The following is a 144,179-nucleotide window of genomic DNA, read 5'->3' on the forward strand; positions in this document are numbered from 1 at the left end:
TAAAATTAAACATTTGTAAGTATGGGATTTGACCCTATCATTTAAATTACTAATTTTGCAATCGCAGAAACCCAGCATATTTTTAAGAAGAAAACTACAGGCCTGGAGGGATATTAACAAGCAACATTCTGAAGACTGTAGTATTTCAGTAGAACTAAGAAGCTTTATAAGACCCTAGATGCTTTATTGCTTTATTGCTAGTCCAGAACATATAACAAAAACTCCATTTTTATTTATTTCCTAGTTTAGATCATCACATACTTCTACGATGATAAGCTTCTCAGGTCAGAGGCCACATCTTCCAGTGGTGTCATTAAGAGCATTGCAATTTATCCTGCCACATAAAGAACATGGGTTGGATTGCTGCTTAAGATTTATATAATTACTGGCCTAAATGGTACCAAAGTTGCCACTAGGACTACAAGGAAGACTATCTGCAAATAGCTAAATGCAGGATGGAAATATGGAACAACACTAGGTAATTTCACCCTTATCTGTAGTTCAGCTGGTTTTGATATAATCACAAACTGCTTGAGATCTTGATCTAGTTTATCTTGTTGACTCTGCTCCTCCTTTTAACAAGATACTTATCAAGAGGTAAAGTACAAAGATAACAGCCTTCACCTCTGAAGTGATAATGGACAGTGGATGAAGAACAGTCTGAACAGTAGCTGCCCCTGGAAGCAGAAACTGCTGCCTTCTCAATTCCCTGAAGATCTTAAGCAGTAAATAAACCAAATCACAAGATAGAAGAGCAAAACTCGGTTACATAGTGTTATGCTCCACATATTATACAACTCTGTAGATTTATTTATGTAAGTCTCTACACTTAGCTGATAATTGGTATGATTTATGCAACTGCTCCATTCTAGGTAATAACCTAGGAAACAGTTACTTGGTCATCACTGCCTGTAGGTGTTTTCCTGCATTTCTGTTCCAAACAGCAATAATAACAGTTTCCAATAATAAAGCAAAATGAGCACTCTTCCTAGTGAATGTTGAAATAATTGTGTTCCAGTTCTTTAGCAAAGGTACACATGTGAGTTATATACATACATAGGTTATAAATATACATTTAAACCAGAAGCAAAAAGTAGAACACTGAAGATGCTTATTAGTAATGCATATATAAGGACTTAAAAACCTTCAGTTAGCTCCTCTGCTTTCTCTTCTCCCTCCTTATGGCCTTTTGCCCTGGAGTGTTGGCAGTATGAAAAAAACCATGAGAGAAAAAAGGAAAGAGAACCCAAAAGTATTCTAGAAATACAGAGACTGTGCTACTGAAATTCTCTCTTTCAGTCCCTTTATACCATTTCATTTGGAACTGAAGAGATAACAGCATACTCAAAAACAACCATATAAAATAGTTTTTAAATTCTGAAATTGAGATGTTCGGCAATTGATGAGTTAAAGTTTGCTGTATTTCCTCACCAGCTAGAAGGCTCTTAGCACACCCAAACACTAGACAGCCTACGATAAGTGTTTGTTATTTCGCTATTAATTTTTAAAACAAAACCCCTCAGATATCTCCTTGCAATTCAGTTTCTATTTTATGTTTATTTATTTTTCTAGAGTCACAATATGTTTTGTTTGTAAGCTGAAGAATCATCTACTCATTTTGTACTCATAATTAAAAAAAAACAACCCCAAAACCAAATCACAACAAAAAAACACCCCCTGTTTTCTAGCAGGAAAGGTCTTACAGACATAACCAAAATGTAAAGGAGGTCAATAGAAAGAAGGTTCCTTTTGTTATTTTTATCACAAAATAAACCAGTGCAAATAAATGTAAAATCCTTGAAAATCCTTTTGCATCATTTTGTTTTCTTAATATTTGTAATATCAGTGTTGCTTTTACCTTTGTGCAATGCATACATTTTTTTTCAAATATATACTTTTTCATGTATATTGATCAGAAGCAAATTACTCCCAAAATCTGAATATGCATCTTATTTTTGCTTTTCATGAATATTGTAGCAAATTCATTCTTTTGCAGTATCCATAAAAATAGCAGAGGGAATATCTCTGGAAAGGTAAATTAAACCAAATACTTGCACTAAAACCTTGACTGTATACACTTAAGTAAGAGGCAGAAATATAGTGACTCATCCAAATAATACTCATTACAGCTCATACTTTTAACTTTATGCAAAACCACTCATATAAATACAACTGAAGAAATACTACCATTTAGCTTCTTTTAAGTTTCTGCACAGCATTTGAGTTTTATAAGTTTTAAGCTTTCACATGCCTTTCATTGTCACTGTTTGTTGGTTTTTAGCTGTTTATACTGGAAAAGTTATAAATGTTTATGTATAGAGCTGAAGAAAACATAGCATTCCAGACCTCTTTAAAACTTGTTCAGAAGAGTGGAAACAATGTTTGGAAGCTCCTTTTAAACTTCTTTTGTCAATTGTTGTCTTTGTGTTTTTAAACTGACTAAGACGTATATTTGCATAACTTCAGAGACAGCAGTTATTACATTCCTTTTATCTTACTGGATTTCAATAGCACTTAACATTTCTTAAAATTTGGCTTCCCTCACTTGTACTGTCACTTGTTTTCAGGTGTGCCCAATATATCATCATGCCATCTTTGTCTGCTAATGAGAAGGCACACACATACAGAGAAATTACTGTATCTTGCAAACTGAGACAATCATACAGAATTTCTGATATTCCTGTAGATAGTGGGCTCGAACAAACAAGTACACTCTGATTCTTCAGCGTGAGGCTGAGGAGGGACAACAACTAACCCCCCATTCTGCAAGCACCAGTTGAAACAATCTCATTTGAGCTCTCAGTACTGGGGAGTCAGCGCTACAGCACCGTGCTCTGATGACAGCCAGGTATAACAAAAGTGTAGGACTGGGTTAACAATTGCAAATGAAATAAAGATGAGTGCACATTCAAGATGGTATTTTAAAAATCAAGATTTATTACTTCTACTTTTGTAAAACATCCTGTAATTGTTGTATTTTCCTCCTCCGCCTACTCTCATTGTGCATGAATGAATACACATATAATTAAAAATATCTTGCTATGTGTATTTTAAAAGACAATACCCTGATAATTACATGTAAGGAACAAACATATATGCTGAATAGGTATAGGAAATCAGAAAGAAACAAGAAAACTTGCTTTATTTTAATGCTCACTTCTATTCTACTTGGAATCTTTCAGCCTTCACATTAGTAAACAGTTGCTGTGTAGAAAAGACACACAGAATTCATAGCTGCATATAAAGCTTGTAACTCATATAATTCCCCCCAAACTGTATCATACACAGCAATTTGTCTGTTACCTACCAGTAACTAAAATTTTGGCAAGTATATACTTTTTTCCACAATGCCAAGGTGTAGTCTGGCATGCAAAGTCTCACAAACCCAAGCATTAAGTTTCTCTCTCTTTCTGTCCACATCCGAAAAAGGCTGAGCTCATCCAGACAAAAGTAACCTCATTGTAAAGAAAGTTAGTGCCTCTATATGTACATTTAACAAAAGGCATTTACTGTTCTGTAAGCACCCAGTGAAGCCAGCAGCTGAATAGGGACTTTCACTAATTTTTGACAGTATTGCCTTAAAGTGGTAAAAACGTGGCAGCTAACAGCTGTTTGCATTACTTTGGAGTCTATTAACATATTCATATTTTGTTTAAACAAAATTTCTTGGTTATGATATCTATGAAGTCCAACTCTCTTTCCAGCAATCTTTGAAAGTATGACACTGTGCTGGGGAAGGTTTAACGTGTTTTTCTGGAATTGTTTCCTCACCCGAGAAAGTTATACATCTTATTATGTTGTTCCCATCCCAGGTTAATTATACAGAAGGTTCTGTGGTGGTTTGGTTTTGTTTTTGTTTTGGAGTGCTTTGTTTTGGGTTTTTCTTTCACATCGTTGCTTTTTGTTTGAGAGAGACTGATGTGTGCATATAAAATTTATTCTGTCAGTTTGCAAGAAATACATCCTTCATGCAGGAACCCTGGTTTGCAGAAAAGTACTAAATATTAGATGCAGAAAGCAGTTTTTAAGTTTTCAAAGAATAATAGCGGCACTACCACACAATTCATGCCATAAAATTAACAAGATATGTAGGAGTATTTTTTTATTTATTTTACAAAAATGTAGCATAGAAATGTATGTAACATAGTAAGCTACCTTATTTGGATCCCAGGCAGGACTGTCTTACCTTTTCATTAGCTATGTTGGAGATTTGGGTGACAGATTCCTCTTGATCAGTTGAAACACTACAAAGTGTGTTACAGTTTTGTATGGAGAGGAAGTGAGGTGAAGGATGGGTGGAAGGAGACGTGTCTTCCAGCCTTTCCATTCTCAAGCTTTCTGTCTAAACAAAGCAGGATTCCTAGGCTGAAAGTCAGGGAAGTGTAATTTTGGCTACATGGCATCAGCCAAAGCAGGGCTTTACAGGAGTGGCAGGTTCTGCTGCAGTTCCAGACATTTTGCCAGGCAGAGGTGGATTATAGTGTCTAAAAGGAAAAGCCCAGCCATGTACACTCACCCAAAACTGGGACTCTTGCTGGTGCTTTTGAGGGATGCAAAGTCTGCAAGAGCCTGGGGCGGGCTGCTAACTTCCCAGAATTGTTTTGATCCTTATTGGGTCTTTCCAAAGAAGACTTCAGGAAGGAATAAATGCTCCAGTTCAGCTCCAAGCTCCATACCCTGGAAGCAGGTATGTGAGCAGCTTTGCTGCTACAAGGCACAGCCTCATCTTGCAATAAACTCACCTGAAAATGAAGTGGTAGATGGCTGAACTACTGCGCCCTAAGAGCTGCTCTCAGTGCCCCTCAGAGTTGTAATGCCTGACAGCCAACAGCAGCTAAGATGCTGTGCTGGACAACCTTAGAGGCATATTGCCAGAATATTTCAGCAGCTTTTACTTTGGACAAAAGGAGTGACAGGGAAACTCCTCTATCAGAAAATGGACATTTCTTGCTGGCCAGTGCTTTGCTCTGAAGTCCCATTAAAATCATAGAATCATAGAATCCTAGGGGTTGGAAGGGACCTCGAAAGATCATCTAGTCCAACCCCCCCTGCCAGAGCAGGGTCACCTAGAGTACATCACATAGGAACGCATCCAGGTGGGTTTTGAATGTCTCCAGTGAAGGAGACTCCACAACCTCCCTGGGCAGCCTGTTCCAGTGCTCTGTCACTCTTACAGTAAAAAATTTTTTTCGGATATTCACCTTGAACCTCCTATGCTCCAATTTGATCCCATTACCCCTTGTCCTATCACTGGTCATCACTGAGAAGAGCCTAACTCCATCTCCCTGACACTCACCCCTTACATATTTGTAAACATTGATGAGGTCACCCCTCAGTCTCCTTTTCTCCAAGCTAAAGAGACCCAGCTCCCTCAACCTTTCCTCATAAGGGAGATGTTCCACTCCCTTCATCATCTTTGTAGCTCTGTGCTGGACTCTTTCCAGCAGTTGCCTGTCCTTCTTGAACTGAGGGACCCAGAACTGGACACAATACTCCAGATACGGCCTCACCAATGCAGAATAGAGGGGGAGGAGAACCTCTCTTGACCTACTAACCACACCCTTTCTAATGCACCCCAGGATGCCATTGGCCTTCTTGGCCACAAGGGCACATTGCTGGCTCATGGTCATCCTCCTGTCCACCAGGACCCCCAGGTCTCTTTCACCTACACTACTCTCCAGCAGGTCAGCCCCCAACCTATACTGGGACATCGTGTTGTTCTTCCCCAAATGCAAAACTCTACACTTGCCCTTGTTGAACTTCATCAGGTTTCTCCCCGCCCAACTCTCCAGCCTGTCTAAGTCTCTCTGAATGGCAGCACAGCCTTCTGGTGTGTCAGCCACTCCTCCCAGTTTAGTGTCATCAGCAAACTTGCTGAGGGTACATTCTATACCCTCATCCAGGTCATTGATGAAGATGTTGAACAACACCGGTCCCAGTACCGACCCCTGAGGGACTCCACTGGTCACACACCTCCAACCAGATTCCGCCCCATTGACTACAACTCTCTGCCTCCTTCCTTTCAACCAGTTCTTGATCCACCTCACTACCTGATCACCAAACCCATTCTTGATCAACTTATCTACAAGGATGCTGTGGGAGACGGTGTCAAATGCTTTACTGAAATCAAGATAGACCACATCTACTGCTCTACCATCATCCATCCACCTAGTAATTTCCTCATAGAAGGCTATGAGGTTAGTCAAACATGATTTACCCTTGATAAAACCATGCTGACTGCTCTTGATGACCCCCATGTCCTTGATATGCCTAGAGATAGCGACAAGAATAAGTTGTTCCATCACCTTTCCAGGGATGGAGGTGAGGCTGACCAGTCTATAGTTCTTGCTGGCCAGTGCTTTGCTCTGAAGTCCCATTAAACATCAGTAAATCACTGTTGTCAGCAATTTAAATCCATTGAGGGAGAACTCAGTAACAATGGTGTCATACCTCCTGGAAAACAAAGAATGTGAGCATCCGCATGGGCACAGAAGAAACTTCTCCTCAGAGTGGGAGAATCTTCTGAGCCTGTCTGCTTCACATCAGAGAACCAGTGGGAAAAGAGAAGCTGGATGCAAAGTCCCTGTAGGTTTTATGGCTACACAAGCATTATTTGGCAGGTTGAAGCAAGACCCACTTAAGATTTTAGCATCTGATTTTGCTTTTAAATATACTGAAATTGCTGTTATGGTCCAAAATAAGATGCAGTTCAGTAAATCTCTACAACTGTGCAGAAATCTAAAGCTTCCCATTTCATTCAGTTAAAGGCTCTGGCAGCACGAATTGTTGCATGTCTTCTTGCTTTCCTTTGTATGAAACCCTCCATCCACAGCAACCTTCATGTACCTCTACTCCTAGCTTGACTTTATCTCTTTCATCATTGCCTAACCAAGGTGTAAACTGCACTGCACATTGGAAAGAATTTCTGTCCCACTTAATCCTTTGTCATGCCTGTTTGTAGAAAAGTGTTTCCTATTCCCAATACCTATTTCCATGACACAGCTAATAAAAACCAGGACTAAAAATCAGGTCTGAACAATCATGTTTTTAACTGTGAGGCAAAGAATATTACCTTGAAAATAAAGATTATTTGCAATATGCAGAAAATTAAGTCCTAGGACATTTCATGTGTAACATAGATAAAAAATTTATATACTCAAAGATTAACTTACAATTACACACATTTTCCTTCTGCAACTGCACTACCCATAAGCATTCAGTTGTCTAACTACATGCAAGCATATGAAATTAATCCTTACATTTACATGCATTAATCTCTAACTCTTTATGCATATACTCACCTGCAAAAGATCAAAAAATTAATCCAACAAATGCATGAGTCTACACGGGAATTATATACACAAATGTGTAAAACAATATGCTTATTGCAGCTGTAGGTGTAAGTTTGAACAATTTGTGTATGTATGCAAAAATGAGGTAAGACAACTTTTTAGGCTTCTTCAGCACCCACAGCAAATGCATTGACTGAGAAGAGGGCTATGACTTATTTTAATTAGTATGCCTGTCCCATCCTTAGAAATTCCCAGTTCTTGAGTATTAGTGAAATCGGGAGTTTTGAAAAGGGACGCCATTTATGTTGATCTTGCACGAGGACGGCAGGGAGAGGAACTAGGCTGAATTGAAAGAGGAAAAGACCTGTTGATTATTCTGTTCTATCTGTAAGCAGAGCCAAAAGTACCCTCCCTCTCTTTATATGATAGTTTTCTCAACATAGAATCACAGAATTTTTTGAGTTGGAAGGGACCTTAAAAATCACTGAGTTCCAACTCCCCTGCATGGGCAGGGACACCTTCCACTAGAACAGGCTGCTCAGAGCCCCATCCAGCCTGCCCTTGAACACCTCCAGGGCTGGAGCCCCCCCAACATCTCTGGGCAGCCTGTTCCAGTGTTTCACCACCCTTTCACTGAAGAATGTATTCCTGATTTCTAACCTAAATGGGAGCAAATGTACTGATTATTTTTCAGAAGTTATTTACTGAATTTACTGAATCATTTTTCTTGAGAGTCTCATTTTAAAATGGTTGACACATTCTAACAGGCTAAAGACAACTCAGCACACTAACATTAGTAAAAATATTTATTTTTACTACCATTTCTTTAATAGAGACAAAGGGAGCATAGTACCTCATAATGGATGGAAATATCTACATCCAGTGTCCTTCAATTTACATTAGGCTGATGATCTTGGTTAGTTAAACCTTTCAGCATGAATAAATCTAACTCTTCTTGCTAGTCCCTAAAGACTTACTTGGATGGTCAAGATGACAGCAGCATGACAGAGGCTCAACTGCCAAAATTGAGAATGTGCCCTTCCTCCCCTTTTCATCTTACAGACCAAATGAGAGGGTTGTGGAAATGGTATTCTGGGAGCTCCTGGAATAAAACTGAGGAGAATCTTGACCTGCTCCATCAGAGATAAAGTATCTTTTTAACTACTTAGGTCCTTCCATTTTTAAAATGAATGTTCCTTTCTATCACCCAGAACAATGACCAAAGTTTGGAGGGAAGACTTTAATATGCAAATTAGTGTTTCTAGAAAGGTCAACATTCTGACTATTTAGGTATAAGGAAAAGTTATTCACAGACAAGATAAAACAGCAGTTTTAAAGGTGTGGCCAACAGATTCCTGGGACCACTTCACTACACTGCACTACAGGCAGCATTTAAAACTTTTGTATGAAGAACTGTTGCACAATATGCACGTTTCTGTCGGCAGCTTTTAAATAATGTTTTTAAAAATTTCCTCCCCCCCAGTTATTACCATGCAAGAAATTGCTGTGGCAAAATTACTAATTATACATAACGAAGAAAGGGTCCATGCAAGGCCTTCAATCATTTAAGATCCCTTCCAGAGAGATAAGTATTACATCTTACAGTGGGTCTACTGCCCCAGGCAGAAAGCTGAGCAGTTACAAAAAGGATTGTTTGAACAGTAGAGTTGCTAAGAAACACTTCTACATCATGAAATAACACAAAACATGAAGATTAAGAGTTAGATTTAATGATTAATTAAATTATTACTGAACTCAGCTCTTACACTTCTTTTCTTTCTCATAATTAAGGAAAACATTGGGTTTCTGTAATTGGTAGTGTATTTAAACAAAAATATATGCAGTGCACAAAGATAAAAGCAACACTGAAACTGCAAAGATTTTAATTTCATGTGAGAAATTAAAATGAGCATAAGTGGAAAGCATAAATGGGAATATTTTAGTAGTCAAAATAAATATTTAATAAAAACCACACACCCATAACAAAGTATCAAAACAACAGAACTGTGTATTTGGAAGGATACTATATACATTTCCTTGTGTTAAAACATTGCTAAATACAGTGGCTTAATTATTATCACACTGCCTTCAGCACTCATTGCTTATATTAGTGTTGTAAAAAAGTAATGAGAATAGAAATACTGTTCCAATGACAGAAATAGTAAAGCCAGTTTGCTATAAACAAGGAAGAATTTACCACACCAAGGAGGCAATCCACAGCCATTGATACAAAGTCAACAAGGACTACTGCATGGCATACTGGTTACTGTACCAAAAATGCATTTATCAGCATTCAATGAACTGGTGGAAAAGTGAGAAAAGCACCCTTTTTTATATAATTTTCAAAACCAATCAGATTATTGACAGTTGGAAGAAAACCCACACATTTCCTTTAAAAGTGGAAGTGTAAAGATCTTAAAAGCACCGTAAGGTAAAACAGTACAAACCATTAGCATTTTAAGTAAAGAACAATTAAAAGGTTATTTTATCATTCCGTATTTATAAGACAACTGAAAATTTCAGTGTGTTGCTGCATCATCCTATACTACAACCAGTGGCATTTTGATGACTTTGAAAACTTCTTTTTCCAGTATGGCAGAGGTCTAGAAAAATTGATGATGTGTAAACTGAAGTGTAGATAATGTTAATACAAACAGATTTATATGGGGGAAACCAGCAATGTCTGGTTTATCCCATTAACTCTCTATTCAGTTCTTTCACTGATTCTTCGAAAGAAGAATTACTGAGTATCCCTGACTACCAGTAATTTTTGAGTGCGATTTTATTAATATTAGGATTCTGCATTCAAGATTATTCTCAGCCTTTTATCCTTCAATTCCCACCCATCCCCCACATCATATTTAAAAGTTGCAGTTTTCTCACATAAAGCATTGTAATGCCTTTTGCTGCTGCTGAGTGATATTCAGTCAACATTATTTCTATTTTCAAAGCACTGAGACCACTTTCTAGCTGGATGACATATTTAACAATACTTAAAAATATTATTCTTCCCTTATTTTATTGTGACATCATAAAGACTATTCACCATTTAATATACGTTCAATCTCTTCTAGTCTTTTCAAAGCAGCAACTCTCTTTTTCTCAATGTCTTTGATTTCTTTTGTGGATTTTTTGGGAGTCACTTTGTCTATATTGTTTTTCTCTCTTAATTTCTTATTTTTTGAGTGCCCTTTATCATTATCAACTGTTGCTTGGGGGGTTTTCTGCTCATTTTTTGCTTCTTTCAAATTTTGAAATGATTTTTTTTTTTCTGCTGCAGCTGCAGTCCCATCTACTGGAAGTGATGACTGTTGTGTAGTGCTGAGTGATGCAATTTTACTTCTAACTATGTTTAGATGACGCTGAATATATTCTTCATGAGGTGCCAGTGCTAGTGTTTCAACCAAGCATTTTTCTGCTTTTATTAAGTCTCGTTCTTCAAAGTAGACCACACAAAGATTATGTTTCCCTTGTACGTTGTTTGGATCCAGTTCCAAAATTTTTTCAAAACACGTTTTTGCTCCAACGATATCCTTCTTTTGGTTCATAAGGATATCTCCTTTCAAAATCAGACCTTTGGTATGATCGGGGTAGTACCTCAGTAGGTCTTCCAGGACAGGCAAAGCCAGCAATTCTTTCGCTGTCTGAGAATAAAGCAGTGCCAAATTGAACAAAGCACTTCGAAAGTTTGGCTGTAACCTTATGGCTTTCTTCATCCATGCCTCTGCTTCTGTATCTTTTTTGTCATCCATTGCCAGCATACCCAAATTGAAGTATCCATTTGCATCCTGTGGTTCTTCTTTCACATAATGTAACAGTCTTTGTTTAGCTTCAGGTCTAAGCCGAGCATCACCTAAACAACAGAAAATGCATTTAATTATAGATTTACTCTGAAGGATTTTTAGACCAGGTCTGTAAAAAGCTAATTTTTATACAAATTAAAATGTAACATCTTTAACACAAATGTAAAAATTGAAGGGTTTAAAATGCTGCTTTTTATCATTGCTGTGTAACAATTAAAGTAAATTACATGTACCTTCTTAAGTTGACTTGTAGCCATAGTCAGCATCATTATTCTACAATCTGTTGAATTATATTTAGGTTCAGTATAACAGATACAAAAGGTGTTTCTAGAAGTTTAAGATAAGTTATTTGCATGTATGGTTGAGCAAACGGAATGCAGAGAAGACATCAGTTCTGACAAATGATCTCTTAGAGGCAAACCTGGGGCTGATCTAGTTTGCTACAGATAGACTGAAAGAATTTTAGGAGAGATCACATAGAGTGACTTCAGTTGTAGCCAGGCTAAAATATATTCTAACAACAAAACAGCAAAATTTGTAACTTCCTTTTTTTTTGCATTACTGTCTGAAAAAAAAAAAGGTAAAGTAATCTTATCTGACAATATCATGATTAGCAAGATTAGCTTGTAGCCTGTACTATTTTTCTGACTACTCCAGTGTACTTATTTTAGCAAGGAATTCCAGGCACAGATTTATTGAAGGATGAGGGAGCAGGTTTCAACTGCCTTCTTTCACCTCCTGAAAAAGTGCTGTACCTTCCAGTATTAATAACTCAATACGAGATAGCTAATGCTTCTGCTTATTTGAAGCCTCTTGTGCTTCCATAGACAAGGCATTTCTTCTATTACCTAACTTACAATATGAGAAGAGATAGGGAATAATCCGTTTGTGTCAGTTCTAATCAATTCCCTATGATCTGTTTCTTAGGGGTAGTTTACCATCCCAACAAAAGTGAAACAAACCTTACTAGTCACTTGACAAGTACTCTTTGCAAAAGTCCAAATTCACAAAAAGCTTGCATTTCCCATACAGCTAAAACCTATACATATGAAAACAAAATAAACTCATGAAAATCCAACTCAGTTAATCCTAATTGGCAGTATTACAGAGGAACCTACAAAAACATTCGCATTTCTGAGGATTAGATTTGAAACCCACAGAATTCAGCTTTATTTTTTAGTCAATGAAGAATGAAATACATGCAAACCAGATAGTACACGTATTTTACAAAGTATGATTTTTTTTTTAATTATTATATATAGGCACAGTTTTGAAGATTGTGTAACAATTCATTATATGTGTAAGATGTTATATTGTAAAGCAGTACTTGTATTAAAGATGCTGATCAGCTAAGGTATATGCACACTTTGCACAAATTCCATACAGTACCTGTAAATTGCAAAGCTGACTATAACAATAAGCAGTTTATATTTTATGATGGTACAAGCTTCTGCTTTCCAAAACCAGAACAGTTCATCCAAAATACCTAAGAAGTATTGGTCCTATAAATGCAAATATACAATGTTTATATAAGGGACAATTAATTAACATACCAGATTCCTGCATCAGCAGGGCTGAGTTGAATAATGCCAGTTTATGTGTCGGATTGAGTTCTAGTGCTCGATTGAAATTCTTCAGGGCTTCTGTTGGATCTTTCAGTTCAATGTAAACAATTGCCAAGTTGTACCAGAGGTCTGCGTTGGTTCTGTCTAGTTCTAAAGCTTTAAGATAAGCTTCCTTAGCTTTCAGAGGTTTGTTCATTTTTAGAAGTAATTCTCCCCTGTTGAAGAATCAGATATAATCTTCAACTTTTATTCATATTAATATGAAAATAATGGAAAGGTTTTTTTAAAAGTTCTTCCTATGGAGAGTGGATATGAAATAATAGCATTTTTTCTTTTTGTTCATTTGCTTTAAACACAAAAAAACCCCATGACCTTCTTTACATACCATTCCCAAAGCTTTCAGCTCTCTCAAGTCTGTATATCTCAAATGCATACACAGGACAAAAAAGAACCAGAAATGATCAAGGGTTCCTGGTATTGGTTCTGTAATTACACTGCAACAGTTAATAACTTAGGCATCTTTGCACCTGAGTCCAAATGGGAATCACAACTAATAAAATACTGAACAGAAGCATCAATATTCACAGCTGCATTACTCCTATCTATTTAGCTGCCATTTATGTGCTTTTTAGTTAGATAGCATTTTCTGGACCACCTTTGAGAAAAAACGATAAATGAAACTCCATGATTCAGACTAACCAAAAGGTTTCTCATTCAAAACTAAACCAGGATATTACAAATTTGAGTCTGAGATTCATAAAGAAATCTAATGGAGGTATCTTGCTGTACAGCCCACGTGGAAACACTATTTGAAGAAGGGATTATAATGAATAATTGATTATTGCCCCAAATCTTTGTAGTCTTATTTGGAAATGAATAGATTCCAGCAGCTAATTCAACTGCATGATTTAAATAAAGTTCATAGCACTGCAAATACATACATGTTTATTCAAGAATATGCATTACCATAATTAGAAAAGATACCTGCTGATGTAAGCCTGCTTGAAATCTGGCCTCATACTAATTGCTTGTCGATATAATTGATCTGCTTCTTCAAGGCGAGATTCATTTGCTCGAATTAAGTTTGCAAGATTGATATAAACATTCAGATGGTTAGGAGCAACTCTTGCTGCATACTTTTTACCTGGAATAACCTGTCAAAAACAACGTATGTACCAAACACCGCTGAGTAAAAATACAAAAGACCATCAGCATAGACCTCTTCACTCAGCCACATTTGTTTTAGGCTATCACTGGACATTAGTGTGCAGGTTCTTAATGATGACAAATCCCAATTTTTCTTTCCCCCAAAATCATACCAAAATATAAACAGAGTATTTTTTCTTTAATTCTATGAAGACATAGGTGACTTTTATATCATACTTAAGATATCTGCTAATTAAGCTCTGCTGTTACGTAACTGGGCTCATGCAGATAGCCATTAGGAACAACCCAGACTGTGCAAAACTTCCCCCATGCAGACAAAGAGTATTTCCTAAAGCCTAAACTGACATTGTATCAGGTATTTTCTTTCCTTTTTTTAACCCTTCAACTTAATCTGTCTAGAATCTTCATACTGTTTCAGAACACAATCTTTAATGCCATGCTTCTACTCAACAGACTGCTGATTTTTGTTGTCAGTTTCATTTCACCCACTGTTTCCGTTACCTTCATGCATTCTCCAAAATATTCCTCTCTAGAATATTTCCTAGGTATAACTATAACTTATCAAACGGTAATGGTAACAAAGCATATGTTTCTAAATGTTCAAAGATTTCTTTGTTACCGCTGCAGCTACCTTCTCCCACCTCCCATCCTGTCTTTCCTTGAGGGTTCAGAAACTTAGTCATCTCTAACGATGTAAGTGAAAATAAACCCACTGTGACTAGAAAATCTAAGTGTACATTTTTAACTGCTGCTTTCTTTTATATCTTCAATTTGAGGATAAAAAACCCCACACATCACAGCAGTGTAAAAAGTAACTTTAAAAGATTTAACAAAGAAGTTCTAAATTAGCACTTTTAGCAGCTATGATTGTATACAACTTACTCTTTTAACAGATAGTTTTCAAAAAACTCCTAACAACTTCAAAGTATACAGAAGGACAGAGTTTCAGGATAAACTCGAAAACCGTATTATGAATATAGGTCTGAAAGAATTCCCTTCACCTTCAGTGGTGGTAGATAAAATGAAGTTACTAATTACCTGTGGCATCAATGATTTAGCAATCATATATGATTCTTCGGCTTCTTTAGTTTTGTTTAAGTTTTTGTAAGTTCTTCCTACATTCATGTGGGCACCGATATCATCTTAATAAGGAAAAGAATGACATTTAAAATACTTCCATGTACTGAGTATCATGAAAATAAACACCTATGCCTTCAGAGTAGCATTAAGCACAGGTACTGCATAAAGACCACCATCAACAACAAAAAAGCAATTCTGTATTATTATTCATCTTAATTATGAAGCTAATAATTTAACCATGTACCAAAGATGGATTATGAAATTACATGGGAAATGGTAAAAAAGTAGAGGTAATGTATCTATCTTTAATCTTTTTCTATAGGAGAAGCACATAAATTGGAAAGGCTGTCCAATACTACCTAGAACTTCTGCAACAGTATGTAAAATAGAGTAAATGTGCACTATCTAGATTTAAATTTTTTTATACACCACTTTAGTTTTAAAGAAACAAATTATGTAATAATTATGTTTCATGGGAAATTACAATTTCAGTTAATTCAGAAAGAATGTCATCTAAAGAATAGTTTTAAATTGAAAATCTTTGCATAATTTTCTAGATATAAACTTTTCTGGAGGACTTTTTCTAATTTCCAAAAACTATGGAACAATTAACTTAGCGCATGACATTGTTTGATGCTCATTTGGAGAAAAACAGGTCACTGAGAATATTTTTAAGTAAACTAAGCATACCAAAATATTAGGAGTGCAGAGATATCACAGTCAAAGCCCTTACCTGGTTGCACTTGCGTGGCTTGTATAAAGAATTGCAGAGCTCTTTCAAAATTCTTTTCATTTTCTAATGCATGCCCCACATTGTTCCATAGTTTTGCATTGTTCTTATTTACCTAAAAAAAGAAAAAAAATATAAATGCATAAGGTATGAAGCTGAAATTACATAATAACTGATTTTCTTTTAACTACCTCTTAAAAGACGTAAAAATACACTGCAATTGACAGATTCTTGTCATTTATATGGAAAGAATAACAAAACACTGCATATAGAATGATTACTTGAATTGTTGCTCAACATCCATTTCTTTTTGTTATTTGTCCCTAGAAATACCAAACATTTTAAAATTAATTATAATTATTATGGGATGTTGTACAAACTATTGCATGCCAAATCCAGATTAAAGAAATTATTTTATGCATCAAACTTTGGTAGATTTTTATACTGAAATGTACTGTGCTTTCATCCAGATAAGTATATACATTCAACTGCTTTAACAAGAGAAAATAAAATAATCTATTTCTTGCACATGAATTCCTCTGTTTGTATCACACTGCTTTTAAAGCATTCCCAAAAGCAACTAATTAGAAGTTAATACTGTCAATGTAGAAATAGAAGTGGCAAAATAAGCATAATTTCTCTGAAATTTATCATGCTCTATTGCAGTTTTCTGAGAACAACAACACAAGCTTTCTATTATCCCTTTCAAATATAATACAGTACCTTTAAAGCTGACATAAACAACGTGTACTCAGATTCCCAATCCCAGTTTCTGTGAAGTGTTTTTAAGGCATGAGTGAAAAGTACCGCAGCCAAACAAACCCAAGAAACTTTTCTTAGCATACTATGAAATAAAACAAAAATTTGTTATAAGTATACCACCAATTCTAACTTATACTAGAATAGGTATCTCATATGCTAGGAGGCAAATAAATTGAGGAATGTATTTGTGCGCATATACTCTAATTTATTTGCCTCTTCACCAAAGACCAAAATTCCAAAGGAAATAATGTCCAAACTCAAGTTAATTTGGTCATTTAACTTATTTTTACTATCACTATGCAATTCACTGCATAAGAACAAATGCAATCCATGTAATATAATAAAAAAAATCTGAAAATTTTACTTCTGTTAGAGATTATCTGTAACGTAAGGCAACGAACACGGTAATGATGTCAAACAGTGAGCTTCTTCAAAACACTGAACAAAATGTTAAAAAAGAAAAAAAAAAACAACTAAAATATCATCCTATACTTTCATTTCACATCTAAGTTCCTCACCAATTCTCTACTGCACACATGACCAAGCTAAACCACACTGTAGAACACATCTTATTAGACAGGTCTGTGGTGGAGACTACCCAATCTTCCAAGAGCAAACAAAATCCTAGTGCTATTGTAATATCTCAATAGGAAAAAGTTTTAGGGCTGTTGTAGCAGTTTTATTTTTAAAGCTGCAAACTGGGGAACAAGTCACTCCCTGCAACAAGCTTGTCAGGAACAAGAGTCTTCTAGATTTTGTGCAGTCTGTTTTTCTGGAATTTAAACATGACTAACTTTATCTACAACAGATATAAACCACATAACATGCTGTTCATTCAGTCTCTGAATTGTAATTTAACTGTGAAAGAACATGTTAAATGACCAGGAGCCTTCCTACAATTATGAAAATAATATTTTTAATCAAATCACATTCTTGAACAGACATGTGGCTGTTCACCTCTACAGCGATTTCTTAATACTTATGCACAGCTTTTCACACCACTATGTGCTTCACAAGGGCTTGCTAAAAACTGAAAGGTTTTTTGCACTCCATTTTAAGATACAAAAAATGCTGTGCAGCAGACTTTATGTGCTTGGTTTTAAACACTATTAAAAATTAAAAAAGTACCAGAGCAGAATTAAGACAGAAATTCTAAAAGATCAGCAAATTAACCAGTGAAAACTGGCATATACAGTAACCTATAGCCCCAACAGCCTTGCAAGAAAGTTTTTTCTTTCCACGTGTTTCTAAAGAGCCTTCTCCTCTAGAGTGCTGATTTCAGTATTTTTGTAGTAAACATCACTGCCTAATTTTCCTCCCCAGCCATCCTCTCCTGATTCCTTGCTTTCTTTCACGTCACTTCGATTTTTACTGCCTCATAGTAGGATCTGTGATAATACTTTCTCTTTACTCCCACAAGGTATCAGTAATTTCTCATTATCCAGTGCTGTCAGCTTTGGCAGCACCAGCTAAAGTTACTGCAAGGCCTCACCTCTAGTGATAGCAGACAACGCAGACTGGGAACTGCTGCCTTTCCATTTGTCTGAACTGGCATTAGATGTCATTGGGGTTACAAGGGTAAAGCATCCAGGTCAGAGGGAGGTATGTGCAGATCAGTGTAAAAGATAGCAAAAAAAGATAAAGCTATGTGCAAAACATGCTTTTAAAACAGAATTTCCTGAGGAGAAATTGTTATTAAGAAAATTCTTTAGTTTAACAAATACTGAAATGACTATTTCTGGCACGGCATGTGAAAATTTAACTAGTAAAGGATATTTTTTTCAATTCCAATACCTGAAAGGGGCCTGTAGAGAAGACTGAGGAAGACCTGTTCACATGGGCATGTAATGATAGGACATGGGGTAAAGGCTTCAGGCTAGAGAAGGGTAGATTTAGGTTGGACATTAGGAAAAAGTTCTTTAATATAAGGGTGGTGGATCACTGCAACTGGTGGCCTAGAGAGGTGGTAGGGGCTCCATCGCTGAAGACATTCCAGGTCGGGCTTGATGGGGCTCTGAGAAATCTGTTCTACTGTGAGATGTCCCTGTTTATTGTAGGGGGGTTGGGCTAGATGACCTTTAGAGGTCCCTTCCAACCCAAAACATTCTATGATTCTATGGTTATATGATTTTAATATACTACCTGCATTATATAAACTTCAGTCAGTAATCACCTTTGAATAAAGGACAAATCAAATGTGGCCAAGGTTTTTTTTTGCATACACATATGTGTGTGTGTGTATATATACATACATTTTAAATATATGTTATATAGTACCCTCAGAGTAATCCCCTGGTCTCCAAAGAGCTTCTTTGTTGCCATTTGTTCATATGACTGCCAAACAGTTTCTTGGTCATTTCTGTATGTTCAGTAAGAACTTGAAACAGAGTAAAAGCTACAAGGCAACAAATTAATACCAGTAAAAGCTGTAGTGGGAAAGCTTGCAACTATATATATGATTATCTCTTATGAAATTAAGAGAAATTAGTTTAACCAGTCATAGCTAATACTTCCTTACCTTTTGTTTGATAACTTCTTCCATCCATGTGCTACTAAAATGCAGAATCCCATGCTAGGAACATACAACACTCTTTCTGCTACTACGAATCCAACAGGAAAAAAGAGGTTTGATGCAGGAATGAATGGTAGCGCTATTAAGCAGAGTGCCTAGAAAAGAAATGCAAAATAATTAGTAATCAAAATTAGGTAATGACAAACTGCACCTAAGAAACAAATTATGTAGCCATTACAGAAAAACACATAAATCATACATTTTGGGGTTTTTCTTTGTTATCTTTTAAACATTAAGATGTGTTTTACATTAAGACCACCCTAAACACAGTAACTTGCAAAAAAACCTATTCCTTACTGAAGAGACTACAACTGTATTTGCTTTTCTATACAGCAAAAAGAGCAGATGTATGACAGAACAATAGGATCAAAGGATCAAATTCAAAACACTATTTTAATACAAGTTCTACATACAAAAACATAACAGTCTAAAAACTTCGGACATTATCTTTTATAACAGTTAAAAATATATACCAGCTTACTTGTGAAGAAACAATATAAAAGTCACTATCAACCACTGAATTAACATGAGTATTTAGATAGGGTATCCTGAAATATCCAAAAGGACAGCGAATTTCAGAACTGTATAATTGCAGCTCTTGGCTTGGTGACAGACAACTTAATAAAAGGTGTGTTTATTAAAAGATAGAGAAATCCATTGGCTGCAACGGAAGTGAACTGATTGTTACATAGCAGCTTTGCAATCTCTGGTATCAGAAAAGATTTAAATAATTATTTCAAAATACTTGGGCTCCAAGGTACAAAAAAGCAAAACTCTTATAGAAATTGAATGCTTCTTTGAACAAAGAAAGAGGAAATTTCTAGGAAATTTCAATACAACTGCCTGTCACCTTCTGCTTAGATTTAAGCTTAAGTTTAACAACCTTTCACATGCTAAAATAGTTAACACGTCCAGTTTTAAAGTCAATCTAGGACTTAACACCAATTTAAAACTTGAAGCAAGCTTTTATCTCGTATTTCATGGGGCCAAGAATATGCATGTTGATCATTAACATGGCTCAGCTGATCCACAGCAATTAAGCTACACAAAAATAAATAATTGAGCCTTGAAGATGTCATGAGCACCATATAGAGAACATGCTGATTTCTTGGGGATAAAATTTAATTAAATACCATTTCACATTTCTCTCCCTTTCTCCTTTACATTTTTACAGCAAGTATCCCTTATAGAGCACTTACCAAAGATAGGTAGTGTAAATGTAAAAGCCTCAAAACACAACTCTATTATAGGTATTTGTAATCCACTCCAAAATGTAGGTTTCATCACACTATCCCCAAAGCAGTCCTCTGTATCAGTTTCTAATTTTGTTATAGCAAATGCCTTCATTTCCTACTTTTGGAGGTGGATTATGGCAAGAGAGGGTATTGTAACATATTTCATTCTGAGCAGCTAAACACAAAAGCAATTGAACTAAAAGCATGTTCAAAGTGTGCTTTAGCAAACAATGTGCTGTTTTACAAATGTTTTTACTGCTATGAATAAACGGTTCTTAGCTTTAAAATGAATGCAAGGCTTAAATGAATTAACTTATTTTATGAAATCCTCTGATAAACCAATCTGAAAACGTCACATCTTACAATTTTAAAAACATACAGGTTTACATTATTACTCAAAAAATGCAGTTTGTTTTGGTTTGGCTTTAATATAGCAAGGACACTGGCCCCACAGCCCCATGAGGCCAACAAACATGTAAGTGAAAGCCAATTTTTTCCAAAGGGATTGAGTGGAAAGGATTCTGCAGCTGGTATAGCAAGTGCATGGTCTCCACTGAGTGCTTATAATCCAGGTATCTAACAAAAAGTTTGCATTTATCCTCTGTACAATTCCTCTGACGACAAACGTTACACTGTGTTCTGCTGAACTTCTCTTTTGATCCTTTTGCCTTTCCTTCAAATACAACTTCTTGGGCAACAGAAGTTATGACCTAGTGCAGATAAAAACATATTCTCTTCTGCTAATTTATTCTTTTTATCCATGTCTTTCAGCAGATGCAGAGGGTCTGTTCCTGTCAAGGCAACTGAAAAAACAAACAAACAAACCACACTGAAGTATGTAGGAAGAAAAAAAATACATAACAAAACTCTTAAACTATGACCACAAGCTATGAAGAGTATCTGAGCTGCTAAGTAACCAGACAAACGTTCACATGGAACCATTTCAAAGCCTGAGTGAGGTGTAAGCACAAGAGTAGGGAAATAAATACTAAATTTAGAAGTACTGATACCTTGTTTGGGACACTTAGCAAGTATCAAAGGATACTAGAAGGCTTTTATTAAATTTTGCAAGCCAACAAAGGAATGTCTATACCAAAGAAATTCCATGAACAAACCAGGGCCGTGATCACAGCTTGGTTCTGAAACCTACTGAAAAGCCACCAAAGCAATTCTAGATCAGTACTATTCTTAGTATCCAACATTTTCAATATTTATAGTGTAACCTATTTATAAAGGTCACTTAGTCTGACAGTTAAGTTATCTGACTTTTCAAAGGGATAAAGTAAACAGAAAACACAAGAGAATTTAACTGCTCATACACTCCTTCCAGGGCATGTCCTTTACTAATGTAGGATAACTGATTACTTCAAGCAGTACAATGACATCAACCTACCAAAGTACATGTCCCCAATTATAAAATACCATCTCATTCATTGTTAGTTTAGTATTGTCAGTTGGTTAAAAAAAAGCCATTTATCTGTTCTTTCCTCTCCTAGTTTGAAGAGACAATTTTAGAACCTGTGGCAAAAAATAAAACAATACAAAATGAAATGCAATGTACCTACTTACCACAGTTATTTCTCCTGGAGACGACTGGTATCACATTGAAAATAAGTCCTTCAACTTTTGCATCTCCCAGTGATGTGTTCAGCCTGTGAGACTCTACTTGGGGAGAATTGTGGAATGTCCACTGGCACTTGAGGAAGTGCGAGACAGAATCCCTTCTTCCGTCTTGTCCCTCAAGCAGTACGGCACCAAATCCATATCCACATCAGTAAATACAGAAAGGTCTTGTGACCTCCCTTCTCTTTTTCATTTTGGATCCATCTCTTCTTCATTTTCTTTCAAAGTCCAAATAAACACCTTTATTCCTGCAGCAGGTCTAAAGTTGTACGTTTTCCATTCTTATAAAGAAAAGTAACTTGAAACTTTTCCTTTAGATCAGGCTTCAACATGACACCTCAGAGTCACACTGAGGTAGTGGAAGAGCCAAAACATGCTTTGTCTATTAAGTCAGACTGAGAAACCATAAGAAAGACATTGAACTCTCTCCCTCTCTGGCAGACCATCCAGTCTACATCAGGACATTACTGTCTTACTGGAAGGCAGAAACAGACTTTGGCCTACAATGCCATTGCATCTTATAGTACATAACAGGTTTTAATACAAAATATTTCATCTTCATTTCCTAGGAAATTAGCTTCCAGGCTTTTACATATTACATGTGAAACAACCCCAGCATGGTACTGAGGGTTATATATACACCATAGATATCTAGTAAAGGAAAACTATTTTTTTTTAACAAGGATTATATTGTGTTAAGGGACAATGACGCTCACACACTGGACTGAATGATCTTAGAAGACCACTCCTATAAAACAAACTTGGAATAACAAAAGCAAATATAAAAAAAATCCTCAAACAAAAACTGCATTACAACAATGTATGCAGACAATTCCATTAACCCTTTCCTTGTTGGAACCTTATTAGGTAGGAAGTAAGAAGAAATGTAGGCAAATAAAGAGCCTCAAAGTTCTAGAGCTGTGCTATGGAAAAAAGCGAACCACTCCTCACACATTTCTATTGTTATCAGCACACTCCAGAAAAATTGCTTCAGCTTACATAAGAAGGAAAAATTAAACTACTCTTTTATAGCTTTTAAGTGCTGTATAACTATTAAGTGCTGTATAACTATAACTTTTTTTCTGTGTATGTCACCTTGCACATTTATTAAATCAATAAGCTATTTATGTTTCTTTTCTTCATACAGAATTTCCAAATTCAGGACAAGAGGCTTCATCAGCAATACTACAGATTATTTTTACAGATCTAGTGAAACAAACTGTCTTGCTAAAATGGCAAGACAAGAAAAACTGTATTAGTCAGAACTATAATGTTAGGCGTCTTTGAAGTGAATCAGTTTGTCAGCTGATTAGCAAAGAAATCCTTAGTCTTAACTTGTGCATAAATATTCCCACACATCTGAAACTTTAATTGGCTGGAGTTACATATTTAAAAAATACATTATTTCTGAAGCAGGCTAAGATTTATGCGTGAGAGTTTGTTGTACACATGATTGCACTACTGATGTAATAAAAAAAAACATGGTATCAAGTAAACACTAATTGTGGGAAAATTTGCAAAGAAAGTAATAAAAAAATATAACTATGTTTGGGTGAAAAACATACCAACTCATTTTCCCTTTTCCATTTCCTCCAAAATACTCTTTCCTGTTAATCTATTTCAATTTTAAGGTAACATAATACTGAGAAAGAGGAACTGATCTTACAGGTTGACAAAATTAATTTTTCCTTAGAATATGGAAAAGACTACAGAAGAGTGCCTTTGTTGAAAGAACAACAACAAAAGAAAAACATTTATATTCCTAAATGCCAAAATATGTCTTTTTCTTTTATATCTATGAGGAAAAAAATTAAGTCACTTGCTAAATACACAGCATGACTACTGACATTTAAATGAGTGAGACAGTTTGAAGGATGGAAATGCCTTCTGATACTTAAATCATTTAAGTTCCACTAAAAACCTCCATTTGCTAATTGAGTTCTGAATACCTGATAAAGGCTGCAAATACCTAACAAGGGGAATTCTTATTCTCATCTCTGTAGTCTCTTATCCATCTCATCCCTGACAGAGTCACATACTTAACTGCATTGTAACAGTTTTTGTTGATACAATTTTCCTCTTTTCTTAAGCGTTCATTCTAAGCCAAAACGAGATGCTTTTATCTTTGGGTCACAATAGATTAGACATATGACCAAAAACTTACACTCTTAAAAAAAAAGGACAAAACCAATGTATCATTCATACCATCAGTACAGTCTTGGAGGAATCCCCAGGATATCGGAGGCTGAAGACAATCAAAGATCCCAGAACGCAAAAGAAGGTAAGGGTTGCAATGTTTCTAATATCTAACAAAGACTCCACAAGAGGAATAGTTCCCATTGTCCAGTCACAGCATAATTCTGAGGGGTTGAGAAGAAGCCAAGCATTCACAGGGAGGAGGTAGTTGAAAGTCAGCTGTCTTGCCGGGGAGGGACTAACAGCAGCTGGGTTATCAAACCTAAAGCAGAAGAAATGAGAAAAAGCTTTTAATAAAAAAAAAAAGTATCATTGATCCATTTTATGCTCAGAAACAAAAAAATTTTAGATTCATAGCTAGAACTATCAATTGCAGACAACTACAATATCCTAATCTTCCTGCATTTGTCAGGTTTATAACTTGGTAATGTAATACTGTAAAATGTAATACTGTACTGCCATTGTTTACCAGTATTAAAATAAGTTAGTAACACCTAAGTTGATATATTTTGGGCCATTTCATTCAGACCTCATTAAGCCACATCTTATATATCACTGTCTGCAAACATGCAACACTTTACTTTTACCTTGTAAACACTGGAAGTTGAGACTGGATAACCTGGACTCTGACAACTACAAGCAGCAGTGTACTGAACATTAGGACTATGAGCTTCAGCAGTGTCTGGAGCATGGAGAAAGGAATACTACCCTTCCCTCGAAGAATCTGTACAGCTGTATCCAACAATACGGGCAAGGTGTACTGCAAAACAGAAGTGTTCATAATCAGACAGAGTACTCATTAATTCCTTAGATGAATATGAGCTACCTGATTTTTTTATGCCTGCTCCCATAGTTACTTAACTCAGCTGCTTAAGAGCTTTCATGACAATGCCCAAAAAAGAAGTCCACCATTCTAATAAAAATAACTCTCTTCAGATATGCTTGCTAACACTACTACAGCTGAACCTGTATGCTTGTAGTTCTGTATTTTGCTCTAAAAGATCAAAAAATCTGTACCATCTTCAGAGATTTCAATAAATCAAGTGTGACCATGAAATAAATTTTTAAGAAATCTCTATTTTTAGAATTACCAGTGCCTCTGAAAACTAATCCTATAAACAAAATTCCTTAGGAAACTACTCACTTCCTGATTAGCCCTGGATTTCTATTTCATGCTTCTACTGTAATAATCCATCTCTCCCTGTCTCATGAACCTTTTCATCTACATGGTTCCCCATTACGTACTCTAGTTGTGTTTTTTTTCCCCGTGGACCTCGTACTCTACGTCTTCGTGTCTTCTGCTGGGAATGATTTATTGCTTCACATATAATGGTTGGCTAAACCACAGATACTGATAGATTTTGAAAACAGGTCAAACTCCTAGTTAATGCTACACCTGTGCCCTCAGAAGAAGCCTCTGTTTGGATTTTGCATTATATTTTCTACTCAGTTGACTTACACAAACTTGCTAAACTTTCAAGACACTGAAGATCAGATCAAAAGTTAATAAAAGAAACAAAAAGTGGATTGAAAAGTATAGTCCCCTGCTGGTGGTTTCTTAGAAATCCAGTTGAAAATTATATACTTATTCACCAAATTTGCAAAGGCAATAATTACAAACACTTGTATTTCTGTAAGCAAAAAAAAAATACATAATGAGATTTTGGTATTTTGGCTTTGAATATATATCCCAAAGACAGACAATCTTTCATCTTTTACTAGTTACGTTTTTTTCAAAATATTCCTTCAAGTAATTAAATACCAGTAAATCACAAAACTTTCTTAGAATATGCAATAATATGTTTTTAAATTGCATATGGTTTGACTATTAAAAAGCCAATTATTATTTCATTGCAGGAACATCTTGTTTTCTAGACAAAAAAGTTACTATTAACTTACAGACTTATTAAGGCTTAAGACGAAACCTATCAGATTAGAAATTAAATTTCCAAGTATTCTTAGAACAACAGATTCCACAATAACATTATTGATTTAAGACCACGTAAAAACGTCTGCTATTCATTAGATGTGATGAAACACATATGTATATGTTACCTATTTTTACTACAGGAATTAAAAAAATATTATTTTTAGTTTAAAAAATTAATTAATGCACCACAGACTTTGATCAGGATTGTTACATGCTAGTCTTTGCAAACCTCAGTCAACTAAAATCTTAGGTTTCCATTAAGATGTGAATTCGTTATTGAGTATACTTGGTAACATCTGTGTGTCATGTATAGGACAACTTAGAAGTCACCAGTCCCTTCACCATGAACATTAAACATTAGTCAAGTCAAAAAAAAATCTGAAAAATGTAACAGAACTATAAAGTTAGCCTGAACTGACAAAAACCAGTGGTGAAATATGACACTTTGAAGCACTTAATGACTCATTACAGAATTCCAGAGAAGAAATCCAATTTAACAGCTTACCCCCTGAGCAATAAATACTTCATACACACAGCATATCCCCACCACTGTTATTCCTTGTTCTTTACACAGTGTTGCAACAGCTACCAGAAACACAGTCACAGCAATCGGAGTCCACACTGCAAATAAAGATGACATTATGGAAAATGTTCCATCTTAAACAAAAACAAACATTTAATAAAGTAAATTAGCCTAAAAAGTGAACACTTTGGCTCTTCATGTTTGAGCATTCTATAAACTTACTCAGTATGCCATTTGTTATTAAAGGGAAGCTTATCAGTTTTACTCTATGTGTATATTTTCTGCAGAAAATAATATACATGTATCAGTTTTAAAACTGCCTCTCTTAAATTGAAAGAATTAAAGGCAAAAGATTAATCTATTACAGGAAAACAAATAAACCCCAATCTTTGCTAGTTCACCAGAACACTTTCTCAAATGGAATATTTTATAGAGGGTCATGAATTTTCACAAGGTAAAATGTGGTAGAGAGGCAAGCCTCCGGCACCTCTACTGAAACTCAGCAGCTTCCTTGTGAACATCTGAGGCATCTCAGCATACCTCTACTTTCATTAATGAAGTCAGTGCACAAGTCCCCTACCCTACATCCTACAAAACAACTGAAAAAGTGCTTAATTCTTAAAGCAAAAAGAAAGGCAATTTATAATGGAAGTACTATAACTATTATGCAGTTTTTGTACATACTGAATAAACAATACATCCTTATTACCATTTTAAGAGCTCTATTATCAGTGATACAGAAATTAGCTATGTATATATTTGTCAATCATTTACCTATGGTATTATCTGGCCCTTTAGATTTTGTATATGATAAAAATGCAGCTAGAAAAAAGATAGATGATAAAAGCTCTGCTCTGCCCACAACTCCAGTTACCTGAAAAATAAAAAAAAAAAAACAAGATTAATCTTCTAGTGGCTATTCTAGAACCAGAATAGTGGGTAACTGATAAAGTATGATATGCATAAATGAGATCTGTAAACCAAGAGAAAAAAGCTAAGTAGGGTAAGGCTGTTTTCAGTTCAATCGGTACTGAATTCAAGAACACTACAACACAGGTGGCTGGTGGCCACCTGTGGCTGATGTACGCCTAAGTATCACCATTAACAAAACAACTGAAAAGCACTATATTTTATCTTTAGTAACACCAGCCATAAATAGCATTTAAGGTAAAATTTGGGCACAATAACAATTCCTTTCTTCATAATACTTGGAAGCAACCAGTTTTCATCAATAGGAGCTTTAAGTGAAGCCTCAAAAGGACTGTTGTACATACACATTCTGCAGACTGTGGCATATAGAAACTATAATTGTTATTTTTTTCATACCTCTTCTGACTGAACAGATGTAAATCTGAAAGCAGAATTTGCTTGACTGGTGCTATGGCACCTCTTAGTTGAGCAGTCAAGAAATACAAATAAACTGATGGCAAGCTCTGTGTAATGGACAACGTGCAATGACTCAGGCTTTACTACAGGTTTGGTAATCTTAATTTTCATTTGGTTACCAATATTAACATTGCAGGTAGTGTCCCCTTTGGTAATGAGACAGAGTGGAACAGACTTTATGAAAATTTGGAGAAGTGCCACAATCCATAGAGCAGAAGGTTGTTTCAGAATCCACAATGAAATACAGATTAATTTCATTTTCAGGAGCTGTTTTCAAGAAATGCTAAGGTGCAACTGACAACCAGAGATGGACAAGACCACAACGCTGTTACTTCAGTAGCCACTGTGCTTGCTGACTGCAGTACCACCAAGGACTGCCTTTCTTTCTCCTTTGTCCTCTTCTGAAATGCCTCTGATTACAGATAGATTTTTCCAAGGCTGAAAAATGGCATGTTATCCCCAGGTAGATGGTCATATTTAGCTACGGAAACCTTACAGATTGCCACTTCATTATGTGATGCTGCAAACTGACATTCAGCCATCCAGACCTGGCTAGAAGGTTTTATTGCTAGGTACACTCTTGGTCAAGCATGATTGATCCAGCACAGCATAAAAAGTAACTCAATATCAAAGGTCACAGTGTCAAGAAAGGTATTCAAATCTGGAATAGCATACATTTACCAAAGAACTCGTTGAATAGTTTTACAACTGATAGGATATCAGAGCCTATGTTAACATTTTGGATAGTGTAGAGGTGTTTGTTTCCACAATGTCTTAAGATTCCTCATCTGGATCTCAAAATTGTCCAGCATTAAAACAGATACTAAAAATAACTATATCTGTACAAGAGCTGAAAGAAATCACTAGTAAAGCAAGTGTGATGTTGTACTTCCATAATCCACTGTGAACAAAAGACAGCTTCTACTTCTGCACACAAAGGTGATTTATAAGAGAAAATACCAGCATTCACAAGGTTAGCTGACATTCCATAGCTGTAAAAGTGGTCAACATGCCTCTGGCCAGAATAGTAGCAAAGTAGCTAGAAATACTGAATTGGAATTCTAAAGACAAGGACAAACGATACCGTGATGCTGTTATTCAATCCATTTCCTCAAAATTTCTTCCTCAGAAAATGATACATTATCAACCCAAGAGCCCAGCTTGCCTGTGAACTCCAGCAGAAAATTATTTTCTATTTATTCTGTTTTGCAAACTTTTCCAGGAAAAATCCATTATTGTAAGTTAGGTAAATGTACAATGTTTATGTACTGCATCTGCTGTTTCAAACTCATGTGCAGGAGTAGTAGGTAGGAGCCTAGTATGAAGGATTAAAATCAGATATATTTCACTTACATTAAGATACAAAGGGTACCATCAAATTACATAAAACCTGGGAATAAGACTTGTTGCAGACAATAATGTCCAAATAAATTAGACGACACCCAAGTCCCCAGTCTAAAATACAGCTCATTATTACCTCCTCTTCTTATTGTATGGAAACTTTCAGTTGTTTTGCTTTTTATACATGTGCACAAGTCTCAACTGCCAACTCTAGGAATCCTTTTTTGATTGCATGTTAGGAATAATTCTCAATGCAAACACTTGACAGGATAAAATGCACTATTTCTCAAAAGCAGAAAGCTTAAATTGAAAAAGACAGGAGGAGGAAGAAAATCCTTTACTGATTCTTCACTGAGTACTTAAGTCCCACAGCAGGGGAATTCAATTACAATTGCACTTGGTCTCAGAGTCTGTTTTAAGCGAAGCATGAAGTTCTACAAATCACAGTCTTAAAGTGCCCTCATGTGGCTAATATTAGGGATTACACACTTATCATCAAACTAGTTCATAACTGCACTTTCTAACTTTGTATTATGTTGCCTGACACAATAAAATTTCTTACACAAGGTTTTGTAGGATTTGTGTGATACTTTTTGCTAACTCTGTTGCACAGTACTAGAGGCAACAGTGTTACTGTTATCTTTTATAAAATCTTACTGTTTAAGCATGACAAAAATCATCATACTTGAAAGTAGTAAGATGACATAGGATGATCTAAGCCATGAATCACTAGCACAAGTTACTAGCAACTCACCAATGCTCCTCTAAAAGCTACTTCCACAAACTACAAAGTGACAAAGCCAAACTTTGAAATTTAAAGCATATTTTTTTTCCAAAATACCCAGAAAACCATATGGGGGTTTTTGCTTTCCAGCACACAAAGCAAGCAAAAATACTTAGGTGTTTTAGTGTCATGTTCAAAAATGCAAAAGTTATCTTCTTTTAACAAGGGCATAATAGTAGCTCAAATAGCAGCCAATTATAAACACCATGAACTGAAGTCCTATCAAGATTTGCTCAAAATCCAAAGATGCAAGCTACTGAATTGCTACTGACAGGGGTTTGTGTCTTTAGAGTTCTTTAAAGAACCACAAAACACAAGAGCGAGATGGAAACTCTTTACCCAAACAAATCAAGACCCAAAAAACCCCAAGGTAAGAACAATCCTTCTCATGTTCATAATATCAAAAGATATCCCTCTTCCCCCAAAAAAAACACATTAAATTTTTTTAAATGACAGAACACCAACGAAGTAAAAGGTTTAAACATTTCCAGTTTTCTGAAAATCAGCAAATACTATAACTAAAACAGAGACTGAGATGTGTGAACTGGAATCTAGGAAAGCCAACCTAAGTGGTGCAGAAGTAACAGCAAATAATTGCACAGATCTGCTTTATCAGTGTTTCTGATGGAAAAAAAATCTAATGAATGGCGATCACAAGACTGCATTTACTCCACAACATTGCAAACCTGGTCGAGCATTAAAAAGTATACAATCAGAAGGCTTGTATAAATAAGGCTTCTCACTGCAGTGAAAAACTCCTTCAGAATCAAAGGCAAGGTAGATAAGAGGCAAGAAATATACTTCCTCTGTTTTATATCAGTTATGTTAAAAAAAGGAACATTCAAAGAGAATGGTCCTAAGCTAGATCTAGGAAAGCAACAATGATCCTAGAAGTCCTGCTGAGAGAGAGAAACTTGACATAAAAGATCTTGGACAGAGCAGACTTGGTGATTAGCTAGAGGGGAGTGCTTAGCCATTCTGGAAATTAATTAGGAGGTATTCAAAGTATTTGCAAAACACGATACTGGATGAATTGTCAAAGAACACAAGTATCTATGTAAGCTTAAGTAGCCAGCCACAAACATAAAAGACAGTGTTCATAACTGAGACCCCAGTTATTTACTAACTAAAGCTTCTTTATTTTTCAGTAGCTGCATGAAACACCAAACAACTCCAAGCACTAAAATTTGTCATTTTCACCCATAGCAAAGAGCAGAGTAAATAACAGTAAAATCACACACTTTTTGGAGTTACAATATATAAACAGATACAAATCTCATGAAACAAGGTTAATTAATACAGCTTGAACAAATTAAGCACATCACTGATATACCTACCGCTTCAGTATGTATTGGGTGCACTGCAAATAGCAAGGATGCAACCACACTGCTCCTGTTGTCCAGAAAAAGCTTACAGACCTTGAGGAAGACTACACACACCACCGCATGAAAGACCAGATTTAGGAAGTGATAAGAAACTGCATTTAACTCGCTGAACAAGTAGTTTAAGCGAAATGTAAGAACTGTAAGGGGACGGTAAGATTTATGACTCCTCTCCTAAAAGAAAATAAATAAATCCATCAGTCACCACCAACTTACAAAGGCACATTCTCTCTAAAATATCTTTCTAAATATTTATGCAAACACGATTCTCCCCTCTGTTCTCAGGCACCTACCTTTAACATAAAGACCTGAAAATCAGAAATACTAAAGAAAAAATCAATAAAAAATCTAGTGAATTAAATGAAAACTCAATTTAAAATAAAAATGTTATATAGAGAAGTTAATTCTGACATTTTTTCCTGTTTCCACATATTTTTAATGTATTCTTCAACCACATTGATTACTCTGCCATTTCATGTTTTAGATCAGTATTTTGTAAAATAAAAATTTGGTGCACTCAGCTAAATGTATTATATACATTATTTTCAATATATCTACCAGCCAATTTGTCTATGTTGTCCGTTACTCTATCCATGAACAATGTTAAAGAATACACTTAACACCACCTTCCTGCTCCAAAATGCATTGGTCAGCCCAGAGCCTGTTGATGCTTTGCTGACTAAGTCCATAAAACAAAGGAAGAAAATCTAAGAAAAAACTGGAGAATGAGGGATGAGGAACCAGACTGCATATACATAGACAAAAATACAAGATGGAATATTTTAAAAGCCACGAACGATCAAATGAATCTGACTTTGTTTAGTTAAAATTTATCTGAGTGTCATATTTGGTTTAAAGTGTAAAAGTAACACCAAATGAGATGACTTTCACCTGCTCTACATAGTTAAGGGTCTTCTGGAGTAAAAACACACTGAAAAGCACTACTTGAAATTTTACTGGGAGGAGTTTAGGTAACCCACTTACTCTAAACAACTACAGGACTAGATGGCATCTGAAAGAGTCTGGAAGCTTTCATTACATATGAAAATTATGTAACAAACACAACTTGTAGAGCTAGCAATTAATATCTCACGAAGAACTAACCCTGCATATTACGGACAGAAGAAAACAGATTTCAAGGCTGAATGCCTTGACAGGCCAAACACGACTGAGAATTTGCTCTGAAAAAATTAATTTGCTCAGCAACAGCATCGTAACTTTCTAAACTTTATATATGTAAATCCTTCAGCCATTGCCATTTACCAATGATTATCAGTAACTTAATGCCAACAGAGCTTTTCAGACAAAAACATAGCCACCCTACATGGGCTACAAGCCAAAACCACTGAATTCATAAAAACATATTTACTCCAACAAATTTAATAGTTTCAATACAAAATTTCTTAACTCCTAGCTTTGTTGCTTAAGAATGTTATATTTCCTTCCAGATGCAATTAGAAATAAACCTCTTTGCATGTTAATGTCTACATTTTTCAGGAGAAGGGAAAATGGTCAAAGTTGTCTCATTTCAATATTGGAATTAGACAGCACACAACATCATGAAGTGTGACACACTACTTCATTTTCTTACAAGTTCTTTTATTGAACAAGGGAAAGAATATAAGCAACATCTGTTCCTGATCTTAAAGTTTCAAACACTAGCACCAAAAAATTCCATCAGAAACAAACTATTCTGTTAAAACCACATTAGGGAAAAGAAGTGTAAAAAAGGTTATTTGCCATTTCCTAAAGGCCTCAAAAGTGTTTCACAGTTTACCTCTGACATTGGAGTGCCCCAGAAGTCATTCTGAAACAGATTTTTTAATGGAGTAGAAGGATGCAAATCTTTATTGTCCAAAATCGCTGAGACATCATCAAAAACAAAGCCACAAGACAGACTGTTCCAGTAGCAGGCTGCCACCACACCAACTATTAGCGCTGCTTCCTTCAGGCTTACATCAGCCATCTTCTCTAAGAGTTTTCATGGACAAGAGCTGAAATATATATAAAGAGAAACCTGGAATAGTTCTGATTATACACTGAACCGGATAGATAAAGTCAAATAAAGACATCCAATATGTTAGAAGTTAATGACACTATGTATTTAAAAATGAGTAAGATACAAAGCGCTCCTGAAATTTCATCTATCATACACAATTTAAAAGAGGTATTTTTTTATTAAAAAGTCTAACCCCTAAAAAACACTCCCACATGCTGGATACACTGCTACATTTCATGTTGTACTAAAAGAAGAAGTAAGATTGAAGATAACTTATGATGCAGTTAACAGACAGCTATGCAGTTCAAGTGAATGGTGCAAACTGCAAAACTATGAAAATTAAGTTATCTAGAAACGAGTTAATTAAAATACTGACATAGAATACTAAGGTATCAGAAGGGTAGACAGTGTGCTAAATATTTTCGGGTTTATTTTTCAGGTTTAAAGATGTTCCTCATAATGTCTCGAAAGCAATAAAACCCCCACATTTCCAACATTCTTAAAAACAAAAAGGAAACTTTAAGAGCTTCATAAATACATTCAAGATCAGTTAAAAAAGGATATTAGTAATGATAAAAAGTTAAACTTACCATTGAAGCTCACACTTTATTTGCATTTTTTGTTGAAGTTCATGAAAAGGTCATTTTTTTCTCAACCCTGCCAATTGCTCTGATGTCACTGAATGTTTATGAGAGGCCTGTTTGAAGAAAAACAGCATGCAAAAAAGACACTACAAATGAACTATATCATATTATTTTCTCTCATTGCATAAACATCTTAAGCGCTAGAAATTCTTATATAGAATTATGATTATTTAAAAAAAATATATATGGGTAACCCGATCAAAAGGCGAAACTACCATGTACTGGGTTGGCTTGAAAACACTCGTCTGCCTTGGAAGAATAAGAAGGTAACTACAGGTCAAAGGCATTCTTTCTGACCACTGGTTGATACAGCATGGACTACTGCTAATTGTTTGTCTTCGCCAATTCAAAGATACCGAAAAACTACAGATACTTGAACTTTGACTTAATTTGAGAAAAAAGAGATATGATTAAACAAGAATATATAGCATTTTCCCAAAACTAGACACGGGTAACAATTGTAAGGACATAGAACAGCTTACATTAGCCCGATAATGTGGATCCATAAATGTGTAAAAACACCAGCCTTATGCCTATCAGGGTTCACACATTAAAGCTTATTAGTTACTTGGAAGCTATAGGCTGTTTTATTGTCCTAAGGCTTGAAATGCTAGAGGTGAGTTTTTTGTTTTCTTGTTTTTTTCAATTGTGTTCAGGTTTAAGCATACTATCCTCTAAAAACAGGAAACAGATACTTTCAAATAGGTAATCTCAGTTGTGGTTTGCAGCCTGGGCCTGAGATCATGACAATCACCTATTACAACTACTGGTAAAGGAGCAGTGGTACAGGAAGAAATACATGGGCAACAAGATGCAGGTGCAAAAATCAGAACAAAGATAATTTAAAAGGAATCAAATCAATCCATTCAGTTGTACTCACATAATGGCAGTGAAGGTTTTTTTTCTTTTGCAGTATTTGAAGCACTGGCTGTTGATGTTACTTCAATCACAAAAGAACCCTTTTTTTCAAAGCTGCCACTACCTTTGTAATAAAAAAAAAAAAGAAAATGTTAAATGATGCTTCTACATCTTTTTGACAGGCTGGATCAGAGTACTTTAAAGCACTAAAACAAGATTAAATCTGAAAATATTTATGGTCTTCTTGGCAGACGGAGAAATCTTGTTGAAAAAAAACCAAACAACAACGCATACTGCAGGATAACATGCAAAGACAGCTCACTTTAGAAATTCAACTCACTAGTTTTGCCTCTCCTCAAAGAATGTGGAGATGTAACTGCTGTTTCTCACCCTACTAGAGTTTGAAATTCCTCGTTTGCAACAGCTTCTGAACTGTGTACTTCCTACTTCTTGAAGTTCACTAGTTCTACTGAAAAGCAGTGACATCTGAAAATAACCTACAACAAACACGTAATGATTTTCCAACATACAAGACTACATTTTTAAAATAGTGTGCTCCAGAAATTAATGGGATAAGATAATATTGCCATGCAGAAACAACCATAAGGTTTATTTAAATTCAACCTTTAAGAAAAAGCAGGTTCTTGGTGACTTGAGACTTCTTCATTAGCAACTTAAGTTCACTGTATTAGTTGAAGCAGCAAGCCCTTGCAGGCACTGTTTTGAGCATCAAAGAGTAACTGACATAATTCTTCTACAATCCTATTTCGAAGACATCTATTGCTACACAAATAGAACAGCAAACAAGAAATAAGATACATTCTTAAGTATAGCCTCATAACCACAGGAAATGGCTTAACCATACTTAACTGCTAGCTTCTCAACTACCTTTTGTAGGTTTTTACTTTTCCCTACCTAGAATATACATGAAGACAGCTACTTTATTTATCCCTTATTTCTAAGCAATTCTGATGTTTCACAAGCCTTTCTTTTTGCACTGAATTTTTAGCAATTCTTCCACCTAGAACCATACTGTGTTCCCTGACAGAGCTACATTTCCATGAAGAAAATATTGTTTTCATTGGAATGAAAAGGAACTCTTAGGCATAAGGAAATTAAGATTTTAACTGCATCCAAAGTCAGGTTTAAGTGGCTAGCCCAACAGGAGAGAAACCGGTTTAAGAATTTCAGAAAAAATTCTTTAACACCGTAATTTTTCATTTACAATTCAACCTCTCCTTTACATGTAAATTTTAATCACAGATATGATTGCAAATACACCTAAATACAGGGCTACAACTTGGTCTTTCAAAACACGTATTTGAACCACCAACCCTCCAGGAAATTCTGAACAGGTTACTAAATGTACTATAAGGAATTAACTAAATGCTTTATTCTGGTTTTAGCAGCAAGTGTGCTAAGCTTGGTAACCTCAAATGCATCACACCATACAGCAACATTAGGTCTTGGCAACAGATGGGCAAAATAGAAATTCAGAAGAAGCCCCATTTTCCAGCAATCTGCTTCCAGGGCAAGCACCAGAGAAACAATGGGAAATGCAAGGCCATGTAAAATCAGTAGATCACACAAAACTAGCACAGATACTTTACTGCTTCTGACCTGCATTCTAGCATTCTAAGGTCGTATTTTCCTCACGTATACTTTAGAGATACATAAAGTTACGATAATTACTTTTTTCCATCCGGTGCGATCACAAGGTAGCTTAATGTTCTCGCTGAAATAAAGCATAAATACGAAAAATGTTTTAGTGGTCTTTTATGTTAGGAAAACAAAGCAGATTTTGAGGAAGGCTCACAATCAGAACTACTATTTCCTATCTGCTACTACAGGTGAGTTTACCAGCAAATGCCCAAGTTTCAAAGGTAGAACAATCATTACTGTTTGAGAATGCTAGACTAAAACAGAGGGAGGCTTATTAAAGCTCATCTGTACTTGGTAAACCAGCCAAAAAGGTATGTCTGCCATTAATCTCAAAGGAAAAAAAGCAAATGCTGTTTGGCAGCCAATACGCTTTTCATGCCAACTAGTAAGTTACCAGATTGATGTTGGAAATTAAGAAGCCATAGAACGAGTATGCAGGACTTCAAAGATCACAGATATGCAAGAAGCTCCTGAAGCCTTTGTATGACTGGGCTCCTCATGTACATCATGGTGAGTGGATATATTCCCCTTCTTGCCCAACAGACATACTGAAATTTGGTATCAACCAAAGTCTGGTATTGCAAGTGCCAGACCTTCACCACTCCCACTGCTGGGTATATTGATAAATATCTGCAAAACATGCTAGCTACTTGTTAATACAGGCTTGCTGTGACTAAGAACCACATCACTGACTGTTCCAACACATGCAAACAGATTGATTGTCCCTGAAGTTATTTTTTCATCTCATGTACACGCTACTTTCACAGTTTGTAAGACTGCCCATCAGATACCTTAAACACTCCTTGGGCGGTATGACTGTCAGTTTGTGGTCTATGGCACAGCCACAGAGCCCCCTTTAACTGGATGAAATCAGGACAGACACATACTTTATTAGCGAGATTTTTGCTGGATGTTTTATTTTACAAAAATATCTTAACATGTCACAAAGAATATACAGCTGAAAAGAATATGCAGCAAGATAAGCCCTGCAAGACTGAAACTGCATGGTTTTGAGAGCTGATAGTGGAAAACAGAATGCCCAAGCTGTGCAAAACACCTGACTGTTAGTCTAATTTTCTCAAGCTCTTCAGTACAGAAATCTGCATTTTGCATTGTACTGTTTTCATGCATGTACAGAGATATTAAGTGGACAGGACAGACAATCACAAATGTCAAACGGCTCAGTTTGTAAAGCATGTAGTTTTCGTCTTCCAACTTACTGAGAACCCTCTACCAGTTAACCCAGGCTTCTCCTTCAAGAATTATTGACAAGAATAAGGCATAATAAAAAACCCAAACAAACAGAAAAAGCAAACCCAAAACCCTTTCAGAAAGGAAACTGACAGGAAGAAACGGGATCATTAAAATTAATCTCAAACAGATGTCACAGTTGCAAAGTTTTAACCTTTTGTATGAAAGCTCTTACTACTCCTGAAAATACTCAGCATAACTGGCATGTTAGTGATATTTGCATCTTTTGGTATGGTTAGTATTTTGAAAGTCAGTTGAAGTTGTCCATAAACTTTTTAAAAAATTCATTTATTCACTGTACGTAACAGAGCATCAGCTATGACAATTCAAAGATTGATTTATTTTTTTTAAATGTCGTATTTGGAGAATATTTCAATACACATTTTATTCAACAGTCATAGATATTAAAATTCACCTGACACTTTTCAGTCAATGTTAGCACTTCAAACCACAATCAAACTGCAGCTGTTCTCTGGAGATGATGATGTAGGCATCAGTGAGGGAACAGAGTCTGTAACTCCACAGAGTCACAGATAAACAGCGCTTAGCATGTGCAATGTGAAGCATAATTATTATTATGTAAATCTCAAGGAACTTAAATTTTGTGTTATATTAATTAGGCTGCTGGAAACAGAGAAAAAAGGCTGTTTGTGTACAGATCAGGCAATTTCTTGAAAAGCTTTGAAAACAAACTAGTGAGCATTTATGCACATATCTAATAATAAAATGTGGGCTTTCCACTCTTCTGTTTGGAGTTCATAGACATGGAAAATTTACCAATAATACTCACGCATCTCATACATCTCTGCAGACATGTACTTTGATATCCATTAAGGTCCTAAATTGTTTAAAACGTATTTACAGTTCACACAGAAATCCATCAAATTATCAAAGGTGGAAGAAAACAAAGAACTATCAAAACTACTCCTAGATTTATTTTTAAACAGGTGAGAAACAAGTTAATCTAAGAGCTGGTGGTTGTATTACTGAATATCAAATATGAACGAGGGACTTTTTACTACAGTATCTAGTAGCAGAAAAAGGTGCAACAGTTTTAAGCTAGAAGAGGGTAGATTTAGCTTAGACACGGAATAAATTCTTTACTGTAAGGGTAGCGACACACTAGAACAGATTGCCTCATCTTTGGAAGTGTTCAAGGCCAGGCTGGATGGGGCTTTGAACAACCTTGTCTAGTAGGTGTTCGTGCTGATGCAGGCAGGTTGGAACAAGATTATCTTTAAGGTGCCTTCCAACCCAAACCATTCTGATTCTATGACATCAGCAGAGATAAAAACAATCAGTTACCAAACCCAGTAGTGAAGTCACTTGAAAATGGCATTTGAATTCAGCTTCTAAGGCTCTGTTAATGTCCTAATTTGTCTTGCCTACTTGTCACCCTTTTGGTATTTTTATTTTTGGTTAACTTTTGGCTAACTAATACTCTTTCTGCTGACTTGGTGTGTGTGTTTAATGACAGAAAGAGATCATAGTTTTATTTATTTCCCTTAAAAATAAAGCCTTTACATTTATCTTCTCTAAAAAATGTTACTCCAAGGTACAACTCCACAACTCCAGTATGAAACAACTTAGATACACAGCTGAGATTTAAATTCTCGGTCTTGAATCTCACATAGGAGAGGCCCAGAGGCATTTGGGAAGAAGAGGGGGAAGAAAGCAAAACATGCCTGGATTCCCCTCTTCTCTTGCTAAGATCCTAGGGCAGAATAAATATAACAAGAAAAGTTTTAATGGACATCTTCCTCTGCAACTACTACAGGACAAGATGAATCGGACTAATCTGAAGTACTCTTTGCTCCCCAGCAAGGAACAGCCTCCAGCCTTCTCTTCGTACAGTTCTGATGGATCAACAAGATAAGGAATGGCAGTCTTGACATGGAGTCAGAACACATGTTGCAGGCCAGAAGATTTCCCAGGAGGGAGACCGTGAAGAGTTTGCTGGCAATCAAGCAGCTGAACTAACACTCAGGACATTTTAGAGAACTCTGGTAAAAACAATGATGAAAGCACAAAACAACTGAAAAACAGGTGAGATGAAGATTCTGGTTTAGCTGGCAATTTGGCTTCAATCTCACACTTCAAAGTCAAAAACATAGGAGGGTTCTTTTGGTGGTTTTGTGTTCATTTGTTTTTTCTACATTCAAATAGTAAAAAGGTAATACTTTTTATATGTAGAATAACTACATAAACCATGACTTGTTTCCTCCTAGGACACTGATGCAAAAATAGTGTCACTAAAATAGAGCTGACCAACACTCCCAGCTCTAGAAATATAACACCGGAAACTGCAGGTTTATAAACTCCAAAGAATAAATGAACAAAAGCTGGTTGGTGTCACAGGCTGAAAATACAGCCTTCAGACCCGCTATGTATGTCCTGATTTAGTATAATTGGTCTGTGACTTCTTGTGGTATTTTTAATAACATTCCATTAGGTGTTTCATATGGCAGTTTTTGTATTAGGTCTTTGAAATGGCATACTATTATAAAAACTGTGGTTTAACACAGATGCCTAACTCTTCTATCAGAGTAGGTGAAGCTCTGTAGTATGGAATTAAAATGTTCTTTGGCTCCAGAACTACAAGCGTGTATTCCACTTATACAAAAGTTTGTCACACAATTATATATGTTGCAGAACAAAAAAAAAAACAAAACACCACCTAATTCACTTGCTCTAAGCCAGTCTGTACTTTAAATCTTTTCTCATTGTGTGGGGTTAATACCTCCATTCTTTTCACTCGTTTCGCTTTCAGAAGTTCTCATGCCCACCTCAAAATCTCTGCTATTTCTGCATCAATCTTTAATAGCTGCACTACACAATCATAACCTAGATGTGGTTTCACTATCAGTATATGAAATGGTGTATCTTCTGTTAATTCTGTAACAGAACAACACTCAAAAAATGCTGAAGCAAATTATATAAAGTACATTAAATAGCTATACTCACCACAATAGCTTGTTAACCTGATGAAGAGGATAAAAAGTTTCTGTTCAGAAACATCCTACCACCAATAGATATATTTTTTTTTCCATATCAGGGGAATTCATTTCCTGAAAGGTCATCTTGTAGCAAAGAAACATTATTTTCTGTGGATCACCTGCTCCACCTATTAAAGTCCTTCCTGCTAAGAAGTAACTGCTTTATGCTTAAGCATAATGCACTTTATTTTCATTAACATATCCCATTCATTAATACAATGCAGTCTCTTTCCCTTTCTTAACTATAGTTTGCTCTTCTTACCCAATACAGCACTGTAATTAACAAATCTCTGGCTGAGGTATAAAAAGGATTTAAGAGTTATGCCATGACTGGAACAAGTTACATAACCATAAGGAGTGCCAAGAATCTTGCATCTTCACAGCCTTCTTCATTAAATATCAACAGTAATTAAGAGATGGCAAAGAAAATAATGAATAATCCACAAAAAGGCAAAAGTCCAAAGATGACATTATGATCGATCACCTTTCTCTTTCCATTAAGAAAGAAAAACCAAATCATCATCAGCTTTCCACAGCTGTTGAATATGAAGATATGCACATCTCAAATGGTTGCCGATTTTCCTTTTTTATTTGAAAATGCATGTTTCACACCCATTTAGCTAAAACATGGGATCCTAAATTTTCTGGATCACCAGACCTCCTCGCTGGCCAGCAGTACTCAATGGATCCTACCAGTTTATAGATAAGATCTCTTCCCATACTGTTCTGCAACCTATCTTCTGGGCCACGGCTATCACATACTTACACACAAAGCACACGCAGATCTAGGCAGCGCTGCAGCCCTCAGTCAGCCGCTCCTGCGGGAAGGAGTATGTTGCCCGCAGCCCTGGGGCGAGGCAGGAAAAGGCCGTGTGGGGGGCGGCGAGGGCCGGGCAAGCAGCCGCCGCCAGGAAGCCCGAAGAAGGGAGTGGGCCGAGGCGAGGCGCAAAACTGTGGCCAGGGACAGAGGCCGCACCGCAGCCCGGTGCTCAGCAGGCGCGCAGGACTCACGGATGAGGCCCGGCACGCACAGGCAAGGGAGAGAGGACCTCCCGCCCCCGCGGGAAACTACCGCGAGCAGCAACTACACCAGATCCAACCCTCCCAACCCCCATATTCCACCCTAGGGGGAACAGCCCCCAGCCCGCCGCTGCCCGCCCTACCTGAGGCCGCGGAGGAAGCGGCCCCGCAGCTGCCGGCGCCCCTGCCCAACGCCCGCGTGCACTGCGCACGCGCACCCGCCGACCAACGGCCACCTCCCTCCGCCCCGCGAAGGCTGCCGGGAAACGCGCCCCAACGGCACGGCGGGCCCCGAGGAGTGCCGGGAGTTGTAGTCTCGGGGGCGCCGCGCGGCACGCTGGGATACGCAGCTCGCCGGCAGCCCCGTTGCCCCAGTGAAACGGTTCTCCCGAGAGGGATCGCGCCCTGCCCCGTCCGCTCGCCCCGTCCTGTGTGGCCGGGCAGTACCTCGGGATTGGGAGAGCCCGAGCGGCACCGCGGGAGCGTTGACTTTCCCCACGCCTGCGAATATCCTGGTCCCTGGGAGCGGAGCCGGCGGGAGAGTCTGATGGCGTCGCCTAGCAGCGGCCTCCGCCGAGCTCGGGTCAAGGGGCAGGCGGTGCTCTGAGGTAGGAGGGCGAGGTCACTGCAGCTGGCGGCCCGCTCTTCCCCCGGAGCGCCTCGGGCAGCCGGGCCAGGGAAGGCGGCGGGGCAGGCCGGGGGTCCCAGGCAAAAGCGTCTGGGCGCAGACATCGTCACTGTGCCGTGCGCGGAAGTTACAGCCCACAAAATAAGACAATTTGTTAATTCAGCAGGGTCAGATGAAATTGAGGCAAAATTGTCTCTCAGCAGCATCCCGAAAGGACTGCAGTCTGTCACCGTACGAGTCCGGGGGTGTGGTTATATAAATTGGCAGACGACAGGAACTCTGCGCGAGATCCCATTTGGCTGTGGCTTTGTAGTTAAGAGCTGGTGCTCTGTGGAACCAGTAGATGAGAGCTGCTCTGGGCCATCCAATTTGAAAATCAGAAGTAGCTTAAGTTGGGTTAGCCTGGTAAACTAACACACAGTTAGCAGAGCACATCTCCCGCAAGACTATGCAGCTTCACGCTGTTCAGTCTTGCTTAAGTATCCATGCTAAACACTGTGTGCACGTTTATGGAAGAAGAATAGCTATTCCTACTGGTGCTTAATTTCACTGTAAGGCACCTGCCTAGTAGGTTAGCTGCCTCTTTATGTGGTTTCATGTATGCAGCTGTCGCGATCTGATAATCGGATATGTGAAGATTCTTTGGGATCCCACCAGGGCAAAGTGAAGATAATACAATATTGGATGCAAAAATAGGCATTTATTTAGGTACAGATCAGCTGGTAAGAGTTACAACTATATTTTTGTTATAAGCCTGTAATAAATACGATGACTAACCCTAAACGACAAAAGAGAAAGATCAGGAAAGGAAACAGAATTATAGTAAAGTCAAAGCAAAGTCACCACCCTGAGCTCCAGCGGCATCCCGTTGGTCTTAGAGAAGGGGAAGTGGAGGACTGGTCCTAGGAGGCATCTTGAGACTGGCATTCTTCTATGTTGTTAATTCCTTAGATATGCCACGGCAGTTACCCAGTTACTGTTCCACATTTGTAGCTTCTGACCCGAGTTGGCATAAATTCCATCTTTTGCCAAAGATGACAGCTCGTCTGTAAAGCTCCCTGATTAGCACTTGCCTAAGGTATTTGACATACTGCTGACACATCGCAGGGTGGGCCGGGGGATGGGGGGGAGGCGGGGCTAGCTGTTATCAGTGGAGTGAAACGGGTTTGGTGTGTTGTGGAGATGTCTCTTTGTCAGATTCTCTGAGGAAATTGCCTCAATAAACACTGCTTATCTTTTGGATGTCTTGAGACAAACACCAGATACCCTAAGTGTCTGAAACACTGTTCATCTTTGGATAGTTTGAGACAAATACCATATATCCTGAACATCACAGCAGCAGAGGACATTCTTGTTGTTCTAATAGTAAAACATACCCACCAGACGTCTCTTGCTGAACTTTGTAACATCTGGCCATTTTACGTATGTTTCATTCTGTGAGTAAGTCAAGAAAATCTTGTAATTAATGTCACATGCACATCTATTTCACACTTTTTGTAGAGCCATTATCTTAGTGTCTCACCACAAAGATCCTCTGTTAACTAAAAGCACAGGTTCTAGTTGATGGGAAGGGATCAGCCAAATTTTACAATTAAAAGCTCTTCAATTAAATAAGTTCTCTCTTATTGTCCTTAAGTTATGCTCCCCACACCTTACTATAGCTGGTCTCCCCACAATTTGGAGTGTTTATGTACAGATATCCGTCTTTTTTGACATAATTTCAAGATCGACACTTTCTTATGACTCTATTTTATAAGAGAAATAGTTTTGAAAAATTGAAGTTAGGAAAAGTTGACAGTAGTAAGGTTTTGTATTTGCTTTCAGAATAGTTTTGATTTTCAGACGTTTCATACCCGTAATTCCTACATCCATTATTTAAGAAAAAATGAATATGTTCTCAAAAAGCCCAACATTTAAGCAGGTATGTTAATGAAATCAAGTAGTATTCAATTAACTGAAGAAGTAAGAGTGCCAAGGTTGGTATATGCCTGCATATGGTTTTCTCATATTTTTCTTTGCTGACTGACAAAGCAGAAAAGCAAAAAAGTGTCATCCGTATGAAATTATGGGTTATAAGGAATGCATGTTTTTAGAAAACATTTAGCAAACACTGAAGAAAATGTAAATTTGGGGGAGCTCTCGAATAGTTTACATATTCAAAAAAGATGAGGAAATGTTGATTTTTATCCTCCCTGGATTTGCAGTCTTACAGCTCTTCTTTCAGGCTGCTTAGCCCTATTTATTGGGAAATAAATACCAGTTCAGCCTTTTATTAAGGAAGTGTCAGTTATTGAGTCTTTAAACTGGTGAATGATGAACAAGGTGCATGATGGCACTGATTTCAAAATATTATGTTTAGCATAGAGCATTTTTGCAGTTATTCATTGAAGTTTTGTTTTTTTTTTTTCCTATAAAACATATCTATCCTGGCTGTGTAATTAGTTTTTTGAATAATATTGAATTTAATGTTGTGATTAGGTTTATTTCTTTCTCATTTTTCTTAGTCATTTATGCCATATTCATCATAAGCATTATTAAAAATAAACAATAAGTAGATTAAACAATTTTATGTTTCAAAGTTGGCAGACTCTAGTTTTTGAAATATTGATGATAAAGGCTAGAGAGAACTCCATAGAACAGACTAATCCAATATTTTCAATCTCTTCTGCCGTTTTCAGCTACTGCATTGACTTTCCAGTATATGAGAAGTCACTGTGGCCCACAGCAACCAGGAGGTAAGCAGTAGAACAAACCTTTGCACCACTTTCTAATTAGATTTTTGTCAGTTTCCAGGTTGTTTACTGTCCTTTATAAATTCATGTATTCTAATCAAAAGGAAAGGATATTTAATACAAGAGTTTAATATCTTAGAAACAAGTATCAATAAATGGATGGTCATATTATCAAAATATAGCAGTTGTTTGTTGTGTTTTAAATATTAGAAATAATGATTTTGTTACTATAAGGACATGTTAATCCTAAAAGGGCTGGTTCAAAGGGCATCCAGTTGTGTTTGCTCATTAGCTTAAAAATTCCACATTGAGAGGTGGAGCAGAAAAGAGAGACATTAAAATTAATATAGGGGTTTCACCTGTGTCCTGATGTACACTGTTAGTGTCACAAATTCCTTAAGTATGGATTATCAAATTTTAACATAAAGAAAAAAATATTTTACTATAGTCTCCTTGTTTGTAGTAGACCAAAATATGAACACAATGTTAATCAGTATTACAAAATCAGTACAGTTATTAGAATCATCTTGTGTGGTTCAGTGGCCAGACTCCTTTATATCAGTTGACATTAGATTGATTGGACTAATAATATCTGATAATTGTTATTTCAATTTTTTTCCAGGAAAAAATTGTGAATTCAATATGGCACCCATTTTAGATTGGAAGAAGCTTATGAAAACTGATCCAGATGCTTTGCCTCATCAAGAAAAACTTGCAGACAGATTGCTGGAGACCATATCCAAGGTACTCAAGGGGAAAAGAGAACATCAGGTTTTAGTTGTGCTATCTTTGGTCCTCCACATACCTAGATTATTTGTTTTGTGGATTTATATAAAAACATATTTATATAAAACCACTTTTGTCTTTTCTGTAGGTTGATGGGAAAGAGTTAAAAACAGAAAGTCGGGAACAATTGATACACCTTTTTAAAATTACTCAGTCACTAATGAAGGTTTGTATTAATTCGCACTTTCTATAATTCTACAAATACGTTTATTTATTTTCATTTTGTTTGAATGAAAGCATCATTGTTGCATATTTTTAATGTTTTTTTTCCCATTTTCCTGCACTGAACATACTGGTTATGCCTAAGAGCATTTCTATGCTACATGTATGCCTGCACCAGAGTATTTGCTTGTAGCTGTTGGGATTACAGCATGTTAGCAGTGGGAACTAAAGTGAATAGAACTAACATAGTTATATAGTTAAGTAACCTTAGTTTTACAGATGGAAAATGCAAACAAATATATCAAAAATTGCTTAGGTATTTTAATGATTTTAACTTTAATACATGTTTTTGTAGTAAATTGATGGTTTAGATTAAATAGAAACATCACCATAAATAAAGAAACGCTGCCGTCCTAAAGCTGATCCTATAAATCTATCATAGCTTCTGGTATTTACTCATACATGTACTGAAAACACATTTACACATTTGTTTTAGACAGGGTTTTTTTTACTATTTTTAGTACTCAGCAGTATGCTTGTCAATGTTTAGATAGCACTGTAGCATAACTTACAGAAGAAGATATTTCAACAATCTGAACTTAATTGTCAACATGGGGAGAAATAGGAGTGGCTTAATTGGTTTAAAGAGAGTGTTCTTTTGTAAATATTTCTTTTTTAGCAGGATTTCTATGGAATTATTTTTCATTTACATTTGTAGTAAATAGTTGCTCTTACTTGTTGTGTTCTTTTTTCCGCAGATGAAAGCTGAAGAGGTAGAGCTGGCATTAGAAGAAGTGGAAAAAGCTGGGGAAGAGCAAGCCAAATGTGGTAAGAAAGCCTTTTTATGCTGTTCCTAAATGATATGTTAAATATATATATTTTTTCATTTTGTTTATTTTTGGGTAGTTAGGTTTTGTTGTTGTTGTTGCCATTGATTTTGTCCTTGGTTTAAGTTTAGGGAAATGAATGAAATACCAACTGTTCTGAAATCAATTGCTTCAGTGAAGTAAAACATTTGAAGATTAAGGTTAACCATTGTTGTTTTATGTACTTTTTACCTTATGGAGTAATTCATAACATCTGTTCTATTTTAACAGAAAATCAATTTAAAACAAAGGTGATGAAGCTTCAAAATGAATTAGAGGTATGTTTTAAAATGTTGTTAGTTCATGTAGTGCTGTTTGATGGGGCTTTTAAATGAGGTTTTTTAGACTAGTATTTCACTCTAGTAAAAAGATGTAATACACCTACATTTTAGCTAATAGTTTTTATTGGCTTTCAGATATTCACCAGCCTTAGGTTTGCAAAGATGTTGTATGTGCAATGAAATTTTTATGCTTGAGTAAATCCCATATATTTATAAAGGTTTCTGGGTTTTTTTTGAAAGAAGCTAGTGAGTCCTTCCTTTTTTTTTTTCCTGAGCGTTAGAAATGTTAATCGTTGCATCTATTTTTATTTTTATTAGTTCTTTCTATTTTAAAGAACTGTACTGTATTTATAATTATTTTTATGCTTTTAAGATGGCACAAAGGTCTGCTGGTGGTCGGGATACTCGTTTTTTGCGTGATGAGATTTGTCAACTGGAAAAGCAATTAGAACAAAAAGAGAGACAGTTAACAGATACAGAAAAAGAACTGGACAAAGAGAAGAAAGTGAATGAGCAGGTAAGAAGTACTTCAACTTGATATCTCTAAAATGTGTTCTGGCACATCTTTTGAAAAGTTCTGAAAAGAGCCTCTGAAATTAAAAAAAACATCATTGATGGAATAAGACCATTACTTTTGTTTTCTGTTTGTTTCTGGAGGTCTTTATTTTCATAGTTTGTAGTGTTAGTGATATCTATAAAGGTTTTTCATCTTGTTCTAGCTCGCTCTTCGGAATGAAGCTGCTGAAAATGAAAACATCAAATTAAGGAGAGAGGTTGGTAAAAATTATTTCTGATTTACTGTACCTTTGTTTATAAGTACATTATTAGTGCTCTGTATTTATAATCTTTGGTGTGGCACGATGTTTAGTTCTGTTTTAGAACATTTCCTAGTTACTAGTGCAAAGACAATATGGAATTTTAATCACATTCATCAAACATCTTTATAGTACATCTACTCCAATTAAGCTTAGTTAATTGAGGTCAGGAGGTCTACATTTGAATTTGCATGGCCCTACTCTGCATTAATTTTGTCTGGATTTTGTATTTTGAATTGTTAGTATTTTACTTTAATACTGTTGACAAATAGATTTGATTAATATTAGACAGGTGTTGGTTTATGCGTGCTGCTATTGCTAAGGTTGTCTCATTGCACAAAACAAAATTTTAAAAAGTCAAGAGTTAATATAATGATCAATGAAACGATAGAGTTAATATTTTTTATTACTAGAATTTTTAAAAATAATTATCTTGAAACATTTATTCTAGCTGGTTTTAGGAAAAAAAAAGCAAGGGCGTTTTATAGCATTTAATACCTATAATCTTGGCATCTGAGAAAATAAAACAGACAGCAAAAGCTAAATTAACGTTCTGGGGGAAACCTTGAGAGTTACTCCTCAAAATACCCTTTTACTTATGTGTGTGTATGAGAAACAATTTTATTTTTTCTTTATGTTGACTCCTATTTAGTCTTCCTAAAGCAAAGATGATTTCTAATATTTTTCATGCTTTGTTCTTGTGGTCTCGTTCCTTCCTTTTTAATCCGAAGACAAAACGCGTAAAGAAAAAGGTGAGGTTTCTAAGTTTCCTAAAAGCAGACTGTAGGAATTTGGACGGTTTTTGACTGTCTTAGGTCTTCGTGTTAGCTTGCTAGAAAAGCAACAAGTTTTTGTCTTCAGCTTTTCAAAACAGATTCATGTTTGGCTGCCTTTTTTGCAGAATGAGCAATTGCGCCAAGATGTAGTTGACTATCAGAGGCAAATAGATTCTCAAAAAGAAACAATTCTATTACGAAGAGGAGAGGAGTCTGACTACAGATCACAGTTGTCCAAAAAGAACTTTGAGCTTGCCCAGTATTTGGATGATATTCAGGTAAAAACTATGCATACTATTGAGTATTTATTAGATTGTTACTGACAATAGTGTTTTGCATAAATTTATGTCCATTTAATGATCAAGTCAGGTGGAATAAGGGATTTCATTATGCAGGTGGGTTCTGTGACACATACAGTCTGCATCCATCAATCTGGCAGAGGTAATGAAGGTACGGGAACTGGAAATACGTCTTTTATTTGCTGTTATGATTTGTTGAATTTGATGATCTACAGGTTAAATACTCTCTCCTGTGCTGATTTATACTTTCAAGTCTTACATTTAAGGTAGCTATAAATTACCACTTATTCAGGTATTAAGATATGCACTATTTAAATGCAGCTTTTTCTTGAATTGTGCAGAATTTGACTGAAGCTAATGAGAAGTTAGATATTCAAACCCAAGAAATGAGAAAGAATCTTGAGGAATCAGTGCAAGAAATGGAGAAGATGACTGATGAATATAACAAAATGAAACTAATTGTGCAACAGTCTGATATTGTTATGGATCATTTAAGAAAAGAGAAAGAGCAGTACAAATTACAAGTAAGAACCAACTTTTATAATATTGAATGTAATTTTTTCTTTTACGTTTATACTCTATTGTCATAGCTTAAATTAAAAAGCACTCAACATATTGAGGTAAAAACACACAATCTGCTGAGAAGTAGGGTGATCTTTCAGTTTGATTCAAATTTTAGACCTTGACTGCAGATCACATATTTTTTTTGTACAAAATGTTAGCTATACTCTGGTGTTAAGAGCTGTGACCTTCCCTTGCTGCTGCAGTACTAACCTGTTACGGTTTGTGTGTTTGAAGTAATGTATTTGTACGTACACATTGGCTAAGCAAAACAGTTTTGTGATATGATGTTCATCCAAATGGCATTTCTAGGTTCAAGAGCTTTCAGACCAGCTGAAGGCAAAGAATGAGGAAGACGATCCACTCATGGCAGCTCTAAATGCAAAAGTAGAAGAATGGAAGGTACTTTTAAAATACATTTATATTCTTTTTGGGAATTATTTCAAGTGTTCTGATGGTATTTATCTTCTTTGCAGAAAATCTTAGCTTCAAAAGATGATGAAATCCTAGAGTATCAGCAAATGTTGTTTAATTTGAAAGAGAAATTGAAAATGGCCCAACTTGATGCAGACAAAAACAGTATAATGGCCCTTCAGCAGGTACAGTCTGTGTGAAAAATTCCTCTTATAGAAAATACCATTCACTAAGTATGCTAGTGACCCAATAATTATTTAGTCTTTTATAGTTAGCAAATACCAGAATATGTGTTATTTATGTTGCAGAATTATGAGACAGGCTGATTCATTCCACTACAAAGTTAGCTTAATAGACAATGGACAAAGGGAACTTCTCTTGCTTGATGTATGAGCTGAGTTCTTGGTAGCTGGTTCTGTTACTTTTATATTATTTTCTAACTATTAGCAGAGTGATTGCATTAAAACGTAAGCATCCGTAATTTGGTGTTTTTAAATTCTAGCTTAGTTTCTGTCCTACACATTGGTTAGTCGTGGAATAGTCTTAACTAATGTTAAATTTTCTTGTTCCTTTGTCTCACCTGATACCATACTATTAAGTCTGTGGTTCAGCCCATGATAGAATTAGTTGAATTTAAGTATCTGTCATATTCATGCAAAATTACACGGTTCTTTATGATTTTGAATTTCCTAGCTTTCTTGAGAAACATAAAAGAATAAAGCACACGACTCATTGGGAACCCTGAAATACACATTAAGGGAAGCATACTGTATGATACCAGGATGATTTCCTGCCTTACTTCAAGGTTTTTGAGTAGATGTGTCATGATATTTGTGTTAGATGTTGGGCTCTTGTTGACTGAGCAGTATGGTGGGATGTATTTATGTAGTCTTCCAAAACTAGGAAACAGCTTCTCAGGTAAAAAAAATACTTGACTAGAGATCAGTTTCTGATGATCAGAAGAGGAAGGTAGCCGAAAGTAACTTTGGTAAACAGTTGTAGAGTCTGCTTTTAGCTGATTAGATGGGTGGAGAGGTTGCTTTTTTGGGTGACTATCATTAGCATGACATTTTGAACAGTTTTGTGGAAATAAGCGTATTTTTAAGACAGACACTTAAAAATTAAATCAAATTACCGCACTGTGTTTTAACTCTAAATGGACTGAGCTTGTTATGGTTCAGTGTATGTTTACATTCTGAGGGTTATGTTTAGCTCCTTACAACTTTGCTAAGCTCTTTTCATCTAGATTTGAAATGTGGTTATATTTGTACACTAAGAAAGCCTGAGCTTTTGTTTTTCATATCATTGGCATAAAGTAAGAACGGCAGCTCTTCAGATTTTTACATTATGATTACTCTTTCTTGTCTTTTTCCTCTTTTTTTGTTTGTCACAAAAAATAACATTAAGTTGTCTGTGATATTTCTAAGACTCATGGATGAGCACAGAAATATTGTAATAGGAATAGAAGTAACTTTCACAGTCTGTGTATACTTACAGATGTATGTGCTTGCAAATAAGGTGTGATATGAAGTTGGGTGACCTGCTGAAAGGCAGTCTGCAATACAGAAGCCACATATGATTGATTGTTAGTCCTCCCAATCTTGTATCTCTTAGTTTCCGCTGGCAATTGTTTATGAGGAAGCTGTAAGAAACCTGTATTGTCTAAAACTTTTAATATCTTTTGGCTTAACTCTTAGAAAACTGTTTTGTTTAAAAATTATATGCTAATGTTTTATATTTTTTGTTTGAATGCTTTATTTTTACTATTTCTTTTATTTTTCCTGCTTTGCCTTTATATACTCAACTTCTAGATAATATCTGAACTCTATGTTGTAAGTACAGTATATCTGCTTGTTCTATAAATTGTTTTGTATTAGCTACTTTTAATTTCTTCATTGACTGTTACTGTGTGGTGTTCTGTATTGGTAGCTTGCCTGTCAGTAAAAAATAATTCTTTAACAGAGGTTCTTTTTTTTCGGTTGTGTGTAGGGAGTGCAAGAGCGAGATGCTCAGATAAAATTACTTACTGAGCAAGTGGAACAGTATACCAAAGAAATGGAACAAAATACATTTATTATTGAAGAATTAAAAAATGAACTGCAAAAAAATAAAGGTAACGTGACCATTTTATGTTAAGGTCTATGAAAAGGACAAAAAGAAACCACAAATTTACTGTGCATTCTTTATTCTCTAGAAATACAGAAAAAATGTTTGCACTATTTGAGTAGTATTAGTCTCTAATTTTTTGTTCATACCCATTAATTAAAATTTGAGAACAGTTACAATTTATTCAGAGTATTTAAGTGGTTTTTATGGGAACTAAAATGCATAATCAAACTATATCCCCTCTGTAAAGGTTAAAGCATAACATGTAAAGTCTCAGCTATATTAAGAAAAGCAAATTAACAGTAGCATGTAATTCAAAATCAATTCTAGTGTCCCTTACATGCACATTCTTTTTCTATATTGTTTGAATAAATGATAGAGGGAAAAAACAAAAAAAAAGAAGCTTTCACATGTAGTCTTTTATAATTACTTTAATAGAAAAGAGCAGAAAATGAAGCTCCCCTTTACAACATCATCTGAAGAGTTTCCTTCTTGCTCAGTTACTGATAGCAAGAATTCCTAGTTCAATTATAAACAGGTCAGGGTTTTTCTTTCCAGGTCACTCATCTCTTGCTCAACAGAATTGGATTGGGGATATGCAAGAAAAGTTTAAAATGCTAGAAGAGAGAACTAAGGAGGCTGAGAAATCAGCAGAATTAGCAGAAGCTGATGCTATGGAAAAGGACAAAGAGCTTGTTGAGACTCTGAAACGAATGAGACACTATGAACTGGTAAACACTTTGTCAGAGAGGACAGAGTATTCTATAATTTTTTTAGGCAATCGTATTTGTCCATTTTTTATTGACTTTGTTCTAATTAGAAATTAAGTGAATGACTTATGGTGCTGGATTTTTTTCCTTTTGATTTGTTAGCTGCTTCACAATTTTTACATCAGTTTTTACATATTCACATGGGCTTCTGAAGCCAAATGAACAGTAATTGCACAGTCAGTATATGATTATTTGACTGATAATTTAGTAAAACAACTCGATTTTGAAATATGCAAAGATTTCTCTGTAGTCAGACAGATTTGTAGGATTTGCTTTTTATTCAGTAACTTTTTTCACTAAGCATAGTGCAGAAGAGTGGTATAGATAGAAAAAACATATTTTCTTATCTGTGTAATGATAAAAGACAGGTTCATAATATCTTTTCTTACATCTTCTGTTGGTTGTTATGTTTTTACTTCCTATTTTGGGTTGTATAGGGAATATATGGTTTGGAAGAGGCTGTTGCTGAAATAAAAGATTTAAAAAAGCAAATAAAAAAACGAGATCATGAGATTGAAACATTGATTAAGGAAGTCAATAAACTTGAACTTAAAATAAATGATTTTCTTGATGAAAATGAAGAACTTCGAGAGCGCTTAGGTATGCTATATCCATTACATTTTCAATTATTTGTTGTATAAGAATTGAAATAGCTATGTTATGGAAATCTTTAACTTTACTAAGTAATTACTTGGAAGTAATTTTTGATATTGTGCTAATACTTGCAGGTAGTTTTGGTTAGTTAGGATAAACTGCATGAATATGCATGACTAAACTTACAGGTTTAAGAAAGTAGGAGATTAGGTTTTGTTGTGTCTTTGGTTTTGATTCCTCTTTGACTGTACACTGCTTAATTAATTTCATAATACGATATTTGGAAACCATAAAATACTGGAGTTGTAATGCTAGATTGAAAACCAGAAAACTTTGGACAGGCTTATTTTTACTTAGGAGAATCTAAACATAAATATAGTTAATTTTAGGTGGCATTTTATTAATTTGGGTTTTTTGAGTAACTGAAATAAAATGCTTTTTTCTGCTGTTGTTACATGAAGCATAAGATATGTGCACATATAGAAAAATACTTATATATGTTCAACTATCAACACACTATTATTTTAACTCTACTTGACTAGCTAGATTCTTAAATGAACTACCTTTTAATGATTACTAACATTAATGTTCCTCCTTAAGGAATAATTGTATAGCATATACTGTGTTTTAGGTCTTGAGCCAAAGACAATGATTGATTTAAATGAATTAAGAAGCAGCAAAGCACTGAAGCAGCAGCAATTTAGAGCTGAAAAACAGATTCTTTTGCAAGAGGCAAGTGATAAATCCTATTTTAGTCTAAAAGCTATATAATAATAATATATTTAAACAAGATTAAATACTGATCTGTGAATAATAACATGCAGATTGAAAGACTTGAAGAGGAAAGGATTGAACTGAAAAAACAGGTTCGTAAGTTGGCTCAGGAGAAAGGAAGAAAAGGTGCAACCATGGGTAAGATTTTTTAATAATAAATTGTCCTTTCAAAACCATGCTGTCTGTACTTGTTAATATAGCTATGTTACACTTACTCATTTGTTTAAAATACAAGGCTAAATCCATTTCATTGAATCTGTAGGAAGAGGTGAGTGGTTTTTTATTTCCTTAGTCCTACAGCCCAGTAGCTTTTTGACTTGTGTTGGCAAGTCATGCATCACTGAGAGTTGTCATTGGCTTGTGGTTCTTAGATGCAGTATGATCTGGCCATGATTTCTAATAAATCTATATAATTTAAGCGTTTCAAAAATCTTTAATGTTTCAATTATGTGCCACCCAGGGAGGCATCATGTGCTTATATGGAAAGGTTTACTGCTTCTTATTTTGCAGGTAGAAAACTAGAACTCAGATATTTTAAATGAATTATATTTGTTTGCTTGGAGACCAGTTAAAAATTCATAATAATTTATTACTTGTGCATTTACTTGCAATTAGGATTGGATCCTGGGGATGTGCATATAACTGATAGTTTTACTGAAGAAAAAGAGTTAAATAAGAGGAAGTTGGATTTCTTGACCAGCCATGATATTGCTGAAGTAAAAGCAAAGGTAGGTTTGTAAAGCAAGTTCATAAATATTTAAAGTATTTATTTTTCAAAATAAAAATAGTGTTATTTTGTAGATACCTCTTCAAAGATAGATGCTTTTATTAACTGCTATTAACCCAAAAATTATTAATTTGTAATTTTTTTAGAAGACTAATGAATATTCTGTGTTTTTTGTGACTATAGTCTAGCAGCTCGTGTAACATGGAAGGAAGAAACATACTTGCAGATAGAGAAGCACCTGTTAGACTTGTGAAGGCAGAGAAAGTTATAGCTGAAAACAGTACAGCTGTGGGAAATCTACCTAGAAGAATTTCTGACATACTCAAGAATTTAAATCACACGGAAAAAAATACAAACACTTCTTTGGTTCATTTAGATTCAAAACATGTGACAGAGTGGCAAGTAGTGAGTGACAGCTATACTTCTGAAGCTCTTAGTGTAAGAGATCTTGTTGTATCACCAGAGCTACAATTTACACAAACATCAGGGATAACAGATTATACAGACAATAGAGAGATGTCAAAAGACTTAAAATCAGACTACACAGATTCATTTTCTGCTTATCAGCGAGTGTGTCAGACCTCAAAGGTAAGTAATTGTAATTGCAGAAAGAAGCCATCTTTTCAGAATCAACTGTCCATAACTTCTAATTCAGACCAAACAGGTCAGGAAATATGTTGCTCCAGACTATCTCTCAGAAGAAATTCTGTGATTTCATGTGCATCTGTTCTTGGAAAGCCAGTAATGCACAAAACACGAGCAACAGCACTGAAGGATAAGCAAGATTATTTGCAAGTTAAGTTTTCCGGTTTAACTGCATTTCAAGAAGACAGAGAAGGAAAGAAATGCCTAACAGAATTGTTGCAAGTAAAAAGTTTGGAAAGTTCACGTGAAAATGGACAAATAGAACATTCAGGTCAGATAGATCCAGTTGGAAATCTCATAGAGCAGCTGAGAGAATTAGCCTTTCTTAGATCACTGGTGAGACACCTTTATAGTATGAGTGCGTTTCTATCTATTGCAGTTATTTAGAAGATAAATTCCAACAATAAAGATGTATTCATTTACTGTCATCATAATTAATTAAAGCTATTGGATAGTTTTAATAGAATTGGGCGTTTTTCCTTCTGATTAAAAAAAAAAAGCCATGTAATTATTTTGCAGTTTAATTGTTGACACAGGATTGAAAAATGTAGGCATACATTTTCATTTTGTTAGTGGAAAAAGCTTGCACAACAGGCAGTATGCTTTCGTGTTGTGATTTCTCTTAAAATACTGTGTTAGCCAACCTATGGAATTAATAATGCCTACTAATTGCACTTTCGGTAGAAAAGAAGTGGGTTTTTTATATTTTGGAAGATAGGTCTTGGAAGAAATGTCTTTTTTATATAAATGAAGAGAGCATCCTATACTAATAACTTATTATTGTTTGGGTTAAGTTTTTTTTTTAGAATGAGCAGATATCCAGAGATTTGTTGATCAAGAGTATGTTAAATATGTACAAAGATTTAAATCTTGAAAGATATAAAGGCCAGGCAGTGCAGGTAGTACACAGGTTTTTTTAGAAAAAAACAAATAGGATAAATATTCATATAGGGTTTATTCATGGTTTAAATTTTTCCTGATAATTTAGTTGCTGTGAAGATGAGGCCTTATATTATTGTTGCCTTCTATATGACACCTCAATTTGGTTTACATGCTGTATGATTTCACTGTTGATTATATATGGATTAGCAATATTTTCAAGCATTTATTCTCATTTAAGTAGAGTCTTAATGAAAATTCTAATGCCTAAATTAATATTTTTGAATCTTCTTTGTTCTTTTCTTTAGAATGAGTACCTTGCAAATGAATTAAGTGTGAGAGAGAGGGATTTGGAGAAGAATGAGGCTGCAATAGCCAAATTTCAATCTAAATGTAAGTTCCAGCCTGCTTTAAAAATCAGGTGTATTATCAGGTGCCTGCAGATAATTTGCTTATTCAGTTTTTCTGGTTTTGTGATTGTGACCACAAATATCTGTCTTCACAGTTTCTGTTTTAAATGCAGCTTACTTTTATATCTTTCACCATGATTGAATTTGCTGTGTACAGAGAAGTTTGTTACACAGTTATTCTAATCTGTTTCTCAGCTGTCAAAATGAATGGTTGTGAATTGGTGCAGGTGCAAACAGAATGATTTCAAAACAATGAATGTAAACAGCATTTATCAAATTTGAATTTCTTTGAATTCTCATTAATGACTTTTTTAATTTATTTTTTTTTTTAATTTATCTTAGGGCATATCTTTTTGTGTGTGTGTATAAATACATATATGGTGTTGCTAATTTTAAACTTAAATTACTGATAGTACATAAAACATAGTTTATTCATACTAAGTGCATTAAACTAGGACCTCTCATGTTTTTCCTACCTGAATCAGACCTGATAAGGGTTTTAAGTCTGGGAGTGATATAAATTATAATAATTATACAATTTACTTATGTAATTGTAGTGCTTTCCTGGCTACAAGGAAGTGACAGGGAATTAAACCCACTTGCTGCTTACATGTATACATAGGTTAGCTGAAGTTCACTCCTTGCAAACTCTGAAATAAAAATAATGTTAATTTCTCTAGACAAGAACTTTTTTTTTTTTTTCCCCAGAGAATGTGAATTCGAAAATTATTTATTTTTTACTTTTCAAAACAGACGTGGTGAAACTGCTTAAAGTGCTACAAATTATGCAGTTAATTCCTGGGTCTTCAGGGCAGTTAGCCAGTTATTGTTGAGATGCAGACAATGTCCTGGCAAGTTTGTTGGGTTTTTTTGAAGTTTGCAGACTTCTTGCTCAATGCTGGAAACTTTGGAATTCCACTGAGAGACTAATGGTAGCAGGAAAACTGTATGTCTTGAGAGCCTTTATTCCAGCTAAATAATTTACATGTCTGCAACAAATATGCAGGCAAATCCTATATACTTCGTTGCTACACCCAGATACTTCCCAGATAGCCATATTTTTGGGTTTGTGAAAGCCAGTCAGGCTACTAAAGAAGTGAAAAAAGTGGCAGGAAACATTAAAGGCTGGAAGGTTCAATAAACTCAAATACGTTCCCATGAAGCATTTTATTATTGTTTTGTTGGTATTTTTCTAGCAAAATACATTATTTAGCAGAGATTTCAGCAGCTCTACTTTTAACTTCCTAATTGTGTCTGTCTATAATATGAACATTATTCTTCTATATCAAAGTAAAAAGTATTGTGATGATAAGGCATAGGAAACCTTTACTCGTTTTTTCAGTGCCTTTAAACACATTTACAATTTTTATTACAGTAAAAGAATTATCGGAAGAGAATAAACAACTTGAACAAGGAATGAGAGAAATATTACAAGCTGTCAAGGAAATGCAGAAGGATCCTAGTGTGAAGGGAGGAGAAACAGCCTTAATAATCCCTAGTCTGGATCGTTTAGTTAATGTGAGCTTGCTTTTAAACTATAATTTAGCTTTATAAGATTGATATGCCTTTTTTTTTTTTCTTCCTCAATTATTTGGTTATTTTATAATTAAATAGTAGCTTTCTTACACACATGCTTCCTTAGTTACAGGTAGGAGTACATAGCGTGATACCTCTTTAAAATGCTAATTAAAAATATACTGCAACAAGGGATTGCCAATAAAAAAATATATTTATCTTTTTAAAATCTTCAGCTGGATAGTATAAAACTGTCTTTGGCAAGTTTATTGTCCAATCATAAAGCTTAGGTAAAAGTTTGTTTCCATGGACTCTATGGACTTGCAGGAAATGTTGAAAAAAAAAAATATTTATTCAAATACCTTATAAAATAAATCCAGTTCTTACAGGAAAATATAACCATTTAAGTAACAATCTATGGCATATATACCATTAGGAAACTCATAAATAAATTTTAAAACTTCAACAGTTCATGCTTTTTTGCATTTCTTGTAGTCTAAACTTGAGAGCTACACGTTTTTTCCTGAAAAAACAAAGCTTTTCTGTATTTTGTCTCTGTTTTGTTCATTAAATGTCTACTGCATTAGGCATTGGAATCAAAGAATTCAGAAGGAATATTTGATGCTAATGTGCACTTGAAAGCTCAGGTTGACCAGCTTACAGGACGAAATGAAGAATTAAGACATGAATTAAAACAGACTCAGAAGGAGGCAACAAATTTCTCTAATCAGCTGGCAAATGCAAATGAAAAGGTATGCAATTAAATTAATACAATTAGTTTTGTACTTGAAAAGTAGCTGCTCTCATAATTTAGAACAAAACCATACAATGTAGAAGATACTTAATTGAGCTTATGTGAACAGTGTGTTCATACAAATCTTAATTAAATATATATATTGTAACTATGAATTTGTCTATTTTAAATTCAAATCTTACTCTTCTAAATGTTATTTTATCCTTGGAATATCCTATCTTGTTGAACACCAAGCATCCCTGTCTTTTGGGAAGAGCTGTGCCCCAGAAAACTCAGATTTCTTTCTGCAAAAAGCCAGTAGTTTTGCATTTGTTATTTATAAATAAGTAACAGAGATTAAGTGTTCTAAAATGATGAATAGTTTTCTGAATTCCTGTATCTAGTTTTAAGTTGTACTATTGAATCTGTGGCACGCGTCTTCCAGGGCAGGAGGGGGGAATGGACAGAAAGTCTAATTTAAATTTGCTTCTTAGAAGAATTCTAGTGATGCAAAAAGATTTATGAGTGACTAATATTCCAGAATAGTGTTATGTGTACAGTTAGGGTAGAGAACCAGAGGCAAAGATTTGTTTAGAATAAACCGTCAATTAGCTACTGCAATAATTCCATCCAATACTTCATATTTTTAAGAGGAATAGAAAAGCACAATGTTTTAAACAATTTGGAATAAAACTGGTGATTCCTCAAATATATGATACTTCCCTTATTGCTCGAGTAATATAAATTTGGCCTAAGATATTATGTATTTCATGATTTATGGAATCACAGCATTTTTAAAACGTTACTTTAAAGACTGTTTGAATGCTTTAGAATGTAAGTGGAAGTTATTAACAATGGTTGTTGTTAACAACTGATATAGCACAGGAAAACTATATTTTCCATCATTGATTTTTTTTTTTATTTAATTGAATGGCAAGAGCTGCTTCTTTGTGGTTTTGTTTCCTTTCTTTAGATTGCACAACTGAAAAATGAAATTTCCTTATTACGTCAGTCACAAGGTTCCAATATTGTCTTCCAAACAGTGAATCTTCCAGAAGGAATAACTCCTTCAAGTGTTAATATTATTAATTCTCTGAATGAATATTTAATACATCTTATACAGGTAACTCATTTACTCCTTGATATCAAGAATATTTGTAACATTAAGCTAATTCCTCCAAAATCTAGTACCATGCCAGGTATGGACTGAAGTCTCCAAAATTATTTCAAAGTTTTGACATCCAGTAAACTGAGCTATTCTGTTGCGTTTTATTTTAACTTGTAAGTATTTTGATGTGTTGTGATCCTGGAAACTAACACTTTGTTATATTTTTTACAACATTTCAGTTATTTTTGGTTTACATCTGAATTTTGTTCTAAATATTTGGCTACTCTTCTTTGTACCCTGCGGTTGCACTCTTTTTCTATGAGAAATTCTCTGTTTGGATTCCACACCTGGGTCTGCATGTGCAAGTTTTTATCTATATAGCAAAGGTCTCTATTTATTTACCATATGAGTTTTCATTCCATTATTTGTCAATTATATGTCAACATTTGTAAAGAGGCATAAATACATTGAAACTGAAGCCAGTGATTGCCATGGTAAGCATAGCAGATGAGCATATAGAAAAGAAGAATTAGTTCTTTAAAAATTGGAGTAAAAAGAACTTACCTTTTTATTATTATTATTAAATTATTTTGTTCTATCTTCAGTTACTTCTGTTGATTAGAGAATATTTTTCAAATGTATAAAGAAGAAGAGTATTTGAAAACATGAGAAGAAAACATCCCTTTTCACTTAGATGTTCAGTTAGTATTCTCTATGGTTACATATCATGGTGTTTTGAACTTTGAGAGCTGTAATCCACAGTGCAATTACACATTATTTCACACCTATTAATACGAATGCCAAAGATTATTGGACTTTTTTTCATCTATTGCTTTTAAAGGAAAGACACATTTCATATCTGCAGTTCACAGTTACTGACAGAAGCCTCTGTCATGAAAAACATGGGAGAACTGGCATTTTGATTAATCCTTTCATGTTTAGAACCTATATTAATTACTTCAATATTTTTATTTGGAAAATAATCACTAGGAACTTGAAAACAAAGAACAGTTACTTAAACAATTAGAAGATGCAGTAGAGGACTACAAGCGAAAATTTGCAGTAATGCGTCATCAACAAGGATTGCTGTATAAAGAGTATCAAAGGTATTGTTCTCCTTTCTGAATTACAGAAGTTCAACTACCTAAATATTTCATAATTTTGAATACAAGATTTGCTGCTGTGTTGAGTTAGTTCTTTGATTAATGTCATAAACGCTGCTGCTGCTCTTGGATATGGACTCCGTTTATTTTATTTCAAAGATTCATAAAACTCTTACAAAAACATCTCTTTTCATGGTCATGGACTCTTCTCATGTTGCATGTGTTATGCATTGTGCTTTTGCATCTGACATCTTGTATTTTATCAGAACCTGGTATTATGTACTCTTTTCTTTTGCTTTCAAATATGGGTCCTAACAGTTTTTCTGAGGGGGAAAAGAAGAAAACTTATTCAAATGCACTCAGAGATCTCTGGTTTAAAATTTCAGATTTTTAGGACTTCACAGTTGGTTTTCTTTCAGACTCTTAGTTGCTTTATATGCTTAATTGAGTCTAATTTCCATAATACGCTTCTTATGGTCAAAAAAAAGAAAAAAAGGATTTTCATCTGTTAGGGGCAGAGAGGGGTGAATCTTTAATGATCAGACTGTTAGTTGTGTCTCTCTGTCCTTGAATTGGAATGAACAGCCACTGGATGGCTTTTCAATTAAGGGTGTTTTATCTTTTAGGACCTTCTGGTTGTTCTTTTATTCAATTAAGACTTCCCAGATAACATTATGGCTGAGGCAATAAAGCTATAGCATTTTTAAATTATTAAAGGCTATAATATACTGCCTTACTTATTACTAGATTGGGTATCTCCAATGATGAGGATAAGATGATGATTCAAGGCTCCTTCTCCAAACCTGTTACAGACTGAAGTTAGGGAAGAAGATTCTTTGACTTTGCAACTCATAAAAACTTATTTTCAGTGCATTTTCTTTAATTGTCTTCTGTTTATTTCCATTATGGAAGAAAGTAGGACATCTTCTTGGAAGAGAATATACTACTTCCAAAATACCTTTGATTATCTGTTTAAATTAGTCTAAACTATTCATTCTATAGGAACTTGCTTATTAGATATGTATAAACAGTTCATAGTCTTTTTTTGTTTCAAAATAAATAAATAAATGTGGATAGAGGAGAGTAGTTCAGGCCAAAGCAAACTAAATCTTTGTGTGATTTTGATTGTTTTTCACTGAAGTAGAAAAGCTAGGGTGGGAAATTATGTCCTTTATGCAACTGAAATAAAATGAATGTAATAGAAGGGAAAATTTGCAAAACCATTGGAAAAAAGGGAGTTAATATTACAACAATTGCCTGCCCTTTTGTTTAGAAGTCTGAACTCTAGTGCAGAATTTGGATATGGGAAATGTAAGTTTAATTCTGTCCACTTCCTGAGGGGAATTTGAACTGGTAACTTTTAAAGAAAAAGCCTGGTACTATTCTGTGGGGAGATCTCAGAGGATGAGCAAGTTAATGTTTTCCTTAAAATACTGTATCATTCTGTATGAATAATTAAAAATACTTCAAAATCAACTTAGGTATTCTGTCTCTCAGGAACTGCAGAAGCCTTGTTCCCCTTGAAAGTTGTCTTTCTTAGCTAATGAACGTGCAGGTGCTTCACACAAAAGAAGCAGTTATGGAAGTAAGAGTCACTGATTATTTGCAAAACCATTTTATCTAGCTGTAAACATCCTCAGCCAAATTAATAGGCAAAAATGTGAATACCTGCTGAAATGTGCTGGGCCTAGTCTGCTTCAGAAACAAAGCCCCATTTCCAGGTTCACAGCATGGTAATTGCTGGTAGTCTGATTTTTGTCTCACTTCCAATGAAAGGGAGACTCGGAGTTTCCAGAGAGGTACTTAATATGGAAACATTTTTGTTATTTTTACAAAGATGTGCAATAAACTAATTATTTTGAAATACAAATATGTGATTTAAAGCAGATTAAGTCCCATATGTGTATATTTTTTGGGCGTAGGGCATCTCTGTCTCTGCACTATACTACACACATGAACAAGAGATAAGACACTTCCAACTTAGGAATTATTTTCATCATTAAACCAGCTGCCGCCTAAACAGAGGGGATAGATTTTCAGTAATCCATGTAAAATTGATAATGTCTTTTCCCAGTTATGTTACTGCTAAACATAAGTATTGTGGTTTGCAATATTTCAGGGTTGATGTTTTAGTTACAGTTTTTACAATCATTAAGTCTCATAATTCTAATGAAAATACTTAATTTCTGTTTTAGTCAAAAGGAATGCTGGCAGAAGGAAGCAGAATATATGAAAGAGGAAAAGAAAAAGCTAGAAGCGCAAAAAGAACAGGATGCTACAAAAATAAAGGCATATTCTGTGAGTAATTTTGTTGCTTTCATTTTTCAAAATACACAAAGCAGAGAGTTGAATACAATACTGTAATTTGTTAGATGGGGAAAATGTTGCAGGGAAAAAATGTTCAATTCAAATAAAATCGGAAGTGAAGTTGTTTATTGATTCATTAGTGCAATGTAAATAACTGGCCATCAGTGAATTTTACGTTCAGAATCAGTGTCAACAATACAAAAGATAAATCACGATATCAATACACCTAAAAATCTCTAAGCACCATTCAGTAATTTATCTCAAATATTTCTTATCCCACACATCCACATTCACACAGTTGCACTCACTGCCTGACTCCTTCAGTTTACCAGCACACACAGCCTTTCCTTGAGATTGCAAGTTCACTGCGTACACACACATCTTGTGTGTGCTCTGGGGTGCTGTGTAGCTGTGGAGTGCCCTGGTGTTACATGGACCTGTGCACCTCCCTGCAGTCTGCTAATCCAGGCTCTGGTCAGAAATCACTCCAAGAGCTCACATACACACACACAAGGTGGGAGTCCTGTTTGTTGCGCTTGTACCACCAGTCCCTTAGCTGGAGTGCTGAGGCTCATGGTGTCCAGCAGGGAGGAAGCACTCGCATCTGCACGGAGGATGCAGGGACAGTGGGGAAACTTCTGAAACTGAACTAGGATACGAGTCTTGCATTATAGCATTATAGAAGTTTTCATGCTTCTTTTATACTAATTTTAAATGTGACAACTTCTTTATTTCAAATTTCTCAGGTATTCTGTTAACACACTATATTTACACTACTTTCTTAACAGCAGTTGTTATCCATGCTGTTTAACTGGGAGGAGGACCATTGTAGGCACTTCCATGGAAAATACATTAATTTATACTAAGAATTAAGGTTATTACTTTGAATTACTTCTTTTTTATATGTACTTGTTAGTGTACATCTACCAGTATTGCATAAAAACAGGAAATAGAATAAAACTTTCTATTTTGTTTTACTTCCACCAAGATGAAATTCAATATTCTATTGAATTTTGAAAGTGAGAAAAGGCTTCTAAAATGGTGGTATTTCAAAGTTCCCAGAATGAATTGATGTGTGCGCCTAATCGTAGACATAGTGCAGTTTTAGATGGTTTGGGTGTCTTTGGGCACATACCAAAAGCTGCCAAATAGGACAGAAGACGTAAGGGACACACATGTCCTTTTAGAGAAGCAGACACAGGGCAAGGATGTTGCAAGGTGTTGAAAATGACTGCGGATGCCTGAGTTTAGACAGCTGAGTTTAACCCTTTTCTTCTGAGAGGTGACTGTAGTGATTTGTGGTCCTGCTTATAATCGTGTTCATGACTGTAGTTGTTTCACAATATAATTGTATCCTGAGGCAATTAAGCCTAAATATATTTCTAGAAAAGTGAAACTGAAATTGATTTGTGATGTTTCTACTGTGTTTAAAAACATAGGGTGTGGAGGGAGCACACACTGTCTTGATTAATTTGTTCAGTATCTTATTCTGCACAGTCACAGAAGTTGATTGTAGCAGGATTAATATATTTCTGGGATTTGTTTTTTAAATTACTTTAAAATGTAATGGCATTTTCTGATGTTAGCAGTGCCATCAAATTATTGCTGAGATCTTTTAAGGAATTACTTTTTCCCAATAGATTTGTTTCCAAAAACACATCCTATCCAAAGATAAGAAATACCTACTGTTATTTAGTATTATTTTTTGCTAGTATGGAGTTTTATGGAGAATTAGGTGAACATTTTCAGATTAAACATTTCACCAAAATTAATTTACTGTGAATGATCAATGAAAATGTGTTGCTTGCTCTTAAAATCTTAAGAAAACCAGGCTTCCTTCCTGAGCAGAAAAGCCAAATCTTTGCCAGTTGTCACGGAACAAGAGTTTTTTCATTACTTCAGGTTTCCGTGACTAGAATTTTTTCTAACTACTTGCTCATTCTTTTTTATTAGGCTTATAGGAATCTGGGACTTCAAGACTCCATTTTCTACTTCCTGTCCCCTTGGCAAACGATGTGTGCAACAGCACAGCTAAAATTCATGTGCGTTCTGTGACCTGAGTCACTGTAGTTCCCTCTTCCCTCTCTCTGCCCCTGCCTCAGATTTCTACACGCATGCAAACGTGTGCACACATATACACAAACACATGCATGTTTCTGTATGAGGGGTCCTGTGTTTACTTTGCAAATACTCGTTTGGTCCTCAAAGTAGGATGTTCTTAGTGTTTGTCAGGAACCCCAGGAATTATATTTGGTTTACAAAATTTTTCCAATACATTTGTTTTAATTACAGTAAAAGGGGGAAGACTGGTGACAAATAATGCAAATAATTGTTTTTGTTCTAAATTCTCAAAATATCAGCATTAAATAAAATTCCAAGTAGTCAGATATATTTAGCTTCTATTCCTCATGAACTAATGATTTTTAAGATTTATTTTTCCTTATACTAGAATATTGTATGCTTATGCATTTGTTGAGTGTGTTTATTTGTTTTATTAGCAAAAAACCTATTTCCAACAGACTGGCAGAATTTTTACACCTAGATAAAAGAAAGTACAAGAGAGCTTGCCTACCTAGTTGAGTTTTGCAATATTTCTTACAAGTTTCTTGTTAAAAAAATATTTTACAGAATTTACTCAGTGCACTTCAGCTGGATCCTAATGAAACAAAAAAAGTACTTGCAGAAAATAATAGAAAAATAACAGTTTTACAAGTTAATGAAAGGTCATTAAGAAGGCAGTACACCACTTTGCTTGAAACTGAACAGCATCTTAGAAAAGAAAATGAGAAACTAAAGGATGAAATAACACAAATGGAGACTGCAGTTAAAGGGAAGATTGGAGACTTGCAACGATTCAAGGTATAGTTTATAGTAGTAAGAATATACATTTTTGTTTTAATAATTTGGCAATAAATACAGGGTTTTTTTTTAATTGAGATAGTACTAGTTTCTTGTATGCATTACCCAAATGCTTGATAAATGCTGTTACAAATTGTGTCAAAATATTATTTGTATTTAAATAAGAATCATAATAGAAAAACTCTCAATTTTGTCCTTCTGAAGTTGCTTCAACAAGTTCTTTCATGTACTTTTTGGCCTTTCAGGTTGTTAGGGCCTGTATTAACACATCTGTATGAAGTAATTTTTGACAGTGCCTTATGTTTGAGAGGCAACTAGTGGCAAAATTACCCAGAGACTTGGAATACCCAAGAAATGTTGTCAGTGTTTATTGCAAGGAATTTATAAGGATGGACAGTAATTTAGTAAAATAAACCAGTGTCATATTTTAAATCATTATATTAAATGGTATTTTTTCCTGTGGAGTAGTTTTATCTTTTTTATTTAAATATCTAGCAGACCTTAGTAACCCATTGTGTTGATTATTTTCATAGGAAATGGCTAGTTTTAAGATTGCAGCTCTGCAAAAGGTGTTGGATGGTAGTGTGCCATTGTCTGAGCTAGAACTGGCCAATAAGCAGTATAATGCATTAACTGCTAAATACAGAGATATGTTGGAAAAAGATAATGTGCTCGTCCAACGGACAACAAGGATGGAACACATGGAGGTAATGTTTGCATTATGTTTGAGCCCTAAGGGAAAAAGCATCTCTGTACATTTGTTCTGTATTGTTTTTTATTTTCACTTAATAGAAAAATACAGAAGTCCCAATTGTAGAACTGCTGGTTACAACAGTTTCATAGTGGGTATGAGATATTTGAATCAGTCTTGCTATCAAAATTTAATTTGCTTACCTTGTATTTTTCGGTGGATTAAGACACATACACACAGTCCCAGATTTTATTTCAGTGGGTATAGATAAAAGCATTTTGTTCAGTTGTTTGGGTGGTTTTGGTTGTTCATTTTGTTGTTTGCTTGCTTGTTAGCTTTTTAAGTTAGGCTCTGGCTATGTTCCCTCACAAAGTATTTTTAGTTCTTTGACTACCAAACAAGGCCAACAAAAGGAATATTTGCTGTCATCTTCAGTTTTGGAGGTCGTAAGGAAAGTAGAATGAGTGTGAACACTTTCAAAAATTTGATATTAAAATACAGCATAGCAAAGACTACAATTTTTACTATTAAAAGGAAACTTACACTTTTCTCTTGCCATATATGTAGGTTTTGGGTTGCGCATAGGAGCAATCTGTTAGTTCAAAGGATTTTATAGATACTAAACGTCAAGTCTGCTACAGTTAAATAGTTTGCTGTTTCGTTGCAACTTTTTTACATACAGCATGAGAATATATCATTGAAGGCACAAATAAATGTATTGAATAAGGAACTGGAGATCACGAAAGAGAAACTTCACACTGTAGAACAGGCTTGGGAACAGATGACTAAACTGGGCAAGTATGATAGTTATATTGCAACATTAATAATCAAACAGTACATCCTGTTTAAAATTGGTGTATCTTAAAACACACACACAAAAGTCAAAATTACTTTGTATCCTTCATAACCAGTCTGAATTATTTTTGTGTGATTTTTATTTATTTATTTATTTGTTTCATTTAACTTACCTGTTTAACCAAAACTAAGTTTGCTGTTTTCCTCTGGAAACTGTTTCACAGTTTCTGGGGTTACTGGGTCCTGGGTTTAAAAGCTGAAACTTGTAAAGCAACAACACCTGATTTTACTTATTTGTTTATTTATTTATTTATTTAAATAAGAGGCAATCTTTTTTATTTGCTTCTCAGTTGGAATACTTCATAGGTTGTCAGGAAAATGATGTATTTTTCCTGGTTTCATGCTGGGTAACAAAGTATGTTTTCTTGATGCAGCTTCTATGTGTACAGTTTACATTCCCATTATTTAAGAAGAACTTATCCAAATATATTTCTTTTACAGATTTTAGATTTACCAGCTGAATTAAGGGAAAAGTGAAAGCCTGCACTGAAAGCAGTTATCAGTCTCAATAACTATAGTTGCATATATACCCATTTATAATTGATGATAGTATTTTATTCAAATTAGATACTCTTCAAACATGTAATAAGGCAAGAGATAATCATGCCTCCAGTTTAACAAAGTAATACAGTTGTTTTGATAAAGTTTATCTGACTGAGATAAAACTCAAGTTCTGTGTCATGGTGCAAATACTTGTTGTATTTGAATCAGCTTGTGTATTCCCTAATTTAAATATTTTTTTTATGTAGGGGATGACAATGCCATAGACAAGGTGACAAAAACAATAACCAACAGTGAGATTGTGTCCATTTCTAAGAAAATCACAATGTTGGAAATGAAGGAACTAAATGAAAGACAGAGAGCAGAACATTCGCAACGCATGTATGAACATTTAAGGAATACTGTAAAGCAAGTAGAAGAACGTAATTTTGAATTGGAAGCAAAATTTGCTGAGGTAGATCTTTCCACATTTAACAACAAAATGTTACACATCTTAAAAGCTTATTTTTCAGCTTCCCAAAAGTTATTAATTTATTTTGTATCACAGCTGAGAATAAGCATATGATGCAAAGTATAGCTGCCTTTAAGAGCTGCAATTTTGCATGCACAGAACCTTTGTAAAAAACGGAAGTAATTAATTTATATGTAGTTTATTTCAAACATTAATTAATCTCTGTAAAACACATGATGAGCATCTTGATAAATACTTTGCTAGTTTTTCAGCAAACTGTTAGAAAAAAGTCTGCCTTTGGCCTGTTGTTTCTTGTGTCTAATTCATATGATCCCATAATTTTCCCTTAATTACCAATAATTCAAAAACGTTAGACCTTTGCATCCCTTTTGGAAATGATAGTGTCGTTGTAGGCTGGCTGTGGTATGTCCTCTGTTATGTGCCATATATTATCTGTAATACAAGGAGTCATGTCCCATTGAAGCTGATGATCCTTATTATTGCTGTCATATCAGTCTTAATCTTGTAAGATTTTTTTACCCCACTACTTGTATTTGAAGTTTGTTCCATAAATCCATTATTTAATAGTAGGAAACTTTATTATAATTTCCAGTCTAAATTTAGTTTTAGGCAGTTGTATGCACAAGGGAAGGAAAATAATACTTTTGTTGACAGGAATGTTGATAGATTGTATTTGTTCCCCTTCCTGTCCTTTGCTAGAGTTTAGTCTAGCTATTTTAGATGGCTGTTATCTGACTCCCCATTTTTCTATTGTTTTAGTAGTGTTTGTTAAACTGTTCTGATTTTAATTAATCTGGGATGTGGAGAAACTGAAAATGTATAAAGCTTTTCAGCAGCAGTATTGTCAAAGCCTTTTCTGATGGCATCACCTCAAGTGATGTACCCTAGGATCACATTGTGCTTTTTATCTTTTGAATATATTATCTGTCGTCCAGTACATTTAAGTCTGCTGGTCTTCCTTTATTCTGATTTGATGAATTCCTAATGTCACATTTTTTTATTATTCATTCCTCTATGTATCCTTTTTTTCCTTATTTCTGTAGCTCTAGGACATACATTTTCTATTTCATATACTCTGTTGTCAGTGATCCTTAATGTGACATCATTGCTGTTTTGTTTTTTTTGAGGGAAGATATGTATAGATATAGATAGAAATATATAGATAACAAGATTATGCAAAGGTATTTAATGAAAGTTGTGATACCAGTTTAAGAACTGGTAACTAGAAGTCTACTCAAAATCTCCTCCTAAATTCACAAATTTACTTCAACACGACTGTTGATTTTCCAGATAGTATGCCTGAAGTACATCAAGTGCAGATAATGAGATACACCACGCTTTTTCTGTTTGTTTAGGAAATCAGTTGTTTTATGAAAGAGTGGTACCAGAGTAATCTGCCACATTTGTATTTACTACAGTAATTCCTGAGGTTTCTTTGTGTTGCTGACTGCTTTTCAGTTATCAGTCTTTTTTTACTCTTTGCTTTCAGTTGAAACAGTGGTTACTCAATATTTCATAACCAACTTTAAAAATCAGGCTGCTTGAAAGAACAGCAATTATGAAAGCTCTTTTTAGAAGGAACAAAAGAACTACATTGTCATGACTGTTGGCACTTATAGCCTGTATTTATGTTACCAATACTGATATACTAAGCAATATATAAATATATAGGTAAGACTGTTCATTTCCTAAAGACTTTACAGCCTGTTTTTTTTCCTTATTTTAGTTTAAGAGCAAGTTGTTATAGTAACAGTTTTAAGAAAATGTACTAATAAAAGTTATGTTTAATTTAGAATACTGTTTTGCATGGACCTGTGTGACCGTTCCTATGTGTATGCAGTGCTGAAAAAAAAAAAAGTGTTTTCAAGCAGAGAGGAAATTGTTTTTTGAACACAGCTGAACACTGTTTTGTAATGACTAGAAAAGATACTTTTGCATGGCAGAGTTGGGAGCAGTTGTGTGCTTAGGATACCATTTTGTTTCTGGTTTTGTTTCCTTTTAAGCTTACCAAAATCAACCTTGAGGCACAGAAAGTGGAACAGGAACTAAGAGATGAACTGTCAAAGAGTGTAAGTAAAGCAGTAAGTGATGCAGATAGACGACAAATCATGGACCTAGAGAAGCGTGAGATGGAGCTCAAGATTGAAGTATCGAAGTAAGTGAAGTAACAAATTCTGAATGCAGTATGTTCAGAAGCATGCAAAAAATTAGGCTATATAGGCTATGTAATATGCTACTTATGTATAGTTAACAGATAATTTTCAATGCCCAATTTTTTTGGCATTTATATATGCCAGGTTTGGAATTGAAAATTAAGCATCTAATTCATGACTCTAAAGAAATCAACTTGCTTCATTTTGATTTGAACAAGGAATTAAGTGCTGGCCTGGATAGACATGGCTAAATGTGCACTTAGATACCTATTGCTAGCATTTTTAAACTAATTAATTAAGGTTTATTTTGTTTCTGTGCCACATCCTCCCTTAAATGTATGACAATCTTATAAAAGAAACTGGAAAGCAGTGCTTACTTTGGAAGAGTCATAGATATCTTAAAGATAAAACTGCAGGGGGGTGGGTAGCCACTTATTTTAAGGAGGTTAACTTTGTATGCATAAATTGAAAAACTGGCTTTTTTAGATATGTTATAATGGACATTTGTCTTTGAGTAAATAATATAATCCTGTTACATTCTGACATGGTTTAGCTCGGGATTTGCTATTAGACCAGTGACAATAATCCTCTCAATCGCCTCCCTGTCCCACCAAGATAGGGAAAGGCAAGAGATAAGCAGAGAGACTTCCCTTATTGAAAACTAAACTAGATAGCTTTAATTAAATACTAATGATAAAAGAAAATATGTACAAATATATACAAATATGTTCAGGAATGTGCAAAACCCCTATTGCCTCCTTCTGCCACCCAGCAACTCCCCTGACACTCTCCTGCGCCATGAGCAGTTCTGAAATGTCCCAGACCGCTGCTGGAGCAGACAGGAGCTGAGGGGAGAGTTAGGCAGGTCAGGAATACATGAGCCTAGGGATCAACAATGATGGATAGATGGAGTCCTCCCTGGACATCAGCCATGATCAGAAGAGAAGGGAAGAAGCAGGAAGGGGCTTGACTTCTGTGATCCTTGACCTTACTCTGAGCTTACATAGATACATGGAATGGAATACTTTGGTCAATTTTGCTGTCCATCTAGTCCACTCCTCCCTATGGGAAGGCTGCAGATGTGACTCTTCTGCTCCAGTAGTATCGGAGGCTGCAGAGCAAAGTGTCCTTGATGTCTCGGTAGAAAATAAACATTCCAGCATTATCAGTCCACTAGGTGAAAAACTTGCTGCTAGTTAAAAGAGAGCTCACTGAAGAAAAAGAAATCAGTAAAAAGAAAATTGGCTTCATCCTGGCCCAAACCAGGATATATTCCTAAAACAGCACGGTCTGTAGGGATATTTGCAGTGAATTTGACACTGAAAATGAGTTACTAGACTTGGTGAAGCAGAGAAAGGAACTGAGAATGAAACTTGTATGCATTTAAGTCCTGAAGTGGGAGAGAAGTAGAGAACAAAGATGCTTAGTTCAGGTAAAAACCATGGAATTGTTTTCCTGGACTAAGTTATTGCTGGAAAACTTACATGTAACTTACAGAAAAATGTCCTGTGAAGAAACTGAGAGGCAATACAGAAGTATTTTCATAAAAAGGACTCTGAGTAGTAGAATATGCTGAAAAGAACAAAGTCTTCAAATGTTTTGATATGAGGAAACATAGTAAGCATCTTTTCTTAGCATTTTCTATGTAGAAAAACTTAATAGGTTATTCAGTGACTGAATCGGTTTCAAGTGACACAATACTCTTGTTTTCCCTGCAAGGTTAAGAGAACTGTCTGATGTAGCAAAAATGCAAGTTGAAGCTCTGGAGGCACGGCAGCAATACAGAGATAAAGAAGTGGAATATCTTAGAATGCAAATTTTAGACTACCAGGTAAAATTCAACCGTTATTAACATTGCTGTTTGGATTTTTTTCCATGAAGTGAGAAGAAATGAAATAACTTTACAGTGAATTAGGAAACTACAAAAGCATTCAGAAGGATCTTAGCAGGCTGGTCCTTGTAGTTGCCATACTGTTTCAAGAATTCTACATTGCTTTAATTATTCCCTTCTCCATGTTTTCCATTTCTAGCTGTACAGCTGTTATAGATCCTGAGTTTTTTTCCATGTTATTTAGGTAATATTTATTCCTATATGATTGTTGGCTCATGTCAGTATTTAAATATAATATCAGGAAAGTTTGATTGTTTTTTTACAAGACAAGCAAGACTTGTAAATCATGAAGATTTGCAATAGAATTGTTATATTGCTTTGTTATTAGCTGAAATAATTTCTTTCCTGTTCTAGAATGGTTTGAATCCCTAAATGGGACACTTTGGTCAGCTTTCACATTACCTTATTTTCTAAGATCAGGTATACATGTCTTCCTCATTTACATTTTGGAAAGATACAATTTTTAAGATCACTGTCTGAAAAGGTGTACTACTAAAATGTGGCTGTAGAAGCAGTAGTGGAAAAATAAAAAGCTAGTTTTAGAGGGTAATTCTTGCTCTTATCTATGGAATAAAATGCATGCAATATATAAAATATAAAAAAATAGCTTGTTTATATATGCATTGCATTAAACAAAATCAAAATGAAAAATAAATTTGTGCTATATATTTTGTTCTTAGGCACAGTCAGATGAAAAAGCAGTTATTGCAAAACTGCATCAACATATCACAGCCCTTCAAGGTAGTGAATCTGTTGCTGTAAGCAAACTGGAGACACTTAAATCAAAACTACAAAAGATGGAGATCCAGAATCTACGTTTAGAGCAGAAGCTTGATGAGAGAGAGCAAGCCTTATATTTTGCCCGACTGGAAGGAAGAAATAGAGCCAAACATCTACAACAGACAGTTCAGTCTTTGCGGCGACAGTTTAGTGGTGCTCTGCCTTTAGCTCAGCAAGAAAAATTCTCTCAAACAATGATTCAGTTACAGAATGACAAACTGAAGATCCTGGAAGAAGTTCAGTATGCCCAGCAGGAGCGTCGAATTGCAGAAAACAGAGCATTAGAGATGGAGTTAAAACAAAAAAGTTTAGAAGAGTTAATAAGTGCATTGAAGGATACAAGAGGAGCTCAGAAGGTTTGCTATTTTACAGCTTTGTTCATCTGATCTGCATTTAAATTACACTTAAATTTAGCTTGTTCCCTAAAAGTCTGTTTTAATGTAGAGCTTAATATTTTCAAAATATTTTTGGTTAGAACATGGTAGCTATCTTTTATCCCTTATTTTAAAAAAGCAATACATCATTAGTTATTTGCCCTGTAAAAGTCAGTGCAATCAGATTTACTAATTTTCTTTTGTGTCCAATTAAGTGGTATAGGAAGTAGAGGCTAACTATGAATTTGGTTATGTTAAATTGAATTAAATTATGAAGTTAATTTAATTATGAATTTAATTAAATTAAACACGGAGTAGCATACTGAAGTTCTGTTCCATGAGCTGGCATTGAAACCTTCACTACAAATCCATGTCAATCCAGGGGCAATAATTGAGGCAGTGTGGTCAGAAATGTTATTATATTCATGTAATTCTATTTAATCATATTTTGCTATCGTAAACAATGTTGCCTTGAAATTTGCATAAGACTTCTTCACCTATCTTTCAGATCACTGGGTATCAGATAACATGGCTAAAGATGACTGCATGTAAGCAGTGGTTGTAGCTCTCTTGGCACATTTTAGTTTTAACCAAGTTTTCAAATATTTTTCTGGTGCATTTTGACAGAAATAAGTCTGTTATTTTTATTACATGGGCCGTTCTAAATACATAGAGTTTTTCATGGTTTTGAAAACCTTTTACGGTTTTAGAAAAGTCAGCCAAACTTCTTGCATGCCTTTTTTGTTCAGTCTGGACAGATGCATGGATTATAGCTTAGTTAGGTCATTTGAAAATTATTTGCAATGCACTTCTGTTAGTGTAGGGGAAACTCTCCAGTTGTCTGCTGTGCTTTTCAGTCATTCCTCTTGCAGTTTCATGCCACTGCCAGGCCTCCTCACTCAAGAAGTGGAGAAGCTTAAAAAGGCAGAACCTCTTTCTTCCTGTTGGTTGGATATATTGCCATATTGCCTCAAAGTTAGAGAGTGTAGCTTCATATAGTTGCCCTGTGGGCTTGGCAAATACAATTCTGTGTATCATTCATTATTAGGTAATTGAATGGCATATGAAGATGCAGGAACTCCACCTGCAGGAACTTAAACTGAACCGAGAGTTAGTCAAGCAAAAGGAAGAGGTGAAGTACTTGCGTAATATAATTTCTGAATATGAATGTACAATCAATAATCTGGAAGAAGAAATTGTACAGCAGAACAAGGTATGTATTTCTGCATGCTATTATAAAAACAGCCTATTTCTTATTTCACTGAGAAATTTTAAAAAGGAAGACTTCCTAGTAAGTTTTTAACACAGATAGTTCCATAATTCTTTTTAATAGCACATTTAAGTATTTTATGTTTTGGTGTGTATATATATATATTTTTTTTTTTCCTACATTGGTTATAAAATTCCCATTGCCTTCAATAAATAAAACACCTTTATCAAACATTTGTTACAGTTTCATGAAGAAAGGCAAATGGCTTGGGACCAGAGGGAAGTAGAACTTCAGCGCCAATTAGACCTATATGATCATCAACAAAATGAAATACTTAGTACAGCACTAAAGGTACATGCACTGAATTAACTAAAAATAGACTCATAAGAACATTTTTTGGAGCTGTCAGATTACATGAATTTGAATCTCTCTGTGCAGTTAGAAGAGGCTACAGGATCAGTTCCAGACCCTAGTTTGCCACTCCCACAACAACTTGAATTTGCTTTGAGAAAGATTCAGGAGCATATTCGAACAATCCTGGAAATGAGGGCAACCTGCAAATCCCTGGAGGAGGTAATTAAATGCACAGATTATCATATAAAGGGTGAAAGTTTGTATTTCTGTGCCCTTTACATTTTTTTATATAATGCATATCTTCTTACAAACGTCACTCAGATGTGTCAAATCTCTTAGAAGTATAAAACACAGCAAAAATGTAAATTAAATAATCATACCATGATTAAAATGAAATATTTTTCCATTGAAAGAAATAGGGAAAATATTTTAGTATTTCAGAACGTTCATTTTGTAGGATAAGATAATCTTGCTGTACGAAATTCAGTTGACTATAGTTAGTTAAATATAGCGAGTGTTACATTACATTTAACAAGTAGTATAGCAAAATCTTTTTTTCATGGATTGCTGAATTGAAATGCTGCTACAGAAGATATGTTTTGATTCTCAAGAGATTTGAAAACCACCATCTTCTTAATTTGGTAGTACAAAATAAGTTGCAAAAGCATCTTGTGGCAAGCAAATAATACACAAAGACATGGTAGTGATATCTGGGACTCTTTTATCCAATATTAATCCCGTAGGGCCAGAACTGAGTGCAAAATGTTTTGTGTTTATATGTTCATTTAAATAAATCTTTCTGGTACATTTTTTAAAAAGTAAGATTTTTTGTAGTGTTTGAATTTTGGAAATGCAACAATCATTTTTCATTGTAGAAATTACAAGAAAAGGAAACTGCTCTATGGAAAGCTGAACAAAATGTTTTATCAAGAGACAAAGTTATAAATGAAATGAGACTTCGATTACCTGCAACATCAGAAAGAGAGAAGATCATGGCTGAATTAGGCAAACAAGAAGATGATCGAGAGCACAATCATGCCATAAAAATTGCTCGTCAAAGTATTGCAAATATGCAAGCAAGATTAAACCATAAGGAGGAAGTGTTAAAAAGATACCAGCATTTGCTTGCTAAAGCAAGAGAGGTAGTTGAACTTTGTGCATATTTTTCTTCCATTTTTAGTTGTTTCTTTGTGTATCTTATTGCTACTGAAATCTTAAAAAGTTTCTCACTTCAGAGGTAACAGAGCAGAGACAATTAGTAATTTTTTTATGTAGAAGTTCAAGTCAAGAGGGTATGTATATGATATCTCTCTAGGAATGAAATTAATGTGAAAGGAAGAAAATGAAAAATTTGCTTTGAGAAGTGGCCTCAGTATTTTGTATATTTATATGGGATTTTCCAGTACTTGCACCAATGATCTAAGAACTGCATCTTGTCGTGAACTTGGAAGCTACAGGAAAGGTGTGCATTTATGGAAAATACACTACTTAAAGCATATTTTAAATTAAAGCAAATTTTAAAGGATAAACAGTGTATCTGAGCGTACTTTATATTATGTAATCTTAGATTATTCTTTATACCCTTAAAGCATTTGTTAAAGCCTATATTATATCTAAGAGGTACTTGAAGACTAAACATATATCAGTTTTAGTGTGTTTGGATCAGGAGCACATTTCCGAAGCAGACTTCCTATCATCTTCATTTACTGTTCTTTGATTAACATGTGTAGCTGTTTCTTCTGGGAGAAATGAAGGGTTTTTGTTTGGAACAAAACCAGAAGATGCAGTCTAAAAATGAGCCTTCTGTGCTCTGTCTGCTAACAGACATACAATCCACAGGATCATGCTGTAGTCCAAAGTAAATAGACCTCAACAGTACATAGTATTGATATCGCTATAATCCAAAGTAAATAGACCTCAACAGTACATAGTATTGATATCACTATCCATATTGATAGTCATAGTTGGTGTGGACCAATACCAACTCTTCTGTTCTCCAGCTCATGTCCTTTTGCAACATACTACTTGCTATCTAGCTTAAACTGCAACCATAGTTGTTGGTTTTTTATTTTCCAATAGTGTTAAAAAGGAAAAAAAAATAAAATAATTTATTATAGTAAGAAGAGAAGAATTTTTTAAACTGCCAGAATTAGGGGAAAATTTGGGGAGCAATACTGACCAATGAGTGACCAATCAACATGTGAACGTACTGTAGTTTCATGACTTTCTGGAATAGTGTACATCACTAGAGTTGTATTTTTATTTTGAACTAACAGGAACAAGAGGAAATAGCAAAGAAGCATGAGGAAGAGCTTAGAGTTCTACACCAGAAGTTAAATCTGCATACGGACAATTCCCTTAATAAATTCAAACAGACTGCTTTGGTAAGTTATGTGTATTTATGGGATTAGTGAAATTGTTCCCAAAAATTTTAAATTGTTGCTGAAAAGAACAGTTTTGCAGTCAAAAGAGAGTAAGAAATTATTACAGGAACAATAAATGGATGTTTGATACAGAATTACTGTATTATTCTTGAGAGAATTTTCAAGAGATGGATTAGAAGTTAAATGTAGAAAGCAAAAGTTGCCACCTCAATATATATGAACATTTTTCATACAATCCTAAATTATGGAGACTTCTAGGAGAGGGATATTTTGTTTTCCGTTCTTCTCATTCAATCTTTAGTAATGTTAAACTAACCCATTTCAATACAAATTTTCTCTTGACACTTTATGAAAAGGTGAAACCTGTATAGAACTGATTATCTATGGAGCATTAGATGCACAAAGTTCCTTACAACCAGTGTTATTGCTTTCTGTGTGGACTAAGAAACACATCTCAATAAATAAACGTTAGATATTAATGCTTGGTTATGTTCAGGGTTCAGTTTAAAATGCATTTTACCTTTGATTTAAAGCTTAAAATATCACATGCATTTCTTCTGTTTTACAGGAGTTAATGAAAAAGACTTCTTTATCACACTCCAACAACAATCATTTTCTCCGCTTAGCTGAAATGGAGCAAACTGTAGCAGAGCAGGATAATTCTCTTGCTTCACTGGTTGGAAAATTAAAGAAAACATCGGCTGATTTGGAGAAACAAAAACAAATTACTTTAATGAAAATCAAAGAGTTTGAGACTATCAGAGCCCAGTAAGTTTTTATCCTGTTACAAGTAAGTCAAAATTGAACTGGATCAGATCAATTATGTATTGCTGCTACAACACTGGTCTATCAAAATCAAACACATTTTTTGCTGAATTTAAGATTTGGCTGAAAAAACTATATCAAAAGAGTTAACTATGGTTGGTAATTGTAAATTATTTTAAATCTGTAGACCTTCATTGGGACTAAAATTGAAAAACTGTGGCCTGGAAAAATGCCTTTCAGTTCTTAGCTTTGTGCCATTCAATGTAAAAGAAAGTACTCAAGAAGTCTTGGTGTGAGAGTTGTCGAAGCTACTTTGATACTTGCTGGTTTGTGGTTTGTGTTGGTTTTTTCCATTTGGGCTTGTTGCCTAAAAAATTTAAACTCATTAGAATTTAACCACTGCTTAAAAAAAGAAAAGTACGATGCTTTCTTTACCTTTTAGGGCCAGGAATTATCATGAACAGTGCTCTAATGTAATTTTGCTGATCTTGAGTAATTTTCTTATTCCATGAAGGTGTTCCTTGTTTTGTCAGTCTTTTTTCAGTGTTTCCAAATCTGTGTGTCATTTGCTTTAACAATCATAAAAACTACAACATTGTGCCCTTTGTTATTTATTTAGAGTTTGCTAACTTAATTATTGCGGTGTACCCTATTAATGCTTATTTTTTATTAGCCTTCAGGAAAAGCACACAGTTGATACAGAACAACTCAAAGATGAAGCAAATGAATTGAGGAACATGTTATCTCAGATGGAGAAGGAATTAGCCAATGTAAAAGCTGAATTAGAGGTCCAAAAAGAAGCAAATAATAAAGCACCCACAGCAACACTGAAAAACCTGGTGGAACAGCTGAAGACCCAGTTAGCCATAAAAGAAAAGCAACAGAAAGTTAGTCAACAAAAATGAATCCCTATATCACATGAATGTTTAATGTTGCTTAATGCTTAAGAATTTTATGTATAGCACAGCAGGAGGTAGAATATGATTGCATAATATAACATAGTAAAATATAATTGCCTTTTCTTGTTTTGTAGTGTTCATATTAGCAGCTTCTTCACTTAAAAGAACTTGAATTTTTTCTTTTCAGGCTTTGAGCAAAGCACTTCTGGAACTCCGAGCAGAAATGACTGCTAATGCTGAACAGCAGATTATTTCTGCTGCATCACAAAAAGAGGCATATATGAATGTCCAGGAGATTGTTGACAGAGAAACAAAGGGGCTTACTGTGAGTGCTAGGCAATAAAATTGTAGTGGGTTGTTGTATTGTGGGTAATCCTGATGTTGGGGTTATGCTGTTTTGTTTGTTTGCTCTCTTTTAGGCACAGATAGAGGAATTAAATAATCAGATTACAAAACTTACAGATAACCTTAAAATAAGTAAAACCAAGGAGAGTTCTTTGTCTGATGAAAGGGATGAGTTGAACCAAGAACTTCAGAGGAAACAAAAAGCATTTGCTAAAATGTTGAGAGAAAAAAATGAAATGGAAAAAGAAAATGAAGAACTGAAGAAACGGATTAGGAGGCTAAGCAGTAGCATTCAGGTAGAAGTTATTTTTAAAAATATGTGTTTGATCTTGGTCAGTTTTCTGCATAGATGTGTTGGGTTTGGGTGGAAAGATTAAGTTTATTTGGCAGGCATTGAGACTTAACACTTGATTAAAAAATTTGTATTTGCTCATCAGCTGGGTTACATGTGAGCTCTTAGTTTTTGCTGTTGGAAGCATGCCTCAGATAAAAGGAAGAGACTTAAAAACACTTGCTACTTGATACATGGTTGAAAGAGTCTGAGGAGTTGAATTACCACTTTCAAAGCTTCTTTGAAAAAATCAATTTTGTCATCTTCCTTGTTGTGCTTATTTCCGCTTCCAGAAGACAGGTAAAATATTTACAGTAGAATTGTCTAAATATTTTTTAATTCAGCTAATTGGTGCTGATTATTCAGTTTAGAATACAGCTATATTTCAATCCTTCAATAATTTAAATAGACTTTTAAAAAGGTTATTTAGGCTGTAACTAATTCTACCAATTGGAATGAAATTTCTTTTTTTTTGAGTGGAGAAAAATACTTAGGTAGTGATCACTATACTTTGTAAGTTTGTAAAAGTTTGTAATTTTTCAGAGCAAAGCTGATGAACAAAATCTGATAGATGCATTTCAGAAAAAAATTAAAAAATTGGAAAGTGAACTTGAGAAGAAGTGTGAAGAAACAGAAAAAAAAGGTGTAAGAGAAGACAAGGTATGTGATATTTAGATCACAGCTTTGAAACATTATCAGCCTAGGTCTAGGCAGTTCAGCTCTCCCTGTTGCCTCTAAAAAAAACAGCCAACCAATCAACCAACCAAGAAAACCTGATCAGAAGAAAAGCAGTTTCATGACTGTGACTTCTTCATTCTCCTATGCTCTTTGCTACTGCTCTTGTTGCGTTGTACTGGTATATTAATCTTTTCTTACCCTTTTTGTGGTATTATCCATTACAAATCTTAGAAAACTAAGATTTTATAGGTAGTGAAAGTGCTTAAATAAGTGCTATCAAATGTGCATTTGCAAAATCAGTGCCATGATAAAAACATGAAGTACTTAGGAGCAAAACTGGGAATCCTAAAAGGGATTATGTCTGTTTAAGTGTAAAAGAACACATTGCACTAATATCTGTAATCTCATCACTCCCTTTTTTGTAAAATTAGTATTAAAAGCTAAGGAAGAATTTAGTAGTAGCATTAACTTCATCAGCTTTATATACCAGTCACAAAGGCATACTGAAGGTATCCAGCTGGGCCTGCAATTTACCTTACAGTAAGTAAGGTAAATAATCTATGCCTCCTGTGGCTTCATGTTTTAAATTGATATAATTATTGATTTTCTGACATGTTTGATAATTTTGCTATAAGAGAAAAATTCAAAGATAATACATAATTTGTTTATGTGCTTCACAGTCTTCCAAGGAGGAAATAATTAGGTGGGAAGAAGGTAAAAAATGGCAAATCAGAATGGAAGGATTGCGGAACAAACTAAGGGAAAAGGAAAAAGAAGCAGATGCTTTAGCCAAACAGTTGAATACATTGAAAGAAGTGTATTCCAAGTGAGTTCGTTTTAACAGATTCAGCTACAAAATGATGGCATAGGGAAATCTGTTTGCCATGTAATAAGTTTTTGTAAGACTAATGTCTAGAATTTGACATTGCTACTAAGTTTAAAAGGATTAGTTAATTTTCAAGCAGCAGGCTACTCCACTATTATCCTTCATTTCACTTGTAGAAGCCAACAAACTTCATTAGAAGAAACTGTCTCCGAATAAAAGTAATTTATGTCCTTTATTATGCTTCTTTTATGTAGCATTCTGTTATTCCCATGCTTCATGAAGACAGGCTGTTGCTCACTGCTGTGTTGTTTAATCAGCTTGCTACAAGTGGATACTGTGCTACTTGCTACATGTAGCGCCGCTGCAGTACTGAGGGTTCTAGGAGTACAAGAGGGAACTCTTAAAAAAAAAAATAAACATGCACAAACCCTCTGCAAATGTTACATTTATTTCAGTACACTCAAGGCAGTATTTTACTGATTAAAAATGCAGAAGAGAAAGGTAATGGTGATAGTAGCTGTTAGATTGTAGTTTGAAACTGCTTCAGAATAGCATTTATTCTTAGCAAGTCTTGTATGCGTTTCACAGAAAACACAGGCATGTGGTTTATGATGTGCATGATACTGACTTAAGGCTCGTTGCTTTTTTAAGGTGGTATTTTTTTTTTTTTTGTAAAGCTGTACTGTCTATAAGGCAATTGTCTTAAAACAGAAAGGGGAGTGTGGTTTAATGAGCAAATAAACTGCAAATGTAGATTCTTTGAGATAGAAAAGGAAAGGAAGTTAGCAAATACAGTTTTAAATGTAAATTTACTGGATGTTGCAGGAATGAAAAAGAGAAGATTGCTCTGCAGAAGAAACTGAAAACTACAGGTGTCACTGTTGACCATGTTGTTGGACTAAGAGCCTCAGAGACTGAAAAAGAACTGGAAGAACTAAGAAAACGGAATCTAGATTTAGAAAATGAAATTGCTCACATGAGGTGAGAGGCATTTTTAAAGAATCTGTAAAAACTAAAACATCTAAATGAGAAAAAAAAAATCTGTGGAACGAGCTAGATAGTCTCTATTAGACCAAGTGATTCAATAAGGGAAAAAAACCCAGGAATTTCAGAAATCCTTCTTTGAGTCTGAAAAGCAAATTTAAAGCTAATTGGGAGCAACTGTGCATGTTCACAGAATATGTAGCAGTGGTTCATTGTTCTAAAAAGCTGTAAAAAAGATCTGGCTCCTGTTGTGTAAAATTATAATTACAATTTAGATTGGTGAAAGAAAAATTTAGAGTTGCTGAAACTGCTAAGTTGTAGTTAGGGAGTGTTTTGTAATTTATCACAGTGGATAGTATACCTGAGTAATAGAAGCTGTAGACATCTCAAAAGAGCAGATTCCTTTTGCCCCAAAGTAAGTACTTCTGATTCATGTGGATTAGTTGAAATAGTGTATATGGCTAACAATTATTTAGAATAACTAACCCAGTAATACTAGAAAATCCAGTCTTGTAATCCAAGCATGTTTTTAATGCATTAATAGCTTGTTTGTTTGATTGTTTGCTTTGGCTTGATAACATTTTTTTATGTAGAACACAGCAAGCAATCCCACGAGATTCTGTTGTAGAAGAATTACATTTGAAAAATCAATACCTCCAGGAAAAACTTCATGCATTACAGAGACAATATTCGAGAGAAACATATTCTAGACCCTCGGTAAGTTAATAATATAACAGTATTACCTAAAGGAATCACACCTACCTAACAAAAATACTGGTTATCCATTTGGTATTCTGTCATTTAGCTTGTTTTATTTCAAATTACAGTATTCTTGAGCAGGATATGAAATACTCAGCTTTTAGTGTTTTTACAAAACACAACAAAACAAATCCAAAAACCCCTAAATTAGAGCTTCTTTGTTCTACAGGTAGAAGCTGAAATAGTCAGCATCCTATCATGTGGAGAAATAAGTGATAACGTATTTTTAAACATGAGTCTACAACTGAGAGGGACCACTTTTATATTTAATATTGATTGAAAGTTTGGTATACAGAGAGTTTGGGAAAATACTGAGCTGGATTTCAGTTACATTAGGTGTTTTTCTTGTGTTTTGATTTTTAGAAGGTTCTATTGTATTGCAAAGATTGCATTATTGGGTTTTCTTCATCTTCCAAAATAGATTTAGCAGTACATTCTAGGTTCTTTTCTGTTTTACTTTATTGTCTTCTGCTTTTCTTTCATGCTTCATTCTGTCTTCAACTTGAATCAGAGTACATGTAACCAAACTGAACTGACCAAGTCTGTTCCTATCAGTATCAGTAAACAAAAGTATCTGAAGTCCCTTCAAAAGAAATCTGTTTCAAACAGGGATGAAATCAATCATAAGACTAATCATAGCATTACTGATGGCAATGAAATAGATGGAGAAGCAGATATGCAAACATGCATCATGCACAATGAAGGCCTTGAAGCTACTGCAGATGGAAGCACAGAAGTGGCTCCTGAAGAGCATCCTGAAGATAGTGAGGAATGCAAGGATGACGATGTATCTAGAGATGGATTGAAAAATGAAAATATAGCTGGAGCTGAGGAAGAGAACTGCAGTGAAGAAGAAAATACAACCCAACCTGAAAATGGAAAACTGAATGAGGAATTTGAAGGGGAGAGGAAGCAAGAAATAGTCAAGCAATCAAATGTTGATGAAGAAAGGGTAGAAGAACCTTATACTGAGAGAACGAGCTGCAATCAGTCTGATTCAGCGGAACCTTCTAATCAAGCTAATGACTATGAAGCAGAAAAAATAAATGTGAACAATGAAATGAATCCACAGACTGCAGAAGATAAACATGAGACTTACCAAAGTGGTACAGAGGGGGTTGAAACAGCCCCAGAATTTTGTGACATGCCTGAGGTTTGATACTGTAGCGGTTCTCTAGCATTTCTGTATAAGCAATGTAGAAATAGAATAGTCTGATCTTGATAATGGGAGTGGTTTCCTCTACATGGTCTGCAGGAATACTGAAGTAGTCGCCAAGGGGTCCATAAATCAAACCTTGCTCTTTCATGATAAGTATGCATGTCAGCTCACAACTAAGCTACTGTCAATTCTAAAATTTTGGTCCTGAAAGTTTACAAATAAGCACAGTGATACAGGCAGCTAGTTGATGACCTTCATTCTTTAAGAGATTTATGACGCATTATTAACTAAGAAAAAATATGCTTTATTGAAGCAAATACTTTATTCTTGTTATTTTTAGTGATGAATTTGTGGATTCTATGGTTAATTTCATCGTTATCTAAGTGAAACCTGCTGATTATTATATCATCAAAAGGTTTTACTCTTTACTAGTCAGGCATTACAATTTACCATTTATTTATGACTGCAATTGGCAATATAAGGCATGCAAGGCACTCTTTTATGTAACAGAAATTACAAGCCTCCATAGATAAAGACTTAAGATTGTAGGAACTAACAGCCAAAGAACTAGAATGACATACTACTCTTCCTGACTTGCTCTGTAATTTGTTTGACTTCAGTGGAATTCCTGATGCCATGTGTACTATTGAACAAAGATAGCGGACTATGTCCTTAAAATTAGATGCTATTCCCAGGTACAGTGTCCCGGCTTACTACTCTCGGTAGCTTTCTTGCCTTTTAGACTTTGAGATTTATTTCTAACCAATAGTTTGAGAGTTAATTTTTGTTTGAAAAAAATTTTACTGGTGTATATACTGATTTGTAAACTTCCCTGAAAGGTAAAGCACATTTAGAAAACGTAAGAGGAGTTAAAAATCAGAGCAAATGAGATAAAAACTGGTAATAAAACTGGTGATAGAATCCATTTTATTTCTGTGAAAAATACTGATTTTCTGTTGCTCTTTACCAGCTACAGCTGATACAATGAATAGTGTATTAACACTTAATAACAATTTTTTTCCTCTTCATTTTCTCAAGACATCAGGAATAGGTTCAGATGATCAATATCGACGAGAACAAGAGATTTTAAAGGAAAATTTAAGATTGTCATCTGAAAATGTTGAGCTAAGATTCCAGCTAGAGCAGGCCAATAAAGATTTGCCAAGACTAAAGGTGACATCTTTTTAACTTTAGTCCCCTTTCCCCTGACACTGGCTAGGGGATTGCTTAAAAATAAAAGGATATCTTTTCTTTAAACATTGTCTTTAATATTTTTATGCAAGATGAGAAGGTTGAATTATGAACAAATGTCATTGCAATGCAAAATGGCTTTCTCTTTACATTTGTCAAAGTAAACCAACTATAATTTTGTTACCATTCACCTCAATCTGAAATCTAAATAAGCTGCTTATTACTTTGTTTTTTTAGGACCAAGTAAGTGACTTAAAAGAAATGTGTGAACTCCTCAAAAAAGAGAAAGCAGATGTTGAACGCAAGTTGGGTGCCATTAGAGGGGTGAGTATTCTATTTTTCATCATAATCAAATGAAACTGAAATATGAAAAAAAAATATTTTATTAAAGCTACATTGTTATATAAAAATGAAAATTATAGTAATATATTTATGTAAGTATGTAATACACTTAGAGCATTATGATTTAAAAGATAAGATTTTTATTTGATCCAGATGTTAGAAAGTGTAAGTTACTGAAGTTTTTTGTTGTGCTATGCAAGATGACACAATTTTACCCTAGCTACTGTCTGCTACTTTAATAGAGCAATATTTCAGAAGTTATAGCTTCAGCAACACCCAGTATTTCTCTTGCCACTAAAATGTCAAACTCTTTGTGTGACCTTTTAAAGGAATGAGATGTAATAAAAGCTCTTAAGTGCCTTCCTAGGTCTTCCAGCATAAAAGGAGAATAGGTTTTACTTCTGGGTACCTGGAAAAGATTGTGTAGTTGCCATTCTTTTATTTGTATCTTGCACGGACTGCTTGTGTAGTACTTGGATAAGGAAATTCAGTTTATAAAACTGTTTCATGCAAAGACTCTAACGAGGCAGAAAATTTGGAACCTTGCTCCTTCTTCAGGTACCAAGATCTGACAGAGGTTTGCCTTCACCTCTGCTGCATACCAGCATAAACCCCCTAATCCCTACAGTTATTTCAGAGAAAAAAGAATAAATAATTTTTACTTCCCAAACTTGGTTGCTATTTAAGTAGGGCTCCAGGGAGTAAAACCTTCTCTATTTTTCACTGTACTGTGCTCCCAGCTTGTGCAGAAAAAAAAGGTACTTCATGGGCCTAGAACTATCAACAGCAAAATCTTTAAATTATTATTGCTGAGGAAAACAGTCACTACAAAGACTAGAAGAAATGTATTTGAACGCCCTTTAACATATTTTCTGCCTCCTAAATGAACATAGTGAAAGAAGAAAAATAAAAAGTAGTACTTTGGTTTATTTTCCTAATGTTTCAGTTTAGTTCAAAGAGTACAGCAGATTTTCAGACTTACTGCAGCTTTCTTGGGTAGCAGAAAATGAAGGAGCTGGTATGTTGACTTTGGGAATGAGTACATAATTTTAGAGAGCTAAGTATGCAAGAAACTTTACGGTTCAAGTCACACCAAAATATAACATATTTTTAATAAATAAAAATTGCAGTGGGAAAATAAGTGATAAAGTAAGATTTGGGGTATCTCAGAATGTTAACATGAACTGTTCACTTCCTTTTACTTTTTTTTTTCTTCCCTCTCTATAGGCTGGTAGAAGTGGAAAGACAATCCCAGAATTGGAAAAAACAGTTGGTCTGATGAAAAAGGTTGTAGAGAGAGTCCAAAGAGAAAATGAAGATCTCAAAAAAGCTCCAGCTGTGGTTTCTAATGAGAAGTTACTTGGTCTTGAACAGAAAAATGAGAGGCTAAAGGTAATGATTTATCTCCAATAACCATATTTAGATAGCACTTTATGCAAGTTACTAGGAAAATGGAGCAGTGACCCTGTTGTTGACACTGACTGGTACAAAAGTGCTTTTAAAAATACCAAATACGAAACATGTAGAATACAAAAGCAGAACTTCACTTAGCATAACATACTGCATGATGTAAGTAAAAGTACTCTGTACCTTAAGGATACATTTAAATATGTAATGTTGTGTTCACTGTGCTAGGTAGCAGTAACTATGCAGTACTTTAAACATGCAAATCTGAAATTTTCTAAGAAATGTTTATGTTTTAAAAAACCATTTGATATTTAGTCTGAAATGGAAAAAATGAAACTTCACCTGGAGGAGCAGCTGAGTATGCATTATGAATCTAAAACCAAAGGAATGGACAAACTCATTACTGAAAATGAGAAGCTGCGTAAAGAACTTAAAAAGGTACAATAATTGTAAGGCACCCCTTTATTTTCATTACTTTCTGGTTGTGGCAAGTATCCTTTTTTTGGGGGGGGGTTTAATAGTTGATGTGGAATGGACACTTTTCTAAGCACTGATACGACCCAATTTTTATGGAATGTGGAGAGGAGACATCCAAGGAGTAGCCCAACATAGAATTCGGAAGTTGTGCTAGGTAGTGATCTTGGATGCACTGTTTTCCTCTAAATCAGCACTGACCCTATCTCACCATAATTTTGGATAAACCTATGTTATATGTGAGGTTAAGTATTTCATAAACTTTTGGTTTTATTTAATATTAGGAAGCTGATAGCGGAGAGAAGCTACGAATAGCGAAGAATAACTTGGAGATATTAAATGAGAAGTTAAATGTACAGCTGGAGGAAACCACAAAGAGGCTAAATTTGGCTGAGAGCCAGTTAGACAGAGCTGACAGCAGAAGTTGGAAGTTTGTTGTTGCAGCAAGGTAGGAATTGAGAATGAAGTAAGGAAGACTGATTAATTTTCTTTCCTCTTTTAAAGATAGTTTTATACTAGTCACATTTTATTTTATTATTCCATATTAGTATGTAGAATCAGTACACATCTCTGATAACCAGGAGAGATCTAGTGTCCTTACGTACTGGCCTTGTTAGCTGCTTCCAGCCAGTTACTTATCCCCCTTCAGCTGTAGACTTCTGGATAGTTCTGAAAAATGAAGCATTTTGTGTTCCTTACTACTTAAATGTATTGTATTTGTGCTTTGTGGAATAATGGCAGCTATTTTTACTCAACACACAAAGTATTTCAATACCTTTACCACAGGGGTGAAACAAAAACTGGAAGCCAGCAACCTGCATTTTCCAACTTGGCTGTATTTGAACCTACATTTAACCATGTGAACATGCCGACTGTGTTAGAAAACCCACTGGAATTTCTATACTCCTTAGGATATGTAGGCATTGATAGATTCTTCATGTGTGTTCTGAAGGCCCTAAAAGCTTAACTGCAGCCAGTGTACTGATTCTGTTAGCTGTAGAAGAAGGGAAAAAAACATATTTTAAAATAACTGAATAAATACCTCAGTTGATATACTTGAAATAAGATTTATCAATAAATGGCCATTGCGATTTTTTGTTCCATAGTTTATATTCTAAAATATTTTAATTACTTAAAAAAAAATTCTAAAATTGTTTTATATTCCAGATTAACTAATAATCAAGTAGAGAAAGAAAAAGCTGAACTAGCTCACCAGGCAGAGGATAAGCAGCAACTACTCACAAATACAAGCGAAGGTCCTGCAATTGGTAATAATTTTCAGTACCTAAAATAAAGATCTTGTATTTCGGGCCTAACTACTTTGACTTAATATGTGTGTGCAAAATGATAATAAATCTACAGAATTATTTGAATTATATTAATGCCAGACTAGTGCAAACTGGAGCAGACTAAGGCCTTGGATTTTTGAGTATTTATACAAGCTTTTAATAGAGAAGTGTTAGTCAAAATCTCCATAATTAATTATCTTGAACCAAGAGGTTGTAATCTTTGTAAAATTGCCCTTTTTAAGAAGATACATACCTCACACCACCATTTCCTTTATAAACATAAAAAGACTGCTTGTAAGATGTCAGTCATTCATTGAAAACCTTTTGGCTACCCCTTTTGCTTTGGGTTCCAAGCTGCCTATGAATGAGTGTCTAATTCCAGATACCAGCTCTATGAACAATTTAACACTTAGCAGGCGTCAGTCCCACGGGAAAAGCAGAATGCTATGGAGCAGCATGCTGCCATGTGACTGGGGAAAAAAATAAAATTTAACCCTCTTAAAATTATTTATATAATTAACAAGATCCTTATGCTACTTTATTTCAAAGTTTTGTGCATTTAACTCAGAGAAACTGTACATGTATTTCTCAGAAGTATGCTAACAGACTGGTCACTGGGGCACTACATTCGATTACAGGCATTAGACACCACCATCTAGTTTGTAGAAGAACTTAGGAAAAGCCCAGAAGACTTGAATTTTTGATGGTTCTTGATCCCATTTGGGTTTACGCACTTGAAATGTTTCAGTTTTCAGGAGATGCAGGATTACTGTACTAAGATTCCTAATGTAATTGATTTTCATTACCTTAAGTTTTGTGACAAATTATCATTATTTTTGCAGGACATAATGAAATTGTAGAGAAGGATAAAAATGACCAGTTAATGACAGAAGTAGCTGATCTTCAGACACAGCTGAAAACTGCAGAGTTGGAAAACCAGCAACTAAAGGTAAGTTGCAAGGATCATCCTAGGCAAGATAATGAGCAAAACTGTAAGCTGTTTAGTATCTAAACTAATATTTAATGACAAAGTAAATTTCTAAATATTATGTTTATGGAGCCTATTTTGCTATTAGTGAGTTTGCTGTTCATAGATTTTCTTAAAAAAAAAAAAAAAAGGCAAAAAAAGCTGTTGTTGGACATGTATTTTTTAAAGTTCTGGATACAGGTGGTACTCTTTTATTCTTTTTAATAGGAGGAAACAAAAAAGCTGAGAAGAGAACTAGAAAAATTTGACCCTTCCATTTTTGAAGAAATTGAGGATCTGAAATACAACTACAATGAAGAAATAAAGAAAAATATCATCTTAGAAGACAGATTAAAGCAGCTTTCTGAAGAGCATGGCATTCAAGTGGGTAGTCCAGGCAATGTTTCTGTTGATTAGGCCAGTGCTTAGTATCCTCAGTATAGACAGTGAAAGTAAATTCTGGGACATTTACTGATTTGTCTGTTTTTATCTTGGAATGATACAAGTCTATTAAAGTTACAACAGTTTGGCACATAGGTAAGAGTGCATAATTGGATTAGTCAACAGGTTATGGTATTTATATACACCAGTAAAAGTGAGTTTTACATCTGCCAACCCCTCTACAATGTTATATTTTCATTTAGAACAGTAATTTGGATAATATACAGGTGTCACATGGAGTTGAAACCTTGGACTTATCCTAAGAGTTGACAAACTTAAAATATGCTAAGTTCCACATTTACAAGAATATTTAATTTGTTCTTGCTATCTTTTGTGATCATATTTCTTAACTATGGACTCAGGGTCAGTGTGCTAGATGTCTGTTCTTTTATCACTGGTTATTTTTACCTTCAGTTTAGAAAATCTAGGAACAAAAAAAGTTACAGTGTTTCAGCCAAACTACTGGTATTTTTCTAGATAACTGATTTTTCATTTTGTATATTTTATATAACTGAATGTATACATTTATAGCACAGATAAAATAAAGCCAACTCAAACAATCACAGTCTCACCTTTATTATTCATATGCCATCTTACTTAATATGCCCTTGATGAAGTTTCCTAATTGAGATAGTCTGAAAATTGAGATAGTCTGAAAATTGAGTACTATTAAACCAAGTCACATCTGTCTCCAGTTACTAAGGATCTCCAAAATAGAACTAGTATACTTTCTCTTATTGACACCTTTTGTCCCAAACTAGTGGAAGTACCTGTAGGATATAGCTTAATTAGGTTTTCAGCTCAAGCATAATGCTTCAGCTTACCAGTTAAATAATACAGTGAAAAGTCTTCCCCCAAAATAAATTGTTATAACTTCCAAAAAAAATTTATCAAATTTCAGAAATAATTCTGGTCCCACCTGAAGTTTGTCCTATACTGTTAAGAAACAACTAGATCCTAAATCTAAATCCTACGTATAACAGTATCACAGTAATTATAGTTACAGACGTGCAACTTATGGAACTTTTACAGTTGATTGCATTAATTAGGGAAGATATTAGGACCAGCCAGTGTTAAGACAACATACTTCTTACACTTAATTATAACAGTTTCCAGAAATGTGCTCAGAAGTTAACGATTTTTCAGAACTGAAAATAAATATTCTGAAAGCTAGATCTCTGCTCTAGATGTCAGATCTCCTGCTATATAAAATTAGGCATTTAGGAAAAACTTAAAATGGCACAGTACCTAGGCTGCTGCCTAAGCTAGAAGAATTTGTAAAGAGTTCCATGGTAGACACAAGTAAGTGGAATGCAGCACATAAAAAAATTAACTTAGAAGAGAAAAATAATTTCAAGCATCAAACTTGATATCTTGGAGTCTGTCAAATCTTTGACCATCCAAGTTTGAAAAGTGGTGAAACAAACTCTTTGGTTCAAAGTCACAGTCATATTTAGTTCTATTAAAAGAAATGACAACAGGCTGAGAATTAAGGTATGTCTCTGCAAGTGGCCAGCGTAAACCAAGATGATGGCGATGGAGCTAAAATAAAAAGAAATAGGATTAGTTTAGAGGTTTTGATATAGTAGCCAAACAGTTGCCAACTTGGGACCTGTGAGTACTCTAATTCTAGGATTAGGGCACTTGTAACTGTTAATCAATTATCTCAGTAACATGAGTAATAACGAAGTGTAAAAGGCAAACCAGACCCAATGTCTCCTCTACACTTCAGAAATAATATGAACTTGTTCTGTAAGTCAACATTACAATAAATGATATTTTAAATAAAAGAACTAAGCTTTAAAATGTTGATTCCTATTCAGAGAGGCAAGAAAATCTTATTTTTATGTTCTGAATTACTTAATTAGCATAGCATAGATAATAAAAGTTTAATATGTTGTCATTTTAGTGATTTACTGTCTTGACTAATTCTACTGTCACCTGATTTGCTAGAAGAACATTTACTACCAAAGAATTTAGGTAACAAGTAAAAAAAGTGAACACCTCACAATACTTTACATATTATGAATTACTGTAGTTTCCCACATGTTCATCTACATATTTACCTTGATTAAAGATCCATCATGGCAGTGCCACACAATTCCTTCAACCTTACCCTCACTGCAGCCTTCAAACCAAGACAGTATGTCATTTTGTTTCAAAGCAGGTGGATTCTTTATTTCAAATGCTCCATGTGGTACAAGAAGATGTACAGGCTGCTTCTTGCTTCCTAATCCTAGGTTAAAAGAAATAAAAATCTTCCTGCTAGTTACATGTGATAACTTAAGATTTTCCTCATTTTTGTTATTACAGCTATCTTAAAATCACTCTATAAATGCAGACTTCCGTTAAGATACTACAGCATTGTTCTGCCTTTAAGAGAACTTCTAAGAAACAAATGTAGCTGTCTCCTCATGAAACTTTTTTATTTATATAAAATAAACACAACAAAGTTTTATACAGTTGTCTGCTTTGTCCTTGTGGCCACATCCTCAGTTATGATAAAGCTACTTAGCTGAATTCTTCATGATTCAGATCATGATCCTTAGCACAGGCATGTTAGTTCCTGAAAACGTGGCTTATTTTCTTACGAATATGGATTAATACTTAAGCCAGGCTGTTAACAAATGCATTGCCTCTTCACTGACTGTTCAACATAAATCCTCATCTAAAAATGCAGCTATTAGATTTTTTTGTTGTTGTTGTTGCAGTTCCTTTACATTCTGAGATAATGTTGAGACCACGTACTACTCTTTCTCGTATCCATCCTTGCAAGTTATCCTAATAGCAAAGCTCACAAATTAGAACTCACTTGTTTTCATACGTAATTGTTTTTTCATTATAAGGCCTTTGACTGGAGAAGCCACAGTCAAAATTTAGCTTGCTTTTCCTTTAAAAATGTTAATAATATTTACAAATTGCAAATTATTGCTAACTCTAGAGACTCAACAAAAATTGGCTGAATAGAATTTTCTACTTTAATAGAATAAGCCACATCAGAAGAGCAAGTAAAAAATAAAGTCAAGAAAAGGCACCAACAAACAATCTTTAAAGTATTTAAATATTTTAATAGTAATATCTACTATTTAATAATATTTACGGGGAAGGGGAAGAGAAGGCAAGGCTCTGGGGAGACCTTATAGCAGCCTTCCAGTACCTGAAGGGGCCTACAGGAAAGCTGGGGAGGGACTCTTCACCAGAGAGGGTAGTGATGGGACAAGGGGTAATGATTTTAAGCTGGAAGAGGGGAGCTTTAGGTTAGACATCAGAAAGAAATTCTTCACCATGAAGGTAATAAGGTGCTGGAATAGGTTGCCCACGAACATTGTTGATGCCCCCTCTCTGGAGGTGTTTAGGCCTGGTTGGATGAGCCCTTGTGCAGCCTGGTCTAATGGGAGGTATCCCTGCTTGTGGCAGGGAGGTTGGAACCTCATGATCTTTAAGGTCCCTTCCAACCTTAACCATTCTATGATTCTAAAAAACTTTCCCAGTCAGAATATTTTTGGAAGACTAAAGCAAAGTATTTTTATAGTAACTCTAAAGAAAATGCAGGTGGACAGAGGCTCATCGACATAAACAGTCTCATGATAACTCAGCTTTTTTAAGTGGGCATTTTTGGCTGAGTGTTCTTTGAGCTAGCCCTTTCCTTTCTAAAAAGATTACACTGCTAGATTACTTTTTAAAACTTATAAAGTACATAGTTTTCACTCAAAAATATCACTAAATAAAATGTATTTAAGAACAGCCATACAAACTTACCATATGGATTTGCATTGATGTTAGTCCCAACAAGCTCCAATGTTTGTTCTAAAATTTCTGATAATGGCACTGGACTGATTTGCAGAAGCCCTGGGTCAGCGTGGTAGTTCAATACCAGGGCTATTTCAGCCTCATAATTTACAACAGATGAATGCCAGCAATACTGCTTACTATTCTTCTCCACAGGCACCCAACCTATGAGAAAACATTGCGTTTTATGAAAATAACTATCTGAGGTTATCATACGTGTACTAGATTACTACACATGTGTACATGGATTAAAAAAAACCCATACAGTTAACTACAGACAGAAAGACTAACAAGAAAAACCACATCACAAACCAGAGAAAAGACAAAAACAAAAGCAAAAACTATGCCTTCAGCTAAAGCCCTCTAAGTCTCTAGAGCAAACCACAATTATTTTCAATGCATCAGAAGAACAAAGCCTTTCTGGAGAGTGAAGGAATTACATTTCAAATATGTTAACTAGTACTTTTAACTCTGGAACTATTCTAATTCACTTTAAAAATGGACCATCACCCCCATTTTACCTGTGCTGCAGCATAGGTACCTGGCATATGTCCATTTTCATCAGGCAATGGATTTCCATCAGAGAATTCTATGTCTTTTGCTGGGATCCAAGTATCTGGAACAGGCTTGAAATCCTCCTCAACGTTCCAAATAAATTCTAGACATATAAATGTGACAATTTTTGGCAAACTATTAGCCCATGTTACATTTTTTCATCTTTCAATGCAAGTATTTCAATACTGTTGATCTAAACCTTGTTTTACAGACAGTAGTCCCAGTTACTTTGTATAAGCATCAATATTAGGTACACTGAAGCAGTCTACAATCCAGAGGGTTTAAAGAATAGTAGTCCTTAAGTTGTTTAAGGGTTCAAAACTAACAAAGATTTAAAAACAGCTACCTAAATAGCCAACATTAAACTAGAGCAAGAGAAGCAGAATAGAATGGACTACTTCAGTTGGCAGATACCTTTATCAATCACCTAGTCCACCTGTCTGACCATGAGTTAAAGCATGTTACTTAAGGGCATTGTCCAAATGTCTCACACAATGACAGGCTTAGGACATTGACCACCTCTAGGAATCCTGTTGCAGTGTTTCACCACCCTCTCAGTGAAGAAATGTTTTCTGATGTCCAGCCTAAACCTCCCCTGGTGCAGCTGTGAACCATTCCCACACATCCTATCTCTGGATCCCAGGGAGAAGAGATCAGAACCTCCCTCACCAGCAGCAAGTCCAGGAGGGCATCTTTCCTACTTGGCTCACTGAGTACCTGTGACAAGAAGTTATCTCCTACAACTTGAAGAATTTCCAAGACCTGTTCATCACATCAGGGTAATATTCCCAACTGATGGCTGGGAAGTTGAAATCTCCCACAAGAACCAGGGCTATCAATCCATAAATTTCTCTTCCTTGCCTACAGAGTAACTCATCAATGCTCATACCCTGGCTGGGTGAGTGGTAGCAGACACTCCAAAATCTCCTTCATTTTTCCATTCCCTTAATCCTCAAATAAATCATCACTAACTGTGATGTCTGTCCTGCCTATTCCTCCTGAACAGCCTGTGGACTTCCATCCCAGCACTCTCCCTAACGGTGGGTTTCATTCCATTAAGTCTTACTAGTACCAATGATACCATAGCTCTGGGAGCTGACCAACGCTTCCAGTTCATCCTGTTTGCTTCTCATACTGTGTGTGTTGGGGTACAAGCATTTCAGGTAGGCTCCTGAGCCCTCCCTGCTCCCAGAAGCAGTATGAATGCTCTCACTCTCCAGTGATGCCATCCCAACCTTTGGCTTCCCTACTGCAGTCCTTCCCCCACTAATTCTAGTTTAAATCTCTCTTGAAGTAGAGTTAAGAGTGACATTAAAAAAATTGGAGCAGGATCACTGACATTTCCTGTGTTAAACTAGAAGTGGTTTTCCAACAGGATAACTTAACAACGCCAAAAAAGAAGGAAAGACATCTCCACTAACCTTTGCAATCTTCCAATGAATACAAGAAACGTTTAAACCTTTTTTCAGCTTGTTTGTTGGGTTTTCGATCCAGCCTGGCCCATAGATACGGTTGCCCTAGAGTTTCCAAAGGAATAAAACCAGAAGTTTACTAGGGTAACCCTGCAGACTAGTGAAATAATCTACATAAAAGGCAAGACTTGAGTTCTTATTTATCACTAGAGACACTGTATATCAAAATACATTATTTAAAATCATAAATTAATTACTGTTTTGCATCTAAGTATCTGACTGTAGAATCTGGCCTAGTTTCATACAGTTTCCTTATGAGTTCAGCTAAAGGCAAGAACCGCAGGGATGCAATGAAGCGGTCTTTTAATTTCCTTGCAACTTCCGTACTTCTTTTAATCCTTCCCAAAGAACTCAGACACTGTATTAAATTCTAGTGTGCAAGGAAGATGTACTTATAAAAAATATTAAAACTGGAACAGTTTCCTGATTGACATGTTCACTTTAACCATACTTCATGTATTTTGGAGAGTAAAATCTATAACAACTTTATAAACACCTCCTATGTTTACAGTAACTATTCCTTTGTAGTCAAGACATATAAAGACAGTTGAATTCCCAACAGCTGTAATCCAGTAGATGATAAAAGGGGAAAACTAAATAAAACAAGGCTTCTAATCAGCATGAGAAATTTGCATACGGATCTTCCTTATTACCTTTATAGGTAGTTACGTAACAGCAGGTTCCATCCACCTTTTCAGTAGGAATTGCATTGTATATATCTGCCTCTAACGCCTTTCCATTTATAGTTTCAGTTGCCAAAACTTTAAATGGCTGAAAAGAAGACAGATATTTTAAACCCTCATCACGGCTACGTGCTGACTTGTTCTCATATGGATTCTTGCACTTTACATTTAGCCTCTGTAAGTCAAATAATACATACTACATTGCTGATTTCTAATACTATCAAATACACCTTTGTTTCTTCAAGACATGACAGCCTGGAAAATGCTCTAAGGCAAAAGGACAATCTATTTGAAAGTTCTCTCCCTCTTTTTCATTCTTGATTAGTATGTAGAGATGACTTTGTATTCCCCTTTACATAGCACATATCAACTAAAAGGGTTTCAGTCCAACACTGCAAAATTTTGAGATGTGCCTTCCCATATTACAATGGCAATAGAAATTAATCATGACTGTGTGCTCCAAGCTTGCAATTTGAAGCTGAAAGTCAATTGTACCGTGTTAGTGCAATACACGGACCAGTGGAATGCCAACTGCCAAAAGTATCTTGGTGTTAAATACTCAGCATCAGTGTTGTCAACTGAACATTTTTCTAATTAAAAAGTGCAAAGAAGTAAGTGATCCAGGGGTCTGACACAAATACACAGCCACAACTAGTCCAAGTTTCTGGGACTTCTATAGCTCAGGCTTCTGTAACAGTTCCACTGCAAACACGCAATCAGTTGTGCTTTGATAAAAGTATTTTCCTGTATTATCATCACTCCTCCCTCCTCTTTCCCCAGTCAATTCTGACAACTAAGCTGGTCACTATGTCTTCTGCTAGCAAAACACAAAGCAAGTTCTTAACTTGCAAAAGTCTTGTAACAGAGTTCGGAATCCATAAAATGAGAACTTTCTACATGATTTTTTTACATCACATTCTGGTTTATATTTTATTAATCAAGATCTGTAACCACAGCATACACGAAGATTTTTTTTTTTAAGGATATATATGAAACAAAATGTTCAAGGTAGTGAAAAAACATACCCATTGGTTTTCCCACCTCCCCTTTTTTCCCTAGCAGTCATAACCCCCCCATATTACCCTTGCCTGCAGTCTGAAAAACAAACAAAAATACCATATACCGGTTCCAGATCTAATACCCTGTGATTTTTTTCTCTATGAAGGAACAATGTAGAGAGGTACCCTTATATGACCATTAATGATCAAGAAGATGTTGGTACTCTGAGTTGAACAATTAAGTTACTGAGATTTTGGCAATCATTTCAGCTCTTCCACCCACAAGTCAAACACCAATGGGACAAAGTCACCCAGATGGATTCAAGTTCACTATGCAGCTGATGGGTGGGCACTGCTAATAAAATTGGGAAACACAAACTAGAAGTTTACAGCTAAACAGGCAAATGACCACCCTAGTCTAACCTAACACTGCCTTTTACATCTTGGGAACAAATAACTTTGACTGAGCACCATTACTTTCACCTTGGTAAGTATTCCACGCTTTACAGCCTCAAATGAGTTCTTCTGTCTTAAGCTTGATATTCCTTTGATCACACACAAATACCCCCCAAAAAACCAACCACCCAACAAACAACCAAAAAAGGACAAGTTCATTTTTTCCCCACAAGGCTCACAAGTAGGTCGGCAGGACGGTTTTACTCAAGCTTACAGTACAGTCATGTTGGGGTGGCCTCATTCTTTGTCATGACTACTCCCTGCATTTACAGAAAGCAAACACGTCGGAGTGAACGCCAAAATATCATAAATAGGAAAAAAGTGGGACAGAGCTGAAACGGCTCCCAAACCACCTTTTTACTCCGTATTTAAGGAGGGGGACCCTTTGGAAACTTCTACCGTGCGTTTCACTCCAGATCTGCAGCGAAACGTCTCGCCACTCGGGTATCCCCTACCCGTAAGCGGGCCGGGCCAGGCCCCGCGGGTCTGACACGGCATCGCTGCCTCTGCCCCTGCGCCGGCCGGCGCTGCCTCCCGTGGCCCAGAGACTCCCCCCAGGCCTGGCCCCGGCCCCGGCCCCGGCCCCGGCCCCGGCCCCACGGCGGAATCTGCGGCCCCTTCTGCCTCCCTGTGCCCGACCCTGTGCCGCCCCGGACACCTGGCGCTCTCGCTTGGCCGACGGCTCCTCCTTCACCTCGGTCACGAACAGACACGGCACCTTCCGCTGCACCGCGCCCCGGCGCCTCATGGCCCCCGCCGCCGCCGCGGGCCCAGCGCCGAGCCACAACGGCGCCTGCACCGCTCCCGCCCGCAGTGCAAGACGGGAAAGGGAGGCCGTGGCCGCCAGCCCGCCCGGCCTTCCGTGACGCACCTGTAGGCCGGGAACGGCAGGGCGCGGCCGCCTGTCTGCAGCAGCGCCCAGCGGGGCGGAACTCCTCCGGCCCGGCCCGGCCCGGCCCGGCCCGGCCGCAGGCCCGGGGCAGCTCCGCTTCCCTCCCGCCGTGGCAGGGCCGCCCCGCTCCAGCTGTGCTCGGCGCCGGCTCAGGCGGCCGCCTGGTGGCCCGGACCCTCGCCGCGGGAACGGCCATCAGGCTTCGGGGGAGCTGTACGCCCGGCCGGGCCTTTCCTCATGTGATTGGTGCTGCTTTCCACGGTGCCACACGGCCGGGTCTGCGGCATGGATGTCGTGGCCCCAGGCTGTGGGTACCTCTTTGTGTCTGACCTTGCCTCCATCAGGACAGCTGGCTCCAGTTACCCGAGCTCCCTGCCGTGGTGGACATCCTTTGAATCTGTGCTGGGTTAACCCCGGCTGGGTGCCAGATGACCACCAAGCCAGCTCGACAAGGAAGATAAAATACAACAAAAGGCTTCTAGACCAAGATAAGGACAGGGAAAGACCACTCACCCCATTACTGTCGCGGGCAAAACAGACTTGACTCAGGGAAATTCATTTATTACCAGTGAAACCCAAGTACAGTAATGAAACCTAAATCTTGAAACGCCTTACCTTTCCCTTACCCATCCCTTCTTCCCAGGCTCAGCTTCACTCCTGATACTCCTCTACCTCCTTCCCCAAAGCAGCACAGGAGGACAGGGAATGGGGACTGCAATCAATTCATCACACATTGTCTTTGCTGCTCCTTCCTCCTCACAGTCTTCCTCTACTCCAGCGTTGGGTCCCTCCCAGAGGAGTCAGTCCTCCACAAACTTCTCCAATGTAACTCCTTCCCACAGGCTGTAGCTCTTGACAAACTGCTTCAGCACGGGTCCTTCCTGCAAGAACAGACTGCTCCAGCACGGCAGCTCAGAAGTCCTGCCAGCAAACCTGCTCCAGTGCAGGTTCTCCACAGGGTCAGCCTTCTTCAGGCACCAACTTGATCTGGTGTGTGGTACTCCAGGGGCTGCAGGTCAATATCTGCTCCACCATAAACCTCCATAGGCTGCAGGGGGACAGCCTGCCTCACCATGGCCTTCAACATGGGCTGCGGGGGAATCTCTGCTCTAGCACCTAGACCTTGGACTCTGCAGAGTTGTTTATCACACAAATTCTCACTCCTCTCTCCAGCTGCTATAGCCCAGCAGGTTTTTCTCCATCTTAAATATGTTATCCCAGATATGCTGCCACCATCACTGCAGGGCTTGGCCTTGGCCAGTAGCAGATCCATCTTGGAGTCAGTTGGCATTGGCTCAGTTGGACATGGGGGGAGCTTCTAGTAGCTTCTCACATAATCCTTCCTTATAGCCCCCCCACTACCCCAACCTTATCACGGAAACCCAATACAATGGCCAATGGGCTAGTCTCTTTTCAGAGTTGTCCTAGGATGAGGGGAAACAGCACCAAGTTGCAACACAGGAAGTTCCACCTCAACATGAGGAAAAACTTCTTTAATGTGAGGGTGACAGAGCACTGGAACAGGCTGCCCAGAGAGGTTGTGAAGTCTCGTTCTTTCAAGACCCGTCTGGATGTGTTCCTGTGTGATCTGCCCTAGGTGTTCCTACTGCAGCAAGGGTTTGGACTCGATCTTCAAAGGTCCCTTCCAAGCCCTACAATTCAATGATTCTACGATTCTATGACATGGGTCTATGGGAAAATAAGAAGTAATAAAGAAAACCAAGATTCCCAACAACAACAAAAACTGTAAAATTTGGAACCTTGTAATCCTTGTACAGGCTTGTCACACTTGGATTTTAAAACAAGTAAACAAATCTTTTGTTCCAATTCCCACTGGAAACATGAACTTGGCAGAAGAAAGTCACTTTGTTTCCAGACTAAAAAATGTACTTGAAGGGACTTGGTCCTTTCTACATTTATTTGCATTCCATTGGACTACAGTCAGTACAACTGACTATCCCTTGAGACAAGTTTGGATCTGAGGCCAAAGCTCATCTCATAGGCATTAATGCCTAAATCCCCAGTGCCAGAATGGATGCAGTAACTAAGAGCCCTACACACATCCCTTAGTTTTCACCAGGTGGAATATAAATATTTCTTTGAACGAAAAATTTATTTTGAAGGACTTTGTTTCAAATAACCAATTTTGCAGAAATTCAGGTAGCCCTTATAAGCAGAAATTATAAACATGGCCTATTAATTCAGAATCAATATAGTGTAATATACATATATGTATAACTATGACCTGCTGGACACACTGTTCTTAATGCATTCCAAGATACTATTGGCTCTCTTGGCCATGAGGGCACCTTGCTGTCCCATGGATAACTTCTATATATATAACACTATATAACCCCAAGGTCCTTCTCCATGGGGCTGCTTTCTAGCAGGTCAACCCCTGATCTATACTGGTGCATGGTGTTTTTTTCTCTCTATGTGCAGGTCTCTTGTTTAACCTCATTAGGTTCACCTTTGCCCAGCCCTTCAGTCTGTCTAGATCTCACTGAATGGCTGCACAGCCTTCAGGTGTATCAGCCAATCCTCTTAGAAATGTCCCTTAATAGTAAGGGAGTACTAGTGTAAGATTCACACTTGTACAGCAGATATCATTTGGGAGTGACCTGAATTATCCCCTTGTGCAGGAAAGGAAACTCAGCCACATGTCAATTAAGTGATTAATAGATTTTTTTTTTTCTTCCTCATGAAAAGTCTGCAGTACAGTAGGCAGACTGCTTTACTCCTGTTTTTATCTATGAACAGTTTTACATCATGAAAGCTCCATTGACTCCAGATAACTTTAAAGTTATCTGGAGCTTTATATAATCTTAAACATAACTTTAAATGGTCTAAAATACCAGCATGTGTTCCCGCAAAGTCTTAGCCGTATGTTCACAGCAGTACATTGTGTACTAAACCATTTACTCCAATTTTTGTGTTATATTTACGATACCTGAAATCTCTTTTCTCATGCAGCGAAAATACAGCAACATCTCCTGTCTCTGGGAAACACAACCCTCAGGTTGTATGAGGATCAGTTCTGCCTTCCATCATAGCAAACATGGCAATATAAATGGTTTTTGTTTGTTTTTTTTACCACCTAGTAACAATAAATAAAAATATTTTCTCAACTATTTGTACCTTAGTGTAAGTAAATTCACAAAAATGTTCTTCCAGTGCTTACTTCCAGGACCTGTGTAATCTATATTGAGGTCAAGAAATGTACCACAGCAATCAATCAGTTATGATTTGCTATCCCAGCAAGTTCTAGGCAAAGAAGGGAACTGTGCTGGCATTTGAACAGGGTTGCCATATTAATTTTTATATCTGTCTTGTTATGGATCTTCTCTAACTATCAGTGACATGAAAGATGAAAGTCACAAATGCTAATTTAGATTGCTAAAATCCATGGAATAAACATGTTGCTAGATTAAATCTCTCCAGTAGTGAAAAGGGTTAGAAGGGAGGTAATAATTTAAGAGAAATGAAAAGTAGCATGTGTGGTGGGGGCAGTATCTCTTGATAGAGCACAATGTGTTACATGGATTGGACACCTTTTGTATAGATAACATGAGATTACAGTGCTGTGTGTGCAGGTGTATTTCCAGTTCTTCATTTTCAATCAATTTTACATGCTTGAACACTGGAGGCAGGCTATTGAAGTACAGTAATAGTATGTAAGGCAGTACAATTATTTATGGCAAAACTCACCATTATAAATTGTTAGGTTTGTTTGTTTGTTTGTTTTTCTATAATTCTTTCTAAGAGAAGCTCATGTCTATCAGGAGTCCTGGTAGACAGCTGGAACCTGGAACAAGGTAAGAGTCCAGGGCAGGGGATGGTAAGAGTGCCAAGGCAGATGTCTGAAATTGGATGGAGGCAGGAGTGAGAGTGAGAGCAAGTCAGCATGACTTGTCATAGATGCATGAACAGGTGGACTAAAATTCAGTTGTTCATGGGCGTTATCTGCAAAGCTGGAGACAGGTGTCATAAGAGAAGTCCAGAAAGATCTCTAGTTAGAAGCAAAGAGCTTGTGTGCCTGAAATTTCCCCAGGAAAAGGTAGCCTGTCATATCTGAGCATGTTGAACCTAACTAACCACATAGGAGAAAAGCAGGAATTTGAGTGCAGTTTATGAGTGTCCAGTTAGTACAGTTCCCACATCAACTTGGTAGCTGGACCAATAGGGGATTTGCATGTGTGGTAAACTTAACTTCAGTAACAGCCTGGCTGCCTGCCTGCCCCCAGGTCAGTGGAGAAACCCCACCAATCTTTGTGCAAAACATTAACATATCACTAGTCCATTAGCTTATCTGGAGACAATGCAATAATTATCGCTGGTCCTGCAGAACAGATGGGAAAGGTAGAGGTACACCCATACCACCTACAGTTGGTCACCAGGTGCAATAATCACCAGTTCAGTATTGGAAGCAAAGTGTTAACTGCCTCTTCTGACCCCCTCACTAGGTCCCAGGGTGTGGTTTTCACAGCACAATGATCACTTTTAATGTCCCCTGAGGAACCACTGGGCATAACACCCAATGGAAAACAGATGATAATTCCCTACAATACACCAAACCATTAAAGGCCACTTGGTGTATTAAACACCCTGAAAACAATAGTAATAATGCCCCAGCATTTGCAAGGGAGCCTGGGAGAACTGTTTCATCAATTGCACACAGGGACCCAATTGGAATGGCCAAAGGAATTGGGAACCTCATGTAAAGAAATCACCAGTTTGGGACTGCTAGACAGAAAATCAATGCAAAAAAAATATAGACAAAATGTCACTCTTGTGGTTGGGAAGCTTTGATACAGAATGTTACTTTTGTATTAATAAAGTTAAAAGAAATTAGTCCCACCATCACTGCTTCGTCTCAAAGGTGAGTAGCTGTGGGATTTTCTGTTTTGTTTTGGTGTTGGTTTTTTGGTGGTTGTTTTTGGTTTGCGGGTTTTTTTAGTGTTGTTTTGATTAAATGTGGACAGATTGGTATAGACATTACAGAGAGAAATTCTTAAAGTGAAGAATGCATTTTACAAATTTTCAGATTAAAAAGGGGTAAGAGCATTTCAAACAAAAGGTGATCAGCATTTTTGTAATCAGAAGAACCATTACCATTTTCACTACCTTTCTTTTCAGCAGTAGCTGAGCCATATGTTGGGAAATGCTCCTAACAATCAGCTTGAAGCGAAGAGAATATTTTGAACCCAAATGTAGAACTATAGTAATACTTACATGTTATGTATAAACTGAAAATATTAACATTACTGTGCAATTAATAATTTGAATTAATTTAATAAAACTGGAATTAACAGAAAAAGAGTCTTTTCTGTTAATTTATAATAATGGTTTTTAACCAAACTTGACAGAAAATAATTAGTCATTAGGCAGCACACTGTGATGCAAAATCAACTGCCTAGTACAAAAGCATAATATTGCCTTGCACCTAGTGCTTTCACATGCAGAGCTAAAAAAGGGAGTTGTATTATGGATTAGTTTAATCTAAGAGCAATCAATGCCTTGGGGAAGATTTTCAAGGCAGGAACATTCACTTTATTTAAGGATGCCTGTGGAGGAATTGCATCATTTGGAAGATCCTGTGAGACTCATGGAAACACTGCAAATTACAAATTATCTTTGAAGTACTAGAGAGAGACTGTTTTTAATACAGGCTTGTATTTCAGGGGTGATGTATGGTTCACCTGATGCATTTGTTGATACTTCAGCTAATGTAACATTTAGCTCACATGCCAGACTGAGAGTCTTTCCTGAAATTGTAGCTGAAATTTTTCTACAGGCATATATACTTCAGGATCTTAAAATGCACAAAACTGCAGAAAAAAACAAATCACATGCAAAAATATGGTTTTAAGTTTAAAAACAATCCTTAAAGTAACCAATAGAAATTTTTACAATTCAGTCTTTTTAGTAAAAGTGATATCTTTCCCCACCTAGAAAATGTAAAATTTCTCTTAAAACTCCCCCAACTAAAAAGCTCAAGATTCTAGGCAATGTTGAGTAGGCTGAAGGAGCAGTTAATAGTTTTGTTTGAGGGCTTAGTCTGTGTTTGATCTTGAGATTTTACCATTTTAGCAGGGCAGCAGAACTGTGTTATGAACTAACTTAATTTCACCATGAAATCTTCAGAATTACATTAAATATATTTTTACACACATTTTAAAGTAAAACGTAAAACTCTGGTTAAACACTGACAGGGAGATGGATAAGAAAGATACTGACATCCAGAGGGACATAGACAAACTTGAGAAGTGGGCCTGTATGAACCTTGTAAGGTTCAACAAGGCCAAGTGCAAGGTCTTGCATCTGGTTCTGGGCAACCCCCAGTATCAGTACAGGTTGAGGGATGAAGGGATTGAGACTAGCCCTGCCAAGAAGGACTCGGAGGTACCAGTGGATGAAAAGCTCACCATGAGCCAGCACTGGACTCACAGCCCAGAAAGCTAACTATATTGTGGGCTGCATGAAAAGCATGACCAGCAGGTCGAGGGAGGTGATTCTCCCCCTCTGCACCTGTGAGACCCCACCTGGAGTACTATATTCAGCTCTGGAGCCCCCAGCACAGGAAGGACATGGACTTCTTAAAGCAGGTCCAGCAGACGGCCACCAAAATTATCAGAGGAATGGAACACCTCATTTGAAGAAAGGCTGAGAAAGCTGGGATGCTTCAGCCTGGAGAAGAGGGCAACTTTTTGTGGCCTTTCAGTACTCAAAGGGGGATTGTAAGAAAAATGGACACAAACTTTTTGGTTGGCCTTGTTGCAACAGGGCTACAGTCAGTGGTTTTAAACTAAAAGAGGGTGGATTTGGGCTAGATGTAAGGAAGGAATTTTTTACAACGAGAGTGGTAAAACACTGGCACAGGTTGCCCAGAGAGGTGACAGAAGCCCCATTCCTGGAAACATTCAAGGTCAGGTTGGACGGAGCTCTGAGCAGCAACCTAATCTAGCTGAAGATATCCCTGTTCACTGCAGAGGGGTTTGACTAGATGGCCTTTACAGGACCCTTCCAACCATTCTATGTTTCTGTGATTTAATACTTCTTTCTGAAGAAAAAAACCTTCACACTAAATTGTTAGAAATATGTGACTTTATATCTTTGTCTCAGACATTTTTCCCTTTTTGCATTTGCCTGACTTGGTCATTCTTAGAACATAATTTTAGAGGAGAGCCCTTCAAACTTTTTCTTTAACACTGGGATCTAGTGGTTGTCTTAGTGGCACTCATAACAGTGAATATAAAAGTGTTTTCCTTCCTATTGAACCTTTTCTTTACTGCATCTGTTTAGAATATGAAGATGGATCAGACACCTTCTGAGGTTCCTTCTAGCTGAAATGTCTCTATCGTTCTATTAGAAATATAGTAATATATTTCTCTATCCTACTTTATTGCATAAACCTTGAGTGATAATGAAATATTTTATTTGTAATAATTTAAACTTAATAAATGCTCTAGTGATTATGAACGTGTGTGTAGTTGGCATCACTTTCCTTAACTGAGAGAATAGAAAAAATGGGTATCTGGTTTAGTTGAGAATTAAAAAATGTAAAAAACCAGACAAATATCTTTTTTAAAATCAATAACTAAGTGTATTGAAAATATTTCCTTGTCTCTGTCTAGACACTGGAGTTTCAAATAGTAGCACATGTTGAGAAGTTATTCAGATGGAAACATCCTTTTTGTTTGACAGTAGAAATGAGTAGACTTGACTTCTTTGGGAAAATATTTTAAGAACTCAAATTACCAAAATGAGAGAATTTTTCCATAGATGAACAGGATCTGGAAGATCCCATTTGATGCTGCACAAATTGGGGTTCCCAGCATCTGAAGTGATGTCATATGATGTGATATAGATTAAGGGTCATCTCTACTATCCTCCCTTTTTTTTTAGTGTGATCTCATAAAAACAGCATGTTAAGAGACACTTTGAGAATCTGAGCACCTTTCTGACTGGGATCATGAAGAACTATCACCTCCTGGTGGGATTTAACCTACCTCCTCATCCTGAAAAGCTGACCCAAGCCAAAGCAAAACAAAACAAAACAAAACAAAAAGTTGTCTAGTATCTTAACATGCCCGTATTCCCAGCGGAGGATTGGGCTAAGTGTCAGGCTCAGCTCAAGGAAAAGGCAAAGAAATGCAGAATGATGTGTCCATGGGGCCAAACTTGGCTCATCCTGGGTTGCCGTGGAACCGCAGATTCAGTACATTATCTCTTGCTTTTTCACTGGAGCTTCCTGTAGAGAAATTACAAATAGACATAATTTGCTCAACCCAGCAAATTACCAATACTAAGAACTACCTCATTGTACAACAAACACATAGCTCAATGAGATATTAACAGTTCCTGTGAGGTGTTAACTACTCTTAACTGTGGTCAGAGGAATGGAAAGGATCAGTGCTTAGAGTGATCAAATCGTTATTTAAGATTTCCTTTTCACAGCTCCAAAGATGCTAAAAATGCATGAAAATAATAAAAATACGTTCCTGTTTTCTGGATCACAGATGCATTCTCCATTACGTTACTTAATCCCCTCCTGCCTTGTTGTCTCTGTCCTTAGGGCCCCAAAGAGGAGCCAAAGTTGGGAATATTCAACATTTCATGCTGTGAAACCCAAAAGATTGCATTTCTGTGTTTTCACATACTCATCCTGAGATAATGAGCCAAAGATCAAAGCCAGAGGGCTACTGAAAGAGAGTTGAATTTGCCCTGCTATTATATATGCATACACATAATGTGCTGCTGAACTGAAAGACCCAGGGGAAAGAAATTATTTGCTGCTTTCACCTTATACATGTTAAAATATGCTAATATTATTTCCAGATGGTACTTCTAAAAGCACATCAGACATCTAGGGTAGGTGAATCACATTATATAGTAAACAGATTAACAGTGGTACCATCTGTATTTTATTAAAAGTTTGTAAAGCTTCCAGCCAGAGATCCTGCATCCCTGGACAAACTTATAGGGCTGAATTAAAACCACTAACACCCAGCATCTTCGCAGCACTGGTATTTTAAACTACCTGTTTATTAATTAAGATAGCAAAGTCCATCTCAAGCCAACATGCAAATAAGAAGTGGTTGCTGTAAAATAAAAAACAAATGAAACTTGCCTGGGATTTGCAGAAAAGAAGGATTTTGACAATTTTATGATGAAGACATTTGCTGATAAAACTCCCTTGTATAGCTATGCTTTATGTTAATATGTTTATGAAAAGAAAAAAAAAAAGTCAAAAAAAAAAAGTCTGTAACTCATGTAACTGCCTCTACGGTCACTAGGGGCCAGTGCAGGCACAGGAATGGGCTCGAACAACACCCAGGCGTGAACATCCTTCGAGTGCGCTTGGTTCCAGCTCTCCACAGCTAGAGCCCCTCTGCAGTGTTCTGCTTTCAATTAAGAGAAAAGGGCCCAGCAGGCTTGTTAGGCTTCCTAATGGCGATCTCAGGGGAGAGGTACAACAACCTGTATTCAGAATCGCTAAAGAGCTATTTTTTGCCTCTTAAAACTTAGTGATGAGATAACCCTACCTCTCCCTCATCCTGCACATTTTCAAAAGGCATTTCTGTTGCTTCCTGCTCTGGACAGCCCTCATCACAGCTTCTTCACAGGGTGACAGTCTTTGAAAATATGTGTTCCCAGACTGAGAGTCTCTTTTAACCTTTCCAGGCTGGAAACCTTTCAGATAATTTTAAATGCCTTTGTTTTTCATATTCTGTTGTTTTGTTTTCTTTTTGTTTGTTTGGGGTTTTTTTTATAGGTGAAAATGATAGAAACATGCTGCTGTGGTATGGAGTATTATAGGCACCTAAGAGTACAGCTGTGATGCTTAAAATGCAGATAACTCCTGCTGCTTCTTTCCTCTTTTTATTTCATAAGAAAAGGGCAGTTGGGCAGAACTAAGTACTGAAATTTACAGGACCTTTTGAGAAGGTCAGATGAACATCCAAGACTACTTACGGTAAACTTACATAACAACTGTAGCTGTAAACTTTCATAACAAGCTTATGTAAGTTTGTTACTTACATAAATAAACTGTATGAACGTAAGAACAGGCAAACAAAAGACACTTTTTTTTAATGACACATTTTGCTTCCCCTGGACGAAAGCAATGTCTTCAAAGGTTGTTAACCTTGTTGTTGCTGTTCATGTGTGACTGATTGCAGCAGAGTGGCTTCCAAGGTTTTCATTGAAGTATGGACTTTGGCCTGCCAAATTGATATTGCTCTTGGAGATGAATAAGGACATAAAATCCAGCAAGACTTCCAAATTCAAAGTGAAATTTTGCAAACTGAGCATATATAGTAAAGAACTGTAGGAGGAACAGTAAATGCTGGAAACTTGGCAATCAGTTGCAAGTTACATAAAACATACTTCATACCACTTCTCTCGGTTGACCAGTGCTAACCAAAACCATTGTTCTGTTGGAATAGGGAGTACCTGATGGTGAAAGGGAGACAGAAGTCTTAAATAGCTTGTGCTAATGAGTACCAGTCATTCAGAACAGAAATACATGTTTTGGAGGGTTACCCAGTTTATTCCATTATACTTACATCTATGGATCTTTCTCATAGGCCAACGCACACCTCAGCAAGAATAGTGCCAGTGCATCTTGGACAGATGGACTGCTGAAGTAGACACTGATATGACTTATGTCAATGCCAGCTGTCAAGAGAAGTCTTGAGGCTGTTGAAGAACTAAAACTTAATAGTTTGTGGCTGTATTTTTGTGGCCAGTATAAGGAATTGAAAAATATGATAACCACAATATTTTGCAAATAACTTAAAACTGGATCCTTGGGAACGGGAGTTGTTAAATGTTTTGTGATGTGACAATTATGTATTCCTTAGTGAAAATGCCACGTGACAGTAGCACTGAGATTCCTGGTACACTAACGGTAAAATTTCCTTCAGGTGAGACAGCTGCAATGTTTCAACTCTGGAAGCTGGCAGATGTTTAGCATTTCTTACCTTGAGGCCACAGATACCTGCTGTTTGATTTAAGGCATTAGAAAAATTATCAGCATGGCTTGAACTGAAGTTGCTGTAGGATAAATAGCTGCAGCAGTTGAACTCTCCTGATAGACTATTGTTTTATTTGCCCTAGAGTGCACTGCACTATTATAAGTGACACACCTCAGGGATCCACAGCAGACTTGGCCCTCCGTATTCCAGCATGACTGAGCCAACATTTGGTTTGCTGGAAAAAGCTGTTTTAAAAGCCATTATTTTAAAAGCCCTAAGATGGTACACACATGTTATTAAAAAGCCAAGGAGTCACAGTGCATAAGATCTGGTCTAATAAAGTACCAACCACTTTTTATTAGCGTACATAATAGAAATAGGTTTTAGCTTACCAGATCATATAATTTATCTCTCAAGAAGTTGATATATGACTCTCATCTTAGCTGCTCTAGAGAAAACAATCTCTTAATTCCCATGTCATCTCCAGTTAACGCTAACAAAGAGCATGTCCCGTAAAGGTTTCTTGATTTTTTTTTTTTGTGTGTTTTCAAATGTATGTTATTTTACTGTTTGTAAAACTATTTTCCATGTTACCTGTATTGTTTTGGTGATGTCCTTGTACTGAAAATTTATAACCTGTATCTCCTTTTTCTTAGGAGCTACAAGTTGCAATGCCTGCAATTTGTAGTCCTTGCATGCGTAGTGTATCTGTGCTGATTGAAACTCTACAGGATAATACAGTACCATTTCTTCTGGTAAATTACCCATCCAGATACCCCAAAACCCCTTTTGAAATAGTAGGTGCTTTAGGGAAACTGCAGGCATTTCCAAAGCATGGAAACGTGAAGTACACACATTGGAAAGTTTCATTGTTTACTAGTGGTCTTATGGCATGGAGTGAGGGATTTTTGTTTTCTATCCAAATATATTTTTCTCCTGCCTAATATTTCTGGAACAGTGAGTTCCACAAGTTGGGGGGGCAGGGGACTGTTTGTTTTTTTCATTATGTACTAAATGTATTCCTTTTTAAAATCAAGTCTCAACTTCTTGACTTTCCATTGAATGACTTTTCCCTTTTTCTGTGAACAAGTAACTACACTGAAGACAAACAATTGGTATTTTTATTCTGTTAAAAATTCTGACATTTCAAAAAGGTTATGATTCAATATTTCATTTTTCAGAAGTCATCGTTAACCTCCCATTTGTTTTTATTTTGGGGTTTTATTTGTGAAACCAGAGCAGTTTGCTGTCTCATTTCTTAGGAATTTTATGGCATCTTTCCATAAACAGATAAACTAGAGAGTTCTCCAGATTAGGGATAAAAGTGCTCTGGAGAAAAGATGCATTCTCAAGCACTGCCAAAGGAAGTGTTTTCCTACAAACCTTTGCCATCAGAGCAGTGAGGCTCATGAGGATATGCAACTGTCTCCTTTCACCTGCCCCACATAGATGATGATTGCAGATGGCTGTCCCTATGACCATCAGCCTCAATTAATTTTAAATTCTGTTCCTGCTCATCCATTTCCAGCTTTGTTATAGATGACATTGCAGTGTGTTCTCCCTGAATTGCTGTTGACCACTGCAAAGGTCCAGTGAAGGGTGAGGGAATGGCAGGCTTACTCACACAGCTTCCGCATACCTCTGAGAGGATACCTTGATGGCCTGCTCGCAACCCTCACAGGTCAGGCAGATGGGTTAATGTTCTCAGAGTCTCAGCAGTTGTTCTGCCCCTTGTCGATAAGAGATTGTGTCTAGCATATGAGGCAACATCCAAAATGTGAGACATCATCCTCAGGAGAGGGTATGACCAGCAAGAAGGAAGACCTTTGGATGTGGAGGGGCACAGTGGAAGCCTTCTGACAAGAACTAGTGCTGTTACTTTGTCATCACTCAATAGCATTTCAGAAGAGACTGCTCAAGATGGTGGCTATCCCCTGGCATAGCCTTTTTACACCCAACTTACTTACCTACTCAACAACTGTCCATTTTGGTGAACTGTCCAAGTTGGTGAATGCAAATGAAGACAGCAAAAACTATCATCAAGGTATCTGTAGCCATTCTTCAACCCTATTCTTATGGATAGTGTTTACAGGAAATGTGAATGAGATCATTCAAGATTTTTTGCCACTGGGAATGCCTGTACTACTTGGATCCCTCAGATATTGTGCACTCCCAATCCAGCACTTAAACCACAGGAGCAGACCTAAACTGTAACATCTCTCACTAAGTTAATCTTTGGGCTTTGGAGAACTATTGGTGTGGATTCATTGTTGTCTTAGAAAGATCGTTGGGTAAGACACAGTGCCTGCATGTTTTGGTTCACCTGGTCTGCCTATTTATTTACTTTATGAAGAGGAGTATGCAAAATGAGCAATGAGGGATCGTATGTGCTCAAGCCTTACTCAGGAAATCCTGAGACACTCAACTTGAGGGGATTTAAGGTTTCCTGTCTTTCTACAAGCACATTGCTATTGGATAAAAAGCTCCCAGAACACTAGAAATGTTGAGTTTAAAATTCTTTGTTGTCCCTAGAGTGAATAATTGCTTGTGTTTTGTCTGAGGAGGCCCATGACACAGGTCTGCCACAGAAAGTCTGGATACCAGATAGCCTGCTTGGAGGAAATAAGGCATGCTTCTAATGTGAGAAAAGTCCTTGACAGGCAGAAGCCTTGACTGTGATTCCTTTGAAATATTTTGGTTTTTTTTTAAGTGATACATTGCCACAAAATACTTCTGTTTTGACAAATTCACATTTTCTACTGGAGCTAGGGGGTTAGAAAATTCCCAGCTCTCCCTGAGTTCAATTTAGTGAATGTATTATTCATGGCACCCTAAATAGTACCTCTCAAAGCTGAACTGTCCCAGTCATTTCACTTTCCACGTAATCGATGTTTTCCCAAGCCTCTCTTCATTTTTGTTGTCTGTCTGTAAACCTTCTGCTACATCCTTTTATGATGAAGTGATCAGTGCAGATAGCAGTTCAGAGGAAGCTCTCCCATTGATTTATATGATGGTGTTCACTTTCAATATAATTTTCAACATTGCTCTGTTTGCATCCTAACATTCTGTTTACTGTTCCGATCGATTCCAGGTATTGAGCAGAGACTGTTATTGAGTTTTTCAGAGAAGTATCCAAGTCTTTTTTTCCCCTCTGTGGTTGCAGGTAATTTAGAGCCCTGTAAGGTGCATTAGTAGGTCAGAGTATTCTTCCCAATGTCTATCACTATCTTTTCTTTCTGACCCCTTCGAGGCAGGCAGGCAGTGGTACTGCAATCAGGCTTCCCCCGAGGGAGTACAGCTTGAAATTTGGTCTGGGACTCTGAGAGCACACTGCACCGGCAGCCCTCCAGGAGAGGTGGAGGGGCAATGTCTTCCCAAAGAGACCTCTTTGTCAGTAGTGTGACCCCCCCACACTTGCTCTCACAATTACACGCTCCAGCTGTAAGATAGCGGGGGAGCAAATACTAAGGAAAAAGGCATATGTCCTTAATTTTCTCAATGCATTGTGCCTCAGAAGCATAGGTTTTACTGCAGGCTGTATGATACATGAAGAAATTATTTCCTACTCTTACCTTAAAATCATCTGATACATCATTACTCGGTGCCATGGCTTAGGTCAAGATGTGGCAAGATAACTTCATTTAAATTGCTAATCTCAGCCCTTGCTTAAATGTAATATTTTTAAGGAAGCTGAAGACTTCCTGAAAAACTAACCTCTCTGGTGCTGTGGAAATGCTCAATGTTTTGGGACTTTGTTATATTTTTATTATGTGCTTTTAATTGGCCTTTCTACAACCTGTCTGCAAACTATGCTGTGAGTTGAGCACACCATCCAAACATCACAGGCTGTCTCTTATACACAAATTCAAAGAACAAAAAACACACGGGAAAAAATGCAAAATATGTTGTAACATAGAAAACAAATAAATAGATTTTTTGCCACAAAAAAAAAGTTTAATGCTAGAGTGGTCATCATGGAAAGACATTTAAATGGATACATGATGTAGATTTCATTAAGATTTTCTACATCTAGTAGGCAACTGCTGAGAAATCAGTTCAGTCTCTTGCTCTTTTGCAGCACAACAGTTTGCTGCTGGTAAAACAAATAACATGGAGTAACCTAGATTCTTTTTTTTTTTTTTTTTCCTGGCAGATTAAGCAGCTGCCTTTTGTTAGGTTCCCTGCTCAATCCTTCTTGCCAGTGCTTACTCATAAATCTATCATCTACTAAAGCATGAAAGTAGGAATGATTCTTTACATACATTAACAGCTCAATGGCAACATTAGGTGTATTTCCAGTTTCCCTTTCAATTACTTTCTGGAGGAGCACTGTCCAGGAGAGAACCTGCCCATCATAGCTTGCTCAGTCATGTCCTGGAAGTATGATTAAAAGGAAGTGTCAGAAGAAACTCTTCCTCCTAAAAGAGGGGCATCACACATCCTACTGATTATTGCTCTTGCAAAGAGATGTCTTTAGCTTTCTGTCTGCAAAGAATGGGAGCGTCATTCCCTCTGCATCCTTGCTGCATAGTACTTATTGCAGGTGCTCATTCTAATGGTGACTTCCATGATTATCAACCTAAGTCCACTCCTGTATACCTACTGTGTGTCATGTGTTTGTAGCCAGGGGTTTATTAACCCATTTAGATAATGTTCTTGTTAGAGTAATATTCAAGACTTGCTGCTCTGACAGAGTTTATGAAGCTGAAAGTGTTTGGTTAAGTAAGGAGGAAGAAAAACATTGAAAATAGAAGGAGGGAAAAGCCTCAAATAAGATCAAGAATCAAAAAAATGAAAATATGTACATACTTGAGATGTACAAGACAAGTAATAACAGGTGAAGGAGTTGTAGGAGAACAAGTCAAGGCAAAAGGAAAAACAATGTTGTGAATTTGATGAAAATAGGTGCTATTTTATGGCCATTGTTTTTGGACTAGATGCTTACAGCTACAGCTTTTGGCCTACAAGAGGCTTCTATATATTAGAAAGTTAAAAGTTAGCAAAATAAGAGAAGTAATACCTTGAGGTTTTTAAAGAGCTTTTTCTGAGTTTGAGACTTCTGTGCATTCTTTGATATTTAATAGTAACTGAGTGCTTACTATTACTTGGAAAGAGAGGGCAGAATTAGGCAAAGGAAGTTGTTTCTTTTTTGTTTACTTGTTTTCCCCTTGTAGTTGGATGCCTACTTTTTCATGGCATTTATGGGAATATAGATATTTTATTATATTCTTGCTCTTCTTTTGTTCTACAAGTTTCTTGGCAGTCAAAAATATTGTTTTGCACAAGATGGAAGCAAACGTACAGAAATATGAAGTTTATGTGGTCATTTATTTTGGGAGCTGGTTTCTTTCTGAAAGATTAAAAATTAGAACAAACCAGAGTGTAGCTTGAAACAGAAGGTAACTGTTTATTTGTACTTTTGAGTCCTTGAATTAAAATAAATCCTGGTATTATAATAACAGCTCCATTTGAGCTGCAAAGTAATGATGGAAGGTTTATTCATTCTTACTGTCCTCTGCCCTTGGTACTTTGTACCGTGGTAGAGAGAAAAGCACTATTGTACTTGACCCAGCTTTTCATAAATGTTTGCTGTCATTGTTGCGTCAGGACTTAATAAATAAGAAATCATTTTCATTTTGCCAAAAGAAAACAGTTCAACAACAAGCAAGACATTTGTTTTGTGGCCAGTCTTCAGTGGCTTTGCCTAATCTTCTCCTGTGAGACTGCTATATCTTTTATGAGGTTAAACTCTCAAATCTTGCAAGGTTCTGCCTCTGGAGGTCTCACAGGCAATCATTGTAATTATATTACTTTCTGTGCAACCTTTACTCTATGAATGAATCACTCATGAGCTGAATGCTGTTATATAATCTCAACTCCAGAGTTTAAGAAGATTAAGACTTTAATTTTCATTTCATGACATCCACTGTGGGCAAAAGGATGTACTGGCAGTGAATTGGTGAATTACGAGGAAAGAAAAAAATAGAATGCTTGTGTCTGAGCTGTAGCAAAATACAGATTGAGATAAAACAGAAATGTAAATCTGTCAGAGTGAAGAAAACAAAATCTATTGAGTGAAGAGATAGTCAACACAATACGGCCTTTTTTTAAACTTCTTTTTTGGGGGGGAATACAGACAGATACAGCACAGGATTTAGTTCCCTTTATACCAGGTCAGCACAACCCACGCATTAGTGCAAAACAGAAGAGTGAGATTTTTTCACCAAGAAATAGCAGCTGTGTGTAAGCTCCACTAGGAACATCTCTGGCAAATTCTGCCTCTTAATGCATTTATGCAGTGGACCTCTTAGTTTGCTCTTTTCTCTTTCATTCGTGTCAATGATGTTCTAGGGTGGGCCACAGACCATGGCTCTCCTGAATGATCAAAGTTAGAGCCATCCTCTACTACTGCTGCACTTATGACCAGGATTGATTTTTTTCTATCCAGCTGCTTTAGTCTAGTTCTGTTTCTTCTTTTTACTCATAAATATCCAGAATTAATCATGCCAGATGCTAAGGTTAACTGTATTAACTTCTTAACTAAATAGGATGGACTACAGCATAAGATCTAAATTATATATGTCTATTTATTAACACCTTGCAATTTTTACATGAGGGAATGTAGATAAATTCCAAATATTAGTGCACATTCAGCCCACTGAGGTGTAACATGAGAGAAAGAAGTGCTTTTGTCTTCTCCTCTTGCAAGCAAGTGACAGATAAACTCAACTGTTCAGGTTAGAATAAATGCTCAGGCTCTTGTACCTCCACACCTCACTGCAGGATCATGCACTTGCTACCCAGCCCCTTTCTGTTCCCCCAGCTGTTTTAATTCTTTTGCTTAATGACTGTGGTACTGATTCAGGGTGTTTACAGGCTGGGGTAGATCTGCTACATAGTTTCTGGGAGTTTTTTATTGCATCCTGAATATGTCTGATGTGTCAGATTGGCTATGCACGGATCAAAGGTAAACTTAACTTACTAGCATTTGTGATTTATCTGAGGAACACCTGCCCTTTTCAGAAGTCTGATAGCTTATGCTGCTGGATGTCTAAAAAAATGCAAGTATCACAATATGACAAGGAAAGTTATATCCTGGTGTTTTATTTTACTTGAGATGAAACATAGGATTCAGATAAGAAAATCAGAAAGAGGCCTTTCCAAATAGGTTATTATGGAAATGATGTAGTTTTGTTTCCTAAACTGAAAGAACGGGAGGAGTGACAAATACAGCTTTCAGACTAAGGTCATTGTAGCCTACTCTTTATCTCAATATCTGTATTTAAATATATTTGTTTTGACCTTGGAGAAATTCTTTTGAAAACTCTTTCTTTCCCCTCTGACATATTCCTGTGGCAGTTGACTTATAGGTGTGTGCTGTTTCAGTGGCAGTTATTTACAAAGATTATACAAAAAAATGCATAACTGCTCCCAAGGCCAGTAGCAGGGATGATATAAATGTGTAAGTGACAGCATTTGAGTGAGTGTACATGACGGAAAAGAGGAAGTTGTGAAGTTCTTCAGGTCAATCTTAGAAGGAATATAGTTCATAAATTTAGGAAAGCAAGTAAGTTGAGTTGTTTGTAACACCTCCTAGGGTCTGCAACCTGATGTCACAGAAGTCTTAGTTCTAAAGGCTTGCAAAAGGAGCTGTGGTTTGGTTACATTCTATGCTTTAGAAATGGTTCCTCTTACTCCTAATGTTTATTTGCACCATTACACTTGTAAGCAGAAAGTGTAAGATGCACAAGTTGTGGTTAATGGTATATGTGTATATTCCAGTTATATCAACACACACCCACAGACACACAGATACTTGAATTTCAAAAAGAGCTTTTTCCCTGGAAGTATATTTTAAAAAAAAAAAAAAAAAAAGCTTAATATAAATAGCTTTGATATGAAAGGATACAAGCATATAATTAAATGGTGTTTAATGAAGGGTGAAGGTGAATACTGAGTGTAGTATTGCCAGTGAAGATGGATTCTTTAGTGAATAAACTATGAGTTTCTGGGGGATTAGCAGCTGTTAGAGATGAGCTGAACAGATCCCTCCCTAAATAGTTATAAGGCTGCTGAGATTGATGCTGGACTTATGATGTTAGATGGCACGGAGATGGTGAAGTGGATAAGGTATTTATCCAGGAAGGCAAATGCATAACCAGTTTGTTTCTCCCTTAATAAAACACTTTTATTTATAAAATTTTAAATCTAGCAATATTAACAATTGAATATGGTAATAACATCTGTTGCCTATGAAACACTGCAAGTATTTTAGTGGAATTTATTTCATGTTAAGAAATCCCTGTTTTAAAATTCTTAAATTGATAACCATAAAAATGCTGTCAAGTGCTTTGTCAGTCCAACTCTGGGTTTAGCCTGGCTAACATTATGGACCTTGGTATTTGTGCTTGGGTTCCAAGAGCTGGAATTACCTGTTGATGTTACTGACAAACACTCACAGAGTAATAATTGGAAAGAGGAGGGAATTTCAATTGCATCAGCTTAAGATAATAAAAACACACTGGTATATGTTCAATCACAGTCTATAGGCATAAAGGCATTGGAATTATGTAGCTGTTAGTTTTCATTAAATATAAACTGGCCATCTCCTAGTTAAAAACAAAAACAAAAACAAAAACAAAAACAAAAACAAAAACAAAAACAAAAAAAACCACACACAAATGGATTTATTTATTTATTTATTTAAGCTCTGCTGATTTTAACTGTGGTTATTGTATTGATACTACTTTTGTAGAATTAAGTAGATGTCACTAATCTCTCCTTCAAGGGCTTCTTCACTCTCTCTCAATATCTCATTCTTGCCTTAGGTCTTCAGCATCTGTATGTCCTCTGGCTTTAGTGCAAAAAAAATATGTATTATAGGTACCTGCTCAAACAGTTTCACCGGAATTTTTTTTGTATCTATATTATACATGAAATAGAATCCTTGAAAACAAACTATTTAGTTATTTGCACTTTGTTCACTGTCTTCTACCAATGGGAGAATAATGGGACTTATATGTACTTATGTTTAATAAAATCATTTTAGCTTGGATAAGATTTCCTACTCTAATGGTTTTTCTTTCTGGAAATACTGGTTCCAAGAACTGTAGCAGAAGATTTCACAACATTTTTATAGCAATCTAATGAATTAAGAGCAAAACTCTGACTTTTTTATGTACAGTTAAAAAGACTTCATGGATATCCTGCCATTGCAGGACGAGTGTCAGAACTAGTGTTTAGGTAATATTGTCTAATTTAAATGTCTTTCTCATGTTTTTTTTTGGTGTGTGTTTGTTTTGTTTTGTGGGGGTTTTTTAGTAGTTAGAAATGGTCAGCATTGACACTCCAGCTGAAACAATTTTCTTTTTTAAGAATACATGGTTAGGCCTTTTTGCCGGCTTTATTCAGTCTCCTGTAGGGGGGAGAAAAGAGGGCGATTTTTGCATTTTAGCTTAGTTCTCTAGAGTCTGACTCATATGCACACATAAAATGGTACTTCAGAAAGCTTTAAAGTGTTTTTTATAGGATTACAAACTAAGCTTACTTTCTAATATCAACTGCTATCTCACTTGCTTTGAAGTGCTATTAATGATGCCTGAACTGTCTATCATGGATACTAAGATCTTTCTGTAGGGGTGGTTCTGGACCATTAAAGCTGTGAAAAGCTTTGCTCTTAACTCCTGTGTATGCCAGAGACCCATGTTGCATCATGCTTATAGTATTACTCTCATTTGTAACAAGGCAGTATAGAATCAAAACATATTTAATTCATTTTTTTATAAATTTTAGGTTTCTCAACTTCTTAGCCTGTTTCTACCTCCCACAGTGTTTAAAGCCTTCATGATTTGCGCTGATCTGGATTTGTAAAGTAATTATCAAAAGCCTTTGATATTTATGGAGATCTGAAACATTTCTACTAATTAATTATTGATTCCCCAAGAGATTAAATCCTACCAATTTGTAATAAATATTTAACATTTCAATGGAATGAAGAGGATTAGTTTGTTGGTAATTTTTTTTTTTTTTTTAATTTTGCCTTCATGGTTTTGAAGTCTGAAGCAAGACTTTCAATAAGACTCAACTGGTTTTGTTTTTTTTTTCTATGTGGATTTGAATATGCACTATATACATTTGTCTTAGTGTTAATATCTTGTCCTGGAAATTAGCAAAACAAATCAGTTGTTCTGTCTCCAAAAATATGCATTAGTCCAGGCTCCAATCCTGCAACAGCTTGCACATGTCCATAATTTCACACACTCAAGATCCTATAGTGTTGGTGAATGGTGCCAGAGAGGGTTATGAAGGCTGATGAAGGTCTTTATGCAGCATGTTAAGAGAACAGATAGTGAGTAAAAAAAACATTCTTAGTTTGTTTGGAAGCCACCTAGAGTTGGTGGGAAACAGTAAGTACAGTATCTGATCTCTGTTTCCTCTGCGGAGGTTCAGTGCTGAAGTCAAACCATATTTCAGCAAAATACAAGATTCTGCTTGAAATTCAGAAAGGAGAATCTCACCATGAGAGTAGTCCTCTAAATTTTTCAGCACTCTCTGAAAGGAAGAATAAGAGCTAATAAATAAATTTTCAAAGCATGACTTTTGTTGGAGGAGTGTGGTGCTACCTTTCTCTTTAATTATTTCCTGACAGTTAAAGTAATGGGACAAAGAAAATACAAGCTTGTTATCTCATCATCTTTAAATAATTCAAAGTTAACTTAGCTGTAAAGAAAATAAGATATAACTGGGACACCAACATACTCTGCTAACAGCTCCTTCCACCTTCTTGGAGCTACTTTGGAATCTTTTACCAGTCAAGGAGAGGCTCTGCAGCAACTGCTTATCGGTGACTGCACAAAATATATAGCTAGTATCAATTATCTAGGAAGGTAAGTATTAATATACTCACCAGGTCCAATGAGCAGTGTCTGCCAGCCCAGCAATTGCCCAACAAGTGGATAGGCTCTGGTTTACTTTCTTTCAGCTTACCAACTCTGTTCTGTGCAGATCTGACCCTTGGCTGTGTGTAGCCGTGCTGTATCAACTGAACCCCTGTGAAGGGTGTTGCAGTATTGGTGCCCACATAAGAGGGACTGATTATGTGAGACATGGTAGACTACCTGAGCAGTGTCTGGTGTTGCAGAGACATGACTTCATTTTCCATGTAAACTCAACATTCCTATTTTAGATCTTCTAAGGTTATTGTTCCCTCTTATTAGAAGATGTTTTGAAGACTCATGAGACAATTACTTAAAAAATTGTTGGAACCCTTCTGAGTTAACAGAATTGTGTCCTAATGATGTAACCTGCATCTATGTTCCTGGGCACAGGTCTCCCCTATTTGTACGTATTACAACAAATATTGTAGCATTGTGATCATTTATCCAATGATTCATGTTCCTCTCTTAACAGCAACTTTCTACTTTTCTTTTGTTCTTTGTTTTTTTTTTTTTTTTTTTTTTTTTTTTTGTGAGGTTACAATGTGATTTACATCTGTTTCTGGGACAGTATTGAATACATTTACTTTGTAATTATTTTTGTATACTCTCTTTTGATCCATACTTTCCATAAAGACACATCCATAATTAATGTCACAGGTCTGCATTTATTTTCAGAGATAAAGAAAGTATTAATTCCCATAGCTCATTTGGACCTGCAGGGGAATAGCAAATTTTAGAACTAAATAAGTTATTCAGTGTTCCCTTTTGGGTGTCTTTTTCCAGAGCAACTACTTGAATATGCACCAAATTAACATATTTAGCACTAGAATTAGCTACATTCAGATAACTCATCTGTTTAAGAAAAACCCTGAAAAACAAATGCACATAGATCTTTGCAACTCTGAATGTAGGCAAGAAAAGGGAAATAAAATCACTGAGTAGAATGTCGTAATAAAACATAAAACCACACAAAAACCTCAGTCACCAAGGTATTGGCTTCATATGGACTCATAATTAATTCATAGTCTGCTTCAACTATGGCTGAGGAAAAGGACATAAACAAGGAATGTGAGGTTTTGTTCTTTTCCCCTTGCTGGCTTCTTTTCTGCCAGATTCCAAATGAAATGAAACCAAAACAGGCACTACACAGAATTTGATTCAGATGAAACTTCAGACATTAAAGCCATTAAGCATACATTTCCTAAATAAAAAATGAGTTGTGTGCAAGCTGTATTGACGTGGTCTGTATAGTCTAGTACACAAAAAAATAACCCAAAACAAACAGCCCAATGAATTGTTAAATGCTACTGAAATAAATAAAAAGAAAACAAACCTTCTCTGCCCTCTTCTCTGACAATTTCTGTGTGGATATAATACTCCAGATAAAATAGACAGTTATAAGCCTGAATGTAGAATGTTTTCCTCTATCACCAAGTCATTGCAATATAATCTGAAAAAAATAGATGTAATAATTTACTATTCAAAAAAATGTTTCCACTATTTCTGCTTTTCATCCAGCAAATGAAGAACTAGGATTCTGGCTTCTTCCCTGCAGATGTTAGCTGTAATCATACCTTCTTAGAGGTTAAGTCTCTAGCATATCCTAGATGTCCAAACTATGGTACTGAGAAAGTAACAATGAGTTTTTCTGATGTCTTCCTGTCTAGGCAGTAGTAGTGATTTCTAACTGGGATTAGAGAGCCCAGGCAACTTATAGAGCAAGGCAACTGTCAGTTTATTTCAATTTGCTATACTTAGGCCTGAACATCCACTGAAGATAATTAGACATCTATGAATCAAAACTCTTGAGAACTACTGTTATGACTATAACTACAGGTCTTCTGGGAATGTTTTATGGGAGAAAACAAAGTTAAACATAGACTTAACCAGCTTCAGAATTGGAAAGATCAATATTGGAGAGAGGCAGCAAATTTAAAAACACACTGAATTATGTACTCTGTGTAGACACAGAACATCCTAAATATTGAAAAGATTTATTGAAGTCAATGAGAATAGCCAAATGTAACTGTAAGCACGTACAAACATCTTGGCAGGATTCAGGCCTTCGTTAATAGAACTTTTGACAGGTGGTTTTTTTTCATGGTGAGTTGTATTTTTGAACACAATAAAACATGTCACTTTGAGAATTTCCTTATTTCTAGATGAACTGAAAAAAAAAAGTGATTGATATATATGGTCATTTTAAAAAGCTGAAAACTGGTTGGTTTACTTTTCCTTGGAAGTGTAATATTTACTGGAAAAAAATCAACACTTCTTTTTCCTTACCTCCTGCCTCCCTCTTAATCTAAATTAGTGAAAAAAGTATCCTTAAAAATACACCTTTTTTTCTAAGGCACTTTTGAGTTAAGGTTATGTGTTGGTTTTTTAACAGCTATGAATAATATAATTCCATTTAGACTTTATACGTTTCACACAATGGCATAAATTCTAATACTGCTTGCACATATGCAAGTTTAACCATACCATTTTGAATAGCTCTCAGTGCTACAGTTAGGAAAATGTATAGAGATGCAGGTAAATGTCAGAAAATTAAAGACCTAGGGGTTAACTTTTTACCTTTACTTTCTTGTAGCAAACCCTTTCCCAACCTGCACTTTTTCAGTGGGGCAAGAAAGTTTAGTGGCAGATTTAGTCAAGAGAAATCCTCACCTTAATTTTATAAAAAGTGTCCTGGGACCATGTGAGGTGGTTTCAAATTTAGGGAACTCTTGTCCTTTTATCTTCATTTGCAAACTAGTAATTATCTTCTGGGTGTTGACAGAAACAGATTATAAGCAAGATACTAGAAGCAAGTTCTTCCTCTGTCAGACACATACCTTTTTCATGACTGACTGCAGACTTTTCTTCTCTGGATACAGAAAACTTTCTTGAAATAGCATATTTTGTTAGGAGCCTTAATTTTTAGCTCCCGGGTTGCACCATTGACAGTAGTTTTCTGTGATTCTATATATCCCTCTTCCGCCATTGTGCTTACATCAAAGTTATCTCAGTTCACATTACCTGCTTCTTCCCTGAAGCAATTTTTCAATCTTTGCATGTTGGTTTTCTGCATCTTAGATCCTAGCCTTTTCCATGCAACCACAGTGCCAGAAGGAGAAGGTGCTATATGGAAAAGACAGTGTGACACACAGGCACATAGATATATAGGCAGGTGATCTTTGGATATTTGCTAAGCAGAAAAGGTCTGTATTGTCAGGAGAAGGGAAGCAAAAGAAAGACTGAAGGTTGCCTCCTGGCTGACATCCTTTAGGAAACTCCCAACACTTTTTTTAGCAGACAAATCCTGCAGAATGAACCATGTTACTCTGAAAGACTTTTCCAAATTGGCCAGGCTGTGGGCGACACTTAACTCAGGCCAGAAAGTATGGAAACTGAAATGTCAGCTCTTCTTCTGGCTGTAGATTGCTTGTATCTCTGTTAATTATGTTAATTGTTAAATGATAATTAATTTAAATGGCAAAACTGTGATCAGTTTTTGACAGATGTTTAGTAAGATGAGCATTAGCTGGAACTAAGCTCCCTTGTCTCTAAGTTAATGAACCCTCTAAGGGGAAATATAAAGCTTGTTCAGCAGATGATAAAAGGCAGTATCAAATGAGTGATGATGATAACAGAGGTAGCAGGGCAGTCTGCACAGCCACTTCACTCAGAAAGAGTGTAAGGAAGAACTAGTTGGTTTGGAGGACAGGAAAGCTTATGGAGTGTTTGGCTCCTGGGAGCAGAGGATGCTTCTTAGGTATTAGTCCTTTGGAAGAGTAATTGGAAAGTTTGCTAGATGCAAACATCTGAAGGCTTGTTGTGTGCCTACCTCCCAAGGCTATGCAAAAAGGGTGTGAAGAGGCTTAGAAACATCCTTACAAAGGGATGAAACCTTACCACACCCAGGTGAGGATAAAGGGCAGTACCTTAATGACTTGCAGACAACCAAAAAGTCAATTTGCACTGGGAGTATGTATCGGTAAAAGGTGCAGAGCACTTCAGGTCAGCCTGTTCCTGTTGTCTTGATACACTTGGATATTTCTTATGTATTGATAGCTAACCTAATAATTTTACAGCTGGGTAAGAGAGAAGCTGTCCTAAGCTTTGCTTCAAAAGTGAAATTAAATTAATATAAACTTCCAAAACCCAATAATTTCTAGTTCAATATACAGGTAGAAGTTTCCCAGCAGAATGAAAGCTGCTAGATTTATTGCTCAAAGTGCAATGGATACTGTGTTGGGCAGATAAATGCCATGCTGGTGGCAATGGCTTCAAGTAGGGTGCTGTAAAACTGAGACATTGGACAAAAGTTGGCAGCTGAGCTTCAGCTTTGACTGCTTCAAGGTAAGGCATCTGAGGAATGCATCCAGGTTGATGCAATATTAGATTTGGAATTGGTGACTACAATTCAGGAAAGACATCTCAGCTTAATTTTTGACAGTCCTCTGAAATTACTACCTTAACATGCAACAACAACCAAAATGATCAACAAGATGTTGGGCATCATCAGGAAGGACATGAAGACCAAGACAGAATTGAAATGCTATATGGACGCAAGAAGAGTTAGAAAAAGGCAGCTGGAACCATCAGTGGGGTAGAACAGCTGCCTAATGAGGAAAGACTGGGCCTTCTCAGCTTAGAAAAGGCTGAGGAGGAAGTTGAATTTGGAGCTTTTATTCACTGAGTCCCATAATAGAAGAATTAGAGGGCACCTGAAACTATAAAAACTTGATTTGAACAGGTAGAAGAAAGTATTTCTTTATATACAAGGCTCTTAATGTGGCTACCACAAGAGGCTGTACAAGCAAAGGGTATGATCAGGACACAAAAGAATTAAGCAGATTCATAGAAAAGAGTTCCATAAATGGAAAATAAGAGAATAGGCAAAGATGCTCCCTCCATTAGTATCACAAATACAGTAGTCGCAGATGCGGGGAAAGTAGAGAGGAAGCAGTCATAGGAAAATATTGAGGCTTGTCTACCCCCCAAAGTAATGTCTCCTGTTGACATTGTTTGAGACAGAATACTATGTCAAGAGGACAAATTGCCTGAGGCTGGAGAGTATTTATTTTGTTCTGACATCAGTGATTGTAAGCATGGGTTTCTGGACAAACGATAAATACATATCAGTATTAATGAGAGAACTGTGAAGTTCTACCATCTGTTTGAGGGCATTTTAAGGTATGACCTGATCCATGTATGGATGAATGCTCCAGAGTAGCTCCTCAATGCTGAAAACAAGTAATAATTGAACCCCTCCTTGCTCTGTGGTCTTCATAAATTATGGTATCTAATTTTGGATGATGAAAGTCAAGTTTGTCTTGTATGCTTTCTGTTCTGCAATGATCAAACCATAACTTGTGTGTAATACACTGGGTATACAGAAAATATGTCACTTAAACAGAGAAAAGATACCTAGATGTGGGCAAGGGAAGATGAAAAAGTAAAAATAACAAAGTACTCTTTAGAAATACTGGAAAGAGGTCCTGTGGATACTTTTGAAATTTTGGTAATATGTAATTACATTTTCTAAGTTTCTTCATGTGTTTTATAATTTTCAATTCCTGTGCACCATTATAGATAAAAATTTTCTTCCTCTTTCTGTTGCCATTGTGAAAGGATATTTTTCTGATGCAAATAATCAGGGACGGATTAATTCCAATACTTAAATTATACAGTAGGTATTTTTCAGGTCTCTTTGACAATAGTACTATCTTAGCACTATAATAGTGGTAAAATAAAAATAGTTTAATTGCCACAGATGGGGCAATGCAATGAATTGTAAATGCAATGTAAAGTAAAATCTTCACACAAATATTTATATTTCATACATTTATGACTTGTCCCTCTGTGGCTGAGATATCTTAGTTATTTCATCCATGCACAGAAATTATTGCCTTACAGCTGTATAAGCAGTGAAAATCAGGTTGACTAATTGACTAATCTCTTCCCGTGTTTGTTTATGTTAATAGGTTTACTCAATTATGCTATCCTAATGTGGGCTGAAAAAGACTGACTTTGTGATTTTAAGAAGTCTTGAGTGTAGTTGGTTCAGAAATTCAGAGGACAGTTCACTCATTATTGTTTTATAGCTGCTCCATCATGCTTCATTATAATAGTGAGATTTATGATAGAATAATTTGGACAAAAGAATCCACAATTTCTATACACAGAGAAATGCTCCTAGCTCTTTGATGAAAAGGCTTCCTTGATAAAGCAGGCTTAAGAGAGGTGCGTGAAAACATGGGCAGTTTATGGAGAAACTTCCGATACAAGAACATAGTGGCACAAAATTTCTCTATCCTGACATAAAGGTGAACAAATGGTTCTTATGTGCTTTCTGTAATGACTTCAGTGAAATTTATGTGTAGCTGATGATGAGATCAAGCTGTTAAGGGCTGTTAGTCAAAATGGTGTTGGTGATTGAGCTACATGATGTAACTGAAGATTGTTTGTTTAGTGTACTTTCTTGCTTGTGAGGAGCACCTTGAGTAGCCAGACCTCTGTGGCTGCTGGAAGGTGGTTACTGAATCATGGAGAAGCCTCTGGCTTTCAGAGGTGGACCTCTGGAGCTATTAGTATGGTATCATATGATAGATACATACTTGGATTTCGATTGTAAGTTTATCTTGTCTTTTCTCTTCCTAACCATGATAAAATTGTGCTGTTTTCCTATAGAAAAATGTACCTTTTGTTTGTTTGTTTCTCTGATTCCCCAGAGAGCAGCTGCAGTGCATATTACTAGCCTTGACGACTGTTCAGGATCTGATCATATTGCTTGCTGCTGGATATATCTAGGTAAAACAAACAACCCTGCTTTCTTCCCACCCTTCCCTCCACCCCGCCCCAACCGCCCCACCAAAAAAAAAAAAAAGGCTAGTTAAGCTGGTATTCAGAAATTAGTGCTGCAATGGCTGCAATGATTTGGTTAAAGTGTGAGGCTTCTGAGTAGTTGGAAATCTGTTGGAAAAAAATGTTGATCATTGAAGTGTCAGTGTCTTTGGCACTCAGAACATGCCATCAAATAATCTGGAGATTATTTGATAACCAGAATCTTGGCAAAACTTATTGCCAAGGAGACTGTGAAGGGGAAATGAAACATCCTTATCTCATGCCTTTCTGAGAAGCTTTGGGATTTTCATCTCTGTAATGAAAGCTTAGCCAGACTGCTTGCCTGAAGAAGCCCTGGATGTTTTTCTTCATATGGGCCACAGGCAGGAACAAGGAAAAAAGAAAGTTTGGCAGAATATGCTGGGCAACATATCAGGGAGAAGGCCTTAAAAAAGACAACTTAGGAGGCTTATTGGAAAAGTACAGATAATTTAAATAGAAAAAAAACAAACACTATAAAACCTACAGAGTGGCATCCTCTGTTCATATAAAATGTTTAATTAATTTTTTTAAATAAGGAAATTATTTATAAAATCTAAATTTCTTAATAACTTCTATGGCAGTCCAGTGCTGGGTTGCCAGAGGAAAATCCCTTGTGCTAATTTAAGTAAGAGGAAAATAACAATTAATGGGCTCTAACGAGGCATACAGGATAAAAAGGGGTTTTATTTTCTAAGTCGGCTTTTCAGGTCCCATAGACATGTCAGTCAAATGAAGGGGGGAGAAGAAGGAGCGAGAGTCAGTGGAATTGCCAGTGTGTTGTGTTCAATTGTTACTTCTTGATGCCGCTTTGTGTTGAAATTCATCTGACACAGATGAGTGTTATTCAAGTAGAATAGTTCTCCAAAAGTAAAAGAATATGAACTTCTGATAATTGACTATCAGCTACTTTATACATAAACATGTTTAGTTTGCCACTAGGTGCCCCCATAACCATAAGAAAGTTAACTTTCAAAGACTGATGGAATAAAATATTTTTAAGAAATTGTAGGCAGTCAGAAATCTTATTTATGCTATAGCCTATATAAAAGATCCAATAACACTGTAACATTGTTGGATTTTACAAGTTATGTTGCTTTCAAGTGCTTTCTAAATGCAGTTAAACTGGTTTGTAGTTTTTTTTCCTTCTGCATCTTGAAATAGTCCTTTATCACTGTATTTTTTTTTTTTTATTATTTTTTTTTCAGTGAAGACTGAGCAGTGTGTGCAAATGGTTGTGCAATTAGGTTGATAGGTCAGTCATACCCCTGTATGGGATTGATTAGCAAATGTAATCAAAACAGAAGCTTCTGTCTAAACATTAATTCAAGGTCATATAGCTGAAGACTGGGACTTTGGATCTTATGCAGTCAGCTGTACTTGTGACAGCTTAGAGGGGTTCAAATCACTACCGACTGTATGTTTAGAGGTCTAAATAAAATGACATGTTGGTTCATAGAAACACTTGTTACTTTTTCTGTTTTGCTAGGTGGTCAACTATGTTAAAGTGTAGCAGAAAAAGGTTTCAGAAAAGTACAGATACTTTGGATTTGTCCCTGTGTTTACACTTTGACATTCCTCTTATTAAGTGGATATGAGCAGTTAATGCTGCTTTGATCCTTTTACTGGACTGCTCATGTGCTAGTTAGGCATCTGTTCTTTCTGCCGATTCTAAACCTTGTGTTTGATACTGACAGTAAAACAAAACTATTGAAGAGAGCCCTATGTGAAATCTCTAAAACTGTAGTAAGCACTGAACACTTCCATAGGAGAACTTAGACTATTTGGGAGCAATAATTATTCTTTATCTTGCATCTTGCTAGGTATAATTGTATCAATATTTTACCATCTTTTTTAACATGGCAGAGAATAATAGTTTTATAGAAATAAGATGAGAAATTTGAGGAGAATATAAGGATGCATTTGATTTGGGGCAAGCACGACTCTAAGTCTTCAACTGTGAGGACTAGAAACCACAGTGACTGTAAAATAAATATTTCTAATTATAGAGACAGGGAATATAGACTGTTAATCCATGTAGTCTATCAATCAAAAGCACAGCTTAAGAAAACAGCTACTTAACTATTCTCTGTGTTTGAGAATATTTTAAGAGAGATATTAATGAGAATGGTTAAGATGGTGGCAGTGCTTTGATTTGTATGCCTTAGCTTTTCACTTCATGATAGATTAAATAATAATAATAATAATAATAATAATAATAATAATAATAATAATAATAATAATAATAATAATATCATAGAATTGCACAGAGTTGGAAGGGACCTCTAGAGATCATCTAGTCCAACTCTCCCACTGAAGCAGGACAACCTAGAGCACATTACTCAGGACTGTATCCAGGTGGGCTTTGAATATCTTCTGAGAAGGAGACTCCACAGCCCCCCTGGGTAACCTGTTCCAGTGCTCTGTCACCCTCACTGTAAAGAAGTTTTTTCCTCATATTTAAATGGAACTTCCTATGTTCCAACTTGTACCTGTTGCCCCTTGTTCTAACACTGGGAAACACTGAGAAGAACCTGTCTCCATCTTCCTTGCACTCACCCTTTAGATACTTATTTACATTGATAAGGTCTCCCCTCAGCCTTCTCATCTCCAGGCTAAAGAGTCCTAGCTCTTTCAGCCTTTCCTTTTAAGGGAGATGCTCCAATCCCCCTCTCATCTTTGTCACTGTCCTCTGGAGTCTCTCCAGTAGCTCCCTGTCTCTCTTGAACTGTGGAGCCCAGAACTGGATGCAGTATTCCAGCTGCGGCCTCACCAGGGCAGAGTAGAGGCGGAGAATGGCCTCCCTCGACCTACTGACCACACTCTTCTTTATGCAACCTTGGATTTAATTGGCCTTCTTGGCAGCAAGGGCACACTGCTGGGTCATGGGTAATTTACAGTCCACACTAATAGTATACTGTCTGTACATAAAGTGTATATCAACTAAAGAGTTAATTTGATAGCAGGACACCTGGTGTGATTAGTGTATCTCTTTCCAGAGGGAAGTGATTCCTGACTCTCTTGCAACTTTGATCTTTCATTCTCCTTTTCTCCAATCCCACTAAGCAGCTGCATCCTCCTTCCCTCATACTGAGATCCTGCTATAGCCATGTCTCTCAGTTTGAGCCCTCTGAGGTGAGGGGCTAAACAGAGGAATGATGTTGGATGATGGGTTGGAGTGGTGGTAGGAAAGAGAGCTGTGGATAGGACCAGTAGCGAGGAGGGAGGTGGACTGCAGAAGATGGTACTGGGGTGGTGTTGTGGAACTTACAGGCTCAGTAATCCACCATTACTCAGACTAGCTGAAGTGTTCCTGTCTTCTCCCTCTCCAGCTGCCCATGTTGTTACTGTTTTCAAGAAATGGATAATGACGGCAGACTGGGAAGTCCAGGAGATGTAAGCTGACTGGACTGCATGGGATAGGCAGAGTGGGCCTGGTATTATGTCACTGCTTTTGTGCCTTTTACGGATGCATGTGTGCCTGGTGTCTCTCTTTAGGTGGCAGGGAAAGTAGCGAGTGGAGCTGCAAGAGTTGAACTCCAGCCCCTCAGTAATGTAGGCAGACTTGTGTTGAAACCTCTCACTTCAGTTCACTGTTCAATTTCCTCCCTTCTACTTTGTGATGGCTTTTTTTTTTTTTTTTTTTTTTTTAAGTGGAAAATTAAAAATAGTTAACCTAGTTTCAAGGCAACTGGATGCTCTTTTCCTATCTCAAGAAACAGTCCTGTAGACCTTATCTTGATTAGTCAGTATTGCTTTTCCTTTGGCAGGTGCTAGCAAATTAAATGAAACTATAAAGAAATAAACTTTAAAAGAATAATGATTTAGTTTAAAAATTCCTTTCACAGAATATGAATGTATGTTTTTGAAACTACAAGTGAAAATTAACATAGTTCCCCCAAACCTGCTTGTGCATTCTTTAAAGATTTTATTTTCATTTCAGGAGGGGAAAAAAAAAGCTTATTTTCTGATAAGACTGTGACAGCCAGAAACCTAAGAGATTATCTTTCAGAAAATTATTCCTCTATCAGGAGATTCAGAAATGCAGATTATACTAATATATAAATTCAATTACTTCTGTCCTCTAACTCATAATGTATGAAAGAAATTAAAGCATCAGCGGAAGAACTGCAAAGTGTCCCTTGTCGTGTGCATAGGTAACCTTTGTAAGTATGAGATGAAGAGTTAGAAGGGATCTATTGTTGACTTTGTATTTCCTTTCCAATGGCATGAAAATTCCACAATTGAAATATTTAACAGCTGGATAGTTGACAAAATAATAATAAGCACAATAAATAATTACCTAAGTCTCAAAAAATTACGCAGATTATCTGATATTAGCAGATTTTAGAGGAAAAAACACAGACAGTTGGATAAACAGAACAGACAGATGACCATCTGAAATGTCATTATGGTTTGAATTTCATGCATAATATTTCTTGTAATGCAACTCTAGTTTATGGTTGTTTTCTGTGACATATTTTCTTGCTGTGAGAGTTACAGAAGATTTTTTGATCAGAAGATTGATAAGAAAGGTCATCTCTGTGAAATTTTTTATTCATGTCCTGAAATCACATCTTTTATGTATTTATAAAGAATTAATGAGCTAAGTGTTATCATTTCAATTTTTTATGTTGCTTAGAAATGGACTGAATGTGTTCAGACATGCCTTGAAATATTTAATCCAGCTGTAGTGCAACTACAATCTCAAGTGGGGAAATCTCTAGAATAGTTTTATTGTTTGTATCTCGAGGATAGAAGTTGCTTGTTTACTTTCTGTGATGTCTGAAATGACACCCTTTAAACTGACTAAGTAGATACTTTGTAGGGCAAGAATACCTAATTCCACAATCTTTAAAAATGTAGCTATTGCTTGTTCTTTATTTCCCACACCCAGCTTTATTTGAAGAAAGGCACTGACTCCTGTGCTCATAAGGCATTTGTATTCATATCTCTTTCCTACCATGTAGTTGTTTAAACTGGAGATCACTAGAGGCATGGCACATACTTTTTGAAATCTTTGCACTGGAAACATAATACAGGAGGCTGATCTTTAAAGCAATGATGATTTCTAGGCAAACAGTATATGTCTCTGTCCATTAGAGGGTGAAGTAAAAATGAGATAAACAAGAAAGCAAGTAACAGGTGATCTGCTCTTTTACTTGATATTGCGATTCTTGTAAAATGTCCTGTATTTTATACAAAGGGCTTATTGGTCACTTCAGTTGAGGTACTAAAATTGAGCAAGAATGTCACAGAGTGCCAAATCTTGCAGATAATAGATAATACCTATCTGGTATTATCCATATAGGCAGGTATTGTTAAGTAATGATATTTTGTACTGGGGAAGTGTCAGCATATATTGAACAGAATAAAATCAGTGCATTAGCAGTCGGACCAAAATATTTATTTATATAAAATCCATCCAATTTCCCTAAATTATAGAGATAATAGCAAAAGAGAAAAAAGTTAGTCTGCAAGAGCCCTTTCTCAACTTAAGAGTCCTTTTCTGAAGAGTTTCTATTTTGTTTTAGGCCTTAGTTCAATAACTTCTCTCCCTGTCTATACTGTAATGCTGAATGTTTTAGAAATGAAAGCCTTTTCTATATTCCCTTTGCTTAGTTCATTTCAGGTTTTTTAGGCTTTGTTCTTTGAGTCACTGCTGACTTGCATGTTAGGGCTTTTTAAAAAAAGGTTCATCTTACCTTGGGAACACAAGTGAGCTACTTTTCCACCTAATGCTAAAGTAATATAAATTGCCTTTTACTAAGTATTTCTCGTTGGTTTTATTTCCTTGAAACTTCACTGGAAAATCACAAATACAATCTATTGTGTAACTGGTCTGACCAATACCCTTAATCAGCAGAGAAAATAGATGGAAAACAATCAGGAGTCAGCGTCCATCAGATTGTATCGTAGCAAATGTCACTGGAGAGTGTGTATGTTGAAAGCTTGACTACAATCTCCTGTGAGCTGTTCTTCACTCTTTGCCCAACATCCTGTAATTTAAACCTGAAGAGCTATATTAAATACACTTACAGAAATTCTGCTGGTTGCACAAAACAGCAGTTCATTTCCCATCAGTTCAATGGGATTTTTTTTTACTCTCATCAGACTGCGGTACTGCAGGATCTCGCATGCATGAGAATAGGAAAGGAAGAGAGGGGAAGCAGGTGACTGTTGGTTTGTCGGGTTTTTTTGCAGCTCTTTCAGCTGACTCAGAACCTGCAACTGAGAAGAGCCCAGGGGAGCAGTGCTCATCCAGTCCTTCAAGCACAACTTCTTCAACTTCCACAGGACCTTGTAAACAGGCCCTTCTGATTCCACCCTGTAGCTGATTCATATTCCTGCATACAGTGAGCACCCGCAGACCTGAGTAGTTGCTTTGAGACTATTCTTCCCACAGGGAAAAGTGCATACCAAATCCGTAAGCAGTGCAGAATCCATCTGGTGTTGAAATAAGCGCTTAGCATCCTTCTAAGGGCATAATATCTGCCCTGTGAAGGGGGGAAGAAGAAATAATTGCTTTCTATTTCAGTTCTTGATTATTTCAATTCTTATTTCAATTTAGCGTTTGCACTGCTGTTATCCCTCACTACCTTTTTCTGATGTCTGGATATTCCTGCCAGCCTAATTTGAATTCCATGTGGCAGATGTTTTTTTTTGCATCATGCATTAGGTGAAGGTAAACCAATAACCCTGGTTTCTGTGGAGGTAGAACTTGAAGGGAAAAGAAATCTAGCTTTGATAACTGAGCAGCAACATTGCAGTCTTAAAAGGGGCTAATATTTTTAATGTTTGCCTGACCTAAGGGTGTATTATTGCTCATAATGGATAGCAAATGAAAAAACCTAAACATACTGCGCATTACAGCCCTTTTTACCTTTCCATTGTATGTGACAGACACATTACTTTGCTAACCAGTATATCTCTCTTTGTCCTAGCATTTGTACAGTATCTCAAAGGATTTAGGAAAATAAGCAGTCTGAATCATCAATTAGAGGGTAAACAGAAATATTGTAAATGGTGAGTTTACATAAAACTACATAAATTTTCTAATTTTCCTGTACATTATTTATATTTAATCTAGAATTGGTCTTAATCAGTATGTCATATTTTATCATAAAAGCATGCAGTGCATTTATCCTAAGAAGTTAAAACATCTCCAGTCAATTAACACAATCATCTTCATTGTGAGTTATGTGGTTTTTATTTGTCCTTGAGTCTGTTTAATTATCATGAGGAGAGTTACTCGAATGCTGGATCTAACTATTCCTTTTCCTTGGTGCAAACCTTTATTTGTGCTAGTGTCTTTAATACTTCACAGACAAATAATGAATAATGAAAATTTCTGTTATGTGAGAAGACAAAATGTGACTATTTGTCTTAACTGGCAGCCCTTGTGCAAAGACAACATCAAAGAGTAAGGTTTCTGGTGCTGAAGATCCATTAATAGACCACATTTTCCACTATGACTTCAGACATACTCTTCAAGGCTTTTCTGCAATGCAATGCAATGTGTTGTGAGTAGCAATGGCTGGGAGATCTTCAAATGCTCACTTTTAATCTGAGCTGAAGCGCTAAAGTTTTGACGCCTGTCGTTTGTCATCTGGATAAGGCACTAAAGAAGATGGGCTATTTTTTTTGTTCTTGGTGCCTTCAAGTTGAGTCCCAAGCTTTTGACTAAAACATTTCTTCTAAAAAGGCAAAACACAAGAAGGTTAGTAGAGGGAAAAATAACATGGAAATTCATTGCTTAATGAACACATAAGAGACTAGATTAAAAAGATGAAGGCGTTCGTCTTTTGGCCTAAGATTCTATGAATCTGTTACCTTGGATGTATGGAGATGACCTTAAGTGATGAAGGCAGAGAAGTTCTGAGTGGATAAAGCTGAAGTGATACTGAACCTGGGAAAAAACTAATGAAAAAAACCAAGAAACCCAAATAAAAAGCCCAAAGCCTCCTACTGAATAATGCTGTTGTAGTAGCTAGTACTAGTGTAGTAGCTAGCACTACGTGAGCTAACCTGTGTACACCTAAAGACCACATTGCTCAGGTTTTCTGGACTTAGGAATATTTTATATGTCCTCAGTTCTCACCCTATTATTGTGCTTTTTTGTTAGGGCCACACTTATACTTCAGCTCTTACTGAGCAGTCTTTGAAGCAGAGTTCAGATAGTCTAGGTAAAGCAAACTAGAGCTTGTAATTCTAACAGCTGAGGAATTTGAAAGTCAGATAGGTGATACTGACGTATTGTGGGGGAACCTGGTTGCTGGTAAAAGTGACCCATATAGTTAAATAGAAGTCTTTAAACTTTCATTTAATAGAGTTGTGGTCTGGGCGGCTCGATGAGAGTGTTGTTTGCTTTAATTGTAATAGCTACAATGGTATGGTAGTAACATGAACAGAACTGCAGACTCAATTCTTACAAGCACAGGATACAAAGCTATTATTTTTTTCCCCGTCTTTTCTTGATATACTTTAGCAACGATGTATGGAAGATAGAACCGAGAATACAGGGCTGCTGCTACGACTCCAACAAAAAGGGGGCCTAGGCTCTGACTGGAGCTTGTAAGTTTTTGTGGCTTCTAAAATCCACTGTTCTGGAGAAAGATACGATGTTGGATACAGTGTTGTCACTTTCTATGATTCTCTCCTAATATGATTCCTGCAGTGTCCTCTCCCCTTTTTCAGGATGAGAATATGCTAGTCTATGCTTCATCTTGAAAATTAATTTCACTCTTCCAAATAGACTTTCTTTATTGCTTTTCAACTTACCAGTTCTTAGGACTTTATCTGTTTAATTAATTCAGCATGGAACTTCCAATTGACTACACAAATGTTTAAAAAATAAATTCTATATTTTGAACTCAGCCGTTCATGACTTTGCCAGATTAGGTTATTTCATAGAATCATAGAATCATAGAATCCTAGGGGTTGGAAAGGACCTCGAAAGATCATCTAGTCCAACCCCCTGCCAGAGCAGGGTCACCTAGAGTACATCACACAGGAAGGCGTCCAGGCGGGTTTTGAATGTCTCCAGAGAAGGAGACTCCACAACCTCTCTGGGCAGCCTGTTCCAGTGCTCTGTCACTCTCACAGTAAAAAAAATTTTTCTGATATTCACCTTAAACCTCCTATGCTCCAATTTGTATCCATTACTCCTTGTCCTATCACTGGTCATCACTGAGAAAAGCTTAACTCCATCTTCTTGACACTCACCCTTTACGTATTTGTAAACATTGATGAGGTCACCCCTCAGTCTCCTTTTCTCCAAACTAAAGAGACCCAGCTCCCTCAGCCTTTCCTCATTTGTGGAACAATGATGGATTATGGTATTGCTTTCTCCTCCTTCCTAAGAATGATTTCATTCCAGAATCTTACAAGTCAGTGCCAGAATCAAGCTACCTACTTAAAGCTGAAAACATGCATCTGCACAGTATCAGAGGCACAGAACAAGATAAACACTTGCATAGGTATGCTGAGCTATACAGGTGACATATTAAAGTTGCATTCACTTACATATCATAGCTTTGATTATATTTTGTATTTTTCACTGTAATTCTTAAACATCCCTTGGTACAATATTATGCTTTGCTGTGCTCTTTTATTGTACCATTTTGCTTCATTTTCTAAGTAAATGTGTTGCAATATAACAAGATTTGCTCTACAAAAATCTGTTAATTTGGCAACTTTTTCATTGCATATGAGACAGTCATAGGCGAGTTACTAGTTAATAGATGTATCCAGATGGATTTTTAAGGAAGCTACAGAAAAAATGCACAAAAAAAGCTTAGACAATCTCTCTTGTGGTTTATCCTTACTGTACAAAACTGCTTGATGAAAGAAACATTAAAGAGCTGCCACTTCACATTTTGTTATGCAGGTTTATAAAAAATCTTGACAGTGCCCTTCAAGTCTTCATTTTCTGGGGGAATTTTCAAGTCTGATTAATTTGTTTAACAGTTATTTGTCCCAGTGCATAATGTTAACTTACATTCATCTTCTGCGAACTGGAAAGTTTTTTACTGTTTTTTATTACAGTCCATTCAGATTTAGTGTGTTTTATGAGGGGATAGAATTTGGTGCTTCATGTCTAGCATGATTCTGTGGCCTAGTTGGTTCTTTTGTATCTTCTAGCTCAATATGACTCCTAAGGATTACTCTCAGTAAAAAATCCTGAGATGAGGTCACATAGTTATATTTTTTTATGATGTACAAGACATAATAGTATAAATGTAGCTGAAGCAATATGTAGATGTGTTTTTCTTTTCTGTTAAATTCCTCAGTACTTCTTTAACAAATGATGATTTTTGCCTTTTGCTGTTATTTAAGCTTCACAGGGATTAAATCTTGTTTGTTCTCTTGTTTATCTCATTAGAAGTTTACAAAATGTTAGCTTAGGAAACTTTATTTTTGGAGCTGATGGAGGCCAGGCCCCCTTCTGGAAGAAGGTTTATCATCCATGTTTAGTTTGGCTTTACTTCAGCATTTTACCAGACAGGTATATCTGATTCCTCTTTGATGTGTGAAAGGTGTTTTTTTCCCTCGTGATTTCATCTTAAGTAATAGGCAAGAGAAAAAAAATGAACAGGATAATTCAAAATTCTAACTGTTCTCAGGGATTACAAACACAGCTCATGTAGTTGATGCAGGATAATTCAAAATTCTAATTGTTCTCAGGGATTACAAACACAGCTCATTTAGTAAATGATGGGCTTTCTTTGGTTTTATTTTTGTTTGTTCTGTTTTGCTTTTGATTTTGTTTCTTGTTTGTGTTTTGCAGCTGGATTGTCTTGTGAAATTGAAGTACCAAAAAAAGAAACATACTTATGGTCTGTGTATGTGCATATATTACATCTTTTCAAACAACCATTTTAAAGTGCTGCTCCATGATATCTTGTAACAGAGAAATTTTACTTATAAGTATCAGTTTGTTAAAGAGCTCAATTCTGCAAAGGCTTTCAAAAGCAATACGGCAAGTTTGAGGAGCATGTAGTTCAGGCAGTCTTAATTACTTGGTTCACACCATTATCTTTGGACAAAACCTGACTATTACACCTTCAGAGGCAAGATCTGGTATCCAGGACCCCAGCAGGGCACAGCTGAGCCCCTCAGCTGAGATGGTGCTGCCTCTTGGAAAACACATTTAAGAAAGGGGAAATCACTGGACAATGAGAGACGAGTGAGGAAAAGAAATGCCTGAATGCATTTTCAGTGTATTTTACTCAAATATAGGTCTCTTTGCTGCCTGAGTTCCCAATTGTTTAATATTCCATAGGTTGATGGAAATTTCAGTTTACCCTTCACCTACCATATAATTTGCTAAGGTTAAGTTTTGGGAACCTATATGTTTTGGAAAAGGAGCACATTAAATGAAGAATGACATAGATACAAGTTTAAGGTCTCTGATAAAAACAATACATTTTTTAATTTCCTCCTATTTTTCTCTCTCCCATTTCATCTTGCTAGTATTTTCTGAGAAAATAACATCTCCAACTACCATTTCTCATCATCATGTATTTTTCTTTAAAAAGAGCATTTCTTTTCAAGTCAGTCCTTTTTCTTGCACTGAGATTTGCTCAGTTTTTGACAGGTGGTGCTGGCAGAACTTCATTATTTGCTGCCCAGATATTACCCCACTGAAATGGTAAGAAAAGACTTGTCAGAATTTGGTTACTGCCTCAACTGGGCAGATATCTCAGACAGCAGCTCCCAGCCTTTGTCTTCACTAACATAGCAGGGAAATCTATTGTCCCTGTATGCAGCAAAACAGCTGAAGTGAAAAGACTAAATTTGGGTCCTACTTTTGAACTTCTGAGAAGAGACAAACTTTCCAGTTTGTCACACACTTGTGGAAACCAGCAGATTAGACAACTGAAAGCTGGGTAACTTGAAATGTTTATTTTAAAACATTTGATGCAGTAGATGTATGGGTGATAAAGCAGTGTCATAAACTTAGGCTATTATTAACTGAACGTGAACAATTAAAGATGAAGACCAAGCCAGTTATCTGACTATTCTTTTTTAATTATTTACTATTGTTATTGTAATATTGTGTCCAATCTTGGGTACATTTGAATTTTACTGGCAGTGGTAACCAAATCCAAACAAAACACAAACCAAACCAAAAAACCTGCTATACATCAAAGTCTTGTACAAATTTAAAATACTTACGCGTTCAGGAATAAAGAACAATGAAATACATGACTCTGACCAAAGATAGCTTAGTCAATAAAGTACAAATTCATTGTTCATAAAGACTTTGACTTTATGTTGGTGAATTAAGTGTCAGATTACACATTTAATGATACCTCTGTTTTCCTTTAGTTTACTTTCATTTTGCTATACATATTTTAAAACCATTTTTTTCTACGTAAAGACATTGATGATTGCCCTTTGCAATAATCTACAAGTGTGAACTGTAGAGGTTGTGGACTTTAAAAATAAGGAAGTAACTTTGGAAAGAAAAATCTGGCAATAGTGTCTTTGCCATAACAGTGAGGATACTGAAAATGGAAGGGTACCAGAAAAAGATGGCCATAAATAAATTTTATTGAGCAAGGTATTTTGATTCCCCATCTTGGTTAGATCTAATGCTTGCTGGGATACTCTGAGGGAGTTACACTGAGCTTTTTTGTTAAACTCTGGCAATTCCTTCTTTGCACTGGACAAGTCTAACTCTAAGTATTTCCTTGTGTTAGATGCATGCATTTTCAGGAGGACTGATGGCATTGAAGGTGTTTCACAAGTAATGACCAGGCTGAGAGCTGCAGCACCAGAGCATACATCTTAGGTTGTTCTCTTCAGGTCAAAATTTAAGCACATTGTTGCATCACGTTCCACAAGAGAGACATTAGAATTCTCTCACAACAACCGCAGGCACCATGGACTAATTACTCATCCCTGGTCTTTGCAATAGTATAACTCACCAAATTATTTCTTGCATTTTAAAGAAGGTGCAAATTAGCATGTTTGAGCAACAGACAAATCTGACTACGTGGAGAGGCCTCAGCTCATGTTGCCTTAATTACATTTTCTAAAGCCATTGAGCTTCTTTTTTAGCAAGTAGTTTGTCATTCCTTCTTACTTTTTTTAGCAACTTTCACACTTGGACTTGCTAACAGTTTGATTAAGGAGCACAGTAATTATGTCTACCAAAGACAGGGTCATCCTGTTAGTCTCTGACATCTCTGAAGAGATTAGGATGGGGGGGGGGATGCTGTTATTTTTCTGACATCTATAACAATTATTTTGTTTGGCCTTGTCTACGGGGTATGTTCTATGGTGCTTTTTTCTGTATATGTGATTTATCTGAAGTGCTCACCAAATACTTAAAGACTCTTGTTTCTTGTTTCTTCTTTTTTTGAAGAGAACTCATCTTCAGTTAGAACTAAGTAGGGATGTCCATCTGGACTCTGTTCAATTCACCTGAGCTCTCTGGAATGTGAAAATCCCAGAGCAGTTCCAGCAATTACTTCTATTTTAAGGATCACTTGCAATCACAGTTTATTCTAGTACTGCTTTACTAGTTGCATTGTTGCTTTTAGCAGAGGTCATTGTGTAACTAAACGATCCATCCAGGGTGCAATACCTTCCAAAGTGAATCACAGCTTTTCACACAGGATGAGCAGATATGTTTTGTTGTGGTTCATTTTTATTTTTTGGTTGCTTTATGATCACAGGAAGACTTGATATATAAATCTTTGTCTTTAGTTGAGAAAACTTGAGGAAAATAAAACAAAGGTCTTCAGCTAGATCATATTCTGTAAAGAGGTACAAATGGGAAGCAGTTTCATTGTTTCCTGGTTTAAAAACTGCCTGTTGTTTTTCAGTAATTCCCTTGGCACCAACAATTAACTGCATGGGACAAGAGTGTGTAGATATGTCTGCAGTCTCCATGCTGCCTGAGGCTTGTGTGCCTGTCACTGAACCATATGTAATGTTCTTTCAGTTGCCTATCTTATTGCCTCCCTACTGCCTCTCAGCTTCCACCTCTCTGTCTCTAGTTTGTTCTCTGACATTGTCTCTGTCATTTTCTGTTGCTCTGCCTCTTTCTCTTTTTTTTAAATAACACCTCAAAATATGTGATAAAATTTGACCTAGAGTTTTACATATGAAGTAATTTTTATCTGGGAAATTGTGTTATTTTTCTTCCCTCTGAAGACCATATGCCTTCTGTATATGAAAAGACAAGTAGGTTCCCATAATGCATCTGAGTTCAAAGGAGAGCTTGGGGAGATGACATAAGAATTTTTTAATTTCAAAGACTTTATTATATGTTTTTCTCTGTGACTGTGGCACAGTTGAAATGTGGTTCCTGTTTTATAAGCTATGGTTGTAGACTTGTGTGTGTGCATGATTACTTTTTAAAGTGCTGAAGTCATTAGAAATCTGGAAGAATTGCTTTTTTTGGACCCCAAAAATAGAGGAAAACCTTACATTTTATGTAAAATTTATCCGAGCCCTAAAGTGGTGAAAAATGTATATTAAAAAGGAATTATGAATTATAAGAAAAGACATTTGGGTAAAGTCTAAGCTTTTTTTTATTTTTTGCTTGAGACTTTCTAAACATACATAGTATAAAACTCATCAAAGTCTTTCAGATCAGTTGAAAAAAACCACAAAATCCCTTAAACTTTTAACAGAACATCTTCTCTCCCAGACAAAAGAATTAATGGAACTTTAGAAACTTAGTTCAGATGAAGAAACGACTTTGAGTGACTTGAGGGTTGATCCTTTGTTCCTTTGAAAAAACAAATAGTCTCTCTCTACCTTACAAAATTTAGACAACTTTGCCTGGTTAATCCGTCTCATTCAAGAGAGCTGGTAATTAAGTGGTTCTGCATCTTCAAGAATAAGAATGGTTAATCCCAGTACTTAGAAAAATGCCTATGTATATCAGGAGGCCAGCTTTGCCGAACAGGGAGCTCATGATAGAGCTCCAATACATAAAGAACATATTCTGGAGATTCAAATGAAGACAGGCTGCAAAGAGGGAGCTTAGAAACATTGCCTGGTCCTGCAGGGATGGTGTCAGAAAAGCCAAAGCTCAGTTAGAACTGAAATGGCAAGGGATGTTGCAGGCAATTAAAAGACTTTCTACCACAACACGAGCAGTAAGAGAGTTAATGAAAATGTGAGTCCATGACAAAACGGGCCAGTCATTTAGTGATGTAGAGGATGTAGATAAGGTAGGGTCATTCAGTGCCTTCTTTGCCTCTATACTCACCGTAAAGTCTCCCAAACCTTTGTGCCTAGACACAGGGTTCAAACAGAGTAACAACCAGAAGTGGAAGTTGGTTGAGTCAGAGATCTCTATTACTTTTTAAATAGCATACAGATTGAGAGATTTCCTAATGACTGCAAAAA

At 36.2% G+C, this 144,179-nt stretch overlaps 3 protein-coding genes and 1 long non-coding RNA gene across 20 annotated transcripts; 1 reads left to right on the top strand and 3 right to left on the bottom strand.

The window, feature by feature from the left end:
* Positions 1 to 9,227: 9,227 nt before the first annotated feature.
* TMTC3 (transmembrane O-mannosyltransferase targeting cadherins 3) lies at positions 9,228 to 42,006 on the bottom strand. Of its 8 annotated transcripts, none has more exons than XM_051614647.1 (18): positions 41,945 to 42,006; positions 36,565 to 36,607; positions 35,213 to 35,369; positions 34,895 to 34,996; positions 33,961 to 34,067; positions 33,149 to 33,365; positions 31,327 to 31,545; positions 27,253 to 27,352; positions 26,461 to 26,576; positions 24,613 to 24,785; positions 24,035 to 24,287; positions 18,918 to 19,066; positions 16,361 to 16,481; positions 15,641 to 15,752; positions 14,866 to 14,969; positions 13,645 to 13,814; positions 12,649 to 12,875; positions 9,228 to 11,145 (listed from the first exon to the last, which is right to left on the bottom strand). In XM_051614647.1, the coding sequence occupies exons 6-18, from the start codon at positions 33,335 to 33,337 to the stop codon at positions 10,331 to 10,333; spliced, it is 2,748 nt and encodes a 915-aa protein (XP_051470607.1). In that variant the 5' UTR covers positions 33,338 to 33,365; positions 33,961 to 34,067; positions 34,895 to 34,996; positions 35,213 to 35,369; positions 36,565 to 36,607; positions 41,945 to 42,006; the 3' UTR covers positions 9,228 to 10,330. The 8 variants fall into 8 exon arrangements, with proteins under 8 accessions (XP_051470607.1, XP_051470616.1, XP_051470598.1 ...); XM_051614656.1 differs by lacking the exon at positions 41,945 to 42,006 and adding an exon at positions 41,548 to 41,589; XM_051614638.1 differs by lacking the exon at positions 35,213 to 35,369.
* LOC127382726 (uncharacterized) lies at positions 19,346 to 24,022 on the bottom strand. Its single transcript, XR_007889037.1, has 2 exons — positions 21,776 to 24,022; positions 19,346 to 21,009 (listed from the first exon to the last, which is right to left on the bottom strand). It is a non-coding gene; the product is annotated as an uncharacterized LOC127382726 (long non-coding RNA).
* Positions 42,007 to 42,181: 175 nt separating the features above from the next.
* CEP290 (centrosomal protein 290) lies at positions 42,182 to 91,734 on the top strand. Of its 8 annotated transcripts, XM_051642591.1 has the most exons (55): positions 42,182 to 42,409; positions 43,381 to 43,507; positions 45,108 to 45,164; positions 45,784 to 45,905; positions 46,036 to 46,113; positions 46,868 to 46,937; positions 47,207 to 47,253; positions 47,630 to 47,773; positions 47,976 to 48,029; positions 48,803 to 48,823; positions 48,973 to 49,125; positions 49,488 to 49,670; positions 50,020 to 50,109; positions 50,184 to 50,306; positions 52,111 to 52,234; positions 52,786 to 52,958; positions 53,435 to 53,597; positions 54,223 to 54,323; positions 54,416 to 54,503; positions 54,981 to 55,093; positions 56,925 to 57,009; positions 58,402 to 58,544; positions 59,129 to 59,293; positions 60,248 to 60,397; positions 61,373 to 61,488; positions 63,681 to 63,783; positions 66,421 to 66,651; positions 67,185 to 67,358; positions 68,025 to 68,136; positions 68,947 to 69,152; positions 71,174 to 71,325; positions 73,043 to 73,154; positions 73,895 to 74,350; positions 75,417 to 75,581; positions 75,822 to 75,929; positions 76,017 to 76,151; positions 76,808 to 77,074; positions 78,209 to 78,316; positions 78,885 to 79,084; positions 79,755 to 79,968; positions 80,168 to 80,305; positions 80,400 to 80,621; positions 81,200 to 81,316; positions 82,015 to 82,160; positions 82,986 to 83,141; positions 83,738 to 83,861; positions 84,415 to 85,056; positions 86,101 to 86,235; positions 86,491 to 86,577; positions 87,823 to 87,987; positions 88,318 to 88,440; positions 88,761 to 88,924; positions 89,644 to 89,744; positions 90,608 to 90,714; positions 90,961 to 91,734. In XM_051642591.1, the coding sequence occupies exons 3-55, from the start codon at positions 45,131 to 45,133 to the stop codon at positions 91,147 to 91,149; spliced, it is 7,899 nt and encodes a 2,632-aa protein (XP_051498551.1). In that variant the 5' UTR covers positions 42,182 to 42,409; positions 43,381 to 43,507; positions 45,108 to 45,130; the 3' UTR covers positions 91,150 to 91,734. The 8 variants fall into 8 exon arrangements, with proteins under 8 accessions (XP_051498551.1, XP_051498469.1, XP_051498888.1 ...); XM_051642509.1 differs by lacking the exon at positions 43,381 to 43,507; XM_051642928.1 differs by lacking the exons at positions 43,381 to 43,507; positions 84,415 to 85,056.
* C1H12orf29 (chromosome 1 C12orf29 homolog) lies at positions 90,929 to 99,943 on the bottom strand. Of its 3 annotated transcripts, none has more exons than XM_051643318.1 (7): positions 99,821 to 99,943; positions 97,643 to 97,760; positions 96,939 to 97,034; positions 95,504 to 95,620; positions 94,933 to 95,127; positions 93,240 to 93,409; positions 90,929 to 92,715 (listed from the first exon to the last, which is right to left on the bottom strand). In XM_051643318.1, exons 1-7 carry the CDS (start codon positions 99,872 to 99,874, stop codon positions 92,527 to 92,529), a joined length of 939 nt encoding a protein of 312 aa, XP_051499278.1. In that variant the 5' UTR covers positions 99,875 to 99,943; the 3' UTR covers positions 90,929 to 92,526. The 3 variants fall into 3 exon arrangements, with proteins under 3 accessions (XP_051499278.1, XP_051499192.1, XP_051499355.1); XM_051643232.1 differs by having other exon boundaries at positions 99,785 to 99,943; XM_051643395.1 differs by lacking the exon at positions 99,821 to 99,943 and adding an exon at positions 98,868 to 99,611.
* Between the last annotated feature and the right edge of the window lie 44,236 nt (positions 99,944 to 144,179).

This window comes from Apus apus, chromosome 1 (genome assembly GCF_020740795.1).
Source record: "Apus apus isolate bApuApu2 chromosome 1, bApuApu2.pri.cur, whole genome shotgun sequence".
Taxonomy (NCBI): domain Eukaryota; kingdom Metazoa; phylum Chordata; class Aves; order Apodiformes; family Apodidae; genus Apus; species Apus apus.

Bases quoted from the DNA above. Each gene is read 5' to 3' on its own strand.
- TMTC3 (XM_051614638.1), bottom strand. From the start codon at position 33,337: ATGGCTGATGTAAGCCTGAAGGAAGCAGCGCTAATAGTTGGTGTGGTG. The intron at 14,970-15,640 runs GTAAGGGCTTTG...TTCCTTATTAAG, and splicing joins AGCCACGCAAGTGCAACCAG to ATGATATCGGTGCCCACATG. The intron at 13,815-14,865 runs GTAATTAGTAAC...TGTTTTTGACAG, and splicing joins CTAAATCATTGATGCCACAG to GTTATTCCAGGTAAAAAGTA.
- CEP290 (XM_051642591.1), top strand. From the start codon at position 45,131: ATGAGAAGTCACTGTGGCCCACAGCAACCAGGAG. The intron at 83,142-83,737 runs GTGAGAGGCATT...TTTTTTATGTAG, and splicing joins AATGAAATTGCTCACATGAG to AACACAGCAAGCAATCCCAC. The intron at 89,745-90,607 runs GTAATAATTTTC...TTATTTTTGCAG, and splicing joins AAGCGAAGGTCCTGCAATTG to GACATAATGAAATTGTAGAG.
- C1H12orf29 (XM_051643232.1), bottom strand. From the start codon at position 99,874: ATGAGGCGCCGGGGCGCGGTGCAGCGGAAGGTGCCGTGTCTGTTCGTG. The intron at 97,035-97,642 runs GTAATAAGGAAG...TGGAAACTCTAG, and splicing joins TTACGTAACTACCTATAAAG to GGCAACCGTATCTATGGGCC. The intron at 95,621-96,938 runs GTTAGTGGAGAT...TTATATGTCTAG, and splicing joins TTCATTGGAAGATTGCAAAG to AATTTATTTGGAACGTTGAG.